Source organism: Lontra canadensis, unplaced genomic scaffold (assembly GCF_010015895.1).
Source record: "Lontra canadensis isolate GAN:19392208 unplaced genomic scaffold, GSC_riverotter_1.0 scaffold50, whole genome shotgun sequence".
Lineage (NCBI taxonomy): Eukaryota > Metazoa > Chordata > Mammalia > Carnivora > Mustelidae > Lontra > Lontra canadensis.
In genome coordinates, this window is record NW_022631044.1 from 3,111,181 (window position 1) to 3,255,359 (window position 144,179).

At 41.2% G+C, this 144,179-nt stretch overlaps 3 protein-coding genes across 4 annotated transcripts; all 3 read right to left on the minus strand.

Annotated features, from left to right (window-relative positions):
• Window positions 1-9,608: 9,608 nt before the first annotated feature.
• SNRNP27 (small nuclear ribonucleoprotein U4/U6.U5 subunit 27) lies at window positions 9,609-19,606 on the minus strand. The gene is made up of 6 exons (XM_032873720.1): window positions 19,523-19,606; window positions 18,378-18,498; window positions 17,439-17,551; window positions 15,691-15,770; window positions 11,004-11,068; window positions 9,609-10,018 (listed from the first exon to the last, which is right to left on the minus strand). The coding sequence occupies exons 1-6, from the start codon at window positions 19,554-19,556 to the stop codon at window positions 9,964-9,966; spliced, it is 468 nt and encodes a 155-aa protein (XP_032729611.1). The 5' UTR covers window positions 19,557-19,606; the 3' UTR covers window positions 9,609-9,963.
• Window positions 19,607-25,695: 6,089 nt separating this feature from the next.
• GMCL1 (germ cell-less 1, spermatogenesis associated) lies at window positions 25,696-65,076 on the minus strand. Of its 2 annotated transcripts, XM_032873721.1 has the most exons (14): window positions 64,591-65,075; window positions 59,000-59,123; window positions 56,675-56,771; window positions 55,437-55,534; window positions 52,902-53,014; window positions 52,196-52,261; window positions 49,950-50,034; window positions 46,488-46,578; window positions 44,184-44,321; window positions 41,967-42,036; window positions 38,945-39,020; window positions 34,738-34,883; window positions 32,008-32,095; window positions 25,696-26,961 (listed from the first exon to the last, which is right to left on the minus strand). In XM_032873721.1, the coding sequence occupies exons 1-14, from the start codon at window positions 64,848-64,850 to the stop codon at window positions 26,833-26,835; spliced, it is 1,581 nt and encodes a 526-aa protein (XP_032729612.1). In that variant the 5' UTR covers window positions 64,851-65,075; the 3' UTR covers window positions 25,696-26,832. The 2 variants fall into 2 exon arrangements, with proteins under 2 accessions (XP_032729612.1, XP_032729613.1); XM_032873722.1 differs by lacking the exon at window positions 44,184-44,321 and having other exon boundaries at window positions 64,591-65,076.
• Window positions 65,077-67,789: 2,713 nt separating this feature from the next.
• Window positions 67,790-107,087, minus strand: ANXA4 (annexin A4). The gene is made up of 12 exons (XM_032873738.1): window positions 107,033-107,087; window positions 95,647-95,734; window positions 92,479-92,573; window positions 89,993-90,106; window positions 89,074-89,164; window positions 87,620-87,699; window positions 85,781-85,837; window positions 80,011-80,104; window positions 76,966-77,061; window positions 76,352-76,410; window positions 75,284-75,406; window positions 67,790-68,942 (listed from the first exon to the last, which is right to left on the minus strand). The coding sequence occupies exons 1-12, from the start codon at window positions 107,033-107,035 to the stop codon at window positions 68,883-68,885; spliced, it is 960 nt and encodes a 319-aa protein (XP_032729629.1). The 5' UTR covers window positions 107,036-107,087; the 3' UTR covers window positions 67,790-68,882.
• Between the last annotated feature and the right edge of the window lie 37,092 nt (window positions 107,088-144,179).

Below are 144,179 nucleotides of genomic sequence, written 5' to 3' on the forward strand. Positions count from 1 at the left end.
TTGGCCCAGAGCTACAGAGAGCGAGCCACTTTGCCTATCTCCCATTGGTGGAGCCGGCTGAAACCTCCCAGCTACGATGACGTCACCTTCCTCCGGACCCAGCGAACCCTGAGTGGCTGGTGATCAGCGGCGCCGCTACTCCTCCCCTGATCTGCCATTGGCTGGGAGGGCTGACCTGGGCGCCGGCGCTGATTCACCGGCCGCCGCGGAGCAGGGGCCCATCCCGGCCCCGCCTCGGACCTGTTGCCCGGACCTGTCCCCGGGGAAAAGTTCCGAGAGCCTGCCGGTTATCCCTCGAGTGGAAGGCTGGCACCGCGCGTCGCCTGGGCTTTGTCCTGCTCGGATTCCTGGCTGGAGCCCTTGGTCCGGCGGCCACAGTCCCAGAGGTTCCAGGCTTCCCAGCTCCCTGGCGGCTGTGGGTCCCGCCGCGTATCCCACTGAAGGCGAGAGCAGCGCCGGCAACCTGGTGGGCCCGGGGCTTCCGCCGGCGCCACCTGGCTGTGGGGCTTGGAAAAAGCTTGCCTTGCGTTGAATGCTCGCCGCCCAGCGCTTTTTTTCCTTAGAAAGCGGCGGAATCGGGCAGCAGTTCACAGCCCTGCCCGTTCTCTGTTGGCACTCCGACCCCTACCCCAAGTGCAGGCATAATCACTCCCTCAAAAACTTACTGCATCTACAGAATCCCCGGCGTTGGATCCCGAGATTTTTTGACCCAAATCTCGTTCAGGGTCTTTCCTTCCCTTTTAATTCTAGATGAAAACATTAAAAAACAAAACAACAACAACAACAACAACAACAACAAAACTTCCTCTGTTCAAGTCTATAAATGGTGTGTGTGGGGTGGTACCAGTAGAAATATATAGAACTAAAAATTTAAGGATTATTCCCTAAACCTATCAAGATTTATAACCCAAGTTACATTGTTAATACACTGGCATCTCCATTTTAAAAAGGAGGAATAAATGTCTTCGTAAGCTTGAACATATTTCATAAAGCTTTAAAAAAAAGCTTACTGTTGGCAATACATGAAAATAATAGCTTGCTATATGTCACCTGCATTATCACTAATCCTCATTATGACCCCATTAGATAGGTTAATAATTACATTTTGAAGACGAGGAAACTGAGACCCAGAGAAGCTAAATGACTTCCGTTGTCATCCATTTAGCCAGAGATGGAGACTGAGCCTAGATTAGATCTGTTTCGCCTAGAGCCCATGCTACCAATGCCTTACACAAGAGTTAAGAAAGAGATTTCCTAAGTCACAAACACTGACACTCAAACACTGGGGAGAGAGGAAGAAAAACATGTAATCATGGGAATTTTTTTTAAACGTGTCCTTTTTCATGGTTGACAAATCCATTAAAATTAAAGTCAACAGAATTAACAAGTAGAATAAATGTAGTAAAGCATGCCTGACCTATAGGAAACATTTTCTGCTTTTAATGGTTAATTGAATCTAAAAGCTTATTTTTTATGACTGCTAATACACTGAAGATAAATGTATTAAAGAAAGCACAAAGAGAAATGAGAATGGGGATATAACATTTTTAACAAGTATTTTTTTTTTTTTTTCAAGATTTCATTTATTTGAGAGGGTGTGAGAGAGAATACTTGAGCGGTGGGAAGAGGGTGGGGAGAGGGTCAGGGAGAAGCACATCCCCGCTGAGCAAGGAGCCAGATGTGGGACTTGATCCCAGGACCCTAAGTCATGACCTAAGCCAAAGGCAGATGCTTAACCAACTGAGCCACCCAGGTGCCCCATTTAATAAGCATTTTAAAATTGCAAGTTATTTGTAATACAAATTTGAAAGTCATAATGAAATGAGTACAATCCTACTAAAGTACTAAAACTGATAATAGTAAAAACACTTCATTATCTTAAATTTGGATTTTATATACTTATATATTTTCTGTGACTTTATCATGAATATTCAGCATATTTCTTTATTCTTTGTCTCTTATCCTCAACTTTTTTTTAGCCCAGTCTTCTTTCAGTACCATGATCCTTCCCTTTGAATCAATGTGATTGAAAACCACTACATAAAAAGGGAAGAAAAGGTTGTCAGAAATAGAAAATTAATACTTTAAATATCAATGGGTTTATCTTTTTTTTTTTTTTGAAGATTTTATTCTTAAGTAATATCTGCACCCAACATGGGACTTGAATTTACAACCTTGAGATCAAGAGTTGCATGCTCTTCCAACTGAGCCAGCCAGGTGCCCACTAACAGGTTTATTTTAAACCATGGACAAAATACTAAGTCATATAACAATCACAGAATTAGATGAAAGATGGACTTTTTTTATCCCGTGGTAGTGGTGGTGGAAGAAATGATCAATTAGCCAGTACCACCGCCTAGGAATTAGTATCATGAATTTTCAAGGGTATTTGGTGCCATCTACTGGAGATCAAGTAGTACAAAACAAAGATTTTGTTTTGTTTTTCTAGAAATTATTTTACACAAACGTACACAATGTCTACTTAAGATAATCTAAAAGTACAGGTTTTGTAGAAAGAAGTAAAAATCCTAAAACAAAGTATAAGTGGTGACCCCGGCACCTCGTCCCTCAAACGCATTATAAAAGCACTGATCTGGGGCGCCTGGGTGGTTCAGTGGGTTAAAGCCTCCGCCTTCAGCTCAGGTCATGATCCCAGGGTCCTGGGATCGAGCCCCGCATCGGGCTCTCTGCTCGGCGGGGAGCCTGCTTCCACCTCTCTCTCTCTGCCTGCCTCTCTGCCTACTTGTGATCTCTGTCTGTCAAATAAATAAATAAAATCTTTAAAATAAATAAGTAAATAAAAGCACTGATCACTAGACACAAACCCAAAAATAAAAAATGGGAATTCCAGAATGTTTGAACCTAAACTTTGTGACCAGGACTTTAAATAAAAAGTTATGCACAAATATGGGCTGTTGAACACTAGCTCGAGATATCAAGTTTATCAAGATAAACTAACAGACTTGGGAAAGAGAAAGAAAATGCTGAAAATGGGGAAGCATAAACACAGAAGGTATTATACTTGTTAGATAATCTTAACTGTTTCTTTTAAAAGGCTAAGACCCAGCCTCCTTCCCTTGAGCGGCTTCTGTTCCAGGACCGCATAGAATACTATGTAAACGCTAATGCTGAATGGCAGGTTCATTAAATGTTACGGTAATTGTAATAGAGATGCCTCTTCAGTGAATCCTTCAGAGTGGCAGGAAGATTACTGTGGTATAAAATCCTTAAATATCTAAAAAGTTCCAAACTTTTGGGAGTTTGGGAGAGGGAATTAAAAAAACCCTACTTGTAACTAAGCTTGAGACCTAACCACTATGACATTAAAATAAATTTTGTTTTTTATGTTTCTGAGGAACTGATTTTATTCTTTGAAGTATAAAAATGAATGAAATTTGCTACGTCCATAATATTAATCCCCTGCTTTGTGGCTACTTTGGATGCTCTGATATCGTATTATCAGATGATCTAATATCATGATACAAGCTTTAAAAACCTTACTGCTTTCCAAAAATTAGTTACTCCATGAATATTTGTGACTTTAAAAACAGAGCAATAGCTTAACAAACTGGTAGTACATTTCACAAAACACTGTGGTAGCAGTTGGAAAAAGCAGAGGTATATATATTGGCATGGAAAGATCTCCAAGGCAGTGTTGAGTAAATAGGCTGTAAAATGTTCCTATAGCATATTATTTATGGGAAAAAAAAAAAAAAAAGAACCCAAACTATGTACTTTCCTCCTTTGCAACTTTGTTATATATACAGTCAAAGGTCTGGAAGGATACACTGCAGAGGGGCAACAGGACCAGGACTGTTCAAAAGGGGTTTAGCTTTGTCTTAAAGTTTTAAAATTTTTACAGGAAAAAAATGTGTCCACTTATTACTTGGGTAACTAAAGGTTAACATAAAGATCAAAGGAAGTGGTTAAATGAAAAAAAGGTTACTGAACTATTCTCATGGATTAAGCAGATATTTTTGGGTGCTTTACTCTGTGCCAAGCACTATGTGGTGCTGGGGCTACAGCAGCAAACAAGACAGAAGCCCTGATTCTCAGAGCTGGATGTCTGGTGTAAGAACCAGACTGTAATAAATGAATACAGCACGTCAAGCAGTGATAACTGCTACTAGAAAAAGGAAACTTTGCAGAACATATGAAGAAACTGGAAGCTTCACATATGCTGGTGGGAATGTAAAATAGTGCAGCTGCTTTTGGAAACAGTTTGACAGTGCCTCAAAAAGTCAAACATTAAAAAAAAAAAAAGTCAAACATTAATATATGAGCCAACAATTCCACTCCTAGTTATACACCCAAAAGAACTGAAAATATGTTCATACAAAAACCTGTGTACAAATGTTCATAGCATCACTACTTATAAAAGCCAGAAAGTGAAGTACAAATGCCCAATTGATGAATTGTAAAAATGTGGTAGATTCACAGAATATGAATTGACTTAAAAAAGGAATGAAGTAATGACACATGCTACAATGGGAACAAACCTTGAAAACATGTTAAGTGAAAGAAACCAGATATAAAAGGCCAAATACTGTATGATTCAATTTATATGAAATGTACAGAAGAGGCACATCTTTAAGATTTTATTTACTTGAGAGAGAGTGAGAGAGAGCATGAGAGGGGAGAGGGTCAGAGGGAGAAGGAGACTACTTGCTGAGCAGGGAGCCAGATGCGGGACTTGACCCTGGGACTCCAGGATCATGACCCAAGGCAAAGGCAGTTGCCCAACCAACTGAGCCACCCGGGTGCCCATTTTTGGGTGCCAGAGGCCCATTTTTAGAGACAAAACATACATTAGTGGTTTCAGGGGTGGTGGGAATGAGGGTGGCAGAGAGGGATGAAGAGTGACTGTTGATTGGGTATGGGATCTCTTTGGGGTGAAGAAAATATTTTGTAATTGGACAGTGGTGATACATAACTGAATATACTAGGGACGCCTGGGTGGCTCAAGTCATGGTCCCCTATGTTGGGCTCCCTGCTCAGTGGCTCAGTGGGGACCCTGCTTCTCCTCTCCCTCAGTCCCTCCTGCTTGTGCTCTTTCTCAAGTAAATAAAATCTTAAAAAAAAAAAAAAACACACACACACAAAAAAACCCCCAAACCCTGAATATACTAAAACCCACTGAAATGGTACCACTGTAAAAGGGTGAATTTTTTGGTTTGTGAATTTCTCAATTTTTTTAAATGTTAAAATAAGTAGAACAGGGTAAAGGGATAGAGAGGGAAGCAGGGTTGCTGTTTTGGATAGGATGGTCAGGAATGACCTTATTTTGGGCAGAGACATAAAGCCACCCCTGCAAATCAGGGTGGAAGTCGGGAAGCAGAAAGGAACATTCCAGGAGGAAGAGCAAATGGAAAGACTGAGTTACATTCACACATGTTCTCAAGGAACAGCAAGGTCAGGAGCTTGGTTAAAGGCAGCAGCAAGGAGGTGAGACTGTGGGAAGCCAGGGTTCAGACTGTATAGGGTTGTACACTGCAGTAAGGACTGGACCTTATTTTTTAAGAAGATTTATCTACTTATTTTAGTGAGAGACAGAGAGCAAGAGCAAGTGAGAGTGAGTGCATGGGCGTGGGGGGTGGGGTAGGCATGACGGAGAGGAGAGAATCCCAAGCAGACTCTGCAGCATGGAACCTGACACTGGGCTTGGTCTCATGACACTGAGATCATGAATTGAGTTGAAATCATGACCTGATGCACATTTTAAAAGGTTTGCCTCTGCTGCTTCAAGAGAGGCTATTGCAGTAATCCAAGCAAGAGAGATAACTTATGTTAGTCTAGGTGGTAGGTGGTCAGATTCAATGTCTATCAAATCACCATGATGTATACTTTAAATATCTTAAAGTTTTGTATGTCAATTATACCTCAGTAAATCTGGGGGGAAAAAAGCAACAGTTGGATGCAAAATATATTGAGGTTAGAGCCAAAAAGTTTGCTAATGAATGTGGGGTATGAGAAAGAGAGGAGGTCAAGGATGACCCTACAGATTTTGGTCTGAGCAAAGGAGTGAAAGGATGGGCCATTTACTGAGATGTGGAAGCCTCAGAAAAGGCTGGGCAGGGAAATGAGAACTGAGTTAACCTTAACTTTGAGGTGCCTAATAATCTAGGCACATAACTGCACAACTGCACAAGCCTACAATTCAATAAAATGGCTAGGCTGGAAGTATAAGCTGGAAGCCACACTGGAGACTCAGTAAGGAAGACAATGGAGTGTCCAGGAATTAAACCCCAACACACTCCAACATTTAGATACTTAGAAAGAGAAAATATGGTACAATTTATGTCTGAGAAGCAGCAGCTTGCTAGAGGAAGACAAAGATGCTCCGTATTTGTTCTTACAGAATCAGATGATCTGATGGATAAAACTTCCTTTAAACCAGGACTTCTGGGGTGTCTGGGTGGCTCAGTTTCTTCAGCACCCAACTCTTGATTTCTGCTCAGGTCATGATCCCAGGGTCGTGGGACTGAGCCCTACCTCGGGCTCCACGCTCAGCACAGTCTGTTTGTCCCTCTCCCTCTGCTCCTCCCTGCTGCTTATGCTCTATCTCTTAAAATAAGTTTAAAAAATCTTAAAAACAAAAAAAAAACCCAAATGAATAAACAAAAACAGGACTTCCTTTAGGATCACAGGTGTCTTATCGCTGGCTTTTCAGATGTCTTCCTCTTCCATTTCTTGGTGTTAGCTCATGGAGAGCAAACCTATTAACCTACAAGGTATTCTCGTTATTTTTTTACCAAGCATGCTGCTTTGGGGATCTTGAGTCAAATCTCTATTAACACCACACGAAGATGACAATCCAAAAATTTGTAATGTGGTCTTGGGTATATTATTTTATCCCAGAAGTTTTAGCTTCCTTATTAAAACCACAGCTGGATCTGCCTTCCTTAAGTGTGCACAAATGTGGTCAGAAATAGTCTTTATTGTGGATAATTTAGAGACAAACAGCTCAGGTGGCAAAACTCCAAGCAATAGCAAAATAAGTCAATTGGAGAAAGACAACTATCATATGAGGAAGTGGAGATGCAACATGGGGGGCTAAGGGGATAGGAGAAGAATAAATGAAACAAGATGGGATTGGGAGGGTATGTGCTATGGTGAGTGCTGTGAAGTGTGTAAACCTGGCGATTCACAGACCTGTACCCCTGGGGATAAAAATATATTTTTTATAAAAAATAAAAAATTAAAAAAACAAAAAAACTCCAAGCAAAATAATCTAACCACCTGGGAGCAGGGACATTCGTGCAATGGGTATTACAAACTGTGCAACTGATGTAGCGTAAATCCCAGTATTTCCTGCTTTTATGGTTTGAAGAGCCTCAGCTTTCTCATCTGGGAAATGGAGATAATAGTACCTGCTCTATCTCTTACGGATTAAATAAACCAAGGTGCTCTGTGCACTGTATTATGCAGTGCAGTCACACTACTATTATTTTCTTTGCAGGAAATGAATTTGCCAGGAAAATTTTTAAAGAACTACAACAGGTGGTCAAATTTTAGATGTAATAATGATTTATAATCCAGCTAAAAATGCTTGTAAAATCATTTACATACAAGGATGGTGATTATAGAATCCTTTTTTTAAAGTTTTTTTAAAGTAATCTCTATACCTAATGTGGGGCTCTAACTCGTAACCCTGAGTCACATGCTCCACTGAATGAGCCAGCCAAGTGCCCCCAAATTTTTAAAAATAGTGAAAGACTTAAAAAAAAAAAAATATGCGTGCCCATAAATAAGGACTATTGCAGTCCGTCCTATAATGAGCCGTGACTGCTGCCCTTAATAAATAGAGGCAGTGTTAAATGCACTGGTAAGAAACAATCCTGGGGCGCCTGGGTGGATCAGGTGGTTAAGTGCCAGACTCTTGATCTCAGTTCAGGTCTTGATCTCAGGGCTGTGAGTTCAAGCCTGCATTAGGCTCTATGCTAGACATGAAGCCTACTTAAATAAAAGATAAAAGAAATAATTTTAGGATGTACTAGTAAATAAAAAAAGGACAGGTGCAGAATAGTGTGTAGAGTCTGCTTATATCTGAATAACAAAGATATGTACACACATACGTTTGTGCATATATGGAATATCTCTAAAAGGATGCACAATTAGCTCTTCCCTATATACCCTTTGTTCTGTCTGAATTGTGTTCCATGTGTTTGTATTACTTACTCAAAAATAAAGTAAAATAAAATTTAACCACAGAACCTCAAATATCAGCAAGGTATGAAACAGAATGGGTAGTGGTTGTCATCTTTGGTATAAAAAGGGTTTCCCTCAACTAAGAAAAAGAAAAGCTTGCCAAAAGAAGCAGCTCCAAAGGGTGCCTGGGTGGCTCAGTGGGTTAAGCCGCTGCCTTCGGCTGAGGTCATGACCTCATGGTCCTGGGATCAAGTCCCGTACTGGGCTTTCTGCTCAGCAGGGAGCCTGCTTCCCTCTCTCTCTGGGCCTGCCTCTCTGCCTACTTGTGATCTCTGTCAAATAAATTAAAAAAAAAGTCTTTAAGAAAAAAAAAAAAAAAAAAGAAGAAGTGGCTCTAAGACTTGGAATAAGCATTTCACACAAATGTATATATATATATGACCAACACATTTTTTAAATGTTCATCCTCCTTAGCAACTGAACAAATTAAAACCAAATATTAGTTTACCAGATTGGAAATTTAAAAAAGTATTACACCTAGGGACGCCTGGGTGGCTCAGTGGGTTAAGCCTCTGCCTTTGACTCGGGTCATGATCTCGGAGTCCTGGGATCGAGTCCCACATCGGGCTCTGCTCTGCGGAGAGCCTGCTTCCTCCTCTCTCTCTCTGCCTGCCTCTCTGACTACTTGTGATCTCTCTGTCAAATAAATAAATAAATTCTTTAAAAAAAAAAAAAAAAAGTATTACACCTGACACTGGTGCCCACATATGAAAATCAGAATGCTTATACTTTACTGGTGAGAGATGGTTGTTACCTTTCTAGCCATACATATATCAAAAGCCTTAAGACATGCACACACACCCCTTTATCTCACCCAGCAATGCCACATCTAAGAATGGAACCTGAGGAAATAATGCAGTAAGTACAAAAAGATGTATGTAACAGGAATACTACTCACAGTTTTAATTAAAACAGCAAGTCATGGGAGGGAAGCCAATGTTTGTTCATAAAAGATTAGTTAATAAATTATGGTACAACCAAGTAGCTAAATTTAACTAAAAGTTAAGTTTCTAAATAACACGTAAGTATTAAAAACTGTTCACAGTACATGGGAGAAAAAAGATTAGCAAAAGAAAACAGCATATAAATTCTGATATAACGGGTAGGGACAATAAATATATACCATAGGAGGCTAGAAAGACATATACCAAAATATTGTTTCTGGGGATAGATATAGGTGATTTTTGGCTCTTCTTTTTGCTTTTTGGTTTCTCCCAAGTTTTTATATAATAAGCATATATAGTTTTTAAAATGGGAAAAACAATAAATGGAGGAAATAATTGGGGCAAAAAAAAAACCCAGTTATTGGTAAGTTACTAATGAAATCTAAATCTACATAGGGGGAAAAAACTGTGTAGGGGGAAAATTTTATACAGCAATACAAATATTTATCAAATACAAAAGGGTAGAAATATTGCTTTATTTGACAAACTTACATCCAAATTACTTTTATGTGTTTAAAAAAGTCCTAACGTGCACCCAAGAAGAAAACATATACAGATTCCACAATAATAAGAACAAAAAAATGGGGCTGATTGCCCCAAATGATATTTCCTAAAAGAAAAAAATGTAGTATTTAACTTTCTTTTTTGTGAGTCAGGGTATGTGAACTGCATACATCATAAATAAAAATTTTCTTACTTTACAAGGAGGAAGGACTGTGATCCTGTTTTTTATGCATATTACATATGAAATACAAAATCCACTCTTCTGAACAAGGTAAAGGAAAAAAACCATTCTTTATCATTTCAGTTTTCATGCAATGAAATCCAAAGGTCTGTTGAATCCGCCTTTTCGATTCATGTACTGCCTATGATGAGAAGAGAAAACTCATTGTGTATTAAAAAAAAATTCTGGACTCCTCTTATAAAAAAATAATAATATAAATCATCTTTAAATTGGCAAAGTCTAGGGCAAAAGTATTCATGGTTATTTAATGCACATTAAGGATATTATATCATTTTCAAAATAACCTAAAGCCTTTCAGATTTCTTTAAAATCCAAATAGAAGGATGGAAATATACTTCCAAAATTATTTGGAAAGGTTCTACAGACTTAAAAAAAAAAAAAAAAAGGGTTGAAAATCCCTACTTACAGGTAATAATAAGGAAATAGAGAAGAGCTCTAAAATAGGTACCCATCATGTAAATATGATTGCATATTGTACTAGTTCTCCTCATTTAGACTGTCTTTGAAAATAATTTTGCAAAGGGCCATTAATGATGATTCCAGTCCTCACCTTAACTCACAGCATTCTCAGATCACATTATACATATTCTAAGCTAATTGGAATACTAATCTTTTATCATTGGTAAAGGCTGAGAGAAAGGCATTTAAAGATGTCATTATGAATTCAGTGAAACTTCAGGTATGGATTGTTTATTTCTGTGGTATTGATAAAATATGCCTTAAAATACTTAATATACTCAACAGAAAAATATATTTGTAGCTGAAATCCTTACACAATCATTCTAGGTTAATAATTCAGGAGGGATCGAATTTAAATCTGTAAATGTAATAAAATTAAAGCCTAAAGACTTGAGAATATGCTGTTTTGAAAAAAGAACAATGTTGAGTTTAAAAAAATTTAAGCCAACAGCCTTCTCTGTAATAGTTATTAGTTCACATGTAAATTGGAAATTATTCTAACACACCAGAATATAAGCAAAGAAGATCAAAACAAGGAACTATACGAAACTGCTACATTTCCTACAAACACAGCTATCTCATGAATACTTTCCCAAGCACCTAATTTTTATCATTAGTTCAAACATAGTCATGGGAGCTAAGCATACCTGTACTTCCTCTTCTGAGACACATTTATGGCATAGGCATTTACAGAACCATCCACCTTTTTCCCCTAGAGAAAAGCAATAAACAAATATAAAAAATGGGAAGGATATATTAAATGCCTCAAAGAGCTGGGTCCTCTAAACATACTCAAATGGCAAAATTCATTTAAGAATGGTGAAGCCCAATGAGAGAATTTTCAGATACTGATGATATTCCATGAACTCCCATGTATTAAAACTCTGTTCCCATTTTTACAGTCACACATAATCTAACATATTCAAATATCCAAGCCAGCAAACATTCATGGTATATATATTTATATGCAAGGCATGCAGAGAAATAGGTTCTTAATCTTTTTTGGTCCAAGAATTCTTTGAAACCAAATACCACTTACGGATATTTTCTCTAGGAAAATTTAACTTATGACCTAAGCTCACAGCTCAAATCACAGCTGGAACAGTCACCATTCATTCAGATCTCCTTTCTTGCACAGGCCTTAAAATTTCGATTTTTCAATCAAGAATCAGAATACAGGGGTGCCTAGGTGGCTCAGTCGATTGACTATACATACAACTCTTGGTTTTGGCTCAGGTCGTGATCTCAGGGTCATGAGATAGCCACACTCAGCTGGGGGGTCTACTTGGGATTCTCTCCCTCGCCCTGTGCCCCTCTCCCTACCTCCCCTCTCTAAAATAAATGAATGAATGAATGAATGAATGAATGAATCTTTTAAAAACCCAGAATGCAGAATAACAGGTGTTAATGTTAAGTGTCACTTTTATCTTAGCCCTTCTTATGTGGCATCTACCTTCTTTTTCACTAACTCCTTTATGGGTCTTTTGATCTGGCCAAGTTAACTCACCATTTGCTGTTTCTCATGTCTAAACTGCCTTCTCAACCCTCATCCAAGAACCCCAACCATCTAGTTCTTATCCACCATTCAAGGGCCAATTCCAGTGGTTCAGCTGGCAGAAAGCACCCACTACGCTTCCCCAGACTGCTAACTGTGCTTCCCTCATAATACCTTCCATTTTCTACCTTGCATTTTCATGATGTATATACATGATGTTATTTTCTCTGAGACTGAAAGCTTCCTGATGGAGGGATATGGATATCAGTTACCTTTGCATTCTCACACCCTAGGCCACTGAACTTGCAGGCGCTCAGAAAATGACTGTTAAATATATGAACACCAGCGATCAATGCCATCTCTTTCATACACATGTGACCTCCAATTCCCTCCCTCCCTCCCCCACCATTACTCATGGGAGTATACCCTATCTGCATAGCACACTTACTAGGTATCTCTGTTAGGATAAAAAAAGGATTCTTTTCCTTCCACTGCCCTAAAGGTATGCACAGGTCAGGTATATATTTGAGGTGGAGCTAAAGTAAATGCATTTGGGGGCACCTGGCTGGCTCAGTTGATCAAGTGTCTGACTCTTGATTTCGGCTCAGGTCACGATCTGGGGGTTGTGGGGTTGAGCCCTGTGTCGAGCTTCACACTCAGTGGAGGTTCTGCTGGAGATTCTCTCTCTCCCTTTGCCTCTTTCCTGCTTGCACGCTCTCCAAAACTTAGAATAAATAAATCTTAAAAAAATAATAAATACATGTATTTGGTTTTACTTTTCTATTCCTGTTTTCACTACATTGTTGGGAGGGTGCGGAGAGTACAATACTGGGTAAATTACTTGAGGTGTATAATTTTACCCTCCCAAAAATAGAAAGCAGGCATGATTTCGAAAGACTGGCTTAGAAAAAAGTAATGATTCTAACTATTTTATTAAGTTCAATTCCTAAAGGATTACTGGTTTTTGAAAACTATTTGAAGAGTTGTATATTATTAGCCTGTTTTGATTTACATGCTAAAATAGAAAATTACCCATTAACAAACATAACCGAACTCTGAAACATTCTAGAATGTGAAAATTTAAGGGAAAATAAGTGACCACACTGGTACATGAAAAAGTAGCATAGACCTATGATGAAATATCACAAGATACACATTACTGAAAGGCAAATGAACAGAGAAGCTTTACAACTGATGGCCATGAAACTAACTGCATATAAACTAGATTAACATCCTTGTAGATGTCCTTAAGAAAACAAATGACATCATTTGTTCTCATGGTACACCTTTTTTTTACGGGATGTATGAATTCTCACCTATTTTTTTCTTTTATTAAAGATTTTTTATTTATTTATTTGACAGACAGAGATAGGCAGAGAGAGGAAGGGAAGCAGGCTCCCTGCTGAGCAGAGCACCTGATGTGGGGCTCGATCCCAGGACCCTGGGATCATGACCTGAGCCGAAGGTAGAGGCTTTAACCCACTGAGCCACCCAGGCGCCACTATTTTTTTCTTTTATGAATAAACACCTTCAGCACAGACTACAGTTGAAAGTATGGCTCCAGGATCATGATCCCAGGGTCCTGGGATTGAGGCCCATATGGGGCTCCCTGCTCAGCTGAGAGCCTGCTTCTCCCTCTGCTTCTCCCCACTGCTCATGCTCTTTCTCTCTCAAATAAATAAATAAAATCTTTTAAAAAAAAAGTATGGTTCCATTTTTACATCTGATTCTCAGAATTTCGAACTTAACATCAAACAACAGAAACCCTCTGCTCCAGCCCCAGCCCCCCAAAAATAATTCTGATAGATTCCCCTCCCTATTCTTCTAACAACAGCAAAATTACAGTTGCTTTACTTTGGAGATATTTTTGTTCACTCAGTGTACACATTAATAAAGCATTTCACTTATAAAATACTCTTTGGCAAAACAAATACGGATTTGGTGTACTCAAGGAAAAAAACCAGATACATAAACTGCATTAAATTCAAAAATGGGGAATAACCATTTGTGAGAACAAGAGCTCCTAATTTTCTTACCTCAGAACAGTCATGCCTCAGTATTCCTCTTGGGTTATATATACACTGTCATTTTAAAAACATGTGAGCTCTAGGGGCACTTGGGTGACTCATTAGGTTAAGCCTCTGCCTTTGGCTCAGGTCATGGTCCCAGGGTTCTGGGATCAAGCCCCACATCAGGCTCTCTGCTCGGCAGGGAGCCTGCTTCCCCTTCTCTCTGACTACCTCTCTGCCTACTTGCGATTTCTGTCAAATAAATAAAATCTTAAAAATTAAAATTAAAATTAAAAAAAATGTGAGCTCTATACAATCACAACCATTAGGAAGAAACTTTTACAGATTCTGAGATTATCCCAATCCATTCACAAGATTTGGATTATTTTTGACATTTTTTCTTAAGAACCTATTTCCATTTACAAAACTAAATGGACTTAAAATTCTAGAGAATGTTTTTAAACTATATTCTCAAAGAAAATATATATTCCTTCCACATATACTCTCTATTTTTACTAGCTCCTTCTCTCTCCTCTCCTCTTTCCACATCCTCTATCTCCCCTCCCCCCCATTTCTCTTTCTTTCCCATCTCCCTATCTCTTTCTACTCTTTACCCCACCCCCCCAAACCTATAATCCCTTCTCATCATCTTTTTCAAAAACTGCCTTTTCCTCCCCCAGTTCCTTATTCTCTTCAGTATTATGATCAAGGCTAGGAAACTCACTTTCCAATTCTCCCCTCTTCTGAGCTTTGAGATATATATACAGCTACCCAATGTCATCTTTCTCTGCAGCTGAATTTCATTCTTGTTTAACAGCATTTCTCTGTCCTAGAACCCTTTCTTGGTTAACCCCATTTCCTAGTGTTTCAGCCTATCACTTTGGAGTCCTCAAAGACTACTCACTCCCACCACCACCACCAACTCTGGCTCCTGAGTAGACTCAATATTCTGGCCTCAGTTCAGGCCTTCATCATCTTTCATTTGCATGACCCAGCAGTTCTCCTTGCCTCCAACCTAACCTGTCTCCTATCTGTCCTCCATGTTGTCCTGGCTCATCTATCTATCTTTCTATCTCTCTATGTTTCTTTCTTTTCTTCCTTTTTTCCTTTCTTTTCTTTCCTTTCTTCCTTTCTTTTTTTTTTAAGATTTTATTTATTTATTTGACAGAGAGAGATCACAAGTAGGCAGAGAGGCAGGCAGAGGGAGAGGGAGAAGCAGACTCCCTGCCGAGCAGAGAGCCCGATGTGGGGCTCGATCCCAGGACCCTGAGATCGTGACCTGAGCTGAAAGCAGAGGCTTAACCCACTGAGCCACCCAGGCGCCCCCTAGCTCATCTTTCTAAATGCACGTATCATTGCTTCTTCTCCTCAGCACCTAAAGAATCAACTCTAAGTTCCTTAGCATGGGTAAGAGTATCAAAAGCTTCCAAAATTTGCTCCCTATCCCACTTTCTAACCTCACTTCTAGCCCATCAGCACCTCTTACTAGTCACTGAATTTGAAATTCCCACAACACACTATGCTCCTTCATACCTACATACATTCTCATGAGCTCTTCCCTCTATTCAAATGATCTTCCTCCTCTTCATCTGATCACCCTGAAGATAAAATTAAACATCAGGCAAACACTCCCCAAATTCTAATGGCAGCTTTGGGCTTCTTTCTCTGTGCTCTCAATGCTCTTCACACAGATACTTCATGTCTTCTAAAGGAAAAAACTTGTGTGAATGGAAGAAATTATGAGCAACAGTAAAATAATATGGAAATTTGTGGCAGTATGAATGGATTAATTCAAATCAGAATGTTTAACTGGCTACATGTTTTACTTACTTTTGTGGAGTCAAAAGAGGCAAATCCCATTAATTTCATCATTTCTATTTCTTCCTCTGTTTTGCCCTCTAAGTCCTCCTCTGCAAAAAAATAACACAAAAATAAAATTTTTTTTAACTCCTATCACTTTATATATAGGCATCCCACCTTCCCAAAGTTTGTGGTATACCACTTTGCTTTTAGAAAAGACCTACATTAGGGGCACCTGGGTGGCTTAGTCAGTTTTAGTCAGTTAAGCATCCAGTTCGTGGTTCTGGCTCAGGTCATGATCTTGCAGTTGTAGGATCGAGCACCATGTCGGGCTCTGCGTTCAGTGTGAGTCTGCTTCAGATTCTTTCTCCCTTTCCCCTCCCTGCTTGTGCTTGCTCGCACACACACACTCTCTAAAATAAATACTTTAAAAGAAAAAAAAAAGACCTATGTTAGTACTTTTTTTGCTAACCAAAAGAAATGTGAAGAGGATTTTTTTTTTTAAGAAAAAAGAAATTACTGTACTAATGTAGGTCTTTTTTTTTTCTTTAAAGATTTTATTTATTGATTTGACAGAGAGAGACACAGCAAGACAGGGAACGCAAGCAGGGGGAGTGAGAAAGAGAGAAGCAGGGAGCCAGATGCAGGGCTCGATCCCAGGACCCTGGGATCATGACCTGAGCCGAAAGCAGCCGCTTAACAACTGAGCCACCCAGGCGCCCCATAATGTAGGTCTTCTGTAAAAGCAAAGTGGTGTACCACAAACTTTCAGAAAGCATGACTCTTTGCTTTATGCCATTTCGGCTTAGGAAAGGTTTCATAGGAAGGCTCAACTTTTGTACCCAGGGGCAGGGGCCAACGACATGGGACATGACCTGTATAAAGAGGGTGGTGGCAACAGATTAACAATTATTTCAAGGTGCCTGGGTGGCTCAGTTGGTTAAGCGTCTGCCTTCAGCTCAGGTCATGGTCTCAGGGTCCTGGCAGGGTTCCCTGCTAGGCGGGGAGTCCGCTTCTGCCTCTCCCCTGTCTCTCTTCTCTGCTCATATTCTTGCTTGCCCTCTCTCTCTCTCTCTCTCTCTCTCTGAAATTACATAATATCTTTAAAAAAAATAGTTATTCCATCTCAGCAACAGAGAACACACAAACAATTAGCTAAAGACTTGGAAATTGGAAAAAATTCCTCCTCAGTTTGGACAAAATGTAACTTAAGATGCACGGAGGAAATATGCTCTCCATCCTCCATCAGAAGAGAATGCTTAAAAAAGGCATGCTTGGGGTGCCTGGGTGGCTCAGTGGGTTAAGGCCTCTGCCTTCGGCTCAGGTCATGGTGCCAGGGTCCTGGGATAGAGCCCTGCACTGGGCTCTCTGCTCAGTAGGGAGCCTGCTTCCTCCTCTCTCTCCCTCTGCCTACTTGTGATCTCTGTCTGTCAAATAAATGAATAAAATCTTTCAAAAAAAAAAAAAAAAACAAAACGGACATGCTTGGAGCCTTTGGGCAGGACCACTTTTAATGTCAGATACAACACTACTTTTAAAGGTACTTCCAAAATAGAATCTTCTCATTTTTAACTGTCCTTCTTATATCAAGAGCACCACAGAAAACCAGCAACTCACTAAGGTACAATAATAACAAAATCTCAATACCATATGCAATGAACACTATAAAAAAACTAATACTTAAATGTCCCTAAATAACACTTTTATAATTTTATCATGACTAAAGTTATATGAACACAGCTGTGTTTTTCCTACAGTTATTTATCTAATAACATTACCAGTAATCTGGCGTTCTTTGCTCTTTGTTTCTTTTGTTTCTTTCTTCTCCTCATCTCTTCTTTCTTTCAGTCGAGAAGGGGAAGGAGATGTGGATCTATGTCGTCTTGGGGACCTAATATTCAATAAGTAAAGACAGCAGAAGCAGAGATATAACTGATGACTTGTGTTGACCGGCAAACATGTACATGAGCTCCAAAAAGGTTAAGGCTGAACAAAAGCCAGGTTCCAGAGAACGAGGAGTCCATTCCCCATAGCAGAACAAGGAAGAAGGTTCTGCCTAGGCCCTCACTGTTAACAAAAAGCCAAAAATGTAATTTATTGCTTTAATCATCAGTCTCAGTACAGCTAGGGCTGAAAAAATTTTCTGTAAGGCAGAAAAATAAGTTTCTAACAATTACAAATACACAAAAAAGTTGACTTAAACAGCAATTGATACTTAAGAATCAAGAGTCCATTTCTAAGGTTCTTTCAAGATGTCACATTCTTGTTTATATATTTGAGTAAACCCTCATCACCGAAAAGTTAGTAAAAACAAAACAGGGACACCTGGCTGGTTCAGTCCATGGAATATGCAACTCCTGATCTCAGGACTGCGAGTTGGAGCCCACAGTGGGTATAGAGATTACTTATAAAAATGAAACCTTAAACAAACAAACCAAAAAACCCCAAAATACAAAACCTTTACTTCCTACTCCTGCAAAGCACCACGCTAGTGTTTTTCATGTATTATTTCTCATTGCCTCCTCAAGGCAACTCTATGGCATAGTGTGTGATTAACCCCGTCTTACCAATGTAAATGTTCAGTTTAAAATAAGGTGGGCTTAAGTTCCCCTCATTTCATGAAACTGTAAATTCCCGGTAAGTGATAAAAACAAATCCAAGGGCAGCGACTAGTTTCTTTGGGGCCGGTACAACTTCTGGGTTTTTTCTGCACTCACCTGGAGCGTCTTCTGTGTGGGGATCGAGAGCGGCTCCTTCGCCGATCTCTCTCCCGGGACCGGGACCTTTCTCGGCGCCTGCGTTCTCGCTCACGGGACGTGGACCGGGACCGCCTGCGCTCTAATACAAACACACAAAATCTTTTTGCAGAGGCAAAACATTACTTCAAATTTCTAGAGCTGCACCGTCCGATGGAAACATAATGCCAGCCATTTCTAGGAGTCATATTAAAAAAATTAAAAGACACAGGTAGCATTAATTTTAATATTGTTATTTGACCCAATATATCCCAACTATTATCATTTCGCCATGTACGCGATATAAAAATTACTGAGATGACTTTTTTTTTTTTTTTGGTGTTTAATAGGAAATCTGGAGTGTATTCTACACTTAAACAGCAGTTCCTAATTCGTACTGAGCACATTTTAAGTGCTCCATAGCCGTATGTGGATCGTGGCCTCATTCAACTTTAGAGTCTTGACTAGTTGAAAGTGATGAAAACCAACCAGAGGAAGAACAGAGGGTCTAAGTGAGATCTCCTGATCGAAGTCCTGTTCTTTACTTCCCACTGCCTTATTTATGGGGGTGGGTGCCAGAAGATATCACGAGATGCGCTCCCTGGACGCAAAATTCTACATATCGCTTTTCCTATTACATAAACTGGGAAGGAAACGAACAATGAGCATTCAAGAACTAGCCATTACCACATGCTGAGTGTTATGGAATGTGACATTAATTCTCACGTCAGTTTTTAAAGATAGGTAGTACTACCCCAATGTCTAATTACGGTAATTCGGCCTCAGAAGGGCCGGATGACTTGCACAAAGCCACCCAGAAATTAAGTGAGGGAACCGTGGTCTGATTCTAAATCCTTCAGTCACAAGTATAAAAAGTTATTGTATGAGTCTGACAGAGAGTCCGCCAAACTCTTAACTCAGAGAAGGGAAAACTGCCTTCACACCGGAGGGCTGAAAAGTACAGGGCTCAAGTCTTCGTACTCCCCCACCCCCACACAACCCCACTCTTCTCCACCTCAGGAGAAAAAGGCCCCTTTCTCCGCTGCGCTCGTACTTGGGGTGAGAAAAGGGAGGGGGGCCACGCCTCCGACCAAGCCCCAGACCAGCCAAATTCCTTCTGGACTCACCCCTCCGTGGGGAGCGGCTGCGACTGCGACCCATTCGCAATCTTCCTTCGCCTCACCCTGCCCCGGAAGCGACTGCGCAACAACTTCCGGGAAGATCGGGTACTGAGCTTTCACCGCCGACTGGAAAACATAGACACGACTCTGGAGGGTTCCGGTTGTAAAGAAGGGAGGCTGCGCTGAGCCCGCCTAGAATCGTGCAGCCTACCAGGCTGCCACGACTTTTGAGCGTGGACGTTAACACCTGAGACTCTCTAACAAGCTCCATACAAGCTACATAGCCCAGTTTTTGAGTCCTGCTGGCAGATGCTGCTTGCCACCAGAAACTAAAGCCAGATACCAGAAGCCATAGACTCCAAACAAGACCCCATGACACAGTTTTCCACCGGTTTGGTTCAGTTCAGCCGCCGTGCTAACCCTCCACACATAGCCTCCGGCTCAGTGACATCTAATTGTATTAACAGAGAACACAGCTATCAGTGCCATGATAGATCTGACTGCACCCATTTAAAGGGAAGAAAAGAATTGGCGCACTCATTCTGAGACGTCTCCTCTCCACACCCCCCAACCCCCAAAGCCCCAAGGTCCACTTGCTTACCAGCCCCTTAATTACCTTAATCCCATAAAACGCTGACCATGAGACCTAATAAATAGGAAAAATGTGCCTATAGAGCATGAGCTCTCCTTCTCTGTTCTCTAGCTACTGAATAAATAACCTGCTTGCCCTCAAATACTGTTTGGTTATTTGGCAAACGGTATTGAGTAGGAAAAACAAAGAACAAAACCTTCCATTTTGGTAACAAGATTCTGGTGAGAACAGAGTTATCATCTCTGCTCCTCTAGCCCCGCTTTCCCAGGGGCTTCCCATCTTTGCATCCATGATGGGCTTTAAAAATGTGCTACTGAAGGACATTTGGGTGGCTCCGTCGGTTAACCGTCGGTCTTTGAGTCAGGTCATGATCCCAGGGTCAAGGGATCAAATCCGACATTGGGCTTGTTGCTCAGCAGGGAACCTGCTTCAGCCTCTGCCTGCTGTTCTCCTTGCTTGTGCTCATTTTCTTGTTCTCTCTCTGACAAAATCTTAAATATCTTAATATCTACTTGATATTATATAAAGGCCTGGTAAAAGCTGTATATCCTCCACCCTGATACAGTTCTCATTTTCCCATTTTTCTTCCTAATTCTTGCCCACACGCATAAAATATTTTATACCAAACCAATTCTAGACATACCATACACAAAGTTTATGTCCATACAGGGAAGCGCTAGGGTGGGTCAGGAGTCAGAAGGAGCAAGGGGAAAACATGGGTGAGAGCCTTTATTGTGGTTTTATGCACACAGGAATAGCAGAAGCAGGGTAAGCCTAAGAGGTTTTGTTTGGGGGGGGGTAGAGGAAGAGGGGGAGAGAGAATCTCAAGCATGTTCCGTGCCCAACACCCAGCTGAACCTGACGCTGGGCTGCATCTCATGACACTGAGATTATGACCTGAGCCAAAATCGAGTTGGAAGCTTAATTGACTGAGCCACCCATGTACCCCGAGGTAAGAGATTTAAGATTGGCTAGAAAAATTTCAGTGAGCTTTGGGACATAGGGGCTATCCCAAGTTGTTTGGTACCTGGTCCTGGGGTCATTAGAGCAGAGCAGTATTGCCTTGGCTTGTGAAACTTTGATAAAGAAGGTGGTTGCACACCTATGTACCAGAGGATTAATCAGTGAAAAAGACACAAGTCTGCTCTTGAGTAATTTGCAATCCAGCGAGGGATACACACACCTAAATAGTGTGCAAGTGCATCTATAGGTAAAGAATTAGATACTGTAGGACAGGTCCCTAACAGTTTCGAGGGGGAGGATTGGCAAGAAGTCTCTAAGAGGAAATAATGTCCAAACAAGACCTTAAGAAGGAGTAGAAATTAGCCAGGAGAATGGGGTGACATTTGTGGGGAGAGATGGAAGAGATTGTCCAGGTAGAGACCGAATTGTAGAGACAAGAAGCAAGGGAAAGGAAATGTAAAGGCTGGAGTAGGTTTGTAAACTGGGGTTGTGATGAAGAGTTATTGTGAGACAAAGGCACCAAGGAGTCTTTGAGGGATTTTAAGGATGGGAGGGAATCAGATTTGAGTTTATTCAGAGAACTACTGATGTGGATACTTGACTAGAGGGGAGATATAATAGGAGGCTGGTAAAATAATCTAGATTGGAAATTACTGGCATGTACTAAAATGGTATCCGTAGGTAAGGTGGAAAGTGGCTGCACTTGAGAAATAGTTGCTAAAATGGGAAAAACTTGATGATTTTGGATACAGATGATGGGAGAATTAAAGATTCAAGAATGACATCCAGGTTTCTGGCTTGTTAAAACTGAATAGCTAGATGGTAGCATCACTTGCTAAGATTAAGACATACATGAAAAATTCAGGAGAAAGATGATGTCCAGATCGGGACATGCTAATTTGAGGTGCCTCTGCGAACACTCAGGAGGAGATGCCAACTAGATGTGTATCTGAAACTCACTGGAGAGATCCAGGCTGGAACTACAGAAAAACAATCCGAGGGGCGCCTGGGTGGCTCAGTCGGTTAAGTGTCTGCCTTGAAGTCAGGTCATGATCCCAGGGTCCTGGGATTGAGCCCCATGCTGGGCTCCCTGCTCAGCGCAGAGTCTGCTTCTCCCTGTCTTGTGTTTTCTCTCAAATAAATAAAATCTTAAAAAAAAAAAAAAAAAGAAGAAGAAGGAAAGAAAATCATCAGAATACAGATGTTCATTTGAAGCCATTGGAGTACATGAAATCTCCTGGTGCAGGTTCAGGACAAAAAAGGGCCTGGAGACAGCCAGAGGAGACTCAGATGAGTCACCAAAAGGACGCTAAGGAGTGGGCAGAGAAACAGAATGAACCAGGTGTGAAGTCAGAGAAGTTTAAGAGAAGGCTGCTTTTTAAGGAGGAGAAAGTAGTAAATTTTAAGTGTACGTTAAAAAGAATGAAAAAAAAAAAACCCTCATCTAACCTATAGAATTTAGCAACAAAGTCTTTGTTACAGACTCAAGTTTTAGTGGAGTTGAGTTGTGCATGGGTTTTGAAGTGGAGACAGAATTTGGAGAACCCCTAATGAGTAGTTTAACTGACGCAGGGCAAAATATGGCAGTGGGTGGAGGTAAATGTTGGAAGGTTTTTCAAAGATGTTGAGAAACTTAACCACATTTAAATACTGGTATGAATGAGTCAGCATAGAGAAAAAAAGTAAAGATACAGAAGAGAAAGGCGGAAAACCAAAGGAGTAAGTTCCCTAAAGGAGATCAAACCTTATCTGAGGGCGCCTGGGTGGCTCAGTGGGTTAAGCCTCTACCTTCGGCTCAGGTCATGATCTCAGAGTCCTGGGATTGAGTCCCGCATTGGGCTCTCTGCTCAGTGGAGAGCCTGCTTCCCCCTCTCTGCTTCTCTGCCTACTTGTGATTTCTCTGTGTGTCAAATAGATGAACAAAATCTTTAAAAAAAAGAAACAAAAAACCAAAACCTTATCTGGGAAAAGAAATGGTGTGTTTCCAAAAGTCTCCTTCCCCTTTAAATTGTGGGTCAGAAATGGGTTCTGCTAGGGCTTCCTTACTTACTGATCAAACTGCCTTCTCTCAGGATGTAGGTTATCCAGCACTGTGTATCTTTCAGCACTGTACCTGGAAGAAAATCCTTTATATTTCTGATAAACAGTTTGAGGTACCCTCATTCCATTTTAATGGAATTCAAATGGGGTAGGATCAACACTTGTGACCACACTTGCTTTTAAGTTCCCTCCCCAACCAGACAGTAGTTTTCCAATAAAGGCAAACTGTATTTAAAGTATGCGTATACCTTACATAAGAACCAACATTAATAATCTGTGATTGTTCGCAAATGTAATATTCTCTAGCCTTGGTTAAATTTTGTTTTACTTTGCTAGTCCTATTTTTAAAAAATCACCAGCTTTTACAAAAGTATTGTACTTTATCATTACATGTGGGTGCATGCCGCTGAGTCAATAATCTTCCCCCTAAATTAGATGCAGTCAGACCTCTACTTAACAGTGATTGATGATGTTTGAGGCTTTTTGCTTTTATACCCCTGCATCTGGACCCTGGAAAAAAATGTCAAACTCTCTGGCTGAGGAGGAATTGTACCAGGTCTTTTGTTTTTTTAGGTTCACATTGCTTGAAATTATGAACCAACATTATCATTTCAAGTATTTGATCTACCACTGGCACCCCGGCTCTAATAGCTATTATTAACATGGGTTCATCTTTAAGGGAATATAACTTTTGACATAGTTTCAACATTAACAGTTCAATATTCTGGACCAACTATTCAACAGAACTTTCTGCAACAACAGAAATATTCTATATCTATCCCATCTGATACTGTAGCTACTAGGTACATGTGGTTACTAAGCACAATGTACCTAGTATGACTGAGGAAGTAAATTTTAACTTTTATTTAATCTTTATTAACTTAAATAGCCACGAGGGCTCCTGGGTGGCTCAGTCAGTCAAGCATCTGACTCTTAATCTCAGCTCAGGTCTTGATCTCAGGATCTTGAGTTCAAGCCCTTAAAAACGGGATGAGTGCTGCATGTTCTATGTAAGTGATGAATCACTACGTTCTGCTCCTGAAGCCAGTACTATACTCATAGTATACTATACTACTATGTTAGCTAACTTGAATTTAAATAAATTTTAAAAAATAACCACAGTGATCCTTGGTAACCTCACTTTTGCACTTGATACTGAAAATTATTAATATATACTGGTAATCCCGTTGAAAGACTTAAAATGTGATAAAATGTGAGCCACTGAGCAGTTACTAAAACTAGTGACTACTACTGTTCATTTAATTTTGACTGTACCTTGCTAAGTTTCAAGGGAAATCCATTAAAAAAAAGATATGTTCATATTCCTCTTTGATAATTTAGCATAAGGCTCTTGAATGTTTTCTCTTAAGGGCCGCTATTTTACTTTGAGTAAACTGATGCTAAAAACCAATTTACTGATAATAATTATCAATGGGTAAATATCGTTTTCTAGCCTTAGTAACTTAAAAAAAAAGATTTGGCAATGGCTATGAGGCAAAAGGCAGTCAAACACAAAAGCTTTCATATAATGGTTTATATGATACTTCAGCTGATACTATTAATACTTTATGGAAAATATTCCCATTGAAAAGAATGAAAAGTTCCTGCTAAGGAAATAAAAACAAAAGCAAATTTCTACTATTAGCAGCTGACAAATTATCAATTTCTCAGATGAGAACACAACCTACTTGTGATTGAAGAAGTAGCTCTTATTTGTGGACGACGTAAGCAATTTGGGTAGGAAAGAACCAAAGAACAGGAACCACATATAATTCAAATTTGGATAATTTATATAATGAAATGAAATAGTTAATTTTACTCACTAATACACTCAAACTTTCTCTTTACTTCCAGTATTTCTAAAAATTCAATTAACCACATAATTCAATTTAAGGTTCTTTGTATTTTTTAGCAAGGAACCTCTGATGCTTGAATAAGACAGAAAAAAAGCATCTCATGAAAGATATGTTGTAGCCAAATATAAAAATAAGAAAAGCAGCCTCTTGATATAGCTAAATTATTGTATTTAAAACATTTAAACTAAGGGGCACCTGGGTGGCTCAGTTGTTAAGCGTCTGTCTTCTGCTCAGGTCATGATCCCAGGGTTCAGGGATCAAGCCCTGCACTGGGCTCCCTGCTCAGCAAGAAGCCTGCTTCCCCCTCTCCCACTCCCCCTGCTTGTGTTCCCTCTCTTGCTGTGTCTCTGTCAAATAAATAAATAAAATCTTTTTAAAAAATAAAATAATAAAATAAAACATTTAAGCTATAGTTTGGGGGTGGAAGAGGGGGAGGCATTTAAAAGTTTCCTTTAAGTCAAAGAGGATTAATTTTGAAAGAAGAAAAGTAATTTATGAACCTATGGACACATTACTGAGGAAGAAAAACTATCAAATTCTAGAAGTTAAATTAATTGGGAAAAAAAATCTAACTAGAAAGAAAAAAACTCTGTTTTCAACAGAAGGTTTTTTTTTTTTTTTTTGGTCCATTTTATATAAGAGCTTATTTATTCTTTTTCCAAATGGGTATTTATTATTTGTACAGACACATAAAAATGATTCCCAATTTTTAAAACATACTACAAATGTACATTAACCACAAAAAGCATTTACTCTCACTGGAAAGAAGAGGAGCATGGCTATTTGCAAAATAGCAGTGAACACAAGAAGGAAACATATAAATCATGACAAATGTACATCCCATTTTTGACAAAAATAAGTTCTATTTTTACATTAATGCTTTACTGTAAGCTTCTATATGAGATCCTCTGACCTTATTTACATATACTCTGAAATTTCTATTAGCATGTATAACTCAAAGGCACTCAATTCAGAGGTTATAAGGTCCTGAGCTTAAGTGGGAAATAGGATTCCCAACCAAAATTTGAACATAAATAATTCTGAAGATTAGAGAATATGAAAATGTTTAAAGTGTAGTATTTGGTACATAAATAATCCATGACCTAAGAATAAAGTACAGAATGTCAAAGAAATGACCATGTAAGGCAAAGAAATATCCTCAGGTTCCAACTGATTTTCTCCCCCATTCAAGTTCATTTGAAAGTCTAAAGCTGATTTTGTTAAAAATCCTAAAAAACCTAAATTAAAAGCAAAATAAAATAGCATGAAAATGCTTACATTAAATAAAAAATTCCCCAGCTTCATCTCCAAAACCACAAAAAAGTATTTAATGATTAAAAACAAGTACAGCTTGGAGGGATATCAGAATATGAGGAGGAATCATAAAGAGCATTTGAAAAAAATTAAAGGACAGCTCTGAATGCACCAACTGAAAAAGCATTTATAATTCACCATTCAATTGTTCCTTTAGCGTTCTTTTAGCCAAATAAAAATAAATTTACAGATAGATAACTGACATTCACTAACATTAGGCAGGATCAAGGTTTAAACTAAAAATTAACCCTATATTAGGCTGCAATGTGAAATTTACCTACAGCGATTTTCTACTGATGCTTAAAAATTAAAAGCATGAGTCAACATCTTTGTAACAAATGGTTCGACAGATATTTTCTTGGTTTTAAAATGTTTTTTTCATGTATGCATAGAAATGTAATGAGCATAAGAATAGTCTTCTGTATTATCTGTACAGTTCATAAGGCCTTTGTCATTGTTAGTCACCTTAGATATGAATATCAGTAGGGCCATTAAATTAAAGCTGGCCGAAAAAGTTTTCAAAGTGCTACTGTTTCCAACTGATGAGATCCTCAGTTTTCTGCATTTTCTGGATGACGATTATTTTCGGTTCTTTTTTCTGGCGATATATACAGGAAGTTACAGCAGATGTATAAAGGGAAGATCAGAAGTCTGCTGTCCAAGTTCATCACTACTTGTTCCTATAAAACAAATGTATAGCTTTAATGACAAGACAAACAGAAAACAGAAAGCCAAACTGTTGAATTGAGTAAACAAAACTGTTGAATTGAGCTCAAACAAAGTCTCAAAGTCATTGTTCTAATCTTGAAAATCCCATCAACTAGCTGTGACACTGGGCAAGTCAGTGACTTGTCAACTGCAGCTTCCTTACTGTAAAATAAATAAAACTACCCACCTCACATGATTATAGTGAGAATTAAATGAGACAATGCACATAGAGGACTCAGCAAAGCTGGCCAACTATGAAATACTCAGTAATGGAAATTATTTTCACTATTGAAAAATTTCTATCAAGTACCTACATATTTTATGAACAGATATTGTCAAGAAATAAATGGCAATTTGGCTTCATTTCCTGATGGCCTTTAGGTAGAGCAAATAAACGGAAAGAAGGTGGGAAGCCATTATTAGCACCAACAAGCATGGTTCCCATGTTCCCACTCTTGTCTGAGATTTTCCACTGTCTCTAATGCAAACATATGATTTGTCTCTTGGAATGTAAAACACATTATCCTGTAAAAATTTCAGGCTCAGTTACATCAGTGCACAAGAGAATGCCCTGAAATCTCACAGAGACAGGATTTGATCCTATACCTGAGAGCCACAAATATAACCATCTCTCGTTCTACAGATCTCCATTTGGAACCCTATATGAACAGCATTTGGTGAAAAGAGTCTTTAGAGTAAAAGGAGCAGCACTGGAACTTCTACTTTTTGAGTCCTTAGATACATTTTCTGCAGTAATTTACATTAGTTTTGCCTTATTTTATGTATTTTGAAGAACACACTATTAAATATTAAACACTGTTTTTTATTTTTTACTACAGAAGATGCTCCTGCAATGGAGAGAGATTAACACTGGAACATGTGAATGACTGATGTAGGTTTAATTGGACATGGCTTCTGTATTGGGGGAAAAGCAAGAAAAGCTGGATAAAGAAGATAGGGAACATACACAAATGTGCGTGCTATATCTCCATATACAAGATAAACTGGATAAAGAAGGTAAGGAACACACGTGCGCATGCACGCGCGCACACACGCACACACACACACGATATCTCCATATACCCCCAAACAGGGAAAGTGGTGTTTTAAAAAAAAATGTTAGTGAATGAAAAGGGTGACATGATGGGTCAAGTGAGGCAATCACCTGGGCTGATGGTATTAACAGGGTTAGCAGAGAGGAATGATGTCAAACATAGTTGGTCTTTAGAAGCTTGAGTCATCCTGGTCTTTATTTTTTAATTTTTTTTAAAGATTTTATTTATTTGACAGACAGAGATCACAAGTAGGCAGAGAGGCAGGTAGAGAGAGAGAGAGGAGGAAGCAGGCTCCCTGCTGAGCAGAGAGCCCGATGTGGGGCTCGATCCCAGGACCCTGGGATCATGACCTGAGCTGAAGGCAGCGGCTTTAACCCATTGAGCCACCCAGGCGCCCCCATCCTGGTCTTTAGAACCTTGAGTCAGCCTGGCCTAGACAAAGTCTGTAGCTACAACCCAGGTGAAGGCACACTTACAAAATTTGTTGAGGACATTTGTTTTGTCAATTTGTGTATTTGATGATAAAAACCAAGATTCAGTGTTACAACAAAACAAAAACTCCAAGGAAGATTCTAGTATTTCAATATAGTTAGGGCTGGGGGTAGGGGTAGGTCTAAGTGCCAACTTTTGGATAAGAGGGGAGCCATGTGGACATTACTTGAGAGCTGGAAGGACAAACTGATTTCTGAGTATTAGGTTGTACTAATTCCCAATCCCTATCCCCAAAACTAGACAGATTTAATCTTGGTTTTACTAAACCTTTAATTCCACGTGAGAGCTCAATTTACATCTATGTTTGCACTGAAGCGCCTTAAGTTCCATTTTCTTTCTTCCACGACAGAGTGGAAGCTGAGAAGCCCATAGACAACAGCGTCAGACAGAATGGCAGCATCTTCCTAGGTTTCCATTTCTACTTCCAGACTAATTACTTCTCCATCTGCACAAATCCCTGCTTCTCTGAGGCTCAGCACCTATTCTGTACTAGAGCTCTATTACCGCTCCACATGCTTCATCTAGGTCTGAATTCCAGGATCTATACATCTAACTCTCTACTGTAAGTCTTCACTTAGCTATAAAGCAGCTCCAATTCAAATCATCAGCTACTGGCTACTACCTCTTCTTTACGGGTCATCTCTACTTTCACTCTTGCAATTTGACTTTGACTCCCCATCCCAACTCTTGAATGTCTCACCAGGTTACTTTTTTTGCCCATCCCTCAAGTACCAGTGTCCCCTGTGTTTCTGACCTGTTAGACGCCCTACATATTCCCTGGAAGCTATCTCATCCAGTGATTATTTCTTCCCCAGGCAATGTCTGTAAACCCCAGAAGCATTTATCCCCCACCCAACACACTTTTACCTCAATGCCCTCAAATTAAATATGGCTCAAACTGAATTCATCATCTATTCACCCGTACTTGGTCATGTTCATTTTCCTTCCTATAATTCAAATCAAAGGAAAAACTACTATAAATCAAGACAGTAGGAACATTTAAAATATATATATTTTTTATTTATTTATTTGTCAGAGAGAGAGAGCACAAACGGGGGAGCAGCAGAGGGAGAAGACACCCAGTTGAGCAGAGCCCGATGTGGGCAATCCCAGGACCTTGGGATCACGACCCAAGCCGAAGGCAAATCCTTAACCAACCAAGCACCCAGGCGTCCCTAGGAACTATCTTTAACTGCTCTCTTACCTTCACACAATTAGGCACCAAATTCTATCAACTGCACTACTTTATTTCTAGAACCCATCAACATTTCTTCAGCCCCATTGCTACCTTCCTTAAATTAAGGTTTTCATCCTTTATCTGGATTATAGCAATAGCTTCAAAATCACCTTTCACCTATTACTATGTCTCTAATCCTTCACACATATTGCTGAAATCCTTCATCTAATGCAAATCTAGTCTGCATAGTTCTGTAAGACAGACAGCCATAAAATATACAAAAATCAGGGGCGCCTGGGTGGCACAGAACCTAGCACCCAGCAGGGACTCCAATGTTTCTGAATGAACAACTCAAGAAACACTTGAAATACAACTATTATCTTGGCCTGGTGTTTCCAAGTCTCTGGCTTCTTTGAGCCATGACAGAACTTTTTATGAAGTTCCAGGTAGAAAGTAAAGACAGCCATTGCTCATGCAGCTCCAGAGGATGCCAGGGGGACCAACAGAGTTCTACTGAAGGCAGATTTGAACTTTTCTTATTATATATATCTACCTTCTCAAATATTATCTACCATGTGAGAGAGTCTGCTCTGTTGCTAGAATTGCAACAAGTGGAGGATCCTCTGTCAGAATGTGATTAAAGGAGCTCTCATACAGGTTATGTGAGGTTAGAACTATCACTTCAAGGTTCCTTGCAGTGCTAAATTCTGATATTCTGTCAGAGGTTCTTTGGTCTAAAGAAAACAGCTAATTTCTAATACTTTATGTGAACTATGGGCTCTGAATGCCTTACTAAAACAGTATGTCCCTTGGAATGGTGATTACTTTTAACAGAAGTAAACTTCCTTAATATTTTTTAAAGATTATTTATTTAGGGGCGCCTGGGTGGCTCAGTGGGGTAAAGCCTCTGCCTTCGGCTCAGGTCATGATCCCAGGGTCCTGGGATCGAGCCCCGCATCAGGCTCTCTGCTCAGTGGGGAACCTGCTTCCTCCTCTCTCTCTGCCTGCCTCTCTGCCTACTTGTGATCTCTCTCTGTCAAATAAATAAAATCTTAAAAAAAAAAAAAAAGATTATTTATTTACTTGGGGGGGGGCGGGGAAACGTGAGAGAGCACGCGCTCATGTGAGCAAGATGCAGCATGTGTTCCAGCGAGCATGAGCAGCGCGGGGAGAGGCAGAAGGAGAAGCAGACAGCCCACTGATCAGGGAGCCCACACGGGGCTTGATCCCAGGACTGAGCTGAAGGTGTTTAACCAACTAAGCCACCCAGGTGCCCTTAAACTTCATTAATATTTTAACAGCTCTCATATTACTTTTCAAAAATGGTTTACTCTCTCATCATGACATTTTGGAACTTCAGCAGGCATGTGATGTATGAAGATAACAAATTAAATAAACAGCTTTAGAGAGTGTTTTGGGAACATCACAGATGCTTGCTACTTGAGAAATCTGTTGTGCTAGAGGACAATGTTCTCTTAATATTCAGGAGCTATTGCAGACATACTGGATTATCTTCAAAGTGTTTGCTATTAATCTATAAATAAATGCACTTATGAACACAATGGATAAAGCAATTAAGATTCCTAACTTTTTAAAGAAGTTATTCAGGATAAACAATTATTTACCAATTATCAGCTTTTCCCTGCCCCTCAAATCATATTTTGTTTTTTCTTTTTTTGTTTTAGCTCTACTTCTAATAAAATGGGGGTAAATTATGCATATGTGAACATGGTATTTCCATCTCTACCTTCAAAAAACTTTTCAATCAATCTTGGGGCACCTGGGTGGCTCGGTGGGTTAAGCCTCTGCCTTCGGCTCAGGTCACGGTCTCAGGGTCCTGGGATAGAACCCCGCATCTGGCTCTCTGCTCAGCAGGGAGCCTGCTTCCCCCACTCCACCGCCATCTCTGCCTGCCTCTCTGCCTACTTGTGATCTCTCTCTCTGTCGAATAAATAAACAAATAATCTTAAAAAAACAAAAAACTTTTTTTTTTTTAAGATTTTTTAATTTATTTATTTGACAGAGAGAGATCACAAGTAGGCAGAGAGGCAGGCAGAGAGAGAGGGAGAAGCAGGCTTCCTGCAGAGCAGAGAGCCTGACGCGGGGCTCCATCCCAGGACCATGAGATCATGACCTGGGCCGAAGGCAGAGGCTTAACCCACCGAGCCACCCAGGCGCCCCAACAAAAAACTTTTCAATCTTTAAATCAAATGTTAATTCTACTTAAGAATTTTCAAAAGAGGATTCACAGGACAAATCTTATAACCATACAATAGAAAAGTAATCAAACATACCTGATCTTTTTCAAGTGTAAGTATTTGATAGCCAGTTGTTCTACTACATATTAATTTTCCACTACTATCAAAAGAAGCCAAACGTAATCTAGGATTAAAAAAAATACAAATTAAAAAACAGACATATGTTTTTTTTTTTAAGATTTGATTTTTAAGTAATTTCTACACCCAACCTGGGGCTCAAACCCACAACCCCAAGATCAAGAATCTCATGCTCCTAAACATATGATTTTTGAACCACAGATTAATTTAAACAAGACCTCCCTCACTTTAATATTTACTTTTCTCTTCCAAATTCTTTAATTCGATAAAAGATTTTAGAAGTCTTTTCCAATTCTAAACTGATCCCCTTAGAGATTTGTAAGGTGTGCTATTATACATATTTGGGATATAAATCAATTCATCTGTGTCTTTTTTATTATGGTAGAATATACATAAAATTTACCCTTTTAACCATCTCTAAGTGTATAATTCTCAGCATTAAATACATTCACACTGTTCTAAAATCATCACTGCCATCCATCTCCAGAACTATTTTTATCTTCCCATCTGAAAGTCTGTACCCAGCAAACACAAACTCCCCATTACCCCTACCTTGGTCTGGGACAACCACCATTCTACTTTCTCTATGAACTTGTCTATCTGAGGTACTACACGAGTGGAATGATGTAGCATCTATTCTTTTGTGACTGGCTTATTTCACTTAACATAATGTCATCAAGGCTCATGTTGGTGCATGTATAAGAATTTCCTTCGATTTCAAGGCTGAATAAAATTCCACTGTAGGTACAGACAGTATCTACATGGACATCCTTGATGGACAATTGGGTTGCTTTCACTTTCTGGCCATTAAATAAGGCTGCTGTGAAAATGAACGTACTAATAATATCTTTGCCAGTCCCTCCGTACAATTCTTTTATCTATCTATCTATTTATTTAAAGATTTTATTATCTATTTGAGTGAGCAAGAGAGAACACAGGGGGAGGCGCAAAGGCAGATGGAGAAGCAGACTCCCCGCTGAGTGGGGGCCTGACATGGGGCTTGATTCTGGGACTCTAGGATCATGACCTGAGCTGAAGGTAGACACTTAACTGACTAAGCCACCCAGGCACCCCCCTTCTTACAATTCTTTTGGGTAATACCCAGAGGAGGAATTGCTGGATCATATGGTAATTCTATGTTTAATTTTTTGAGGAAATGCCATTTCATTTTCCACAGAAGATACACCATTTTACATTCCCACTAGCAACAAACAAAGGTCCAATTTCTCGACATCCTCATCAACACTTTTTGTTTTTTTTAAAGATTTTATTTTTATTTATTTGTCAGAGAGAGAGAGAGAGAGAGTGCACACAGGCAGGCAGAATGGCAGGCAGAGGCAGAGGGAGAAGCAGGCACGCTGCCAGGCAAGGAGCCCGATGCGGGACTCGATCCCAGGACACCAGAATCATGACCTGAGCTGAAGGCAGCTGCTTAACTGACTGAGCCACCCAGGCGTCCCTGTTTTGTTTTTGATAATAACCATTCTAATGGGTTTGGAGTGGCACCTCATTGTGACTTTGATCTGCGTTTCTCTAATGATTAGTGATGTTGAGTATCTGTTCAAGAACCATCCTTTCATGCTTGAAAAGAGGTGTATTGGCCATCTGCAGATCTTCTTTGGAGAAATGTTTAAATCCCCTGCCTATGTTTGAATGAGGCTGTTTGCTTTTTTGTTGTGGAGTTTTAGAGGAGTTCTCTAGATATTCAGGATATTAGCTCCTTATCAGATACATGGTTAGCGAATCATTTCTCCCATTCTCTCCACTGCCTCATTTTTACTCTTGTTGATAGTGTTCTTTGATACACAAGAGTTTTAAATTTTGATGAAATCCAATTCATTTTTTTTCTTTTGTTGCCTATGCTTTGGTGTCATACTGAAGAAATCATTGCCAAATCCAACGTCAAGTTTTCCCCCAGGGTGGCTCAGTCATTAAGCATCTGCCTTCGGTTCACATCATGATCCCTGGGTTGTGGGATCGAGCCCCGCATTGGGCTCCCTGCTTGCAGGAAGCCTGCTTCTCCCTCTCCCACTTCCCCTGCTTATGTTCCCTCTCTCACGGTCTCTGTCTCTCTGTGTCAAAGCAATAAATAAAATCTTAAAATAAAAAAAGTTTTCCCCCTATGTTTTCTTCCAAGAGTTGTTTTATAGTCTCAGCTCTTATGTTTAGGTCTTCGATCTATTTTGAGTTAATTTTTGCACATGGTGTAAGGTAAGTATAAATAAATACCGGACTTTAAAAAACCTGCTCATAAAGCTATTTTCCAACTTGTCAGCATCCTCTCCAGGAAGATAGCCAGCTCAACCACCAGGCGAAGTTGGACATATGAAATCCCACAGAAAGTGAAGGACAATCCCAGACATGTTTTCCTGGAAAAATATCTTGCTGTCTTTCCATTCTAGACCTTTAATTTGCAAGAACAGCAGCAAGGCAACAGCTTCAAGCCCATTATCCATCTGATATCATTTATATTCAGCCCATTCTTTCCGACACACTAGACCCAGACTTTTTGATTTTGATCATTACTAACATTTCACAGGAGGAGAACATTACTATTTTCCTGCACTTTCATATATACCATATCTTACCAAAACTCTACTGCTGCTGGCGTAAATTATCAGGTTTTATTTTACTTCTTGTATTTTTTTCTGGAGTGAGGAGGATTGGGGCAGGGAAATTTCATTCTACCTAAATGCTATGCTCCTTCGAGGCTGTAAACTGACAGATCCACTACACGGCTGATTCAGCGTATTGCGTTTGAAAATGATGTATCGATTGGTGTAAGTTACAAGCAGGTCAAAGCCGAAGTTAAAACCTGTCCACCGCCAGCAGTACTAAGAAATACAAAAGAGAAAGATTTACTTCAGTTTATCATACTAGCGAGTCATAGATAAAAAGTTCAAAATGTCTTTTCTTTAACTCACTCCAAATATTTCTCTCTCATGCTTACCTTTCCCTTAGGGCTTACCACACAGAATATATCTGTGAATATATATAAAGGTTTACCACATGGGTACAGTATATTTCAGAGCCAGAGAAGCAACCTTTATGATTGACATTCTTTAAGGTACTTTCCTATTATCACCTCTTTGTGATCTGTTTTGTTATGTCTCCACACAATTCTATCGTAAGTAATAAGGCTTTTCACTGCAACTCTAAGGAGGTATAACTTAGGGGGCTAGGAGTCTATAAGGAGGTAGGAAGATCCCACTAAAACCCACCTTGCTTTAAAAATACTCTAAATTCCTTAAATAACTAACTGACACATACACATGGGTACTTTATTTTTTAAAGTTTATTTAGTAATCCCTATATCCAATGTGGGGCTCATGACCCTGAGTTCAAGAGTTGCATGCTCTTCTGAGTCTGCGAGGCACCTAACAACTGAATTATTTTAAATACCAATATGGGGTCCACACGTTTGTTTCATCTATCACCCAATAGTTAATGGAATATTAAGCAAGCTGGTATAGTATAGTAAAGGAAAGTTAGAGCTTCAAGTGTTTGGTCGACATTCTGAATTAGAACATATGTGCCAAGTACTGCTCTAGGCATAGAACAACAGCAAGTTTCTGCCCTGGTAGAATGTGTATTTTAATATGTGTATATGTTTGTGTGGAAGGAATAGATGGAATGGAATGGAATGGAACAAAACAGAATAAAATGTCCGGAGAGAGTGACAGGATAGGGAAGGAGGGCCTAGCTAGGAAGCCTGCTGGTTCAGACAGGTGGTCAGGGAAAGCCTCTCCATGGAGATACTAGGTGAGCCGGGCGCTGAGTCAACTAAGGGGCAGACCAGTAACTATCTGGGAAAAGGGTGACTTAGGCAAAGAGAACAATAAGAAGGGCTATGTGACTAGGGCAGTCACGTGGGTGGACAGAAGATGGGGATGAGTTCAGAGAGTCACTCAGGGGTCAGAAAATGTTAAGGCCTAGAAGTCCAAAGTAAGGAAGAGCATGCATTTCTTCTAAGTGCAGGAAGAGGATGATGGAAAGTTTTAGGGAGGGAAGTAACATGATCTAACTTGCATTTTAAAAAGATGACTTTGGCTGCTATATGGAACACATGTAGGAGAGCAAAAGTGAAAACAGGGAGAGCATTATGAGGCTATTATCATAGCCTAGGCAAGAGATAATGCTGGCTTGGACTTGGATGGTAGTAGCAGACAAGCTAAGAATAGATTTCACAAGTAGAGCCCGGAAGAATTTTTTATGAACACCAGTTGTGGTATTTAAGAAAGAAATATCCGAAGTTTGGAGCTTATTCAATGATTAACAGAGGGGCCATTTATGGGTTAGAGAATTACTTGGAAAGGAGAAAGTTTGGGGATGAAAATCAGAGTTCAGCTTGGGACTGTTTTATTCAGGATGCCACTAGGATTCTAAGAAAGATGTTGAGTGAATAGCTACATATGTGAATCTGGAGTTAGAAGTCATCAGTGTGAAGTCATGGGAACTAGATATCACTTTGGAGTGAGCTTCCACAGGGAAGAAGTCCAAGAACTGAGCTTCTAGTCATACCAACATTTGCTGAGAAAGAGAAGGATCCAGGCAAAGACTTAGAAGCCACTGAATTGGGAGGAAAACCAGCAGGATATGCTGTCCTGGAAGTCAAATGGAGAAAATCTCTAATAAAGAGTGAGTGCAGACGTATCACGTCGCCAAGAACTTTTGGAAGACTAAAAGCTAACTACCTGACCTGGCAATGTGGAAATCACTGTGACAACAGCATGGCAGTTTCACTGGAGTTTACTGTGATACATGAATTGGAGTGAATTCAAGAGAGCATCAGAAAACAGGAAGTATAGACAAATATGGGTAACTTTTGAATTGAATTTTTTTTGCTTAAAAGAGATGCACAGAAATGGGAGTGGTAGCGAGAGAAGAATGTGGAGTCGGGGTGTGGTTCCAGATGGGTGGTGGTACGGTATGGTATATGCTCAATGAGAATGACCCAGTAGAAGAGAAAAACTGATGATGCAGGACGGAGAGGTGAAAACTGTAGGAGCAAAGTTTCTGAACAGGTGAGAAGGGATGGAGTTCTTTATGAGGGGAGGGGATGGACGAGGACAGTAGCAGATGGTTCATCCACTCTAGTAAGAGGAAAAGCACGACACACAGCTATAGCTGCAGGTAGATGGCAGAACTGCTGGGGAGGAGGATACGTAGATTCTCTTCGTATTGCTTTCATCTTCTGAGTGATGAAAGAAACTAGGTCATAGATAAGAATGAGGGTGGTGGCACTGTCCCTTTTAAAGAAGGTCTGAGAGGTACTCAAAGACTGGCAGATGAATTCACTAGGGAAATACAGGAGGATCCCCATGCAGCACCTGTTTGAAGTTTACAGTTACAAACATTCAAGTAACACCTGGTGGGGAGGAACACTGTTTTTCTTTAGTCATAGACATCTGTTTGGAAGCAGGCGTGGAGTGCATATCAAGTCGGGATTTAATAAGAATTGGAGTTTAGCTAGCTGAGCTTGATGAGAGTAAAAAGAGAAGTTAAGAGTATTAGCCAGGGACCAATTTTAAGATGGAACATAAAATGTAAGTCAAATAAAGAAAGAAGTAGCAAGGTGGTGAGAGGATAATGGGAAAAAGGTAATAAGAACAATGTATTGTGCACCCCACTGGAGTTTAAAAATTGCTGGGAGTCCAGGTTCTAGAAAGAGAGTGCTAGAAGGAAAAAGAATTAGAGTCTGAAAATGATATGCTTGAAATGGCGATTCTGAAGGGGATGTATTATTTAGTAAAGCAAAAACTGAGGATCTGTGTCCAGGAAATGGGTACTGGAGGTAGGGTAGAGCATAAGATCACTGTGGGGAGGAAGGTCAGGGAACAGAGATGCTGAAATCACCAAGACTGGTGACAAGAACAGTGATAAATAGAGATAGCCCTGTAAATGATGGCTACAATAAAGGTCGTGACTGGTGTAGCAGAAGCATGTGCTTCAAAGGAGCTGTGGCTCAATGAAGGGTGAGGGAGGAACAAGTTGTGGAAGCAGAAACAAGGAAGACTAAGAAATAAAGACACTTACGTATTCCCCTTTCATATGCTGCTAACATTTATCACAATTATGAATGCAATCATAATTAACTTCTAAAAACAAAGAAGTTACAATAAGGGAAAATTTAGGAGAAAAATAATGAATGGTTGTCTAAATTAGGCTGAATTATCATTATTTTTTAAAGGGGGAGGGGCAGAAGGAGAAGAGAGAACCTTAACAGTTTCCACGCCCACTGCATGAGTCTGATGAGGGGCTTGATCTCACAATCCTGAGATCATGACCTAAGCTGAAATCAAGAGTCGGATATTTAACTGACTGAGCCACTCAGGCACCCCAGGCTGAATTATTTTTTAAGATGAAAACTACAATTAGAGTGGGATTTTAAAAAATGTAGTTCATGTCCCATTAAAATCAATTTAATGAGTCACAATAAACTTTTTTAAAAAATTAAATACAAAAATAGGACCTTTGGACACAGCAACAGTTAAGTACTATTTCACAGTACTTTTGTTTCACTTATATACATTTGTATATGATGATAATGAAAAACAGAAGTCTAAATGTGGGTAGCAAAGGGTTTGAATGTCTTTGATTTAAGGTAACTGTAAAATAGAAAGAATCACTTTTAACTATGTAATAGCTCCCATATAATTTCTTACTTATCTTAATTTCTGGATTGCTAAGGGATCTTCTTCTTTCTCTTAGTGGGACACAAAAAGTTCAACAGCCTCATGCAACACAACTGAGCACCTAACTTCCTGTCCAGGAGATCAAGCTACAGAAACTACCAGAAAAGCTCTTCTAAGGAATGATTGTTACTGAAAGTGTATTTTGCACTAATAGTATTACAATTTGCATGAGAATGTTAAGAGTCATAACCCATACTTACTTCCCCATCTTTGGCAAGCTTTCTACCACACCTCATGCTATTTCCCTCTAGTTCTTCTTTATTGATTTCTTGAGGCCTAGAAATACACATAAAATGTGAATCTCATAGAAAATAGGCAATAGTTTAAAAATAATTGTTTAGTTTAAAAGAACAGAAAAACTTGCTAATAGATTTAAAAATACCTTTTTGTGTTATAGATACAGTAAGAATACATGGATTAAATCTAGCCTATTGTCTTTGCTTAAAAATAATTAATGTTTCATTTATTGCCCTGACTTCTAGAATACTTTTTTTTTTTTTTAATTTTATTTATTTATTTGTCGGACAGAGATCACAAGTAGGCAGAGAGACAGGCAGAGATAGAGGAAGGGAAGCAGGCTCCCGGCCAAGCAGAAAGCCTGATGTGGGGCTTGATCCCAGGACCCTGGAATCATGACCTGAGCCGAAGGCAGAGGCTTTAACCCACTGAGCCACGCAGGCACCCCTAGAATACTTTTTATTAGGGCTTGGCCAAACCAGAGGAAGAGGGGAAAAATGTCTATGAGAAACTGTGATCAAGGAAATAAAACACTCAAAATTCTAACCACTAAGTAAAGTAAGTTAAAATCTATTATTTAAGGTGACAGTTTCATCTACCATTGGACATTACTGTTTCATATCCAAGCCATCTTTTACGTAGTATAACCATGCAAACTCAAGATTTAATAGAAACAGCTGTAGAACTGGTTCCCTACTTTAAAAATCTTAACCAATCTAGAAAAACACTTTTGTTTCAAGTTATGATAACAAAAAATGCATTATTATTAGCTTGGAATTCCAAATGATAAAAGTAATACAATATATTCATCATATACAACATTTATTAAGTGCCTAGATACTGGGGACATCATCATCACCAAACTAAAATACTGAAATACAATATATAAAAAATACATAAATGTATATAAAACTAATAAAACATGTCCTTGATACCAAGAGTTTAGTCTAGTAGAGAACTAGACATATAAGTAATAGTTAAAATAATATGGAGAGTGTTGTGATGTTAGGAGCACAAAGAAGGCAGATTTACTGCCTGGTTTTAGAGGGGGCTCATCACAGAGGAGGCATTACTTGTGCCTGAAAAGGAGTGTGTTGGGGTAGAGGTCAGGGGTGGGATTCTATGCAGGTGAAGGGCATTCCAGGTAGAAGGTATAGTAGATAAGAAGAATCTGTAGCATAAAAAAATACCAAATGTATGAAGAATTTAGTACGGCTAGAGCCTAAGATGAGCATGTGATGGGATGAAGTGAAAGACATTTGGGATGGACTGTGGATGGGCCCCCCATGCTATTCTAATAAGAGTTTCAACTTTTCCTGTAGATGGTAGAGAGTTTCCAGGCATTAGTTCTGTTACTTTCACATTTTTTATTATGAAAAATTTCAAACCTAAAAGTGGATAAAACAGTATAATAGGCTTAATGTTCTAACCATCTAGCTTCATTAATCTTGTTTCAGTTTTGTTCCAAGACCATTTCTCCCCATATCCCTCCTGACTGTTTTGAGGCTAATTCTCCAGACATATCCTTTAATCTGTAAATAGTTCAGTATGAATTTCTTAAGGATGAGGAATTTTTAAAAATGCTTATATCACACACAAAGAATAACAACTGTCCCTATCATCAGATCCCCAGACACAATTAAACAGGGAAGTGACACAATTCTATTTCTGCTTCAGAAAGATAACCTGTCGGCAGTGTGGAAGAGCAAGGAAGAGGAGAACCCTGGAGGTAGACTTCACTACATTATAACCTAACATCCCAGAAACACACTTTCTCACTTTAGTAGCCCTGCAGCAACGAGGAGGGGCTCAGTATCTATGAAACAGAGCACTTTGTCGCAGTGCTATAATCCTACATACACTTCTGAGGGGAGGAAACCCACTCAGTCCAGCTCAGTTTCTTAGGTCAGATTCTATGTTCAGTTCATAGATACAGATGAGGGAAATGTTGAAAAATAAGAACACCTAACATCTAAAAACTGAATACACAAAAGAATGAGGATGATTTTGAAAATACTTCATATATTACAAAAGGCTTCAAATCTGAATTTCATTAAATAATTAACTTTCTTTTTGTTGTTGTTTTATTATTTCTATTTCAACAATCCTACTATATTTATGTAGGATAAGAGTGCTGTGAATATATTTGGAAAAAGATTGAAAATAAATTATCAATAAAGCAGAAACCAAGAATCCTGGAAAATAACCTCATAATCATTACCATGAGTTTGTATAACACTTTCATACAGTCACTGTTTGGATATAAACATAACAGGTCATATATTTTAGCAGGTCTTTTGGTGTATAAAAATGGGTTAAAAGAGATTGGGGCAAAAATGTCAACCTTAAGGCCTCTTCCACATACACTCTCGGATTTTCTGTCTGCTCACACGGTCTATACCAAGGAGCCAGTATATAGATCAAATAATGAGTATGGAAGCACGTCTGTGACCTGCAAGGCACATCAAAAGAACAGATAATCTGCTTTCCCTTCAGATGAAAAAAGCACAGAAATATTTTTTCAGGGGGGCATCTATAACTGGATTATGTCAACTCATTTCAGACTCAAAGGTCTTCAAAACACTTATTAGCTAATTAGTAAGAATTAGAATTTTATAATACTACCACAAATAAAAGTAGCTTTACCTACATAGAAATATGAAAATCAGGCTTGGCGGAACCATTATTCCAAGTTATATTTCCGTATGTTGAAAGAAAATCATATACAACAAACAGTTTATGAATTACTCAATTTTTACAAATACAGCAAATGACTATTCAAACAGTCCATTAATTGACCAGAAAGATTATTAGTAATATTGATCATGTTACAGAAATATAATAAAAATTGATTAATGATCTTTTTTCTACTTTAACATCTCTCAATTTTTCAATATAATAAATGCATTTAAAAATTCACAGCAGAAAACCCTGTTTGGGGTCTGTTTGCTTTTTACCAACAGTGCTATGATTTAACATACTTACCCCACCTCACTGTCTTGTTCTGCCCGGAGCATAGCAAGCCACTGCTGTTTGTACACTGAAGACAGCCATTCTAAAATAGAAAAATAAGCATAAAAGAATAATAATAAATATTGAAGAACATAAAGCATTTAAAAATCTTAAGAACCGATAAAATTGTTACCTTTTTTTAAAAAAAAGATTTTATTTACTTATTGGACAGACAGAGATCACAAGTAGGCAGAGAGGCAGGCAGAGAGGAGGTGGCGGGGGAAGCTGGCTTCCCGCTGAGCAGAGAGCCCGATGTGGGACTCGATCCCAGGACCCTGAGATCATGACCTGAGCCCAAAGGCAGAGACTTAACCCACTGAGCCACCCAGGAGCCCCGACCATTTCTAAACTCAAGTTTAAAATAGCAATAAATAAAGCTGGTAGTTTATATTTTATAAAAATGCTTTAACAATATGGGCTTAATGATTTTAGTGTGGTAAAGGCTATTTTGCTTTCCTTTAGAATAGACCCTACTTAGATTACATGCATTTATTATTTTCTAAAAGATTTTATTTATTTATTTATTTGACCAGGGTGGGGTGGGGTAGAGAGTGAACAACCAGGGACAGCAACAGAGGGAGAAGGAGAAGCAGGCTCCTCACTGAGCAGGGAGCCCAATGTGGGGCTGGATCCCGGGACCTTAGGATCATGACTTGGTCGAAGGCAGATGCTTAACCTACTCAGCCACCCAAGGAGCCCCAGATTACATGCATTCAAATTAGGACTTAAATCTTTAGTTAAAAGTAGATTCTTGCATTTAATAGTTTCCTTTTCATAGATCATATTTTTTGTAAGAAATATACCTAAAGTAATATTTTCAGTTTTTATGTAACTTTTATAGAAAACTGAATAAATTGTTTTATTAAATTATCTAAAAATAATAACTAGTGGGAGATAAATTATCAGATATATCATGCATACTCAAAATATAATTTTGGGGGGTGCCTGCATGGCACAGTTGGTTTAAGCATCCAACTCTTGGTTCCAGCTCAGGCTGTAATCTCAGGGTTGTGAGACAGAGCTCTACCTTGGCACTCTGTGTGAAGTCTGCCTGAGATTCTCTCTCCCCCTCCCTCTGCCCCTCCTGCCTGTTAGCTCACTCTCTCTCTAAAATAAATAAATCTTTAAAAAATAATTTTGGCATATTAGATTTAGGTAACATATTAAAAAGAGATTTTAATTCAGTCTAAATGGAATAAAAGTTATAATTTTTTTCCTTTAATAAAGCAAACCATTTTTTGCACAAGTCTATGTAAAACTAAAATTTTAGTTAAAGAAATTTATTAATAATATAGGTAGACTTGGCTTAGTACCATATTTATTTTCTTCTTTTATTTATTCCCAACCAAATGTTGTATAAGTATACTTCAAATACTTCAACACTTATTTTTTTTAAGATTTTATTTATTTATTTGACAGAGAGCGATCACAAGTAGGCAGAGAGGCAGGCAGAGAGAGAGAGAGACGGAAGCAGCCTCCCTGCTGAGCAGAGAGCCCCATGCGGGGCTCCATCCCAGGACCCTGAGATCATGACCTGAGCCGAAGGCAGAGGTTTAACCTACTGAGCCACCCAGGCGCCCCTCAACACTCATTTTTAAAAGTCTGGTCTAGAGGTAAAAATCCAGAAAAAATAATAGAAGGGAAAGTCAAGTTGGGTCCAAAACAATCCTAGTGAAGCATCTCAGAAAATGAATCAGACTTATTTTGCATATTAATAAACTGCATATGGCTCATTCAAAAAATAAAGTAAAAGTCTGGTCTAAAATAGTGTACTAGTTAATCAGATTAAAGAACATCCATAATAATATATAAACTTGGTACATAGTATACTTTTGTTTTTATTTCAATGTATACATATTAATAAAGAGGACTAGAAGAATTCATCAAGATAGTCATTCTAGATGATGGGATTAGTTTCTCTTTGCTCATATTTAAAACAAAACAAAACTGTATCACAAAAACTAGAATCATTTAAATAGCCTGGGTCGTGCTTAAAGGGAAAATACTCAATATAGAATGTGAACACAGAAAATTACCCAAGTAGTATGATTTCACTTTGGTACAAAAATGTGTAATCTTTTTGGGATTAAAGGTAATTTCTATTCTCTTTTTACTCTTTTCTATGACATGTATTACTATTATAATCAGAAAGATAATACTTAAAGTCATAATTAAATCATGTTCTCTTACCTGAAGGTACTAGAGAATCTTGTTCAATAATTCTTGCAGAGGCCAAATCACTGATGATATACTGTAACCTTAAATGTCTGAATACTGACACAAATGGTTTTCCTTGTTCAGTTTCAAGGAAGGTCATACCTTCAAAATCTATAAAAAACAGTTTAAATTCAATAGGCATTGTTTTCAAATCTATTTTATTCCTAAATGTTTTTATGGGCAGGGAGATATACACACACACACACACACACACACACACACACACACACACGCATGCACATGCACATACACACAGATATACACACATGTATGTCGATTAGAACACAAATAAACTAGTTTTCAAAGATGATATAAACCAGTGGTATATGGATAAAAACTTAAGAGATTTAGGAAAAAGCCCCAGGAAATTAATTTTGGTCCCAAGTGGCCTCTGGGCTAGGAATTCAGGTGTACACCTAGTTCTGGGGTTTGTAGCTTCCAGTGCCGCAGGGTTTGGGAAAGGATGGTTTGAGAACAGTAGTTAGGGTTACAGTATCTCTCTAGAAACCCTCTTCCCAGGGACTGAACACTCCAGTGGAACTCCAAGGCTCAAATGCCAAACGTAAGGGTCTTCATAAGATACACAGGACATGGATTTGTCTCTTGGGGTTCATCTAATTTTTGTTTTAGCTACACGTGATAAACACTACTAGTTAATACATTAATTCTCTTAAAATACAAAATAAGATACAAAGACACTATAGCCATTGATTTGCAACATATGTATTGAAATAGTTCAATACTAACTAAAATCGAATGATATATTGTCTAGTGGTATGCTGGAGATGGCTTGCACTGGCTTATAGAAGCTGATGGTGTGCATTTCATCTCTCAACTAGGCATTCAGTGTCAACGATGTCATACTGGTAGCTTGGAACTGGCCACACTGTGAGAATTTGTATCATGGAAATTTTAAAACGCTGCAAATCAGGGATTATTTTTTTCAGAGACAAGTATATTAAGACATACATACGTAATGCAATAACATTTTTTTAAGGGAATAATAAACACAAAATTCAAGATAGTGGTTGGGAAAGTCAGAGAGACACAACAGGAGAGAAGCACAGGAGTAGACTGAAGTTACAAATGTTCTAGTCCTTGAAGATTAGTTGTGGGGGTTCAATATATTACTAAAAATAATCAATAAAGGTGGCCATGCATGGGCTAAAAATGACTGTGAACTAAGAAAATCATGAACTAAGGATTATGATTTACCCACTTCTTTGCACCTAAAGTTTTTTCCCTATTACCTGTTTTAGCAAAGTAAAAAATAAATACATTGTATGTTCCACCTCTATCCCAGTAAGAATTTAATGGCAGTAGATTTTTTTTTTTTTAAAGATTTTATTTATTTATTTGACAGAGATCACAAGTAGGCAGAGAAGCAGGCAGAGAGAGAGGAGGAAGCAGGCTCCCTGCTGAGCAGAGAGCCCAATGCGGGGCTCGATCCCAGGACCCTGGGATCATGACCTGAGCCGAAGGCAGGCTTTAACCCACTGAGCCACCCAGGCACCCCAATGGCAGTAGATCTTTATGAATTTATTCAGATCAGTCTTCTCTGAGAATCTGACAAAAATTATGGAAGTTCTCACCTTGCAAAACAGATGCAACACAAGCATATATATAAAGTTCTGCATACACTTTTGGGGGTTAGTGACATACCGAAGCCTGTAGATGGGACCCCCTTTGTTAAGAACTGTTGCCTGATAGACAGGGTTAATGTGTTACAGAAAATTCAGTGTGGTCAAACAAAAGACAAATGTAATCACCAGGACTTGTTGGTGATAAAATAGGAAAGGTGATACTTTGGGGAGTCAAACTATAGTGTTATTCAAGGAATAATAATTCAGTTAATACAAGCAAGGCATTTTTCTTATCCAGCTTTACTTTTCTCAATTAAAATTAGGGGCTGAATTAGATAACTGCTTAAAGTCTTCACCAGATCTAAAATTCTCTAGGTCTACAAATAAGTTAGGATCTGATTTTAATAAATTTCAATTAAAAAGACCCTCAAGGGGCGCCTGGGTGGCTCAGTGGGTTAAGCCGCTGCCTTCGGCTCAGGTCATGATCTCAGAATCCTGGGATCGAGCCCCGCATCGGGCTCTCTGCTCGGCAGGGAGCCTGCTTCCTCCTCTCTCTCTGCCTGCCTCTCTGTCTGCTTGTGATCTCTCTGTCAAATAAATAAATAAAATCTTAAAAAAAAATGTTTAAAAAAAAAAAAATAAAAAAAATAAAAAGACCCTCAAAACAAGTGCTTAATAAAAATTTCAGGCATACCTTTTCTCCTCTTAGAAAACCAGACATCTGTTTCGGTCAAAAGTTGTTTTAAAGATCCATTCCATGAAGGCACAAGTTGAAGGAACATCCACTAGGTTAAAAAAGCAAATTTAAGAAAAAATTATAAGATTTCATCATGTTACAATTTTACATTTATATTGCTTCCACCTTAAAACGTAATATCTAAAAAACGTAATTTCTAGTACATGAAACTGAAAGAAGTAGAACTGTTATATGAATGCTTACAAGCTTTAAATTCATCATAGCTCTGGGGCACCTGGGTGGCTCAGTCGGTTAAGCATCCGACTCTGGACTTCAGCTCAGGTCATGATCTTAGGGTTGAGACTGAGCCCTACATTGGGCTCCACACTGTATTGAGCCTGCTTAAGATTCTCTCTCTTCCTCGCTCCTTCTCCCTCGCTCTCCCTTTGCCCCTCTCTCCCTTTCATCATGGTCCAAAGGTCCGTAGTCCTTTAATCGTGGTCCAATGATAAAAACTACAACAGTGTGTGATAAAGAATAAATGAATTCCTGAAGTATTTAAGGCCTCAAACGCAATATAGTTACACAATTAAAATGCTAAAGGTTTGGGGCGCCTGGGTGGCTCAGTGGGTTAAGCCGCTGCCTTCGGCTCGGGTCATGATCTCGGAGTCCTGGGATCGAGCCCCGCATCGGGCTCTCTGCTCAGCAGGGAGTCTGCTTCCTCCTCTCTCTCTGCCTGCCTCTCTGCCTGCTTGTGATCTCTCTATCAAATAAATAAATAAAATCTTTAAAAAAAAAAAAATTAAAAAAAAAATGCTAAAGGTTTAATATATATTACATTAGTGATTTTACACTCATTTATCCTACTCATCTATTAACTCAATTTTGCTAAGTATCATTAAGGTTATAAAATAATCCTAATTACTAATATTAATTTAATAGATAATTTGATAATAATTTATTTAAAAAGGGGAAAAGGAGTTTCTTATTGTTTTATTACTGTTGAGATAGTATACAGACCAGTTAGGGGTATGGGTTTTTAAATCCTTCCCCTGCCAATTACAGCTGGGCAAATTACTTAATTCTTCTGGGCCTTAATTTCTTCATTTATAAAATGAACATGATACCTCATAGGACATTAAAAGAATTATTATGTGTAACTTAACTTTGATCGTGCCTGGCAGACAGTAAGCACTTATCACTACTGGCATAAGAGCAATTACAACAATAGGAAACAATGAATACTACCACTGGCTCAGAGACAGAAATGGCCTGTCTACCCCTCCTTCACTGATTACATAACTCAGTTACTAAACTTCCCTGTGGCGGCGGCGGGGACAGGCCGGGGGGATGTGAAGAACACAACCTTTTTTTCTTTTTAAAGATTTTATTTATTTGACAGACAGAGATGACAAGTAGGCAGTGAGGCAGGTGGGGTGGGGTGGGGTGGGGGTCGGGGGGAAGCAGGCTCCCTGCTGAGCAGAGAGCCCTATGTGGGGTTTGATCCCAGGACTCTGAAATCATGACCTGAGTCAAGGACAGAGGCTTAACCCACTGAGCCACCCAGGTGCCCCAAAACACAACATTAATAAAATGTCATCTCAACCACAAAATAAGCAATTGCAATGATGTAACTTAGAAGGTGTCTCATTCTCAGATTTTTTTTTAAAGATTGATTGATTGATTGATTGATTGATTGATTTGACAGAGAGCCATCACAAGTAGGCAGAGAGGCAGGCAGAGAGAGGAGGAAGCAGGCTCCCTGCGAGGGGCTCGATCCCAAGGCCCTGGGATCATGACCTGAGCTGAAGGCAGAGGTTTTAACCCACTGAGCCACTGAGGTGTCCCTCATTCTCAGATTTTGAAGCTGTGTTAAATGGAGACTCTGTTGCTGGTGACAAAAGGCTAAAAGCAAAATTATTCAGTGGGAAAAGCAATGAACTAGGACTCACAAACCTGGGTTCTACCTCAAGTCTGCCACTTAGTAACTGTAAGAGTTCTAAGTCCCATCATCTACAGAACAAGAAAGATAGCTGATTTGTCACTTCAGAGTTGTGAAAATAAAATCACTTTAAAGATGTTAAAACCTTTCAGACAATTATCATATGATCTCTCTGATATGAGGAATTTGAGATGCAGGGCAGGGCGTTGTGGGGGGTAGGGAAGGAAAAAATGAAACAAGATGGGATCGGGAGGGAGACAAACCATAAGAGACTCTTAATCTCACAAAACAAACTGAGGGTTGCTGGGGGGTTGGGGATAGGGATAGGGTGGTTGGGTTATGGACATGGGGAGGGTATGTGCTATGGTGAGTGCTGTGAAATGTGTAAGCCTGATGATTCACAGACCTGTAACCCCTGGGGCAAACAATATATTATATGTTAATAAAAATAATTTTTAAAAAATGAAAAAAAAAAGGATGATGCTAAAACCTTTCAAAAGTATGAAATGAAACATATGCCTGAAGTGCAAATAAGGTCTTTAAAGAATTTTACCATTTTCTAGAAAAAGTGAAAATTTCATCATGAAGTGATTAATTCAACTTTGAAAACATTTCTGAAAACCATATAAAATATTTAACATTTCTGATTATGTAAATAACATAACAGCATGCTTGTTGTTGAAAAACATGTGGGAAAAAAACAGAAACATGGGGATGCCTGGGTGGCTCAGTGGGTTGGGGCCTCTGCCTCCGGCTCGGGTCATGATCCCAGGGACTTGGGATCGAGCCCTGCATCGGGCTCTCTGCTCAGCAGGGAGCCTGCTTCCTCCTCTCTCTCTCTGCCTGCCTTTCTGCCTACTTGTGATCTGTCAAATAAATAAATAAAATCTTTAAAAAAAAAAAACAAAAAACCAGAAACATACTGCTAGGATAGAAAGTATGTAAAACCAAGCAAAGGAAATAGGATGTAAGCTCTCATGGCCCACAGCTTGACGTCAACTGCAGACCCAACAGTAAGAGAGGTACCTTGCATTCCCAACAGGAAGAAGCCAACTCTACTATTCTAGTAGGAGAAAGGAAGAATTTCTTCTTGGCCAGCAACAAGCTCAGTCAATAAGAAGATACAGACAACACGCCACTCTAGCTTTCCTCCAAGGGATTTTGCTTCATTCAAAGCAGCCCCTCCCAACTTCCTCTTTTTCTTGATAAAGTAATGTCCCTCTCCCTTGAGGTCTGGACTTGCTTATGGTTTGTTATAGCTTACATGTCCCAAAGTCCAACTGCTCTACTATTCCCAAATAAATCCATTTTGCTGGTAAAATAACTGGCTATTGTACCTTAAAGGTTGACAAGTATGAAGAATGAAATTAAAATCACTCATGATAGCAAACAAAGTTTTTTTTTAACATTTTGGCATATTTCCTTTAACATTTCTTACATTTACACCACTCCTTTATCGCCGGACACCAGCTGTTTCCAGTTTTTCACTATTATAAGTTATGCTGAGGTGATGCCCTTACATATTATTATGTTAATACCTTTTTAAGAGCTGTGTACACATCCATCTCCACTTGCATCACAAATAAGTTAGATGAACCAATGAGCTGTTTCATGACATTTATACTAGAAAAGAAAAATAGAGGTATAGTGAGTTTATTCTCATGCACAGGCTAAAACATCCCGGTGGAACTAAAAAATTTAAGTCTTTCTTATGAAAAGAAAATGACATCAGTCTTTTTGCCCAACACAAAGAATCTTAGACAGAAATAACCTATCTGAGCACAAGGATATTTTAATTCAGAGAGCATACTCTGAAAGGTCTTTGAACAGACAGGAAAACAAAGAACTTTGATCTGCTGATTAATCAAGTTAAAACAAGGTCTCAATGAGATAACTTTTGGTATGCCCTGATAGAGTGGCAGTGTTCCTATTTCACCTTTCCTGCCCACTCATTGCTTAAAAAAAAAAAAAAAAGACATTTGTCAAAATTCACTGAAACATCTGTATGTTCAAAGTAACCTTTAACATTGAGGGTTAAGAGAATTGCTTAGTCTTAAAGCATGTTTTCATCACTATTAAAGAGCACTACCAAGAAATATGTATTAGTTTAAATTTGGAGTAGAACATATATCACCAGCTGTTTTTCCCCCTTCCTTTAAGCCGTAAAAACCAGAAGAATCTCTAGGTTTTTAAGATGGCCACTACAATTTATCTTCTTTCTGAAAGACCTCAATGAGAAATTAAAAAAAGGAAAAAGATTAAACTGTTTCTAGTGATTTTCTTTTCTTTCTTTTCTTAAGATTTATTTGACAGAGAGAGAGATGGAGAGAACAACCTGGGAGAGCGACAGGCAGAGGGAGAGGGAGAAGCAGCCTCCCCACTGAGCAAGGAGCCAGATGTGGGGCTTGATCCCAGGACTCTGGGACCATGACCTGAGCTGAAAGCAGAAACTTAACCAACTGAACCACCCAGGCGCCCTGATGATTTTCAAACCAACATAATGCAGAGCTTTGTTTATACCTTGCCATTATTAGGTAATGATTTTTTTTTGACAGAAAAATACTTCTCAAACTTTTCTACCCGTTACCTCTTAAGGGCAGAGGAAAGGAAAGGACCCAGGAATCCAGAAGATGGGCCTTAGCCATAAAAATAACATTTCTATGATTTCTTGTATTTCATCTTTAAAGCTCAAAGAAACTTGAATTCTCTCTATTCCATATTGTATTTAAACATAAAAATGTTTATCTTTTCCCCCACCACTTCTCTACCCATCCTTGCAAGAAAAAAGGAAAAAAAAAAAAACCCCAAAAAACAAACAAAAAAACCCCACAAAAAAACCCCAACAAATCAGTGAAGTTGACATCACAGGAATCATCTCTTCGAGAGCAGAAACCATGACATAATCACCTCTGCATCCTTCACAGCACCTAACAAAGTACCTTCGTATACACTGGACATTCAAGAAGTGTTTGTTGAAGGAAGGCAGGAAGGAATTATCAGTCGATGTTATTCAAAAGGCCAACCTGATTGTGAATTTGACTTCATCAGGCCTAGCAAAAAGTTTAAAACAACTTCCTTAAACTTAATTTTGCAGGGGTGCCTGACTGGCTCAGTTGGAGCATGCAACTCTTGATCTCAGGGTTGCGAGCTCAAGCCCCACGTTGGGTCTGATTACTTAAAATAAAATCTTTAAAACTTAAATTTTGAAATGGTAAAGAAGGTTTTTAAATAAACTTTTAGATTCTCAGGGCGCCTGGGTGGCTCAGTCATTAAGCGGCTGCCTTCGTATCAGGTCATGATCCCAGCGTCCTGAGATTGAGCCCTGAGTCGGGCTCCCTGCTCTGCAGGAAGCCTGCTTGTCCCTCTCCCACTCCCCCTGCTTGTGTTCCCTCTCTGGCTGTCTCTCTCACTGTCAAATAAATAAAGTCTTTAAAAAACAAAAGAAAACACAAAAAAACACAAACTTTAAGATTCTCTCAGAGCATAGCAAAGGTAAAGTAACACTTGACATTTTTCTATAGTTTTATAGTAACAGTGAATTATTCAATTAAAATTAGTTAAAATAGTAGACATAATACACATTATTTATGACAAAGAAATTTGTGAGGCATTTCTTCAGTTCATAGGTGTCAAGATACCTTTCATTAAATTATTTCATAAGTAATATATTTTTGTATAAGCACTTTTCATAAGTAATATATTTTTGTATAAAGCAAATGCATACTTTAACAAATAACCATTATTTTAGGGTGATTAATTACAATGTTATTTAAAATTAAAATACCTGAGTTCCTTAAAAAGTTCAACATTCTGGTGAGTCATCAAATTGTTCAGAAGCCATTCAAGGCACCTGAAATTAAAACATGGCATTATTTATTACATGATACATAAAAAAAAAATCCTGTATTTATGGCTTTTGTAGTAGGACTTAAAGTTAAAATAAAAACAATTAGTCTTGCCAGAACATGCTCAAATTTTTAAATTTAACAACCGAAAATTTAGTATTATTTTTGTCAGTTATTAAGGAAATATTCCCTTTATATTAATAAGAGCATTTCTAATTAAGAAAACCTCATTACAAGTTGGTGTTACATCATTTATGAAGGGGCCTTCACACTTCTATTACCTTCTTTCTAATTTGAAAATGGGTACTATAAAACTCAAGAGTTAAAAACATTGCCAGTAGGTGTACTGATAACAATGTCTATGATGCCTATTACTTAAAAAATATTAATAGAAAATGCAAAGAGTGACCAGAGTTTTTATAAGCCACATATAAACATGTATAACACACCCATGGTCACTTACAAAGACAACACTTTCAAGGAATTTACTAATTCATCCAAATGTAAAAAAGAACTTTTTATAACAAAATTCTAGTCCCCTATTTTTTTTTTCTTTCTTTCTTACAGCTATACATTCTCTTAAGAAACCAAAGCAGCCAAATTCCCACAAGTGGGATGGGAGGAAAAATAAAAAAGGTAACTCACTTTTTCTTTACAGAATCTAATCCATAGGTCCCTGCTGATGTGTAATAGCCACATACAGTTTTCACATTAATTGTTTCCTTCATTGTCTCACCACACTGCTGTATTAAACCATCCTGTAAATATAAATAAGCACTGGAAAGGCCCATTTCACGTGGGAAAAATTAGCTCTGAATATGTGCTTTTACATATTAAAAAGTAAAAAAAAAAAGGAAGAGAAGGAAAGAAAAGAAAGAAAACTCATTAAGTGCAGCAAGCCTAAATTTTTAAGTCCAATAAAAAAACTGAAAAAAAAAAAAAAAAAAAAAAAAAAGTCCAGCAAGTATTCAACTAAATACTTGGAATTGAAAAACAGAATGGAGGGGGTAAAAGCAGTAAGGCAGTAAAGTAGAGATGAATATTGCTATTCTCTTTCTTTTTTATTCTTCCCCTCTCTGGGAACTTTGCAAATTTAAGCAGCATTATGTCTGGTTTGCCTGTACTTTTAAAATTACGACCTTTTAACACACTCAGGTGACCATGTGGTAGAGCTAGGCAAGTAAACAGTATGAATCATCAGAAAGTGTTTATTAAAGTATAAAACACTTATCAGCTTCTAAGAGATGCACCTAAAACAAATACATTACTATTAACACTGAAATATTAATCTGAAATGTTTATATGTAAGATTTCAAATGAACTAATTTTAGTCACTATATGGAAAGAATGTCACTTTTTACCTAAACTTCTGAAATATATTCATCATGGAGGCATATTATTAAGTTAGTGAGTTAAGTCATAAAGATGATGCAGAAAATGGGTTTACGACAAAACCAAAAGGACTAAAGTTAGAAAATAAAGTATACTTGTTGAAAATAAGTATTGAAAGGATGACAAATTTAAAAAATTAAATGATCCCAGCTAGGTATATTGAGCAAGCTATTTACTAATACTTCAAATAAGTATACAAATGTCACAGAAAAGGAAACTTAATGAACTTTTTCTAAAGATCAAAATAAAATACTGGCCTTCCTTTAGGATTTTAAACTTACCTGAAAGTTATTTGAGATGACCCCCCTCTCAACCTCCTCCGCTTTCCTCTTAACACCTTGTCACCAAGTCCAGTGGATCATCCTTGATTAATCTTCCTGTGATCCCGTTTTTCCTCCCCATGCTTATTGCTGCTGCCCTACTTTAGACGCTCACTTGGACTACTGCAGTAAGATTTTGTCTCTAATGTACTCATCTTTTCTTCAATACATCCTTCACATTATTTCTGAAGCATTCTTTCTAAAACTTCTGAAGTAAACTTTCTAAAACTTTTTGATTTGATCTAAAACTTTTGATTGTTCCCCTTTTCCAAAAGGGGAACATGGGTGGCTCAGTTGGTTGGGTGTCCAACTCTTGGTTTCAGTTCAGGTCATGGTTTCATGGGTCATGGGATCAAGCCCCATGTGGGGTCCTGTGCTCAGAAGGGAGTCCGCCTGAGGATTATCTCCCTCTGTCCCATCCCCCACTTGCGTGCAAGCTCTCTCAAAAGAAAAAAAATCTTCCAAAAGTACCTACATATAAAGTCTAAAGTATAGAGGGATTTTCACAGTCTGGCCTCTGCAGCCCTTTCTGCAACCCTTCTTTTATTGTGCTGGACCTTCTTATATGTGCTTCTTATCTCTGTGCTAGAGCCATGTTCCACTCAGATTCTCTGATCCTCCACTGTTTCACATCTCTGAGTATTAATTTGCTCTGTAGAAAATGCTTCCTTCCCCTTTTTGCAAGATAAATACATTTTCAGTTTTCAAAACTCAACCTCCTTCTTTGCACCACCAGGCTAAACTAACCACTCCCTCTGTTCATCTGCTAAATCCTACAGGATGTTTATTATCATATCTATAATACTGGGCAGTTCTCACTTTATCTCTGGGTCTATTTATCAACCCCCCTCCCCCATTCCACGCACACATTATATTGTGAGTTTCCTGAAGGTGGGGACTATGTCTTAATTTACCTTTAAATTCCTATGCCTAGTTTGACATCTTGCTCAATACACTTCTGTTGAAAGAACAAATCTGTCATTCTACCAATGGATTATATATATTTATGTGGTTTACCACAATTATTTCATAATTAAGAAAAAGTTGACAAAGTGGGCACTCAATGTTTTTCAAACCCATGACCTAAATGAATTTGTAATCATAAGTGATCTGCTTAATAACAGTCAAGATAAATCACTAATGAATAGAGATCTGTAAATGGACTTAGACAAGTAAACTCTTACATTATAGCAATTCTAAGGTATCTACACTGAAATAGCTTGCACTCATCTTACACAGACGGGATGACCCCCTCCGTTATAATAAATCGGTTTTCACTGAGCATTTTACTTTATTAGTAGTCTTTTTTTGGGTTAAACATTTTAAGTGACTTATCACAAATGACATATTTACACATTTCATTTTTATTTTTAAAAATCCTAAAAAGCTAAGCTTTTTGTTTTTAGAATAGATACTTTGAAACAAAGATCCAACAGTGATCCTTTCTTTGAAGAATGTGCGTACTCACCAACTGCAACATACAAGCTGCGGCCAAAATGGCAATAACTCGACTGGGCTTTATTAAGACGTCATCTCTATACAGCGACCCAAAGGCAACCTGCAGTGCTGAAAGCCAAAGTAGACCCAGGGAATGAAATAACAGTGACATCTATAAAAGTATTACAAAAATAACAATAATGACCATCTTTATACTTGGAAGACATACATCAAAATGTAGGATGCACATAAAAGGTTAAGAGAAGTATCACTATTTAAAATGCTAGTAATGGTAACTAATTAATGGTGCTAATTTAGTAACAATGGTACAAACTGCCATTTATTCTACCTAACAGAGCTGAATTCTTCTACATCTAATCTTGATATTAGTTGCTGGTCACAATCAAGATACCCTTGGAAAAAGTTTTATAAAGATACCCTGAGTAGACCAATCATTAAGCAACACAGACCCCATGATGATCTTAACCCTAATGCTTTCAGTGCTTCCTTCCTGGGGAGTGGGGAGTACCACCTGGTCCACTCCATGCCACACTCTCCCTGAGCCACCACAGCTATCTAGGCCTGTCCTTCCTTCTCTCCACTGCCACTCTTGCATGTGTTTGATAAATATCCTTAACTTTTCTCTTTGCCTATGTTGTGACTACTGGGTACTTACACTTGGGCAATCAAAGAGGGGAGCAGAGAACGAGAAGTGGAACAGGAATTAGGAGGATGATAGGTCCATTGAGGCTCACTAAACTGCTGAGGCCTAAAATAAGTCCCTAAATCCTCTGGGCCTCTCAGCTTCCTCATCTAAGAACTCAGAGCTCTTAAACACCGATTACATGATTCATACCCTTTTGTTCCCAGAGAAAGTCTTCGTACATGGGAAATAATCAATAAACACTATATACCAGCTTTTCTTTTCTTTTTTTTTTTTTTAACCAGCTTTTCTATGTGATTTTTAAAAACAATCGTACTCTTCCTTCCTTCACCCTACATCCTCCATATCCCAGGCAGATATAATTATAAACAGTAAACAGTAAACAGTAAACAGATTGATAAGGCCTACAAGTAGATTAGGGACAGATAGAACAAAATTGGTAAAAACTATGGAGCTGAGCAAACCAATACAAAGCTGACACTCTGGGGTATTAAATGAAGCTTTCTTCTAGCCTATAAGGTTGGAAGAAAATATTTATTTTCTACCAAAAGCATAAAAAGGTTATGTTATAATTTTTAAATAATAGTAATTATGGTGATGGTTACCTTCTATATCAATATTCTGGTCCGGAATCTCCAGTTCAATAATATTCATGCTGGATTCTTTCCAAGAACCACTGAACATACTAGAAAAGTAGCCAGACTTAAAAAACAAAACAAAACACCCAATTATCCAGTACTTTCTGTGTCTTCCAAATTATTTTCCCATTTCTAATTCCAAGTAATTCTTCTATCAAAATGAATCCATATTATTTTAGGAGAAAAAGAATAGCTAAATATGTCTATAGGATAATGAAATTAAGTACAATTTAGGTATGACAAAATACTTTGTTTAGTATCAATTTAATGAAAATTAAACCAAATTCTCATATTACTATCTGAACTGAATTCCTATATTATTTTTGAACTTTACATTAGTTTTTTACTTAGTTAAAACAATTTCTAAGTCTATTACAGGTATATGTTTTCCTTCTCAATGGCATTCTAAATTTAAGCTTGGAAAATACAGCATGTATTTAAGACTCCCATAAACCTATGACAACACACAAGGTAAATAAAAGATCATGCACTGAGAAGAAGTGAAGACTAAGAACCTTCCTACTGTTAAATCCTTACTGTTGGTGGCTATAAATGGGATGATCCCCAGAAATCAGGATAAATCTAAAGTTTAGTTTTATCTAATCAGAAAATTCCAATGGACCTAAATTCTTGGAAAGGTACCAGAATGGATGAAGCCTTTAGTTACCTTCTAGATAGCACCTCTCATAATTTGAATTACTTTGGAATACATCAAAGAGTAACTAATTTTACTGAATACTTAGTATGTATAAGGCACTGTGAATATAGCAGTAAACAAAACAGACATTGTTTCTGTCCTTAGGGGCTTACTATATTTCAGCATGTGGTTTATACTATAATCAATATAGTTGCTCTTGAGAGGGAAAGCCTTCACAGAGGCATTCTCATCCTTAAATCCACAAAACTGCTTTCAGTGATTAAAAGAAAGTTATGGACCCTATCCTCAAGTTGAGACCAATATTCTGATATATTCCCTGAGCTATATATTTCAAGCAAAAGTAAACTCGTTCAAAAGAATTAAATAAAAACCGCTATGATTAAATTGTTATAGAAAAAGTCCTTTTAAAGTATTTCTACTGAAAATCTTATACTATACTGTCTTACCAGTAATTACTGTCAAACGGTGAAGAAGATAGAAAATATAAACTCTATAGGATAAAAACTGAATTGTTCACTGTTCTATTCCCAGTGCCTAGAACAATGATTTGAAGAAAGGATAGATTTGATGAAAGAATAAATGAGTAAAATATTTGAGCCATTAGAGCAACATTTTCTTTCATTCTCAGAGTTCTGAATCTTTAAATTGGGGTGACAAATGATAATATTTTCAGCACACAAACCAAATAGGTATATCAGCTAAATGAATTACTCTGTATTTGCTAGGTCTTTAATTTAACTGCATTTTCCAGAAGGAAAGAAGAGTAAGTGTCAAGAACTTTCTATTCATTTTCAACCATATCTACAAAATAACATTTTGACTAAGTTCATCCAGTTTAAATAATTACATTAAAAAAAAATTCTTGGGGCGCCTGGGTGGCTCGGTGGGTTAAGCCGCTGCCTTCGGCTCAGGTCATGATCTCAGAGTCCTGGGATCGAGCCCGCATCGGGCTCTCTGCTCAGCAGGGAGCCTGCTTCCTCCTCTCTCTCTGCCTGCCTCTCTGCCTGCTTGTGATCTCTCTCTGTCAAATAAATAAATAAAATCTTTAAAAAAAAAAAAATTCTTAAAAAAAAAGGGGGGGGGTGCGCCTGGGTGGCTCAGTGGGTTAAAGCCTCTGCTTTCAGCTCAGGTCATGGTCAGGTCATGGTCCCAGGGTCCTGGGATGGAGCCCCGCATAGCATTAGGCTCTCTGCTCAGCAGGGAGCCTGCTTCCCCCTCCCTCTCTGCCTGCCTCTCTGCCTACTTGTGATCTCTGTCCCTTTGTCAAATAAATAAAGAAAATCTTAAAAAAAAAAAAAATCAGCAATCTTATCTTTAGACATTTTTCCCCTAACTTTTTCCCCTTTTGTCAACAAAAGGCACCAAAATAAGAACCTTACTGTAGTAATGACCAAAAGATATTTGCTGGTCTGGTATGACAAGGAAAATTCAAAATCTGTTTTCTAGACTACACTAACTGTGTGCTGTATTTCTGATAAAACAAGACTTTAGAATCAGATGATAGGACTTAAACAACTACTGTCCATACAAAGAGACTGCTATGAAATGTAATTAGAAAGAACATGACTTGAAAGAGTTTGAGCTATTTTTAAGTAACTACCTTGTTTACTCAAACAGAAAAGTAAAATACTTACTTGACATAAATATATTTTGTGTAAGTTCCACTCTTCTCCTAGAGCACAAATCTTAATGTCACTATTTTCACCATTCAAAAATAATGTCTGATAAATGTACTTGGACGTACTCTTTAATTTTTTCCTGTTAAAAGAAAAGCAAATTTTATATATGTGTAAAACTGAATGTTTTACTGATTTTGCATAAAACTCAAAATATTCCTTTTGTTCAATTTCTATGAAATAGAGCCAACTTATCCACTGCGTAAAAGGATAGAAGCATGTATTATTCAAATTTGCATTAGTACCTAAGAAACTAATAACAGTAGTTATCTAATAGGGTACTCTATTCCTAAGAGGGTTAATAGTGGCTAGATGGGACAACATGTACATGTGACTTTTCACTGTGCACCATTTTTGCAATTCATGATTGTTGAACTAAGTGAATTACATGTAGATCAGCACAGTGATTTTTGCTTACTTCCTCGTTTAGAGAACAGTACTATGGAGGATCTCAATACAACTGCAATGATACTTCTATGCAACTAGAAAACGGAGAACAAGAGTAAAAATTTTACATACCCAAGTAATTTTTAGAATAATTTAGATTTAATCTTATTTTGGTACCAAACCATTTTAAACTAGTTAAACAACACTTTTTCCCCATTAGACCAATGATTTTCAGCCTTACATCAAAGGTTTTCAAAACTATGCTCAATGGAGAAGTGTCTTCAGGGCCACCAGAGAGAGCTGGGGAACAAACCCTGGGCATCCTCACCTAACTTCAACTAGAACAGCATCACAACTTAGGGATTTCTGCGTTAAGATTTCATTTAAAAGACGAATTATATATTTTTTTAAGTCTGATAATCATTGTTCAAGATGGTCCAATGAATAAGAAAAGCTCTAGGCAGAGGCCGATGAATATCTTTTTATATTCCTGGCCAAATCTGACAAGTTTTCTCGGTAGTTAAAAAATTTTAATCTTTAAGAAAATGAACTGTTTCAGATGATGTTTTGAACCAATGTGTTTGACAAGTCTTCCCAACAGACAGTAAAAAGAGCACATGCTTTGGTGGTGGAGAGACTTGGGTTTGAGTCCCAGCTCCACCATAGCTCAGTTACCCCAGATATAAAGAGGATATTAGTAGTAACCACCTTACTGGGTTACTGTGAGAAATAAATGGGGCAATATAGTTTCCAGTTCCCGATGGCACCATCCCCAAATTACATAAAAGATTAAAAGTACAGAAAGGATTAAGCCCACAACAGCAGAAAGTAAGGGTGGGCTTATCACCTGATGAGAGAATTCAATGGATCTGGAGGTTGGAAAATAAAATGGCATAGAAAAGAGCAGCAGAAGCCACAGCCCGGAATGCATCATGAAGGTCTAGGATGGAGGCTGAAGCCCATCTGCCCTTCAGAAGCCTGTGTGGGTTGAGGGGAGGGGTCTCAGGAGAAGCAAAAGGGTAAAAGTGAGGCTGAAAATGGGGAAACGTGTTCCTTTAATGGCTTCTTCCACAGTGTATGAACAAAGAATACAGACAACCAGAGTACAGATAACTCAGGCATAAAGATTCCAAGGCTCTTCTAAGAAGGAGAGGACAAATCTCTCAGGAAAAGCCAAGATTTTAGTGTAGGTGTTGGCACCCGACAAAGCAATCCTCATTCTGGTGTTTGAGAAATCTGTAGCCTGGGAGCTCTTAACACATTCACCCTGAATCATGGTCCCCAAACTATGTGTCGAAGTACCTGGAGCACCAAACCAAACTCAGGGATGCGTGTAGAATATTTTATATTCGAGGGCAGCAACGCATCTTTCAGATACCATGCTATCTACTACATCTTTCAGATACCATGCTATCTACTACTATTAAGCAGTAGTTTGAACCTAACTATGAGATACTTCTTTAGGACCAGAGGAACCATGGAAAAAATTGCCGAGCCACTAAGGGTGCTATGAACAAAAAGTTTGGGAATCTCTGCTCTAAACAAACTCACTCACCCCATCACCCAATTTAGTAGTCAGTCTTCCTACTTAAAGGGAAGGCTTAGTAGAAATAGGTTTACTCAATTAAAACACACACACACACACACACACACACACACACACGTTTTTCATTCTTAAATATAAAAGACAAGCAAGGATGACACAACATGAAGAGAATTAGGAGCACTAAGGACTATTAAAAAGAGAGAAACTGGCCCCAGAGGAAATATATTAATTCAGGGAAGAGAGAACTTAAAACACTCTAAAATTAGCGTAGCTAAATATCTGAGATTACTACATTTATAAAACAAGAGGACACTATGATAAAGGAAACAAGGGAAAAAAGAACTCTTAGAGACTAAAAACATGGTTACTGAAATTACAAAGCCAAAACAGAGGCTGACTGAGAAAGTTAAGGAAATTTCCCAGAATATAAAACAAAACAAAACAAAAACTAAAAAGGAAAAAAAAAAAAAAAGAAAAGAGAAAGAGGTAGACTCCAAGAAACCCAGAATCTGGTTAAGAGGAGTCCAAGAAAGAGAAAACAAAGATAACAGGAAAAAGGAAATCATGGAAGAGATTAATGGAAGAAAATTTCTCCAAACTAGTCTCCAGATTGTAAGGATCAACCAAGTATTGAGGCATTAAAAAACCCACACTTAAGCACATTCTAGTTAAATTCCAAAATACCAAAGAAAAAAATTCCAAAATTTCCAGAGAAAATAAGGTCACCTACAAAGAAAAAAGAATTAGACCAGAATCCAATTTCTCATCCACACTGTAGGCTAGAAGACAATGAAGTAATATCATCAATGGTATGAAGTTATATATGAAGTTATTTTAGATATCTACACTCAAAGGATGAATAAGGTGAAAGTCTAAATTTACATTTAGATAAGCCCGAACTACCTCCTTTTGCATCTTTCTGAGGAAGATACATGAGGATGCAGTTCTCTAAAATGGCTGAGAAAGAAAAAGACACAAGCTACAGAAAACAGTAGATCCAATCCTAGAGATGTGGTAAAATTAAGTCCCAGGATAAGCTCAGACCTGGAGAGCAATGGATCCAGAATGGAACAGGAAGATGAAGGGACTCGAGAGCAGGGGTCTTGGGTTTGGAGGAGAACACCATGAAACTATGTTTGGAAAGATAGGAAAACCTGAATATATTATGAAGGAATATTACTCTTTTGTCAATGGTGAGAAGGGGGGAGGCAGCTAGAAACTAGGAAAATGAAAAAGCAAAGCAAAAAAGGGAATTATTGCAGTAAGATACAAATGAAAACAGGGCCTGAATTTGAGCACTTGATGGAACGTAGAAAAAAAATGGCACTTAAATGTGAGGTTAGAAAATGTCTCCAATAGAAAAACAAGGAGTTGTGACACTGCACCCAAGAAGTATCATTTATAATCCTATCACATTATTTGACTTTGAGGTGAACAGTATTTACATAATTCTAACAACAAATACTGTTTACTGGTTTCAAAATTTAAAGACAGTCTAGGCACAGCAAACACACAAGATCTGGGTACAGAACAGCTGAGTTTTAATAGTTATTTAACGTAAAAGCAAAAAATACAGTTGTCAAAAGGTGTGAATGAAGTGGAAGGTTGGCTTGGAGGACAGTTTCTCATCGTGTATTTGACTGAGATGGCAGAGTGCATGAGACAACCTCAGGGAGCGTAACTGGTGCCAACACACATATTTCTAGGTCTTAATATTTTCTTACACTCCTCATCCATGCCAGGCTGAATAGCCAGGCCTCTTCCACTGATAAAACATACTAAATTCTCCATGTATTTTCTAATAAGCGTTTGCTTTAAAGACTTTCCATTCTAGCCCACTCGTGTAGTTCAGGGGTTGGCAAAGCTTTTCTATAAAGGTCTGGACAGTAAATATTTTTGGCTCTGTGGGCCAGATAGGCTCCAGGCAAGTTTGTTGGCATCCCAACAGGCAGCTCCCTGCTTGCCCGCCTTGGCCTACCACATCACAGCAAACTTTTCTACCATCTAGTGGGCTACAGGCACACCATCTCCAATATCTGAATCTCAGGTGGGGAAAGATGGCTATATTCCAAATTTGTTTCTTTCTTGGGTATTCTGTTTCAGTCTGAGAAGTTGTGATTGCACCTTTAAATCCTCTATTCCTGTATATTTTTAGAGATCTCTTTACCGCAGTAGTTTACCTTCAGTAGTTAATTCCCCATTACTTGCATATAATGGTTATATTAAAATTTCCCTGTTCAAATTACAGTATAATTTCTCTTTTGAATGGACCCTGACATAGATTTCAATAATGACATTAAATATAAGTGGTCTAAAAAATAATTAAATGGCAGAGATTATCCTAATGGATTAAAAAAAAAGACCCAATTACATGCTCTCTCCAAGATATCTATTATAAAGATACATGTAAAAAAGGAAAATGGAAAAGATGTACCTTTTAAACTCTTATCAAAAGAAAGTAATAATGGAAATTTACTAGGGACAAAGAGAGACATTTTGTAATGATAAAGGGTGCCAAATTATCAAGGAGACGTAATATTTACTGAGTGCTTCAACACCAGGCACCGTGCATTATACACAATCTAGTATTCGTCAAACCCTAAAAGCCAAGTATTATCAACTCCATTTTACTTATGAGGAATTAAAGCTATTAAGCACAGAATCCAGACTAGAACTCAGAATCTGAGCTCCTTATATTAGACTGACTCTCCAAAAAGGTGGTGGGGACGAAGGGCGGGGGGGGGGGGGGGGGGGTGAAGGTGGTGTTCATTTTTGTAAATAAATACAAGCATTCATATATAAAACTTATGAAAGATTGTTTAGATATCAAACTATTAACAGACATAATCCATAATACTTTTATTTTACAATAGATAAGTTACACTTGTGTAGCAAAGTTTTAAAAATCTTTCTAAAATTTCATTTAATAAATTACATTTATGTGACCCCACTGATTATCTAAAAAAAAAAAAAAAAGGCAACCAGATTGCTTTATGTGAAAACATTCTACGCATAAGCTACATTCTGATTTTCTAATTCACAAGTAAACACCCTGTTTTTCAACTCTGAAAAAAGGTTAAGCAAGTTGCAGCACTGACACACATCCACGGTCAACGTTCAAGTACTAGAGACTCTGAAAGACTTTGTTCCTGGTAAAGAACACATGTACAGTATTGATAAACTTCGCCTTACAGTTAAAGAGAACTCCTCGTGTATGTGATCACTTCCCTTTACACTGGTGGACGACGGGGGGGGGGGGGGGGCTTAAGGTAACCGGATGCAAAACAACTCATTCTCCTGCCACCCACTCAAAAGACAAAGGCCAGCCAGCCGTTCCAGTCTAAGGTTTAATGAGGCTTGGCGTTTACCAGTCTCATCCTGGGGCTGTAATGCCACTCGGGCAGCGTCTGTGGTTTATAATCCAGAACGCCAGGCGTCTCCTAAGGCGCTCCCCATCCGCCGCGCATCGGGCTGGCTCCCACGCTTCCCGGTCAAGGGCGCATCTGGTCCTCACCCTCCGGCCAGCACCGCAGCCCGAAATGCAGCCGGCGCCGGGCTTGTCCGCAGGCGCGGCCCTGGAACCGCCCAACAGGTGCGGACGCGTCCCTCCACGTACCTGCGCGGGGTGTTGAGGAGCCGCTGCTGCTCGTCCCCTTCCTCCTCATCCTCGTCTGTCTCAGAGTCGGGGTGACAGTAGCAGAAGGCCCCGCTGCTCCGCTTGCGCTTGCGGCTGCCCGGGCAGTAACAGAAGCCGTGGCCGGCCGCATCGCTGCCAGCCTCCGGCCTGCGAGTCGAGCCCCCCGCCCCAGAACCCGGCTCCTGCTGGGCTCGGGCTCGCCCCGGGTGGCGCAGCACTCGGCTGCTCAGCGAGCCCATGGACCACGGCTCCCCGGGACTTCAGGGAGCGCACCTCAGGGAGCCCAACAGAGACCGTCTCCCGCCATGCCCCGGCCGTCGCTGGCCTCCACCCAGCCCGGGTGCCTATACCGCCACCTTCTCACGCGCAGCCCCAACCGTTGCAGCGGACGCTACCGCCTCCATCCTCCGCCCCGCCCGCCGCGCCCATGCGCGCGGCGCGCCGGGACCGCAGGACCTCGCCCCCTCGCTTTCGCAACAAAGCGCGGACGGGAAGGCGCGTGCGCGCGGCGAGCCTCCGGAAGGGGCGGGGAAAGGCGAGCGAGCGTGGTGGGTGGGGCTGCGCCGAAAAGTACCCGGCGCGCTGGAACCGGTAATCGCGTAGCGCTTGCTGTAGTGCTGTCAGCTTGGGTTTCACACTACGGGGAACTTTGGGGCCAACCTAGATGTTAGCCTTATTCCACACACCCCATTGTATTGGCCCAACCGGGAGCCCCTTCCCCCCTCATTGATTCACTCTGCAAAGGTTCCTTGAGTTCCGAATACCTAATCTAGAAGGCTCTGTGCTAGGCAAGGGACAAAAAGGACGGTGCTGTTTGGACTCTTCCTTAGAAGAGCTCACCACTCGCTGGGATCACGCCTTGCAGAGATTTGGCACGGCTTACTCAGGGAGGAGGCCCTGTAATGTGGAGTTTGCTAGGCTGTTGTGTTTCTTAAACATCAGCCTTCTGCTGCCCTAGACGGGTTATGGCAAGTGTTCCCTGCACTGCTTACCTTCTCTCCTAGGGGCAGTGGAACGTCTGGATAGGTCTGGTACTCGGAGCCGCAGGGCTTACAGTGCCTTCGGGAGGCCCGAGCAAAATTTACAGCTGTCTGCTTGGAGTGTACAGCAGTTGCTATGGACTCTGGACAGCCAGCTTTCACTCCCTGACTCCCTTCTGCTACTTTTTAAATAAAGTATTTGCAATGAATTACTCAGAGTAACACGGTAAACACCTTTGGACCCACAAGTATGATGGAATTTAAAATTGTTTTCATTCCTTTAAATAGAATAGAGAACGAGATCCTCCTCCATCTCAGTCTGTCTCTCCTCCGCTGTAACCACTCCCTAAGAATAGTGTGAATCATTTTTCCCATGCAATGTTCTTATACCGGTAAGTAAATACGTTCCTTAGAACATTTAGGCATGTAATTAAATGGAATCATACTGTACCTATCATTCTGCACCTTTCTCCTTTCTCAAAATTATACTTTCAAGACTTATCCAGTTGACAAATCTCCAGTTAATCTTCACTGTTCGTTGTGTCACTAACCCACAATTTGTTTACCGTGAGGGAGTTAGGTTGCTTCTACTTTAATGTTCTTATAGAGTAGCAATTAACACCATGTGCAAAGATTCACCAAGTAAATTCCTAGAAGTGGATTCCCTAGGAACATTACAACTTTATTAGCTATTGCCAAATTGTTCTCTGAAATGATTCTGCCAATTTATACTCCCATCAGCAGTATGTGTAGTTGGGGTCCCAGTGGAGGGGTGTCTGACTCATTCCTAAGAAATTTGAAAGGTAGAGGTTGGCTGACGCAAGTTGGTGGGGGGTGGGGAGGAGAGGGACAGAGAATGTCCGCAGCAAGGGGATCAGTGCTTGTGCCCAGAATTTGTCAGCATAAAGGATGTGCAAGTGTTTCCCATGGAAGAAGTGTGGGCCACCAGAAGATAGCCAGCCTGGGATCATCTTGGATTCTGTCCTAGAGAACTGGGTGGAAGGACACACTGACTTCAGCAAAGAACACTTGTGGGTGTTGCGTTCTTAGGGGCTTGAAAAGGAGAATACATTTGCCTTGCTAAAGGAGAAGAGGAGTAGTTCCCTGGTGATGAGGTTGATAAAGGAACCCAGAAGAATACCCCTAAAAATCAGCGTTAAATACTTGCCTTTGTTAAACAGTGTTGATCCTCTACAACAGTCAGGTAAGACCTTCCCGGCTCCCGTTTACAACACTGCTCCCTCCTGCTACAACACTGGCTAAGTTTGGGCTGGGTGTGGAAGGAAACTAAGGTAGAGAAAGAAGAGAAGTCCACCTTATTCTTTATTCTTATTCTTTATTCCTGCTGGCAATAGGCCAGAGCTAAACAAGGGAAGAAGCCTCGACTAAATCAAGTTTGAAATTTTGACTAGACATATTTAATTGCTAAAATGACCTTAAGGGACTGCACAATAGGACTTTTTAAAACCTAAGAGTGGCCAGAAAAGTCCCAGCTCTATCCTCTGACTCAATTTCCATCTAAAGCCAGGAGGTAGGCCCATGAATAAATGAACAATGGGAGAGAAAAAGTTGCCTCATAATTATATTCCAGAGTTATGCTTGTTTCTGACAATAAACAAACATTTCTCCAAGGTGGCCTTATCCTGCTTCCAGTCAACAAATGCAATTTGTATGAAAATTTTGGCTAAGTTATATATATAATTTAAAGATAAAACTACCAAAAATTTGTAATGCTTCCAAAGAAAAAGTTGGAGATCCCATACTTTTCTAGGTAGGTTTCAAAGCAGAAGTACTGTTTCCTATAATTAATCGGAATGACTAAGCAGTCATACAAGTAGTCTTCACCAGTAACTCAAGCATTTATAATGGGCAGTAGAAACAAATTGAAAAAAATCTTTATATTTCATCCATCAAAATACAATAGATACTATAGAATGAACAAAGAAGACAATTATTCTTACTAAATACATATGTTCTATTTAGTAGAACAAGGAGCATCACTCATTTCTGGAGAAAAAATTAATACATTATTTTATACCATTAAGTAGTGTTTGGTATATGTGAACATTAGTTTTATAGCAGTAAGTGTACATAACACTAAATATATTGTTTTTTCTTATGTTGTAGCTTCTAATAGAAACTAAGTGACACAAGTTTTTTAAAGATAGTGGAAAAGTCAGTTAGAGAAAGAATATACCTCATTTTAAAGATAACATGTTTTATTAAAATTATTTTTCCATGTTGTATACAAACTGAACTTTGGAATAAAATCAAGTACAACTTCAGAATAATTCTAGAGTTGAAAGGCACAATGCAAATGTAAATTAGTACAAATCAACAAAATTGAAAAATACTTTAAAAATCATTTTTAGCACAAAAAATCCCTTTAAGTGAAAGTAAATTCAGAACATTACACCCATCACCAAAATAATACCTAGTTGGACAATTAATTTTTTTCCATTCATCTTCCAGTTTGATTAAGATATTAACCATGATATTGTGGAATGTTCAGCATTTATATTTGCTAACCACATATATATGATCTGTATAACCACACTAAGAATTTAATTTGTTCAGACAAGTGGCTGATTTTGTTATACTTCAACCTGGAGAGAGTAAATAATCTTAATATAAGATGTGAGGAAGGAAGTCTCCCACCCAACTTTTGTAGAGATCAACTAACAGTGCAGACAAAATCTAAACAAAGGAGAGTATTAGATGTCTTCAAAGTATGACCATGTAAAATAGCAAATTGGATGGATAGTCTTATGAACTAGATGCTCACAATTTCAAATCAAGAAATTACTAGTAGAAATTACTAGCCTTAGTAACTAAAGGCTAAATTTAGCTAATTAAAGGCTAAAACTAGTCAAGAAATTACTGGCCTTTCAAATACAAAGTATTTGAAAATACTTTGATTTTAAGACAGTCTTTCAGTCTTCTGCTTTAACAGTTTTTCACCAAAACCATGACATAAATTTAATACATTCCAATTTCTGAGAAATACAGATGAGAAAGATATCTGTTAAAAAACCATGGAATACATTTTTGTTTTTAATTTTAAATCTCCTTTTAGGTTTTATAAGCTTTGAAATGCAAGTACAGCTTTAAAGCATCATAATGAGTAATTATAGATGAATAGTAATATAGTCAGTCTATATCCTAGGAAGCATCCGTAGGCGTTTTAATTGGAAATAAGCATTCTGAGATAATGTTAATAGCAGTGTGGAAAAATGAACTTAAAAGAAGAAATCCAAAGTGCTGGGAATCCTCCTATCCTTGGATTTTATTTTAATCATCTCCTCCACAGAGAATGAGCAGTACCTTCCTGTAGTCTCCAGATGTGTCTCCCTGGGGGCAAGCAAAGCAAAGGTACAGTCAGATAAACGGGTTTCAACAGGGAATACACAGCTCAGAGTCATCTGTGTTGACTTTCTCAATCTTGTCTGGCTTTTTCTCAGAGAGGTGTTTTTTTAAAAACAACATCTGGGGACGCCTGGGTGGCTCAGTTGGTTGGACGACTGCCGTCGGCTCAGGTCATGATCCTGGAGACCCAGGATCGAGTCCCGCATCGGGCTCCCGGCTCCGCGGGGAGTCTGCTTCTCTCTCTGACCTTCTCCTTGCTCATGCTCTCTCTCACTGTCTCTCTCTCAAATAAATACATAAAATCTTAAAAAAAAATAAAAAATAAATATTAAAAAAAAAACACAACATCTGTGGGGCATCTGGGTGGCTCAGTGGGTCGAACCTCTGCCTTTGGCTCAGGTCATGATCTCAGGATCCTGGGATCCAGCCCTGAATCAGGCTCTCTGCTTAGCAGGGAGCCTGCCTCCCCTTCTCTCTCTGCCTACTTGTGATCTCTGTCAAATAAATAAATAAAATCTTCAAAAAAAATTTTTTTAATTCTTTGATTGCAAAAATAATACATGTTCAATGTAAAGAATAAAGACCTAAAAGAAGGGGCGCCTGGGTGGCTCAGCTGGTTAAGCATATGTCTTCAGCTCAGGTCATGATCCCAGGGTCCTGGGATTGAGCCCTACACTGGGCTCCCTGCTCAGCGAGGAACCCACTTCTCCCTCTCCCTTTGCCTGTTGCTCTCCCTACTTGTGCTTGCTCTCTGTCAACTAAATAAATAAATTTAAAAAAAATTTTTTTTTAATTTTAAAAAGACGCAAAAGAAGAACATAAAAATTCGAATTCCACCGTCCAGAGATTACTATTCTTAACAATTTGGTGTGTGCATATCCTTCGGGACTTTTTCCATGTATATAGGTTCCTGTGTGACAGCCCTATAGTGTTCTATATTCTGCTTTTTTTTACACAATTCAGACTATTTCCCTATTTTAATTTATTAAATATTCTTCTACAACATTATTCTTTAATGGTTAAAAGGAATTCCATCATATACAGATAAAATAATTTATTTGGGGGGCGCCTGGGTGGCTCAGTGGGTTAAAGTCTCTGCCTTTAGCTCGGGTCATGATCTCAGGCTCCTGGGATCGAGCCCCGCATCGGGCTTTCTGCTCAGCGGGGAGCCTGCTTCCCTTCCTCTCTCTCTCTGCCTACTTGTGATCTCTGTCAAAAAAATAAAATCTTTAAAAAATAATAATTTATTTGGTCACCCTCCCCCATTGTTAGGTATTTGTTGTTTCCAGTTTTTCACTACTATAAATACTGCGGCAATGAGCAATCATAGTTAAATTTTTGTGCACTTCTTGATGATCTAGTCAAGATAAATTTTCATAAAATGGATATTACCACATTAATGGTCATGTATTCTCTTAAGCCTTTCAATATGTGTTGGAAAATAGCCTTCCAGAAAGGTGTCATAATTTGTTCATATAATTTTTTATGCTCTAATTGATAGATCAATTCATGTTTGTGCTTCATGGGCACTAGAAAAGAGGGAATCTCGAGGTGGCTGGTTGGGTGAGATAATTAAGGGTCTCTCAGTTTCCGCTCAGCTCATGATCTCACAGTTGTGAAACTGAGCCCAACCCTGGGCTCTGTGCGCAGCGGGAGTCAGCTTGAGATTCTCTCTTTCTCCCTCTCCCTCTTGCACTCTCTCTCTGAAATAAGTAAATATATCTGAAGAAGAAGGAGGAGGGGAGGGAGGGGGCAGGGGGACAGGGGGAGGAGGGAGGAAGAGGAGGAGAAGGAAGGAAGATGGGGTATCTGGGCGGCTCTGTCAGTTAAGCTTGTGTGCTCTCTCCCTCCCTCTCAAATAAAATCTTTAAAAATAAATAAATACATAAAAGAGGGAATCTCTGTCTATAGGATTCAAAATTTGATATATAAATCTATTGAAATAAATCTTAATATATCCTTCTTTATGCTTTGCCTCGTCAATCTGCCAAAGAATAAGGATGTGTTAAACATTATCTGGCATACTATTGCCATCAATATCTTCTTTTGGAGCTTCAAATTTCTTATTTATAGATTTGAATGCAATACTTGTTTGACACCTAAAGCTTCATGACAATTTAATTGTTGCTGTGAACAGTTGCCCATCTTAATATAAAGTGATCCATTTTTTCCCTATTTAATGCTTTTTCTCCTTAAATTCTTCTTTTTCCTCATAGTATAATCCCTGCTTTCTTTTCTATATTGTCAAATAACAGCTGCCTTTACTTTAAGCTGGTTACTTGTCACTGTGGTTTAGTTGTTCCTGATAAACAGCACAGACTAGGATTTTACATTTTTATATAATCTGAGGGCTTATTTATAACTCACATTTTTGTCTTACTTCTGTCATTTTCTCTCTTTTTTTAAGGTTGTATTTATTTATTTGTTGGAGAGAGAGAGAGAGAGAGGGCGCACAAGTGGGGGGAGTAGCAGGCAGAGGGAGAGGCGGAAGCAGGCTCCCTGATGAGCAAAGAGCCTAACTCGGGATGGGATCCCAGGCCCCTGTGATCATGATCTGAACCCAAGGCAGATACTTAACCCACTGAGCCACCCAGGCATCCCTGTCATTTTTTCTATTATTGATGTATTTTGTATATCTGTTCTAGTCCTTCTGACAGCTGTTATTAAATGGGCAATGTATTCTTTTTTTTTTTAAGATTTTATTTACTTACCTGATAGAATCACAGCAAGAGAGAGAACACAAGTGGGGGGAGTGGGAGAGGGAGAGCGGGCTTCCTGCTGAGCAGGGAGCCCAACCCAGGACCATGACATGAACTGAAGGCAGATGCTCAATGACTGAGCCCCCCAGGCACTCCCAATGTATTCTTTATTTTTATTTTTTTCCAGTGTTGTGTGTGTACACGTATATATACATATAATGTAAATATATTTATAGTGATGTTGTCCGAGCCAGTCAGTATTTTTGTACCCCATTATTTTAGTGCCTGTATAGTATTATCTTGTATAAATTTTCGATAATTGAGTCATCCCCTATTAGTTAACAAATATAATAATACATAATAAATTATGTACCATAAGTATATGCCATATAATTTATACAAATATTTGTATATTTGTATAAATTATATGGGGCATCTGGGTGGCTCAGTGGGTTGAGCCTCTGCCGTCAGCTCAGGTCATGATCTCAGGGTCCTGGGATTGAGCCCTACTTTCAGGCTCTCTGCTCAATGGGGAGCCTGTTTCCCCCCGTCTCTCTGCCTGCCTCTCTGCCTACTTGTGATATCTCTCTCTCTGTCAAATAAATAAACAAAATATTAAAAATATATATATATATAAACACAAGGTAATATAAATATAAATAAAACTATGATAAAATATAATATTTGTTGATTTTTTTTCACATTTTGTGAAATGATTTTATTCAGATTTGTTCATGTCTTTTTTATTATGTTAAAATATATGGATCACAAATTTTGCCATTTTAACCACTTAAAGTGTGTAATTCAGTAACACTAATTACATCACATTGTTGTATAACCATCATCACTGTCTATTTCCAAAATCTTTTCATTTCCCCAATTCTGTAACCACTAACCAATAACCCTCCATTTCCTATCTCCCCCACCCCTGGCAACCTCTAATCTACTTTCTGTCTCTGTGAATTTACCTATTCTAAATATTTCATGTAAGTACACAGAATCATACAGTATTTGTCCTCTTCTGTCTGGTTTATTCCACTTAGCATGTTCTGAAGGTACATCCATGTATCAGAAACTTCATTCCTTTTTATGAATGTATATACCTCATTTTGTTTATCCATCTGCTGCTGGATACTTAGGTTGTTGCTGTCTTCTGCTATTATGAATAATGTTTACATTGGTGTATAAGTATCTGTTAGAGTCCCTGTTTTCATTTCTTTTGAGTATATAGGAGGGAGCAGAATTCCTGGGTCATTTGGTAATTCTATGTTTAACTGTATTTTTTTTTAAATATTTTATTCATTTATTTGACAGACAGAGATCACAAGCAGCAGAGAGGCAGGCAGAGAGAGAGGAGGAAGCAGGCTCCCTGCCAAGCAGAGAGCCCGATGTGGGGCTCGATCCCAGGACACTGGGATCATGACCTGAGCCGAAGGCAGAGGCTTTAACCCACTGAGCCACCCAGGCGCCCCTTAACTGTATTTTTTATGTTTAACTCTTTGAGGAAGTGCCAGACTGTTTTTCACAGTGTCTGAACCATTTTACATCCACCCCAGCAATGCACAAAGGTTATAGTTTCTCCATATCCTCTCCAACACTTGTTATTTTCTGTTCTTGTTTTTTAAAATTATAGTCATCCTAGTAGGTATTTCATTGTGGTATCTCATTGTGGTTTTGATTTGCATTTCCCTAATGATTAATGATGTCAGGCATCTTTTCATGTGCTTATTGGCCATTTATCTTCCTTGGAGAAATGTCTATTCAATTCCTTTGTCATTTTTTTTTAAAGATTTTATTTACTTATTTGACAGAGATTACAAGTAGGCAGAGAGACAGGCAGAGAGAGAGAAGGAAGCGGGCTCCCCACTGAGCCGAGAGCCCAATGTGGGGCTCGATATGGGGCTCGATCTGGGGTTCAATCCCGGGACTCTGAGATCATGACCCGAGCCGAAGGCAGAGGCTTTAACCCACTGAGCCACCCAGGCACCCTCCTTTGTGGGTGCCTCCTTTTAAATTGGGTTGTTTGTTTTTTCGTTGAGTAGTAGGAACACTTTATATATTCTGGATAGTAAACCCTTACTAAATATTGCAAATATTTTCTCCTGGCCTCTGGATTCGTGTACTTTTATTCTGTTATTCTGTTTACTCTACTTTTATTCTGTTATTTTCTCTAAAGAAATTCCTAAACATGTAATAGCTAAGTAAGAGGTATAGTTTTTTTTGTTTTTGTTTTTGTTTTGTTTTGTTTTTAACATTTACTGCCAGGGCATCTTGGAGGCTCTGTCATTTAAGGGTCTGACTCTTGATTTTGGTTCAGGTCATGATCTTGGGGTCCTGAGATTAAATGCTGCATCAGGATCTGAGTTCAGCAGGGAGTCTGCTTCTCTCTCGCTCCTTTTACCACCCCCTGCCCCGACTCATGCACCCATGCTTTCTCTCTCAAATAAATAAATAAATCTTTAAAAGAAAAACAATAAACATTTATTGCCAACTTGCTTCCCAGAAAGGTTAGACCACCTTATAGTCCCTCCATAAGACACGGTGAATTTTCCTCAAGCCCTTCTCAATGCTGGCTATGATCTCTTTAAACTTTGTTAAGGTATGAAGTGAAAGATGGTGATTTGTTTTCACTTGAAATTCATTCTACATTATTGGTATTAAACATTCTATACGTTTATTGTCCATTAGTGTTTCATCTTTCGTGAAGTAAGTGCCTGTTTTCTTTTTGGATTTTTCTCCCTTTTGTGATTTGTAGCAGCTCTTCATAAGGGATATTAATTCTATATTATATAGTATAAATATTATTTTCCCTTAACTTCCCTATGGTCATCCTTGAATCTTAAAAGTATTTTACCTACAGCTAGCTATATTTCAGCTCTGCAAACTAAGGTTACCTCATAGTCAGTCCAGAAATAGAAACAAGTTCCTAAATGCCTGTATACGTAGTAACAAACTCAGCAGCTCAGAGCACCTCGTAATTATACTCTGCAGACTATGTGTGGGATTCAGAATATTTAATTCACGGATCAAATCCTGATTTGAAGTTTACTGTGCAGGCAACACCAGCTTCTAGGGAAGTGTGTCTTGGTTTCATATTCCTAAGGCCCTTCTGGCTTCCTCAGGAAGCAAAATCCCAGTAATGAGGGGTTTTGAGGGATGTGAGTCATTTCTCATCACCCCTGGGCCAGGTCCTGACTCCTGGAAGTCTGCTGCCACTAGGTAAAGAAAGGCAGCAATCCAGGGCAACATGCTTTCCCATATTTTCCACAGACCTCAGCTGGCCCGGGAGAGGGTTCTGGATGACCGATTTCATTGCGTCCCTTTCACCGTAAGCAGGTAGACAGGGAAAATGCATTGTTGGAAGTATTCATTAAAATATACTCTGTCTGGGGTCAACGTGAAATAATTACTATATTTAGAAGGCAAACATTTCCAGCTTCTAGCCTGGCCAGGATTTAAACATCTGTGTGAAAGGGGAGAAACTGGAAATACCTGAATCGCAGTACCATCTTTAAAGGGGAGGCTATCTGCTAGGGAGCGGCTAAGAAGTGTCTGAATGCCCGGGCTGGAACCCCATTCTTTCCTCAGAGCCTTCCCCTGGACCAAGGCCGGGCTCCCATGACCCACCTTGATGAAGGAGTACAGAGACTTTCCATAGAGCCTCTTGAAGTTTTCCCGGATGTCCATCATATCAATCTCCGCTCGGGAAACCATAACTCTGATCAGGGTGTCGTCATCAGTGCCCAAGCCCTAAGGAAGAAACAAGATCCATGCTGGTTTCCAGACGGTGTTCTTTGTTAGCTTAACAAGGCAAATCTCTGCGTGGCTCTCCTGGTGATGTCCTACCACAACCTTAGAAAGCATGTGGAACGCTGCTCCTCACCAGTGTTCAAGGCTTTCCAACATTCTGTGTTCTGACCAGAGGAGACCCCTCCCTGCCACTAGCGACAAAGTCCGCATTCCCAGCCAGCTGCCTCGCCTGCCGCCATCCCTCCCCCTGAATGTCCTCCTTCCCTCCCCAGCCTCACCACCCTTCCTCCCATATGGAAGCCCCTCATGTAAAACTTCCTTAAAAGTCCTGCTCACAGATACCAACTTCTTAATGTAGTCTTTTCCCCTCAACAAATATGGGAAAAAATACTCTTCTTTCTGTGTTCCTATACATTTGGGTCCTCAACTACCATCTTACCTTCTATTTTGTTCTTATCGGTGTTCTGCCCATATCTGCCTTCCCCTTCCTACCTTTTGATCTCTCCTGCACCTCCCATGGTTCCCAGCAAGGGTGTCCGCACAGAGGATAAGGCACGGTTAGGAGCCTCGACTCTGAAGCTAGACTGCCAGTGTGTGTATCCCTGCTCTGTTGCGTCCTCACTGAGGACCCTGGGCAAACTGCGCACCTCCCTATGTCTCAGTTTTCTCATCTGTAAAATGGGGGTTAATAATAGTACTTGCCTCACACAACTGTGATAGGCATAAAATTAATCCATGTGTATACAGCACTAGGAATAGTGATCACGTTATAAGTACTCAATAAATATTACCTAGTATTTCTACTAACAGGCACTCAGTGAAGTATTTGATGAACTGAGTATCTCAGGCTGATTTTGGTTAATTTGTGTAGGAAACATAAGTAAACATGAAAGTAGACACAAGACATGTTGAAGTCATTCAGATGCTAAAAATGAGGCCATTTACCTTCATAGATTTATAAAGCCTTTCAGCAAAATATGCAGATTTGTTCCTCATGCACTTTACTGTTGAGATTAAAAAAGGAAATAACAAAATTACAAATAAAATCTATGAGAAAAAAATGACAGTTGTTCCTTCTGTTTCTACAAGGTATGAAATAATATCTCCCCATTGCTTTGTCGGAAAAATTTTAGCCAAACAATGTCTGATGAACACAGGCCATGGAAAAGTAATTAATAAAGTAATTAATTGGAGAAATACTAAAGGAAATTAAAGCAAAAGGCAGCATACAGTTTAAAAATGATTACTATTTTGAAACTCTTATTAGTTCTAACCATTCATAGACTTGCAAAATGCAGTTACTATAGGGTTATCTTTCCAGTATACTGAGATATAAAGGCACAGAGGATATAAAATATAGAAAACTATGTAACAGAGTAACAATGAGATCATATGTAATACTTCTTGTTTAAAATTCCGGATCTTATTATTATGAGTGATTTAAACTTTTTTTTTTTAATCCCTGAAACCAAAAAACTGTATCTCCATGACAACAAACTGGTAAGAAGGAAAGTCTCTAAATGTTTGTTTCTCTGCTCCCCACCCCACGACCAGCTTACCTATGGCCAGAAGAGCATCTTCAAAACTACCAGATGTTTCAGACTTAATACTCTGCTCAATATCCTTCTGAGATATCCTTTTGTATTCATCAAACACTACGAACAGTAATAGAGTGGAATTACAAATAATAAAAAAAAGAATACAGGGAACTAAAATTTATGGAGAGAATAAGCATCTTTCTAGAGCTCGCTCTTTATTCTTTGGCATACATCAGGAGGAAATTAATTATCAATGTCAGTGAGAACTGGGAGGCATATGGCAAGTGGAATGGGTGCTAGGATAGGACGAAGGAATATTGTGCCTCTTGGAGGGTTTCAAACATTTCCCTTGTTTGCGACCTTGCTTTCTCACACATATAATAGTGATAATGTCTGGAGAGATTTGCTTTCTTTTCTCATTGTTCCCTTAAATAGGCAGAACATGTCTTTCTGTAATTTTGGCCTTGGCAATCACCTGTATGTTCATCTTCCTTTTGGCTCATCAAAACTAGAGCAATTCAACCCTTTCAATTGTGAGTCATATTTGGTAACAAACAGTTGCATCTTTTTTTTTTTAAACAGTTGCATCTTTTAATAGACTGTAACATAATTTTTTTTTTACTTTTTGCCAAGTATTTTTGAATGTGATAAACCGAATTTCCTCTCACTGCCTCCTTCTGGAGACTTCTTAGAGTGGGTTATTTGTTTTATCTTCTTAACATTAATTCTTTGGGGTGCTGTCCCAGGCCCCATCAGGGTGATTCTCACAGGGCTGTCAATCCAGGGACACCCTGCCTCTCAACACGGACCATAAGCTCTACCAAGTGAGTGGAAAGTTCACTGGACCAGAACCAGTCTCACCCTCCTGGGGATGGTCAAAAGCAGTGAGTCATCTTCCACCCTAGACAATGTAAGAATCACCTGGGAAACCTGAGAAACTTCCTGGATGTCACTTTCAGGGAATCAAAGTCAGCCAGTCTGAAGTAAGGGTTCAAGAATCAGCATTTTCAATGAAGACCAGACTTTGGAAACTCTGCCTTACAAATAAAATATGTGACTCCCTTCCACTGAGATCCCCAGATCTGCCTTGATTTCTGTACTTCCTGGAAATGTTCGAGTCTCCCACCAGTATTTTCCATTTTCCCTCTTGTCCCATTCTGTATTATTTCTTCTTCTTACTGAAGTTTGAGTCTGCGTCTACTGCTTAGAATCGAAAGATCTAATTGATACATTTCTAAGCCTCAGTTTTCTTCTCTGTGAAATGGTGTAGATACTGGCTGCTCCAATGGGATGTTGCGACAAACAATGCTTATAATATGCTTAGCACTGGGGGTGCCTAGATGGCTCAGTTCATTAAGTGTCTGCCTTTGGCTCAGGTCATGATCCCAGGGTCTTGGGATTGAGCCCCACATTCGGGCTCCCTGCTCAGTGAGGAGCCTGCTTCTCCCTCTGCCTGCTGCTCCCCCTTGCTTGTGCTTGTTCTCTCTCCCTGTCAAATAAAAAAGAAAAATCTTTAATATGCTTAGCACTGTACTAGAAGATAACCAATAAAACCCTAGTTATTTGAATCCTCACTATTATTGTTGGTTGCTAAGAAAATTATGAAGTTTTCTTTATCCAAACAGTACTTAGATTTTCTTCCAGCGGTTTACAAGCAGATATTTTACAATGTCCCGACAACTGACTTGTGCCTAGAAGTGAAAATGGATAGGTATTTGCATTTTTTGAGGACCTGTAGTTCTTGGAAAATACCACCAGGGGGAGATTTATGTAATTAGTCATCTGGCAAGGAAGGGAAGGCAAAGAAATAGGGAGCTGAGTCAGAAGTTGGTGCATTTGATGGTAGCTCATGACATTTATTAACAGGTGTAATCACCTATTTTTAGTCACTGTGGAATATCTGAAGTAGATGCAACTTCCAAATGTGCTGTAATTTTCAATTACTTTATGTTTTCAATTTACCAAACTCATTCTTCCCAAATTTCCCATGGGTTTGGTAAATTGTGTGTGATTATAAGGCATGGTGGGTTTATAAAATTATGATGCAACACAAAGACCTAAAGAGCTTACATACAAGATGAAATATCTTATTAAAACCTAATTGCTGTTTACAAGAAGAAAATAAAGCTGACGACAAATGTGCTACAATTTTTCCCCCATAGAAGTTAAAAGAACATTACAAAGACTAAGCATTATCAGAAGCAAATTAGGAACATTACACATAGGAAATAAAATTTGAAATTATCCACTATTTATTTTATGCAACATACTCCCTAAAGAAATCACTTCTATTAGCTTTCAACTTGGATATTAACTAGGAATAAATGTCAACCAACAATTTTATTTTATTGCTCACTGATGTACTGAAGATTTTTTTGTATGTAATTAAAATTAAATGGGGCTGCTTTAGAAAAAGGACTGACCATGAAGGTTGGTTTCCTACAAATAGAAATGCCAAACTTCTTTTTTTTTTTAATATTTTTATTTATTTGACAGATCACAAGTAGGCAGGGAGGCAGGCAGAGAGAGAAGGAGGGGAAGCAGGCTCCCTGCTGAGCAGAGAGCCCTATGCAGGACCGTGGGATCATGACCTGAGCCAAAGGCAGAGGCTTTAACCCACTGAGCCACCCAGGCGCCCCAGAAATGCCAAACTTCTAAGAATGTATTGTGTATCTGATAATTTTTCGTAATTAATCTTTTAGCAGGCATATGGGGGGTTCAGTGGGTTAAGGGTCTGCCTTCAGCTCAGGTCATGATCAAGTCCTGGGAATCCCTGCTCAGTGGGGAGTCTGCTTCTCCCTCTGCCTCTTTCCTCTGCCTTTCCCCCTGCTCCTCCCCCTCACTTGTCTTCTCTCTCCAATAAATAAATGGAATATTTAAAAAAAGAAAAAAGAAATTGGCCTTCATGTACATTGTTTCACTCATACATTTCCAAGGTAAAACATCTAAGACAATTCAGTACAATCTGTTCTTTGTACAAATAAAGGGGGGAAATTCTCAATTAATTATGGACAATACGGTTTTCATCATCTTTCAGTTTCTTTGAAGATGAGGCAAGCGCCTTACCATGCAACAGATGATTTCGGTTCCGGGAACAGAGAACAGTTAGAAATTTCACCTCATCTGTCCCCCATTTCTTCTCTCCAGCCTCATACAGGTCCTGAAGCCAAACAAAAAAAACCATCACAGAGAAGGTGCCAGGAAACATGCAAATATTTCCGGAAAATCAAAGAGCTGAGCTGGCTTTGTTTTATTTTGTTGGTGATGGGTGTGGAAGTGCTGTTTGTGGTTAGTAGCAATGACTCAAGATTTTTCCTTAGGTATAAAAGTAATGGGACCGTGGGGTGCCTGGATGGCCCAGCTGGTTAAGCATCTGATTCCGGATTTCAGCTCAGGTCATGATTTCAGGATCTTGAAACTGAGCCTGGCCTCAGCTCTGTGCTGGGCATGGAGCATGCTTAAGATTCTCTCTTTCCCTCTGACCCTTCCAGCCCCCCACCCCTGAAAAGAGACTAATGGGAGAGTCAGAGCAAGCACCAGCAGCTCCCAATACAGGGCTAAATGGTTCTATCTTTATCCTTTTTTTTTTCTTTTTCATTTATTTTTTTTTCTTTTTAAAGATTTTAAATAGTCTCTGCACCCAATGTGGGCTTGAACTCACAACCCTGAGATCAAGAGTCACATGCTCCACCGACTGGGCCAGCCAGGTGCCCCACATTGTTCTACCTTAAGAGCTAAAAGAAATGCCCTAGACTAGGCATTCTTTATAGCAGCCACCAACCAAATGTGGCTATTTATATTTTAACTAACTAAAATTAAATTAAATTAAAAATTCAACTCCTCAGTCAGACTAGCTATATTTCAAGTGCTCAGTGACCACATGTGGCTAGTCTGACCCAGGTGTTGAGTTTTACATTTTATTTATTTAATTAAAAATAGCTAGTGGTTACCCATACTAGACAATGCCACCGTAAACACTTTCAGCTTCACGGAAAGTTCTACAGGACAACACTGCTCGAGAATAATCTGTGATTTGCTCAAGGCTATGGGAGTTCTCACTGTAGAACCAGGACCCATTATTAATTGCTTATGGTCCTTTTTTTCTGTAACTGTTTATATTCCAAACGGGAAGGAGTATAAGAAATTCTGGTTGCTTTAACTCTGTTATTGACAAATCGAAATTATTATTCATATCACTTCACTACTATTTCAAAACAAAACAAAACAAAACGGCAAGTGTTGGCGAGGATGTAGAGAAACTGGAACACTGTGCAGTTGATGAGAATGGAGAATGATGAGCTACTACCGGAAACAGTAGGGCTGTTCCTGAAAAAGTTAAAAATAGAACTACCATAGGATCTAATGACACTACTTCTGAGTATACAGCCAAAAGAACGGAGACCAGACCGTACAGAGTTACCTGTGCACGTGTTCAGAGCAGCAGTATTCACAAGGGCCAAAAGGTAGAGGCACCCCAAACTGTCCACTAAGGCATGAATGGAGAAGCAAAATGTGGGTGAATACGTGCCGCAGAATTCTGTGCAGCCTGACAAAGGATGGGAATTCTGCCACATGCTGCACCATGGGCGAACCTTGAGGACAGTATGCTAAGCGAAGTCAGTCAGTTACATAACACGAATACTGTGATTAACCTGTTATGAGGCATCTAGAGAGGTCAAACTTCTAGAAACAGGAAGCCGAACTGTGGTTGTCAGTGGCTGGGGGGAGGGGAGAAACAAGGAGTTGTTTAATGGGTATAGAGTTTCAGTTCTGCAAGGTGAGAAAGTTTTGGAGACAGGCCGCACAAGAATGTGCACAGAGTTAACACTAGCGACCTGTACACTTAAAAGTGGTGAAGACAGGGCGCCTGGGTGGCTCAGTGGGTTAAGCCGCTGCCTTCGGCTCAGGTCATGATCTCAGGGTCCTGGGATCGAGTCCCGCATCGGGCTCTCTGCTCATCAGGGAGCCTGCTCCCCCCACCCTCTCTGCCTGCCTCTCTGTCTACTTGTGATCTCTGTCTGTCAAATAAATAAATAAAATTAAAAAAAAAAAAAGTGGTGAAGACAGCAAATATTATGTTACGTGCACGCTGTTAAAACGAATGTCTTTAAGGCCCTACTGTTTATCTATAATCTAGAGCTGGCTTGTTAAATTTCTCAAAATGCCCTTATTTGACACATTTTATCACTCCCTGTGGGCTCACCTCCATCTATCTTCTCATTCTTCGCTTCTTTGCCTCATTTCCTCCCTGCTTTAGAGTCTGTTCACAGAACCATGGAATTTTAAAGCTCGGAGGGCACAAAGGCTTCATGTAAGCTGTCAAGTAATAAACTGTAAAATTCAGATTTCCATCGAAGACCATTTCTCGTGAGCCCCTCTGGCCCTAGTTATCTCGTCTCATTCTTCATTTGGCTCCATGCTCATCTGTTGTTTTCTCACTTTTTATTTTTTAGCTGTTGTTTAATTGAAATCTGTTTTTCTTTCAATCTGAAATCTGTCTCTTCCTTACAATGTGGCCCTGTCTGCCTCCCTTCCTGCTTCTGTGTATTCATGGGCCACATGGTGTTTGGGCTGAGGCATTTGTGGCTTTTCATTCTTAAAAGACGAGCAGCCTATCTGGATGTGGTTTTTCCCGCCACAACAAGGTGAGTGGAGTCTTCCTGGAGTTCCTCACATTCTATTTGGATGGATTTCAAGCAGGAGCTCCAGTACCTCTTCCACAAGGGCAGCCCAGACACAGGAGTTCCTTGAGGAATGTCTTCCTGTTTGCATGAAGCCACTGTGCCTGCTTCCCCAGCTCGGGGGTTCTGGGGGTGGGGAGGGGGTCAGCCTCTTTTCTGGGGCAGAAATGTCCTTCTGGAGTCATTGGCCCAGGTTCACTGCCCATCTGGCATTTTAATAGCCCTCCTCCATAGTCTCCAATGTTGCTGCAGATTTTCCCTACTTTTTTTTTTTTTTTATATATATTTGCTGGTTTGTTTGTTTTTTCAGAAGAAGGGAATCAAAATGTGCCACCTAGCCAAAGCACTCAAGGGCATTTTTAATGTAGTTTTAATATATCACAGGTTTCTTTCTAAAGTGGGAATTCAGAGGGCTCCTGATTAGGTCCTTTGGTGCAAGTTTCATCCCAAAGACAGATACAACTGGATTTGTTGGATAACAGACTCTATTTTTTAAGATTTCTACCTTCAATACATAACCATTACCTAATTCCAACTGCCCTGGTCATTCTTCCCATCTTAAACTCCTTTACTGTCCTCCGTCAGAATCAAGCTGTAACCCCCAGTGTTTGCAAACACTCCCCTTGCTGCTGAGACAAGTCACAGAGCAAAGGCTGACAAGGTTTTCCTCCTGTTTTATCCTAGAAGAGCTGAAATCTCAGCAGCAGTTGTTCTTAAATCCCTCACCTCTTGGTAAGACTTGAAAGGATCCAGAAAAACCTTCTCTGAGCTCTGCTCCCTCTGTCCAACTTCCCCAGCCCAAACTTATTTGGAAGCCCCTTTTCATCCTGATCACTCCCAAGGGGAATTGTGCTCCTTGGAGAACCCCCAAAACATTTGTTCACGGAATTGCATGGTTTTAAAAAATCAGACAGACCTGGATTCCAAGAGCCCAATTCTACCAGCTATGTGATCTGGGACAAGTTATTATGCCTTTGCGTTGGTTTCTTTTTTTGTTTTAATTTTTAATCTTTATTAACATATAATGTATTATTAGCCCCAGGGGTACAGGTCTGTGAATCGCCAGGTTTACACACTTCACAGCACTCACCATAGCACACACCCTCCCCAACGTCCATAACCCAACCACCCTCCCCACCCCCCCAACCCTCAGTTTATTTTGTGAGATTAAGAGTCTCTTATGGTTTGTCTCCCTCCCGATCCCATCTTGTTTCATTTTTTCCTTCCCTACCCCTGAAACCCCCACGTTACCTCTGAAATTCTTCATATCAGGATCATATGATAATTGTTTTTCTCTGACTGACTTATTTCGTTCAGCATAATACCCTCTAGTTCCCTCCATGTCGTCGCAAAAGGCAAGATTTCATTTGTTTTGATGGCTGCATAGTATTCCATTGTATATATATACCACCTCTTCTTTATCCATTCATCTGTTGATGGACATCTAGGTTCTTTCCATAGTTTGGCTATTGTGGACATTGTTGCTATAAACATTCGGGTGCACGTGCCCCTTCGGATCACTACATTTGTATCTTTAGGGTAAATACCCAGTAGTGCGATTGCTGGGTCATAGGGTAGCTCTACTTTCAACTTTTTGAGGAATCTCCATGCTGTTTTCCAGAGTGGTTGCACCAACTTGCATTCCCACCAACAGTGTAGGAGGGTTCCCCTTTCTCTGCATCCTTTCCAACATCTGTCATTTCCTGACTTGTTAATTTTAGCCATTCTGACTGGTGGGAGGTGGTATCTCATTGTGGTTTTGATTTGTATTTCCCTGAATTTGCATTGGTTTCTTAATCTCTAAAGCATAAGAAGTAATAGTATCTACTTCTCAGATGTGTTATAAGGAAAAAGCATGAGGTAGTTAATGCAATGCCTGGCACCTAGGAGACCCACCAGAAAATGATGGGGGGTATTCACCTGGGCTATGAAGTCGCCCTCCAACATATCCAAAAATGCTGTTCTTGAGGTAGCTGAAATTCACATAAGCATCCGGGAGTTCCAGTACCTCCTCCTTCCTCAAAGCTTCTGGATTAAAGGCAATTTCCTATTTCGCCAGTGTGAAATGGGTCTCTCTGTGTCCTGAGAACTCTTATGACATTTTTACCCCTCTCCCTTCTGGTGACAGCAACAGGTTCTTTCCCACAGAAGCCGTAGGGTTCATACCTCACATACCGAATGGGACCAACCCTTCCCTATGGTTGTATATTGGTTAAGAGTACAGGGTCTAGATCCAAATTGCCCAGGTTCATATCCTAGTTCTGCCAAGTGAACTAAGGAAGGAACTGGACTTCTGTAAGCCTCAATTCCCTCATCCATAAAAAGGGGACAGCAGTACTTGGGTCGCAGGGTTATTGCAAGGATTCATACTTTATGTCAATAGCTCTCAACAGCGTTTGGTACCTGGCAAGGCCCTGTTTTTTATTAGCTATTGTAATTAGTGTTATCTGGCCACAGTATATCGGGGGCTGGTACCAGGACAGCCATCAGTGGGCTGACACCAGGGAAACATCTGCCTCTTGGGATTTGCCCAATAGGGTACACACTGTGCCAAGCTGTTTTATACAGGTTCTATCAAATGTTCCCTCTGGGAAAGTAAAAATGCAAGGTAAATAAAGCACAGGCAGGTCCCTTCACCTCCAACTGATTCAGAAGACACTCCATGGTTCTCTGGGGTGGCCATACCATGGTCCCAATGTCAAGAACCCAGGGATATTATATAATGATGCCCTGCATCACCCCTAGCCCCAGATATATTTCTGCAAGAAATTTCTGCTATTAAAGGTCATCTGGGGGACCTGGGTGGGTCAATCAATTAGGGGTCTGCCTTTGGCTCAGGTCATGATCCTGGTATCCTGAGATAAAGCCCTGCATCAGGCTACTTGCTCTGTGGGGAGTCTGTTTCTCCCTCCCTGTCTCCCTCTGCTGCTCTCCCTGCTCATGCTCTCTCTCACTCAAATAAATGAAATCTTAAAAAAAAAAAAAAAGGTAAAAAATAAATAAATAAATAAATAAAAAGGTCATCTGTGGGAATTTCTTCCCCCCCCCCCAAGAACATATCTCAGCTTGGCCAATATACACTGAAATATAAGAGGGGGTCCACCAAATAAGGCCTTACCGGCAAAAGAAAAGAGAGAAACTGCAGTTCTACTGACCTGAGCATCCTGTCTCATGACAGCATCATCCAGGTAATTTCCTTCGTCCCTGCCACCCTGAGAAAAACAAAGAGAATGAGACAGTATCCATGAAGATTGGGTGGGTGGGGGGGAAGGAGATTGGGTTCCAGAATGTCTGGAACCCAACGACATGGTAAGTAGACAGAATGCCAACAGGGGTCCCACTTCCAGCCTAGGGAAGGATAACAGATGTCCTCTGAATGAGCCTCCGTTGTTCCTATGGCTCTAATCTATGCACAGATAGCATTACCAACCAGAGAGCCAGTGGTTCCTGCATGCTGTGTGGGTGTCTCTGCCAGCAGAAGGGGAAGGACAACCCACCTGCTGACTGCCCCCTCTCCTGCTGTCTCTTCCCGTTTCCTTCCCTGCGCCACGTCCTACCATTCATATGTCTTCCTGGCTGACCAAAGCCTTCCTAACTGACGCATCTCCACTGATCAGTTCTGCCAAATGGGCTGGGAACAGAAGAGAATCAGAACAGAAGAGAAGCCCGCGGTGGGGCTTAAGGAGCAGGTGAAAATGCCCAATCCCTCACCGACACCGGGTTCCGGGGAGGGCAGGGTGACGGCTTGGAGGAATGCTAACCAGCCACAAAACAGGCGACTTTCCTCCGGTTTGTGAGCCTGTTTTTATTTGTCCGGCTGTCTCAACATTCTATGGTCTAGGCGTGGCTTGGCAGAATGCTAAATCTGGCAGGCAAAGAAAAAATGGGTAGGAAATAAGAAAAGCAGGCTGGCATTTTAGAATATCAGAAACAGGGGACAGGTGGGGTTAGAGATGATTCCCAGGGTCCTACTTTGTTGGAAGAAGAGCAACAGTAGGAACAGAAACAGGCAGGTCAGGAAGGTGAGCCGGTTTGGGGCGGAGGGAGGGAAAGGAGTTCAGGTTTAGGTTAGGAGGCCCGATTTAAGGAAGCACCTTAAAAAGCAGCGATAAATGAGAGCCTTACACTCAGGAAGGAGGTTGGGATAAAGACAAAATTGGGAAGTCATGTGAAATATCTCATGTACGCATCTGCTATTTGCTGGTGCCCCTGCTCCCACACTAGCCCAGTCCTGCTTTATTTCTCATCTGGAATAGTGAAATAACTTCCTACCAGACCTCCCAGCTTCTAGTTCAACTGACCTTACACATCACAATTTATGTTACTCTTCCGAAAATGCAATTCATTCCCGTGTTCCCAAACCTTCAGCGGCTCTCTACTGCTCTCCCAACGAGGGATCCCAGTTCATCCTTCCACCTGGCTCCTAGAATTACTGCCAATTGCTCAGTCATTTGTTCCCTGAACACACCACACACCCTGTGTTTCCTGCCTCCTTGCCTTTCTCTGGCTGTTTTTGCCTGTGATGCCCCCACCTATACCCTAGCAAGCCCCCAGGTCCTCTGCGATCAGGCACCTCTGTCACGAAGGTTCTTCTGTTTCTGCAACCAGACTCTGTCCTTGAACCTTCCTTTAACTCTATTCCTCTCCATGTGTACTCTTCCTGACTTTATTACAGCAACCCGTGTACCTGATATATTCCTTTATGACAATATGAACTCGTAAAGCCTAGAAGCTGTCTCAACGCACTGAGTAGTAAGGATATCTGGCACGTATTAGGTACTGGGATATATACATTCAAATAACTGGGCATGCATGACTACCCAGAGTCTCTAAAAGAAAGACGAAAACAAACGACAGGCCCGACAACACCACCTGGGGAATGTTCACATTTGGGAGGACGAAAGGATGGGAAAGTCTGGAAAAGGGGATACAGAGTGAGCTCTCCAGCAGAATTGAGCCCCTGTCAGAAGCAGCTCACAAAGGGAGCCACTCACAGCGGACAGAGACACCAGCACCCTCTGGAACATGAAGGAAGTATCAGAGCGAATGTCATCTTCAAGGCTCCGCCCGTATTCTGGAAAGAGAACAAAATGAGCTGCAAGAGAACAGAGTCCCGCCCAGCCCTGTGTCCTGCTCCAGGGCCGTCTGCCCCCCCCATCCCACCCCCTCCCTCGCAGGATTAGCCAGCTTGCTGAAGCAGCTCCTCACGACGGTTTTCACCGGGCACATACTTCTGCCAAAACTGAACTCTGATAAAAAGGTAAGTTTAGGTTGTCATTATGGAGGAAGCAAAGCTGTTCCTGTTCCTTAACATGGGAGGTCAAGGAAGGCTACGGCTGTAACCCTCCCTCCTCTAGGTTCCTACTGTCCAGGGCTCTGTCCTCACTGTGGTTCCCAGTGACACAGAGAAGGGGGACGGCTGAAAGGAAAACGGAGCAGAGTTTCTGAAACCATGTCTGGGGACTGGCAGGGGACCGTCAGGCCCAAATTTCCAGCACATGCCTTCTCTGCCTGGGCGCTCCTTCGAAAGAGAGTTTCCCCAGAGATCCTCTAACTCTTCACAACCCCTCAGGGTTAGAAAACCTACATTCAGCAGACGTGGGGATCTGAGTGCTTGAGCCAAGCTCCCAAGGTCTAGCATCTCCTGCTCGGAAATCTTACCAAGAAACTCTTACTGTTTTGTTTTCTTTCTACCAGAGTAGTGCATATTCGCTGAGGGAAACTTAGGGAAAAGCAAATAAATAAAATAAAGGAGGAAAAAAAAAATACAAAACTCCATCATAATGAATTTCATGAAATTTACTAATATCCTTCCATAGACATTTTGGGGACTACCTATCATTCCACTGGTGGGTACACCATAGTTTGCTTAGCCAATCTGCCGGTGCTGGACATTTTTAGCTATATGAACAAGATCAAATAACAACTGTAGGCTAAACCTTTGTGCATTTTTAAAATCGCCTTCTTAGGGCAAAAAGGCATATTTTAACGGCTCTTCATAAAGCACTACCCTCTGGAGATTTTTAAGAGGGCAGGAGATGTCTATCTTACTGAGATGGCTGGAGGGCATACAGTCCCGTCTGGAGGGAAGAAGTTGGGCTAGACAGCCCCTCCAGGCCATTCCCTGGAATGCTAAGATTCAGCGGTCCCACCACTTTTGCACAAACACATTTGATTCTCTGCTTGGTAATAAGAAGCAACTTTCCAACTTCCCAGGTCATAAAACGCTACACTGGGTGGCTTCCGTGGAGTGGCATCTTCACCAGAAAAGTCTGGAGAAGCCAACAGACTCTCATCTCCCTAGACAGGGATATGCCTGGAACTGTGGCTCCCTCATGGTCAGCGTCACTGTACGAGGAGAGTTTAGTCAGTAGGTAGCGACCTGCTGCTAGTTTACTTCTCAAATCACAGTGAAGCCTCAAGGGGGGCCACTAAGGACGCTACATACGAAGCTGGTAGGTCTGGTTTATGCGTCGGATCTCCTCGGGTGTCCGGGAGGCCAAGATCTCAATCAGGCAGCCCTCATCTGTGCCGGCTCCCTGCACACGAAACCCAGAGGAGAGGCAGTTAGTTAGGAGCCAGTTCACAGCGCTGGATCCCAGACATGGAGGCCTATATACCCAAGAATTGGCAGAGAATAAAGACAACCCACCAGGTTCTAGCAATAGGATTTGCTCATTTTAATTGTCCTGCCCAAATTCCAAAGTGTTTACCATAGTTGTTTCTAGTAATAACAAATATTTATCGGCTGTTTCTACTGATGGTTATTGTGCCAGATTATGGACAGTGTCTGCCCTCTGGGGGTTAATCTCTCCTTGACTTCTGTACTTTTTCCCCCTGAAGGGCAGAATCTTCTGGCAAAGATTGTTAACCTCTTTGCTTTCCTGGAACCTTCCACGAGGCTGTTTATACGGACGTGGTTAGGGAGGGTAACTGTATTGGAATTTTGTAGCTGGCCATTCAAAACTGACAGACCCCAGACTAGGGCACAGTGGGCCCAGCACCGAGGGAGGCCAAGAACCTTTTCTGACAGTTTGGAGCCTCCAGCAGACCCAGAGGCTCCACTGCATTGGCCATAAAGTGTCATACCGCAGAAGCAGCTAACACGACAAAGTTCCTAGAGCTGCATGACAGACAGAACTATCACCACTCCCTAGGGAGCCCCAGGAAAGAGCAAATGATCTACTGCGTCACTTTGTCGAAAAGAGCTCTTAAGTGACAACTGCCGTAAGGTAATGTCACATTTTCTCATTGTCCTCAACGAGGGGAAATCTCTCTCCTGTGCCTCACCCTCCCCACTCTCACAAGGCTTTTGTCACTTTCTTGGGGAAGCTGGTCAGCGGCTGCAGGACACGAGGGCCACACACCTTCATGGCCCTTCGCAGTTCCTGCACGTCGTATAGCACGGTGGGCATCATCATTCCCACGATCACCCGCTCAAAGTTGCCACTCAGTTCTGACTTCAGGTCGTCTATCAGGTCCTGCAAAGCAAGCAGGGGATTCTGTGTAACCGCCACACTAACTTAAATCAGCCACTCTCAAAGCGTGGGCCCGGGATGCCTGGGGTCTCCAGACCCCTCCGGGGGGCCTGTAAGAGCAGAGCTCGCTTCATAATAACAGGAAGCCAGTATCTGCCTTTTCGCGGTCATTCTCTCACAGTTGTACAGTGGAGTTTTGCAACGGCTACTGGACACATCTACATTTCCACAATTATGTTAAAAGGCTTTTTAAATGCCCTCTTTCCAACTCTGTATTTGTACAAGAACGGATTTTCTTCCTATACTTCAACCAGAACCGCGCAACACTGCAAACAATGCAGAAACAGAGAATCTGACGGTCCTCCATTAAGCTAGGCATTTAAGAACTTTGCAAAATGTGGAACAATGCCAATTTTCTTGCTAAATGTTTTTGTCTTGGAATATACAGCTATTTTTCATAAAAGTGTTACTTATATTAACATGTAATATGTTTATTGTTTTTTAAATAAGTTAACTTATGTATTTTTAGATGCCTCAGTTTTAATTTCTAATATGGCAAATCTCAATAGATATAATCCACAAAAACAAAAAAGTCCTCAGTACGTCAAGAGTGTAAAAGGGGGAAGCACCTGGGTGGCTCAGTGGGTTAAGCCTCTGCCTTCAGCTCAGGTCAGGATCTCAGGGTCCTGGGATGGAGCCCTACATCCGGCTCTCTGCTCAGCAGGGAGCTTGCTTCCCCTCCCTCTCTGCCTGCCTCTCTGCCTACTTGTGATCTCTCCCTCTCTGTCAAATAAATAAATAAAACATTAAAACAAAAAAGAGTGTAAAAGGGTCGAGATCAAAAAGTTTGTAGACACTGACTTAAATGTATTCACTCAGCCATGTACTTTGAATACATTTCCAAGTCAATAATCACCTATGACATTTTTAATGGCTGCTAAAATTTCTTTATGTAGATGCAATATAAATTCTTTCATCGGTCCCGTTTCTCTTTTTGTACCGTTATGTATACATGCATTTAGCTGTATCTTTGTGATCATCCATGATTATTTCTTAAAACTCAACTCCTAAAAAGAAATGTAATTCTTTGGACAAAGGACGAAATTCTAAAAATGTTTATTCACATCCTCTCCTAGAACAGATCAGAAAGTTTAAGAACCCACTTAAGTTCAACCAAAATAAAGAAGCTGAGATACGGTTCAAGTCAGATCTCTGATTCTCACACACCTGACTGCACAGCCCCTGTATTTCAATCTCTCGTGCATATTTTTATGTCAAATCCACACACATTCTAGGAAGGAACAAACAAATTAGAGCTCAATCCTTTAACGCGGGGCATCTTAACAAGCTGCCACCAGATCAGCTTCCTTCTGAGGCTGACTATTCCAGGTCACACATCACGTATGTGTTCACACCAATTTGTGCTCATTAAACGTCTTTGGGTCAGAGAAGCGTTTCAAATGCCCATAAGACTGTCTGAGCTATGAAGAATCCCATTCCCCACTGGGGTCCCAGCCCAAGCTGGCATGCAGGTGCCCAAGGGGATCGCTGAGCCAGCTCTGTCCCAGCTCGCACTTCAGTGCCAGCCTTCGAGCAGCAGAGGCAGTCGGACCAAGGTTTCCTGAGGATAGAAACCCTTACCAATTTATCAGAGTGACTGTACTCCAGGACCTAAAACACTCATCGATGATATTCTCTCAATGAAAAGATTCTTGCTAATCACACAGCTAGGTTTTCAGTGAGGAGGAAAGGTTGGGTGGGACGGCTCTGGTCAGTGGGTTTTGACAACGAGAGTTTGAAAGAGGGTCCCTGAGGGGTGCATGATTCAGACCACATGGGGTAAGCGACCACCCTCTGAATGCGTAAGCTAAGGAATTATATACATGTTCCCAAGCACACTGGCCCCACTCTAGGATTTCAGAGGGTGTCTGTCCCTCAACCAAGGATCATCAAAGGGATGAGTATTTGTGACAAATGGGTTTATGTGGAGGAGTTGGAATAGACTCTAAATCCTAGGAGAGCCTGTTTAGAACAAACTAGATATAAATACTGCCTAAAAGGCAGCCTGACCAGGATCGGGGAGGGAGCATGGGAAGCTCAGGCCAGCGGGTGCTCACAAGAGTGGAGGCCGAGTCCACAGAGCAACCAAGTCCCAGCAAGGAGCTGGGTGGGACGACACCAAGATCGCCACCAAGTGGACGGAACAGGCTGGAAAAAAAAATTTTTTTTTTTTTTTCAAAAACATCTTTCAACAAGGCAAGGATGTGCTTTTGAAAACCCAGGGCCACTTCAGGAATCTAGCTGGGGAAGAGACTGCTCCCTGTTCCCTGACAGGTTCTTCGTCAGCCCCTAGAGCCAGAGAGGCTCCGTCCTACCCTGCCAATGGTGCTCTTGTAGGCCGTCCTGATTTCCTGGCGCTGGGCTGTGTTGCGGTAGGCAAGGACACTGATGATGGCATCTTCGTCGGTGCCTGGAGGAGAGCGGGGACAGTGAGTGAGGTGATGAGAGAGGAGTGAGAAAACAGGTTCCCCCAACGACACTAGTGTTACCCAAACCCATGCAGAGACCTTTTTAAGAAAAGAGGTCCTGGGATGCCTCGGTGGCTCAGTTGGTTAAGCGTCTACCTTCCGCTCAGCTCAGGTCCCTCCTCTGCCACTCTTACTCTCTCTCTTTCTCTCAAATAGACAAATAAAATCTTTTCTAAAAGTGTGGGGGTGCCTGGGTGGCTCAGTGGGTTAAAGCTTGCACCTTCGGCTCAGGTCATGATCCCAGGGCCCTGGGATCAAGTCCCACATTGGGCTCTCTTTCCTGACCTCAAGCAGTTCCCTTTTGATAACTGCTGACAAATTCCCACTGGGCAACAGCCTACCAGAACTTTACAAGAATTTCACATTTTAAACATCCTAAATTTTGTTTGCCTGTTGTTTCTTGCGGCAACTTTTACCAGGAGGGCTTTACTCTGATTTTTTCAAAATTGGTCCCTTGTCATGGTTAACAGCTGGAGGTTTGTGTATGTTTGGGGAGTTTTCTGCTTCCTTACTGTTTAACCTGTAGGGGGAATTGTGAGGTGACTACAGAAGAGATTCTATTGGGATATTTCAGGAGAAATGAAAAAAATCTAGATTTACCATAGTTATTCTTTTTAAGATTAGAAAGCCAGAAAAGTGTGAGATGTAGGGAGGAAGCTACAGAACTTTGTTTACATATCTTAGGGACCTACTTTCTGCTCTCCTAAAGAAAAAGAGAAAAAAGAAAATAAAAAGAAAGAGGCATCTATATGCAACCTTCCTGTTCTCCTTCAGAACTCTGTGGGGGGGAGGGGGATCCAACTCTGGCTTACACTTACCAGTTTCTATAAAAGCTACCATCTTTCTTTCAGTCAGTAGGTCAGGTTTGAGCCCTCAAAATAGCTTTTTTTTTTTTTTTTTAACCTCTCATCCTCCACATTCAACTTTCCTGCCAAGGCATATAAAGTCTAATTCTAAAAATCTTTTTTGCATTGGTCCCCTCTTCGATTCCTACCACTTCTACTATAATCCAGAATTTTAGGGGCTTAGACACATGTAACATCTGTTAACTCATATTCTTATCTCCTAATTGGTCTTTCCAAAGTCTTGCCAGATTCATTTTCCTAAAAAGAAAAACTCTCAGAGGGTCCCTCCCCTGCTCAGGAATACCCAGTGCCCCCTACCCCATACCGTCTGCTGGATTCACTACAAGTAGGGCAGTCTAGCATTTGAGACTTTCTACAATATCCCATTCACTGTTGTAAATATCCACAGGAAACGGTATCAGGCAGCCAAATTCACAGACCTAGCTCTTCAATTACTGTACCTGATCCAACTGTACTGCACTCCTTTCTCCTGACCTCTTTCATTCCCAGTCTACTGGTTTATATGTCCCTCTAACCACCCCACAGAGTGCCATGATTGTGGCACTGTTTCCTGGCCAATGCCTTTGGGCCATCGCCCCATGCCTATGACTCTACAGGTGGCCTTCTCGGTGACAACCCCAGGACCTCCCTTTGGTACCAGTCAACTCCTGCTTTCCCAATATCTCCTGCTGCAAGGCACCTTTCCATGTATTTACTCTGACTCCCCTAAGCCTCAGCTAAACTGGAAAGTGAGACAATGCTCACACTCATCCCATGCCTTTGCTCACACTGTTCTAGTCACCTGAGACACATTCTCTCTTATCTCTACTGAAACAGCTTACCTTGCAAAAGCCCATCTCAAATTCTACATCCACAGAGAAGTTTTGCCTGATGCCCCAAATTAAATGGGATCTCCTCTCTGAACCTAATGGGATCTCATTTGTGCCCCTCCTATCACTGTCATATTCTGATAGCTATTACCACACTATCACAGTTATTTCTGTGTACGCCTTACCCATCTAGCATCCATGAACTCGTAGGACTAGGTTTTATAATCATTGTCTCCTCCAACTGTCTGCCTTATATTAGTCCCCACACAGCAGAAGCTGACAAGAAACGGTTTTCAAATGTCTCCTGACCTTTGAGACTTCTGAATGCCATGTGGTCCACATTCTGAATTTCAGTATTCTTGCTATATACCAAAGAAGTAGGAGAACATGACAAAGAGTGGGCCAAGCACACTTTCCATCTTATTTATGAAAAAGGGAAAAATGAGGAGGAAGACTATTGATTCAGAACAATGTTCCATTCAGAGGTGGGCAGGAAGACAGCATGGGGACTTAAACTCTAGCTCTAGAGTCACAGTGTCTGGGTTTGGCCCCCTGGAATCGCCTAGAATCCTGACTCTAACACCTACTAGCTCTGCGACGTTAGGAAAGTTAGCTAACCTCCCCGAATTTCAACTTCACAGCAGCAAAACAAGCTGCTGTTCTTGTTCTTGTCGTATTTGCTGCTAGTAACTTTGGGCCTAAGTAAAATGAGCTCTTTGGGGGGAGAAAAACAGAAATATGGCTTCATGATCCAGTGTTTTTAACCAAATTACAAGGAGATTATAAACAGCAGCTATGAACCAAGGACACTTCTCTGGCCAAATGTCCACCCAGGCAAGAATGGTCAGAGCACACCCGTGTGTGACTATGCCCACTAGAGGCCTTTGCCTGCCGAGTGTGACTCAGGGCTCAGTTCCACTTACTCTGTGACTTGACTTCACATCCACGAAATGGGCTGAAATTATCAAGAGCAACTGTTGCTTTCACTACACTGCTGGGCTATTGTGTACACAGCCATTTAAATAATATTTGTGAAAGTGCTTTGTACCACACACACACACAGCACTACCTGGAAAACAGATACATTTCTGGAGTTTTACATATAGATTGGTAATGTTCTCATGCAAAACAGATTAAAATGGGGGAAAATCCAGAATGAGTGAATTAAATGTTAATTCTATAAGAAAAATGAGTAAGGAATGCCCTCCCATTTAATCTGTCTTAAAAGCCAACTTGTTCCCACTGTCTTGTCTCAGTTGTCTACTCATTTTTTGCCGGTGGACATAGCACCCTGTGTGACTCTGTAGAAACGGCATGTTCCCCTCCAGTGGGACACTTACCAAGCCCCTTCATGGCCTTCCTCAGGGTCTGGGCATCTTCAGTGGCATTGAATGCCGAAGCAGCTTTGACGGTGCCTCCTTTGGCTGCCTGAGCACACAGAGAAAGATGTGACCGAGCGCCATCACCTCTTTCAACACCTACCATGGGCCAGACACTATTCTAACAGCTGGGGATATGGAGCATGAGAGAGGAGACTCTCGCTCCCATGGAGCTGATGCTCTAGTTCAGGAGCAGGCAGACCTAAACAGGCCAACAAATGAAGACACACTTGGGTGTCCAGTGGTGGGAAGTGCTAAGGAGCAGACAGAGAGGTCCCAGAGGGGCTGCTCTGAGCAGTGACATTTACGCTGAGATCTGAATGACATGAAGCAGCTGGCCATGAGAAGATAGGAGGTTGTGGGGTTCGGTGGTGGTGGTGGTAGTGGTGTCACAGGCAGAGGAAACAGCCAAGGCAAGGGCCTGAGGCTGGACCTAGCTTGTATTCCAGGAGCAGGACAGAGGCCAGAGTGGCCCAAGTGGGTGTGGGAAAGGAGGACAGTGATAAGCTAAGTTCTACTACCACCTGTGCCATAATCTTGTTCCCTGCCACCACCCCTCCCCCGAGAAAGGAACTAATCAAACCTGAATCCAATCAAGCCCCTAGAGCCGAATACCAATGTACAGAAAATAGAAGAGAGAGGGAAATGTCAACCTACAGCCATAGGGTTGTAATTAGCAAAATCCAGACTGTGAGAAGCACTATTGATAAATGATCTAGGTTCATTAAGAAATCAACTGCAAAGAGAATAAGAGAGAGATGGGGGGGGTAATAGCTTAGAAGAGATTTAAAAAGGCATATCAATAATCATAATTTGGATCCTAAACCAACACTAGAAAAATAAGTTATGAGACAACTGGAAATCTGAACACTGACTTGATATTTTATGACATTAAGGAACCAGCATTAACATTTTTAGGTATGATAATGGTACTGTGCTTATCTTTTATTTTTAAGAGTTTTAATCTTATATAGATTGAAATGGTTTACAGATGAGAAGATAAGGTGTCTGGAATTTGCTACAAAATAACGTAAGTTGTGGGAATTAAGTGGAGATAAAGAAGAAACAAGGCTGACCATGAGTTAATAATTATTGCTAAGCATACAGGGATTCTTTTTAATACTCAGTCTACTTTCTGACATATTTACACTTTTCCATAATAAAAGTTTCAAAAATGAAAAAGGAAAAAAGAAAATCAGAGAGGTGGGCTGGGGCCAGAACAAGGCAGCCCTCACTGGGGTAAGGAGTTTATAGTCTGTCCTAAGTGCAATCGGAAGCCACTGGCAGTTTAAGGAAGGGGATGAGGGGGTGTGATCTGATTTACATGTCAAAAAGATCTCTCGGGGGCGCCCGGGTGGTTCAGTGGGTTAAGCCTCTGCCTCTGGCTCAGGTCATGATCTCAGGGTCCTGGGAAGGAGCCCCATATCAGGCTCTTTGCTCAGCAGGTTCCTTCTTCCCTCCTCTCTGTCTCTGCCTCTTTGCCTACTTGTGATCTCTCTGTCAAATAAATAGGTAAAATCTTAAAAAAAAAAAAAAAAAAAAATCTCTCAGGCTGCTGAAGGGAGAGGCAGAGACCAGTTGAGAATCTGGGGCAAGCCCCATGGATATGATATTAGACGAGGGTGACGTGAAATGGAAAGAAACAGGCAGACACAGCATATGTTTTGGAGCAAAGGCAACGGAACTTGCTGACGGACAGACATTAGAGATAAGGAAAGAAAGAATCAAGTGTAACTCTGGATCTCTCCTCTGAGCAGCCAAGTGCAGAGTGATGTTATTTACCTAGATAGGGAAATCTAGAGAATTACCAGTTTTGGCATCAGGGCCACAGGGGCAGTGGGGAGTGGGATTTAGAAGTTCTATTTTCAAAATGTTAAGTTTGGGATGTCCATTAAACACTCAAGTGGAGTTGTCAAAAGGATAGCTGATTATAAAATATAAGTAGAAATCAAGTCAAGGCACAACACCATGTGGCTGGTATTGGATGAAATGACCTAGGGAGAAAGTGGTTTAAACAGGGGTCGTAGGACAAGCCTTGGCCTCTCTAGTAGTAGAGGTAAAGCAGAAGAGAGTCTAGAAAGGATGATCAAGAAAGATCAGTCCTTGGGGTGCCTAGGTGGCTCAGCTGGTTAAGTGTCTGCCTTCGGCTCAGGCCATGATCCCAGGATCCTGGGATCAAATCCCAAGTTAGGCTCCCTGCTCAGTGGGGAGACTGCTTTCCCTCTCTCACTTCCCCTCCCCTTGCTTGTGTTCTCTCTCTCTCAAATAAAGTCTTTAAGGAAGGAAGGAAGAAAGGAAGGAAGGAGGAAAGATTGGTCCTTAAAGTAAAAGGAAAAACAGGATAGCATGTTGTCCAGGGGCTAAGGAAGGAGGGAGGGGTCAGTGCCTGCCAAAGGTAGTAGAAGAGGAGGACACAGAAGGGATGGTCAGATTTGGCAACGAGGTTTCTGGTGACCCTGACAAGAACTTTTACAGTGGAATGGAGGAAACTGAAACCTGACTGAGTAGGCAGAGGGGAAAATGGAAGTCATGAGGAGGAGAGAGCCACCCTAGACAACAGAGACGATGACTGGCATCACTAGAAAGGATCAAATGTCTTAAAGTAAGAGGTACTCTGATGTGTACAAGGGATTAAAAGTTAGTGAATGTGAGGTGAAAGATCTGTACTCTGAGAACTATAAAACACTGATAAAAGAAACTGAAGATGACACAAACAAATGGAGAGGTATTCCATGTTCATGGATTGGGAAAACAAATATTGTTAAAATGTCCACACTACCCAAATTTTAAAAATTTACCCAGATTTAATGCAATCGCTATCAAAATACCAACATTTTTCACAGAACTAGAAAAAATAACGGTAGAATTTGTATGGAACCACAATAGATCCCGAATAGCCAAAGCAATCTTGGAAAAAACAATAAAACTGGAGGTATCACCATCAGATTTCAAGATATACTATAAGCTGTAGTAATCAAAACAATATGGTACTGGTACAAAAATAAACACATAGACCAATGGAACAGAATAGAGAGCCCAGAAATAAACGCATGATTTTACAGTTAATTGATCTTCAAGAAAGGATGCATGAATATGCGATGGGAAAAAGTCTCTTCAACAAATGGTGTTGGGAAAACTATCCAGCTACAATCAAAAGAATGAAACTGAGCCACTTTCTCACACCATACACAAAAATAAACTCAAAATGGACTAAAGACCTAAATGTGAGACCTGAAGCCATAAAATTACTAGAATGAAAACATAATCTCTTTGACATCGGAGGTAGAATCATTTTTCTAGATAGGTCTTGAAAGGGAAGGGAAACAAAAGCAAAATTAAACTCCTGGGACTATACCAAAATGAAAAGCTTTTGCACAGTGAAGGAAACCACCAACAAAACAAAGACACAACCCACTGAATGGGAGAAGATATTTCCAAATGATATATCTGATAAGGGGTTAAGGTCCAGAATACATACATAATCTACTGCAGAGAGAAAAATGGAGTCTCTCATGTCAAGCAATGACACAAGCAGTTAAGGTACTGCAGCTACAAAGTATCAGCAGGCCCAATGTCAGCTGACTCTCCAGAACTGATAAGCAGCAGAACCAGAGGAAGTCTGCAGAGCCCCAAAACTGATTAAATCCCTTTAAAAAGGGAAGGATTTTGGCAACTGTCAGATTCTTCAGACATGACCCCATTATGTCTGACCACTTAAAAAAGGCAACCGCTGCCCAAGGCTCTCCCGGCGGACCTCCAAACAGAACCGAGATCTTTCCCCGCTGGAACAGTGAAGCGCCAGGTGCTGACCTGGACCAGACCAAGGCCTTAGCTCAACCGTGCGCCCATAGACAGACTTCATGTCTGGTTGCTTAACTTCCTATACTCTTCTGTTAACTTGTCTGTTGTGTGGCTTGTCTTCTGTCCTGCTTTGTGTGCTGGGGAAGAAGCCGAGTTTAACCACACATGAATTGTCATTGAGTTTGGAATCCTCAACCTGCTCTACCATTGTGATTTAACTTTGATTTATGATTGAATAAAGCTGACACTGTGCAAAGACACAACTTGTGTGTGTGCCTTCATCGCATGCTCATGACATTTATACAACTCGACATAAAAAAAAAACAAATATTCTAATTAAAAATGGGCAGAAGACGTGAACACACATTTTTCTAAGAAGCCATCTGTATGGATGGACACAAGAAGATGTTCAACATCATTCATCATTAGGCAAAGGCAAATCGAAACCACAGTACGATATCACCTCACACCTGTCAGAATGGCTAAAATCAAGAACACAAGAAACAACAAGTGTTGACGAGGATGTGGAGAAAAAGGAACCCTCACTGCTGCTGGTAGGAAAGCAAACTGATGCAGCTGCTGTGGAGGACAGTATGGAGGTTCTTCAAAAAAGTAAAAATAGGGGGCGCCTGCGTGGCTCCGTGGGTTAAAGCCTCTGCCTTCAGCTCAGGTCATGATCCCAGGGTCCTGGGATCGAGCCCCACCTTGGGCTCTCTGCTCAGCAGGGAGCCTGCTTCCTCCTCTCTGCCTGCTTCTCTGCCTACTTGTGATCTCTGTCTGTCAAATAAATAAAATCTTAAAAAAAAAAAGTAAAAATAGAACTACCATATGATTCAGTAATTCCACAACTGAGTATTCCAAAGAAAGTAAAAACACTAACTCAAAAGGATACATGCACCCCTATATTTACTGTAGCATTATTCACAATAGCCAAAATATGGAATCAACCAAAGTGTCCATCCATGTAGATTAACAGATAAAGAGGATGTGGTAGATATAATATGGAATATTACTCAGCCATAAAAAAAGAATTAGGGGCACCTGGGTGGCTCAGTTGTTAAGTATCTGCCTTCAGCTCAGGTCATGACCCCAGGGTCCTGGGATCAAGTCCCACAGGCGGCTCCCTGCTCAGCAGGAGTCTGCTTTTTCCTATTCCTCTGCTTCTCTCCCCTGCTCATGCTCAATCTCTCTCTCTCTCTGAAATAAATAAGCTTTAAAAATAAATAAAACTTAAAATAAAAAAGAATGAAATCTGGCTATTTGCAGCAACATAGATGGATCTAGAGAGTATTATGCTATATGGAATAAGTCAGTCAGAGAAATACAAATACCATATGTCACTCATATGTGGAATTTAAGAAATAAAACAAATGAACAAAGAAAAAGAAGTCAGGGACTCCTAGGTGGCTCAGTTGGTTAAGCCGCTGCCTTCGGCTTAGGTTATGATCTCAGGGTCCTGGGATCAAGTCCCTCATTGGGCTCCCTGCTAAGTGTCAAGTCTGCTTCTCCCTCTCCCTCTGTGATCTCTCCTGCTTTTGCTCTCTCTCAAACAAATAAAATCTTAATAAGTAAATAAATAAATAATAGGGGTGTCTGGGTGGCTCAGTCAGTTAGGCAGCCTGCTCAGGTCATGATCTCAGGGTCCTGGGATTGAACCCCATGTCGGGCTCCAGGTCTACTTAAGAATTCTCTATCCCTCTCCCTTTGCCCCTATCCTGCCACTCTCTCCCAAATAAATAAAAAAATAAACCTTTAAAAATAAATAAACAGGGGTGCCTGGGTGGCTCAGTGGGTTAAAGCCTCTGCCTTTGGCTCAGGCATGATCTCAGGGTCCTGGGATCAAGCCCCACATAGGGCTCTCTGCTCAGTGGGAAAACCTGCTTCTTCCTCTCTCTCTGCCTGCCTCTCTGCCTATCTGTGATCTCTGTCTGTCAAATAAATAAATAAAATCTTAAAAAATAAATAAGTAAACAAACATAAATAAGTAGATGGGGAAATTCAGTGACAGGGTATAAAACACAGAATACTAAGGTAAAGCTGGGGGGTGGGAAGGAAACCAAAATGTAGACCTTAAGGGCCTGTAGAGTTTTTAGCGGGAAGCCACAGGTTTCTCTGCCTAGAAGCCGAATCAAGAGGGAATTGTAAACAGTACTGAGATTCACTGTAAGAGGAAAAGAGAACAGTTTCCCAAGAAATGCCCTGCTTTTCTTTGTACTGAGTTTACAGAGAGAGAATCTGCATTACTAGAGCTCTTCTGGGCTCCCTGATTTAGCCGTAGAGGATAGAATCAAAATAGATTTGGGTTTGTTTTTTTTTTAAGATTTTATTTATTCATTTGAGAGACACAGAGTGAGTGACAGAGAGAGAACAAGCTGGAGGAGATGCACAGGGAGAGGGAGAAGCAGGCTCCCTGCCGAGCAGAGAGCCCGACTCGGGACTCCATCCCAGGACCCTGGGATCATGACCCAAGCCAAAGACAGATGCCCAACCAACTGAGCCACCCAGGCGCCTCACTAGGTTTCATTTTAAATATACCTTCCCCTCTGTATCTGACACTAAGCATTATTCTAGCCCTCCGCCACCCATGTTTTGATATTCTGAATTCTATTTTCTTGTCTTTTCTTAAAAAAGATTTTATTTATTTATCAGAGAGAGAGAGAGAGTACAAGCAGGCAGAGGCAGAGAGAGAAGCAGGCTCCCTGCCAAGCAAGGAGCCAATGCAGGACTCGATCCCAGGACCCTGGAATCATGACCCAAGCCGAAGGCATCAGCTTAACCAACTGAGCTACCCAGGCGTCCCTGTTTTCTTGTCTTTAAAAATGACCTAATTAGTCACTAGAACTGTTCTACCTCGTCTCCTTTCCCTCAGTTAATTTGTCAGGTGCCTGCCATTGTGGTGTGCATTTGATTGGCTGAGGTTGCACATGGGGAAGGATTTAAGTGACTTCTTGGCATCAGGAGGTCAATGGGGTTCAGATTAAGCTGGATACCCTCCTCTGTTCATAGCTAGTGCTATGTGCTTTCACAATGCCAGGGCTCATGAGCTGAGGATAAGATAAATTTAGGCCTCAGGTCACACAGTAGGTCTGTTCCTTCTGACTTTTCTGATAATGTCCTTTTTGGCAATGGCACTAAGATGTTACAGTGATGGAGGAAACAGAACAGGGAGATGATATGAATTGTTGCAATGTGAGAAGGGTTTTACATCTTATGTAAGCCTTGGCTGAAATGTACCCATAGACTTGTGCCCACGATCCAGTAAAATCTAATATTCATGGACAGAGTTCCATCTCCTCTACATGACTCTATAAAGGGAATAAAGGGAATTCTAATATTGAGGGAAATTTCATCTGTGTGTCTTTGTGAAGGAGACACAGCAGGCTACAGTGCAAGGTAGTAAAGCTTAGTAGGGGGAATATGGATATTGGGAATGGGATAGACCCAGTTTGAATCTTGGCTTCAACACTTTCTAGCTGGGTTGTCAATAGCGGGCGTTTCATTTTTCTCACCTGTACATAAGAATAATGATATCAACTCACAGACTTGGAATAACAAAGCAGATTAATATAACAAAGCATTTAGCACAGAATCCAGCAAATAGTAAACTCCAACACAAAAATTCAAACTCAGTAGCTATCATCATCATCATAATTATTAACTAGAACTTCAACAAGATCTCCACAATAAATATAAGAGTGAAGATTCTTGTACTACTTCTGATAATATCTCCTAATGTAAGCCTATGGGGTAATGCCAAAGCAAAATCCAGAACAGAGCATTTGTATAGGTGGCAAAAGCAAAGTAGAATAGATCGAAGGCTCTCTGAGGATTTAATTTCATGCAAGAATATAATATGGACCAACTAGACGATCAGAGGATTTTTATGCCCTTAGGGAAGCTCTCTAGGAAGAGACTTCCCTCACTGTGGCCCACATCAAGACCATCCAAAGGCCTCAGGCACAGAGAGTATGGGCCTTGTCAGATGCAAGCCCAGGCCTTCACCTCCTAGATACGGCCAGCATCTAGCACTTAGTCATGACCTTCTATGCACTTGACAGAGAAAAGTATAAATCCATGACATTACCTTCCTTGGGTACTGTCACAGGTTGAACTGTAACCCCCCAAGAGATATGCTGAAGTCCTAGCCCCCAGGACTTCAGAATGTATCCTTTTTTTGGAAATAGAGTCATTGAAGATGTAATTAATCACATTAAGATGAGGTCATCCTAATAAGACAACACGTGCAGACACAGACACACAGGGAGAACGCAACATGATGCTGAAGGTAGAGACTGCAGTTAAGCCTAAGACTGCCAGCAAACCCCCAGAAGCCAGGAAGAGGCAAGGAAGGAACCACCTACAGGTTGCGGAGGGATCCTGACCCTGCCAACACCTTGATTTTGGGTTTCTGGCCCCAAGAAGAGTGAGACAACAAATTTCTATTATTTTAAGCCACCCAGTTTGTGGGACTTTGTTACGGCAGCCCTAGGACATTAATACAGCTTCTTTCATTCTTTTCTTCTACTACGCATCAGTCGTAATAAGCAAACTGGTGACCTACTGTCAAAATTCCCACATGGCCTAACTCACACTATGAGACAGCTTTCTGAGGGAAATGTTTCACAGGGTTTTTTTGGAGCTTTACTGCAAAATTTTGGTCAATGCCCAGACACTGCATTCAACTTTAACACTAACTGCATTGCTGAGGGATGCTATTATGGGATTAAAATTAATATCTAACAAGACGAATCGATGGAGAGATATACAAAGATGTTTCAGCTTATCAGTTACATTCTCAGTGATTCTTTCTTCCAGGAAAAAGATAAGCTCAAGAACCTTGTTCCTGGTAGCGCTGTGGTAACCGTATTGATCAAATTCCAGGGTGTAATGTACTATTATCTGTTCTGGGAAGGCGGGGGATTGTGTCCCAGGAAGGTTTCTTGTGGCATCAGGCAAAGGGAACAGGGAGGATGTAGGAAATAACAAAAATGAATGGCTAGACAAAGGCGTTAGATCACTTGTGATGAAATACTATTCCGTTATTAGAATAATCAGGGAGATAATAAATGTCAAAAGTTGGAATATGATACAATGGAATGCTGTAGGTTCACAACACCCTTGGGAGCTTTCCTGGCATCATGTGAAGCCGATCCCAGTAGGCGGAGGGCACGGGGAGATTGAAGACAGACAGGCTGCCCCATGTCAGTAGGTGGCAATTATAACAGTGGCAAAGGGAACTCACATACAAGGCTTGTCTTGAGCAGCAGCGAGACAAACTGATCACTGGACTCAACCTCAAAATCTTAAAAGTATATAAAGACGCCCTAAATGGGCTCAGGCATGTACACCATGCTGCTCTTCAACCCCACATCACCATCTCAAGGTGAGGGACCAGACTCTGGAGCAGGAAAGGTAAGCGGAACTCATGTTCCAAAGACAGGGGTGGGGGTGAGAAGCCTCCGACTGCCCAGGTCCAGGTAACTGGTCAATCAGTGGTCACATCTTTTTTGATGACATTCCCCAACAAATACTAATCAGCAATAAAAAAAGCATGAAGAAACAAACTGCTGAAACTCACAGCAACATGGACAGATTGCCAAAAATATGTGGCAATGCTCAGTGAAAAAAGCCAGACACACAAGAGTACATACTCTATGGTCCCATTGATAGGATGTTCTAGAACAAGCAAACTAATCTATGGTAATGACGATCAGAACAGTGGTTGTATTTCTGGGGTGGAGTGGGGAGCAGGGAGAGGACTGACCTGGAAGAGGCATAAAGGAACTTCCTGGAGTGAGGAAATGCTCTATCTTGAAAGAGGGACATGTGAAAGGTCACATGGCCCATAGGTTTGTCAAAACTCATCTACCAGTAACCTTAAGAGTGGTGCATTTCACTATATATATATTAAACATCTACTTTTAAAAATACTGTAAGTACTTGAATACAATAGCTTTTAAAACTTTTTTTTGGAGATTTTATTTATTTGAGAGAGAGAGGATGGGAGAGGGTAGGGTCAGAGGGAGAAGCAGACTACCCGCCGAGCAGGGAGCCCGACGCGGAACTCAATCCAGGGACTCCAGGATCATGACCTGAGCCAAGGCAGCTGCTTAACCAGCTAAGCCACCCAGGAACCCAAAACATGTTTTCATTTTAGAAATGTATCATATGGTCATTGTAGAGATCTGGAAAATTTGAAAAAAAAAGAAGAAAATTAAAACACCCAGAACTCCATCATCTAGAATAAATGATTTTAATATGGCACAAAATATAATATAAACATGTTAGCAAAGCCAAGATTAGAGTGAATATATAACTGTTTTTTACGCTTTTATTACTGCTATTTAAAAATCATTATACATGTGAGTAGGGTCTAAAATAAAATGATGGAAAGCAATTGCGAATTACAATATTGTGACTATATGTTTATGTTTTTCTTCCCCTTTAAAAATGTCCTTTATCTGTCCAATAAGTAACAGTGTTGATGGAAAAACAGGTACTAGGAGGAAAGATGAGAGCCACTGAGGTAATTTTCCTTGAATGGAGAGCATAGCAAAGGGTCACCAGGTTATAGGTTTCACTTGTGAGAGGCCTCTGAGCTTATTGCAGACAGGAAGACCGTCCCAATGATTTTGAGTCCCCAGAGCCAAGCACTACATCTGACACAAAGCTGGGACATTGTAAACATTTCTGAATAAATGTTCTCCGTGTCTAGGGAGAATCAAGAAGAAATGAATATTAAAGTAAAGCATGGAGATTTAGAGCAGATATGAGTAAGGTTTTGACTGTCAAGGATGATAAAGAAAATTCTAGAGGTCTAATGTAAGACAATGTTAAGAGTATATTACTATTTGTTCAAGAGAGTTTATACCTCCATCTTCCTAGAGGAGGCCATTTACAGCTGGAAGGATCTCCAGTTCCTTTCCAGGTATAAGATTGTATTTCTATTATTCCTTCCAAGAAGACCAGGGATCAGAATCACCTGACAGTTCAGATATGTTATTTGGGTGGGAGAAGGGGAGCAGATGGCCAGCCTCAGGTACAGCCTGTTTGTAGCTAAGAGGCTCAGCTTCCACCTCAACACTGAACTTCATGGAACTTCTAAAGGTATCCAATTCCTTGCCTGTCCCAAAGATGAGATAATTAAGCTCTCAGGAGTCCAGTCACAGCCAAAAACAGGAGGCAGATGACAAGCCCATATGGCCAGCAAACACCCTTCTTGATGAGCCTCCAATGATGTTATACCAAAATGTGGATGGCACTTATTTCCCAATGGTAGGACCTGCGGGACTTCTGAATATTAGAAGGACTCCAAGGAGTCTCTTGTTGCATTAATTTTCAGGGTCAGGTTACTCACCATCCCTGAAAGAAATGAAAATGGCTTGGGGAAAAAAAACACACAAAAAAACAATACAATTGCCTTTTCATTTTCTCCTCTCTCCCCTCTATTAAGCAAACAACCCTCTGTAAGGTCAACAGTCCTGAATACACATCCTGTACCTGTGCGTGGCTGACACCAGGTAGGGCGAGGCACTCTCCAACTTACCATGGCCGGGACTCTCTATCAAGATTAGAGTTCAGTCACGGGATCAGAAGTTCCTCTGTAATAAAAGCAGAGGGGAAATTACTGTGATGAGAGATGCGTCATTAAAATCATTAATCAGGATAACTTGTAGTCTGGAGAAGTTAAATAATTAGGAAATGACACCCACTGTCCTGGAAAGGCCAGCTATTGATTGGCTAAAGATACAAAGGCTGGGTTAATAATTAAAGAGAAACTGGTCAAGCAAGCCAAGTTTATTACTCCAACAGAATACTTTCCCACTTGCTCTTCTGTTTGGAGATACACATCGTGGAAATAGTTCCTATTGTTTGCTAGGATGCAGTACATTGCTTGTAGTCAAGGCAAACCTGGATTCTGAACAGTAAGCTCTAGTGGAACAGAAGTGCCTTCTTGGAGAGAAAAGATAATGCAACCCTGTTATGGAAAAGGAAGGCTACCCAGCCCGTGCTCTGCGTGTGTGTGCACGTGCATGTTTGTGTGTGCCCGTGCGTGTGTGTGCGTGCCTGTGTGTGCGGGTGGCCAGTAGCCAGCCAGCATGAGACTTGTCACTTGCAGACGACCCATTCTCACTGCCACCATCTCGGGATGCACAAGTGCTTCTTCCCTCAAAGTGCAGCCTTACACACTCAGCTTTGTCCTCCGTTCTCTTCAGCAAGGATGCTCAATCATCGCACATGTACTCAGTCATTCAGAATGCAAGGAAGCCTTGACTCTGGGCCAGGACTCTTGGCCTCATGACTGACAGGCAGGCCTCCGAGGGACAGGCCATCTGACTTCCTGTTTCCATATTGGAGTCCTACGGAAAAGGCTGTTTTCCTAAGCATTTCGTTAGCTCCTTGATACTCAAAAGAGTCATCCTGGAACCAGAAGCATGGGCATCCCCTGGGAGCAGTCTCAGGCCCCCCACCCCAGACCTACTGCCAGAGTTTGCATTTTAACAAGAATCCCCCCAAATTTGTCTGTACAGTCGTTTGAAAATCACTGGCCGAGGCCACCCTACCAAGCAGCACTTTTTAATTATACCTAAGAATTACGAAATCCTCTCCACTTTTTACCAATTGAGTCAGTCTGCTCACATTCATTCCATCTCCCAGCTGTCCTGAGGCTCAGCTCCGTTCTTCCTCGTCTCCCATCACCCACTGCAGACTTGCCTTATAACCACATAGGGGGTCAATCCCTTCCTGAGGGAAATGCCAACTTGTTCTGGGGCACAGCCTGAGCAAGGGTGGGGAATGAGCAGAGGCCTCGGGGACAATGAGGAGACGAGGCTGCCAGGGCAGAGGGCTCATTTCAGGGAAGGCTCAGAGATAAGGTTGGAAAAGCAGGTAGGGAACTTATAGGCAAGGCCTTGTATGCCCAGCTAAGGAGTGTGACTTGATACTGTAGATAAAGAGAAAATACTAGGGGGGCGCCTGGGTGGCTCAGTGGGTTAAAGCCTCTGCCTTCGGCTCAGGTCATGATCCCAGGGTCCTGGGATCGAGCCCCGCATCAGGCTCTCTACTCAGCCGGGAGCCTGCTTCCTCCTCTCTCTCTGCCTGCTTCTCTGCCTACTCGTGATCTCTGTCTGTCAAATAAATAAATAAAATCTTTAATAAATAAATAAATAAAACCTTTAAAAAAAAAGGAAAAAGAAAATACTAGGAAGGTTTTGTTTTTTGCAGAGAAATGATAGAACAAAAGACACGCTCCCTTCCACAGGGCACTATTGCACAGAACAGACAGGAGTGAGAAACAGGGGGTCAGGAAGGCTTGAGAAAGCATTAAGGGACAGGCAGAGACAGAGACCTAGGTGGGGCGTGGCCCATGGAATAGGATATACATAGGAAATATCTGGAAGGAATTCTTTGCTAGATTTAGTGGCTCATGGACTGTAGAGATTTATTCACTCAATCACCCAATATTCCTAAGGTACCTCTATATTCCAGGCACTGTTCGAGTCGACAGAGATAATAGAGTGAATAAGACAGAGAACAGGACTCCAAGGAACTTACAGTTCACTAGGAAAGGCAGACAAAAATAAATCAATAAATAAGATGATTTCAGGATGAGTAAGGTGAAAATATGAAAGGACAATGCTATGGAACAGGAATCAGCAAACTACAACTCATGGCCAAATCCTTTTTTTTTTTTGTATGGCCTACAAGTTAAGAATGCTTTTTACATTTTCAGTGATTGGCAAAAAGTCGAAAGAACATTATTTCATGAACACAAACATTACATAAAATTCAAATTTCAGTGTTCATAAATAAACACTCCTTGGATCTTGATTATACCCACTTGTTTACATATTATCTATCGCTGTTTTTGTGCTACAACAGCAGAACTGAGTGGTTGGGACAGACTACATGACACAGAGCTGAAAATACTTAATATCTGGCCCTTCACAGAAGAAATTTGTTGAATCCTGGGTGGAAGATGAGGGGATCGGGTCACTGGGACGGAGCTAGCCTGGACAGGGTAGCAAGGAGAAGACATCTGAGCTAAGACCTGAATGAGAAGAGGATAGCTATTCAGTGCTGGAGGAGAACTACTGAAGGCAGAAGGAACAGTTAAAGCAAAGGCCCTGAGGCAGTGATGAATTTATTGTGTTTGAGGAATGAACAACCACATCATGAACAAGGGCCAAAGTGGTATGAGATGGGGTTGGAGTAGGGTCAAGACTATCCGTGGAAGCAGGAAGGGGTATGTTTCATTTGCTCAGAATGTGCTAGGGGAAGCCAAGAGCAGGGCTCTTTGAGACTTAGCCACGACTTTGTTTTGAAGCCCTGTTTCACATCATATAAATGATCAAAATGTGCCAATATCTCTCATTAAGAATAATTTATATGTGAGTTAGACTGAGTTTCTGCCAATTGGTGGACCACCTAGCAGACCCACCTTTAAGGAGCAAGGGCCCTCCCTTTGTTTCTATACAGTTTTGGAATACGGAAATCCTTCCTTATCTGTGGTTTTCATCAATTGCAATCCAGAAGCAGGCGATTCTCCTTCTGAAATCAGGTCAGTGGTAGCCTAACACAACCTCACAACACCTCCATCATTCACCTAACTTCATCTCATCACACAGACATTTCATCATGCCACATCATCACAAGAAGAAGGGTAACTACAGGGGTGCCCCGGTGGCTCAGTCGGTTAAGCATCTGCCTTCAGCTCAGGTTATGATCCCAGGGTCCTGGGACTGAGTCCCACATCAGGCTCCTTGCTCAGTGGGGACCCTGCTTCTTCCTCTCCCTCTGCCTCTACCCCTGTTTGTGCTCTCTCTCACTTGCTCTCTCTTGAGTAAATAAATAAAATCTTTTAAAAAAAGGGGGGTGGGGGTAACTACAGTACAGTAAGGTATTTTGAGAGAGAGGGATGCCTGGGTGGCTCAGCTGTTAAGTGTCTGCCTTTAGCTCAGGTCATGATCTCAGGGTCCTGGGATCGAGCCCCGCATCGGGCTCCCTGCTCAGCGGGAAGCCTGCTTCTCCCTCTCCCACTCCCCATGCTTGTGTTCCCTCTCTCTGTCAAAAAATAAATAAAATCTTGGGTAAAAAAAGATATTTTGAGAGAGAGATCACATTCATGTAACTTTTATTATATCATTAGAATTATTATATTATTAGTTCTTGTTGTTAATCTCTTACTGTGCCTAATTTATAAATTAAACTTTATCATAGGGTATGTATGTGTAGGAAAAAACAGTATAAATAGGGTTCCATTCTACCTGCAGTTTCAGGCATCTGTTGGGGGCTCCTGGAACCTATACCCCACAGATAAGGGGGAAGTGCTATAGATGACAACAACAAGTAAGGAGGCAGGGAAGGGTAACATCTCCCCCAAAAGCCAGCCTTTAATATAAATTCTTCCAATCCTCCTGACCACATCAAGAAGTGGAAAAAAACGCTTGAGCAAAATCTTCTGGAAATACTGAGAGTCATTATTCAAAGAGCTAGAAATAATTTACTAAAGGGAAAAAAATGTATCATACTTGAACACAGGGTACTTTTAGCCAGACAATCTATTTTGAAACTTGGACAGCACTCAGCTGAAGTCCGTTTATATAGAGACAGCTGTTGTATATTTGTTATTTACTAGCACGAAACAAGTTTCTCAGTAGATTATAGAAATGAAGGCAGGAAACAGTACCCCTCGATTCTTTCATCAGATACCAGCTAATACATGTAAAATTAACCCAAGCTCATGCTTACTGGCCCAGTGTCTGGTGCCTAGTAAGGAGCAAGGATGGGTGGAGAGTGGAAAGGAGGGGAAGGAATCACGTGGACCGCCCCCTGGAACAGAACTGTCACAGGAAGGCACTGGTGGTTCAGTGGTAGAATTCTCACCCCCCAGAATTGCCACAGAATTGCCTCCTCCCAGAATTGCCTCTTCCTAACTGCCCCAAATGAGCGGCTCCCAAAGAATGCCACGCCCTTCTTCTGGAAGCTCAAACTCGAAAGTCCTCCCACGTTCTCCTCCAGCCTGAAGAACCAAGGACTCTTTATAGGAACCCTTTTCTGTCTCAGCTTCCTGGATCCATTCATTCTTCTTCTCTGAAGGCCAGCCTACAAGCCCATAAACTGAACAATATCACCAGGTTCATAATGACTCAGACTTTGTGTTAGGGTTTCCAAAGCTTCTTGGCTGCTCACAGGTGGGGCAAACTAATTAGCAACTGTGCCCCAGTTTTAGGAAAAAGGGAAACCCACTCAGGTTTGGGCATGGCTCAGATGACCTTAAAAGCATCGGGGGCTCTTCAAGACGGGAAGATGAAGACTGAAGGGCCCATATGGTTCTGCAGTCTGTGGGGGGTGATGGGGGACGGCAGCTTCTTTATATATCTGAGCTCTACAAGCAGGGCTCATACTAGGGTTCCTGAAAATGTTAAGCCATTGTTTTAGAGCGACTGGAAGAAAGCTGGGAACGCAACATAAGGGATGGACTCCAAGAGCAGTTCTTCAGGGCATGCTAAGTTATTAAATAAGTTCAACTTATTTCACTTAACATTACAAAAATCTGCAGAAGTAATTTATGATGGAGTCAGAAAGAAAAAAATTAGATACATCGAGAACAGATCCGTATCGTTTTCTGCTTGAGTGTACAAGAGGGTCATTTTTACACCATTCCACAAACTGCCCTATTGTAACACTGCTAGAAATGCCCTCATGCAGGAAGTTCCTTATGTCCTTATGGCAGACACAAGGAACAAGGAAATCCTATTTCGTGTGATATTTCAGGAGGCCAGATATGGAGTGCGGTGGATTTCTCCCCACTAGGCCAGAATTTGGAAAGCAGGCAAATTAGATCATTTCCTGCGCTTTAGACTAGTAAAATCAGCCAATAACCATCAAAACAAAGATAGGCAAATTCAATTTCAATGAGAAAGAATGGCTCCTGACCTAAGGCCACTTTGCTGAAACTATTAGCATATTGAAAGAAAGATGGTGTCCGAGCTCCACACAAAATTCTCAGAGATGCTTACTTTGAAATATTCATCAAAGCCCAGTCCTACCGAAAGGGTGGCTTGGCCCTAGAGACAATGGTCCAGGATCAGATACTTCCCACAGCTGTGTTATCTATCTAATACCCTTTTGTTCTGATTCTGTGATTGCCAAGCAACACTTGGACCGGAGTTTGGCTTCCCACATGGACCTATCTTCAAAGTCTGGAGCACAAGGATTTTTGTCTCAGTAACAATTACATTTCTTTCTTTTCTTTAAGATTTTATTTGTTTATTTGAGACAGAGAGCACAAGTGGAGATGGGGAGAGGCAGAAAGAGAGAGAGAAGCAAGTTCCCTGCCAAGCAGGGAGCCCCATGTGGGACTTGATCCCAGGACCCTGGGATCACGACCACAACCGAAGGCAGATGCTTGACTGACTGAGACACCCAGGCATCCCATATATTTCTCAATGTAATAAAGATATTATCAGCATGTGAGTGTTTGCATTTGAGGACATGTGTGCGGTGAGCCTGTAGATGTGAACCCATCCTTGAGAGCTGAACCCCTTCTTAGTGTGATGAATGCAATTTCTCTGGTCCTGCTGGATGTGGCACCATGTTGAATTCACCCCAAGTACTGGATGCCCCCCTTGAGACTCCACCATAACTTGGCCACCTCCATCCAGAATCATGACACTGACCCAGGTCCAGGAGGGGCAACCAGAATGTTCATTAGGAAGGGATCTGCAGTCCTTGTGGCACATTCTTACTGAATCCCTCTCTTCCCTGGAAGATCACATGTGAGTGAGTCACTCACCATTTTACTTTGGTACATGGTTTCATTTTACATCCCACGGGATGACAAATTTAAACTAGCCTGTGGATTTGAGGAGGGTGTGCCGGACCCCGCTTGAGCACTGATGGCTTTCAAAACTGTCTATGAAATAGGAAAATAAATGCAACCCTTTTTTCCTTGGAGCTTCAAAAAGTAAAGGAAGTTTTGTTGCCATGATGGGGTTTGCGTCTGGAGAAGTAAGCATTTTCAAACATTTAATCAAAGGCAAAGTATGTCAGCCAAAGGAAGGCAGACAAATTTGGAAACCTGATTGCTAAGAATCTTAGGGAAGAATGTATTCCAGCACGGCACCTGACAAACAACTGATTAACAGTGTTTTGTCCAGATTTTAGCCACTTATTCACAGCATGGTGGGGGACAATCATAATAATTTCAATCCACAAATAATTTTAAAACACCCATTTTACATACAAATTAAACCATCCCCACTCCTCTGTCATTGCCACATCATGCCAAAGTTTTTTTTCTCTATTCAAAGGATTCCTTTGTCCAAAAGGCAGGGGGAAGGAGGGAAGGTACATTTATTAAGTACTCCTCTACATTATCTTAATTAATCTACCCAATAACGTTTGGAGTCACAACTACTACTTCCACTTTGCAAACCAGTGGGATGATATAATAATGGAAGCTGACTATGGTGAATTCTCTGAGATAAGATTAGAAAAATTAGAAGACAGCTGAGGTGGTCTAAATGCTTGCTGAGCGAGGGACTGGGTCCTGTACTCTCAGTTCAACGCCTGCTTTGTTAGACATCTCTGTACTTCACATGATACCTCGGTTTCCTAGGCACAAGCTTCAAGTAGGGCACACTCAAAGCATATTGTGATAAGCTTTTTTTTTTTTTTTAAGATTTTTTATTTATTTATTTGACAGACAGAGATCACAAGTAGGCAGAGAGGCAGGCAGAGAGAGAGGAAGGGAAGCAGGCTCCCTGCTGAGCAGAGAGCCCGATGCGGGACTCTATCCCAGGACCCTGAGATCACGACCTGAGCCCAAGGCAGCGGCTTAACCCACTGAGCCACCCAGGCGCCCTGTGATAAGCTTTTAAATGTGTAGCTACCCTCCCTGGTTTCTCTGGGCACTGTACGCAGGTGCACAGAAGAGTGCTTTGGGTTTCCTAAGTGATGCCCTTCCTTGTTATCTGAGCAACTCCCAGTACCACACGTGGACTGGAGGTGGCATTCTCACTGGCTGGCCTTTTGTTGGTAGCAGCGTTTTGTTTTGTTTAACTCTTCTGCCTGTTAACCGCAAACAAACCGTCGGGATTCCCCTCCTCTCAGGACAGTGACCATGGAAACAAGAAGCTAATGTAATGGGCATGCTGGTTATTGTTCACAATCATGGGACTGACAGGACAGTTTCACTGACATTTCATGCACATTTGTTCATTTACTCATTCAACATGATCGGAATGCCCGCCCCATGCCAGGTACCATTTTATTTATTTATACCTTAATTTCCACTTATCTACCCTTGATCCAGAGAATATCCGCTATGCTCTATCTGTTCAAGAGTAGTCTATCATTGGGGCGCCTGAGTGGCTCAGTTGTTAAGTATCTGCCTTTGGCTCAGGTCATGATCACAGGGTCCTGGGTTTGAGCCCCACATCGGGCTCCCTGCTCAGCAGGAAGCCTGCTTCTCCCTCTCCCACTCCCCCTGCTTCTGTTCCCTCTCTCACTCTCTCTCTCTGTCAAATAAATAAATAAATAAATAAATAAAAATATCTTAAAAAAGAAAGAGTAGTGTATCATTTAAAAAAGAACTCTTGGGGATGCCTGAGTGGCTCTCTTGGTTAAGTGTCTACCTTCAGCTGAGGTCATAATCTCATGGTCCTGGAATCGAGTCCTGCATCAGGCTCCCTGCTCAGTGGGGAGCCTGCTCCTCCCTCTGCCTGCCACTCCCCCTGCTTGTGTTCTCTCTCTCTCTGACAAATAAACAAAATCTTTTTAAAAAAGGAAAGAAAAGAAAAAGAAAAAGAAATCTTGGAGGCTGCTAGAGATAAGTCTGTTGAACTTGCTTCTCATTGCAAGGACCCTCTACCAAACCTTCCCGAATGGTCACCTCCAGCCTTTAGTCATCCTCCTCTGGTCGTGGGGCTCATCCTCCATGGGGTAGGTTCTGCCACTGCTGGGTAGCTCAGCATCAGGAAAGCTAGCCTTGCATTCCTTGCTCTGTACACTGAAGCTAGAGAGACTTAATTTGTGGGTAAAGATTTGTTAACCACTTATTGTACTGAGCACCTGGGTGCTTTCATCCATATGGTATCATTTGCCCTTCCACTGCCCAGTGAATAAGGTCTGATAACGTAAGTTTAGAAAAGTTAAGCATAGTACCCAAGGTGACCCCAGTAGGAGGTGGCAGGAGCAGTTTTTTTACATGTATGTCTGACTCTAGAGACCTTTATATTATACCAGGGCAAATGCATGCATGTGTCCATGTGTATACAGGCAGGTGGCAACACTAGGAGCTCTTAGAGTAAAAATGGAATAAATACTGTAAACTGTCATATTTTTGCTGAGCTAGATCATTCTTGTTCTTTGAATCTTTAATGAGCTGGGTGCAAAACAAAATCAAACAAAACAAAACCACGACAAAAATGTTCCTCTCCCAGACTTATCGGGCAGAAACTGGCTATACTTCGGCAGACAGCTCCCAACCCAAAGTGTTGAATACAATACTACTGGCTGTCTGATTTCCTTTTTCTTTTTTAAAAGATTCATTTATGAGAGAGAGAGAGAGAGAGAGAGAGGGCACAAGCCGGTGAGGGGGGGTAGTGGGTAGAAGGAGAGAATTTTTCAAGTAGACTCCCCGTCATCAGGGAGCACCCTCCAGGTGGGGGCCCATCGGGACCAATCCCACCACCCATGAGATCACAACCTGAGCCGAAACCAAGAGCTGGGTGCCCAACCAACTAAGCCACCCAGGCACCCCATGGAGAGAAAGCCCATTTCCAACCCACTTGCCCCTGCTCTAGTTCGGCCATCCTGCCTTTCCGGTGCAAGAATAATGCAACCCAGCTCTGTGATAACGTTTTCTGAAGCAGACACATGGTCAGAGTAGTGCCGTCCCCAGGGAGAGACACAAGGATCCCATCCAGGCACATTCTGTGCCCATCTTCCCCACCCACTCCCGTATCAAGATCCAGCATCCTGTGCTGAGTATGATGGGGGTAGGACATGGGGGTCATGGCTGATCCAACCATAATACAAAAGTGCCCAAAAGTGCAGCCTGCTTCAGACACTGACTGATGCTCCTGGGGCAGTCTGAATCTAATATCAAAGGAGGTTAGAAATAATTCCCCCCTTTTGGTTATATGTATCTTAATGCCAGCAATATTAAGACTATCCAGTGTAGGGGCACCTGGGTGGCTCAGTGGGTTAAGCCTCTGCCTTCAGCTCAGGTCATGATCTTGGGGTCCTGGGATAGAGCCCCACATCAGGATCTCTGCTCAGCAGGGAGCCTGCCTCCCCCGCTCTCTCAGCCTGCCTCTCTGCCTACTTGTGATCTCTCTCTGTCAAATAAATTTTTAAAAATCTTAAACGAAACAAAACTATCCAGTGTATACCGATAGGGGGAGAAAGAAGGAATGCCAAAAATAGCTCGTCTGCTTATGCTATGAATCAAGAACATTACGGGCTTTCATTCAAAGGGCTTGGCACAGCTGTGACATGTTTTCTCAAGCCCTAGATAGCCGTTGCTTATGTTCTGTGCTATGGCAGTGACCGTCTAGACTTAAAAGTATTCTTTTGATCTTCCAGAGTTGTTTTTCCCCAATTTCAGATCAAAACATCCAGCAAAGCACAGGTGAGACAGCAATTCCAAGGTTCAGGTGTAAGTGCCCCCAGGAAAGCAGGAGTGGAAATGTGGGGGGTGGGGACACTTGTCTCCAGAAGGAGCTCATTTCTGCCAGTGTAGGACTGTCAGGGTAGAGAGGATTTCAGGGAATGCCCAGCCCACCCCTTCATGTTGCAGATGGAATGCCCGTGTATAAGGAAGTGGTGGGTCTGCCCTCTGGGTCACGTGCATGGTAATAATGTGTTGGGTTCCCTTGTCTGACCTGATGCAGATGCCGGCATCGTGGGCAGCACAGGCTCCCACTGGGATTCTCGTGGGAGAATCCACACCATTTTTCTGATGAGAATCATGAACAGGAAGGTCCAAGCCTGACTGTGGTGCAGCCAACCTCATGGTCTAGTGGCCATTTCACACGATGGCGGGAATTCCTCCCTTAAAGACCATGTCATCCTTCCTCCATAACCACATGGCCAGAAACTGGAGCCCATCCACTTGGGTTTAAAACTCTCTGACACACACTTTTAGCCGTATGACTGGGGACAAGTTATTCTTTCTCTGTACTTCAGTCTCCTCATTGGTAACATGGAATTAATAACAACAGCTACTTTTGGGATCGTTGCAAAGATTAAACCAGTTATTGCATCATATGAAGTACTTAGAAGAGGGCACACATTATGTACTCAACAAATGCTCACTATTCTTTTTATTACTATTCTCTCCAGGCAACCTTTGTCTGCCACATCTACATATTCTAGCATTACCTGTTCAATGAGCTGTTCAAGGCGTGGGTTACCAACTCTACTTGTACTAAAAACATCTGTGGGGTACAGAGTTCAGGCTTTCACATCTACCAACATGTCAAACTGGATTTCCCATATAGTTCTTTTGGCCACCAAGCCTGTGTGGGTCTGTACTCTGACAAGATCATTGTCCTCACACTACTAGGTATTTACCCCAAAGATACAGATGCAGTGATCCAAAGGGGAACTTGCATCCCAATGTTTATAGCCACAATGTCCACAACAGCCAAACTATGGAGAGAGCCCAGATGTCCATCAACAGATGGATGGATAAAGAAGATGTGATATGTATCTCCAATGGAACATGACTCAGCCATCAAAAAGAATGAAATCTGATCATGTGCAACAATGTGGAGGGAACTAGAGGGTATGACACTAAGCAAAATAAGTCAATCAGTGAAAGACAATTATCACATGATCTCGCTCATATGTGGAATTTAAGAAACAAAACAGAGGATCGTAGGGAAGAGAGGAAAAAATAAAAGACAAAATCAGAGAGGGTGACAAAGAAGAGACTCTTAATCATAGGAAACAAACTGAGGGTTGCTGGAGGGGCAGTGGTTGGAGCAATGGGGTAACTGGCTGATGGCCATTAAGGAGGGCACGTGATAAAATGAGCACTGGGTGTTACATAAGAATGATGAGTCACTGAACTCTACCTCTGAAACTAATAATACACTATATGTTAGTTAATTGAATTTTTTTAAAGATTTGTTTATTTATTTGACAGAGAGAGAGAGACAGCAAGAGGAGGAACACAAGCTGGGGAGTGGGAGAGGGAGAAGCAGGCTTCCTGCTGAGCAGGGAGCCTGATGCGGGGCTAGATCCCAGGACCCTGGGATCATGACCTGAGCCGAAGGCAGACGGTTAAGGACTGAGCCACCCAGGTGCCCCATAGTTAACTGAATTTAAATTAGTTAATTAAAAAAAGATCATTGTCCTCACAGCTGCCTGAATGCTAAGACAGCACCTTCCCAGGTGCTCACAGGATTTCCAACCTGGGCCCCCACTTTCCAGGGTTTGGAGGTGGTGATGAGGCAGAGAGGATACTAACTATAGAGGAGCGTGAGAGAAGAACTTTGGGTGGTGACAGAAATGTTCCGCATCTTGATTCTCGATTGGGGTAGTAGTACTGGCTTACGTGCATTCGTCAAAAACTTATTCTACTCGCCTCACACCCATTAGGATGGCTCCTATACACACACACACAGAAAATAAAAGGTGTCAGGAAAGATGTGGAGAAAGTGGAACACTTGAGTACTGCTGGTAGGAATGTAAAACGGTACAGCCACTATGAAAATCAGTACAGCAGTTCCTCAAAAAAAATTAAAAATTGAATAATTACTATACGATCCAGCAATTCCACTTCTGGGTATATATATATTCTAGGATACATATATATTCTTTCAAAAGAACTGAAAGCCAGGACTTGGGGAGATACTTGTACACCCACACTCACAACAGTATTAGTCCCAAGAGCCAAAAGGTGGAACCATGTACAACCCATGTGTCGATAGACAGATGGATAGATAAACAGGATCTGGTACATACACACACGAAATGGAATATCATTCAGCCTTAGAGAGTAGGGAATGTTGACATGTGCTACAATGTGGATGAACCTTAAGGACACTGTGCTAAGTGAAAAAAGTCACAAATACTGTACAATTCCACTCAGAGAAGTCAAATTCAGGACACAGGAAGTGGAATGGCAGTGCCAGGGCATGGGAGAGGGGAGGAATAAGAAATTCTAGTTTAGTAGGTACAGAGCTTCAGTTTTACAGAATGGAGAGAGTTCTGGGATTAGATGGTGGTGATGGTTGCACAACACTGTCAATGTGCTTGAGGCCACTCAAATATCACTAAAAAATGGTTAAGATGGTAAATTTTATCCTAGGTGTATTTCAGCACGAAGTTTTAAAATAGTTTTTTTTTTTAAACATGAACTCCTTAAAAAAAAACAACAACTCACCAAACTAACCACGTAAGATCTGTGCATTTTATTGTATGTAAATTATACCTCAATAAAATAATACACATCTATATAGCTTAATAGGTCAAGGACTCAGCTTTGTAGGTTGATAGTGGCGTCTTAGGGGAAGCACATTATTATCCTCACTGAGCAATATCTACTTTCTTTTTTTTGCCTTTATTTACTTATTTATTTTAATTTTTTATTTTTTATTTTTAAATTCTTTTTAAAGATTTTTTTTAAGGATTTTATTTATTTATTTGACAGACAGATCACAAGTAAGCAGAGAGGCAGGCACAGAGAGAGGAAGGAAGCAGGCTCCCTGCTGAACAGAGAGCCCGATGCAGGGCTCGATCCCAGGACCCTGGGATCATGACCTGAGTCAAAGGCAGAGGCTTTAACCCACTGAGCCACCCAGGCACCCCCAATTTTTTATTTTTTATTAACATATAATGTATTATTAGCCCCAGGAGTACAGGTCTGTGGATTGCCAGGTTTACACACTTCACAGCACTCACCATAGCACATACCCTCCCCAATGTCCATAACTCAACCACCCTCTCCCTACCCCCCTTCCCTCAGCAACCCTCAGTTTGTTTTGTGAGAGTAAGAGTCTCGAGCAGTATCTACTTTTAAGGCAAAACCAAACTCAGTGAATCCAAAATTCCATATAGCTTTTGCACAGCATCATGGGTAAAATCACTTCTCCTCAGGTCTAACAATGATTTAAAGAGAAAATCTGTCTCTTGTGGTTAGGCTTTGCCACAGGTTACATCATGTTTACTGACCCATTTTTGGAGTTATTTTAGAATCAGAGCCCCTCAAGGAAATGTGAAAGGTCATTTTATTCCACGTTCCTTCTTCAGAAGTAAGTAAACTATTCCAGACACATGAGAATCTAATGCAGAAACTCCAACTAACTGATAACAAGGTACTGCACTGATCTCCAATTCTAGTTTGTTCCAGCACCATGTTTTCACATGCCCGCCTACACTTAGGTCCCCTCAGCCTCTCCTTATGAATCACAAACTACAGGCTGCCATGTCCCAAGACCCAGATTCCGAGGTCTTGACATCTTCTCTTGTGTCTGCAAGCCCGAGTCTCAGGGATAAGGCAAGAGGAGTACCTCACTGGAAAAAAGAACCCTGACTCTAGCATCTAGTTTTTCTCTTCTACACCCTCCCAGAGAAAGTAAAATGTACTCCATCTTTCTTTACAAAATCCTTGTGATGCAGGAAGGGAACAGACAACCTGGATCTGAGTGAGAAACTCCAAGCGAGTTGGTGAGAAACCAAACATGCGGCCGGGCCCCCTGGTGTCCAGCTAGTTTTATTTACTTACTTGTAGGTAGAAAAACAGGTATTATGCAGCCACGCCTTTCCTTATCAACATCACCACTTCTTCTTTTTCTTTTATTTTGTAAGGTTTATTTATTTACTTGAGAGACAGAAAAAGAGAGAGCGAGCCTATGTGCAAATATGCACATGCGGGGATGGGGTGGGGAAGGGGCAGAGACTGAGAGAATGTCAAGCAGACTCCCAGCTGAGCATGGAGCCCAACACAGCCCCATCCCAGGCCCCTGAGATCAGGACCTGACCGGAAATCAAGAGCCAGCTGCTTAACTGACTAAGCCACTCAGGCGCCCCTCAACACCACCACTTCTGTTTGCCCAGGAAAGAAGAAAACAAACTTTCTTTCCAGATGAACAGGCAAAGCAGCTGAGTTTTCCTTCCTAGATTTACATGGGCTCAACCTTGGAGATCTGGAAGTGAGAAGAAAATAAACACTGCTCTCTGAAATGTCACATTTTCTCCTGCCACCTCCCATGCCCGGCAAATATGCAAGTTCTAGCTGTGTGGGCATCTCCTACTCCCCCTGGAGCAGCCACTCTCTCAGAGGGCCAAGGGCGGGATCTAGTTCCAAATCTTGCCAGCACTCAAGTTGACTCTGGCAGAACACAAAAACAGAACCGTTAAAATTCTACCACAGTGGATTTCTAGTTCACACAGGGAACTTGCTGTTTCTGATGCAGCCTCTCTCAATTTTTCATGAAAAACCTGATGTAGGCATGGGGAGGCACAAGAAGGAGCTCATGACAAAACCGAAGACTAGTACTGACATGAGATTTTATCAGCAGCTGAGAGGAACTGAAACTACTTTAAGACAGATGGAGAGTGAAAGTGTGTGTGCGCACGCGGGCAGGACAGTGCGGAGATGGGTGATACCTCCCTATCAGCTCTGTCTGTTAAGGGGATCCACCCAGAAAACCTCATCCCAGTCCACCCATATGAGTTGAGGAGCTGTGAGGTGGATCCATTACTGGCCCTACTCACCCCCAAACCAGCAGAAAGGTGTTGGGAGGGACACTGTGGTGGCAGAAAGGATGCAGGAAAAGGTGACCAATGAGAAGAACCTTGGCAGAAATGCATGCTGGGAAGTATATTTTAGGTCTTTACATTTTATATATTATATATAAACTATAACTATATATTATTATTATATTAATCAATGTTGATATATTTATTAATATTAATATTACTTAAAATTAATATTATAATTGACATTATATATTAATACTATATATTACTATAATTAATATTATATAATTCTATAAAATTATAATGTGTTTATAATTTAGAATTATAATAAATACATATTACATCTATATAGTTCAGAGAACCAGCACTGGGAGCAGGAAAAGATGCCACCTCAGAGAAGCAGAGAGGAACAAAGAGAAAATGAGCCAGAACTGGGAATTGGACCAGGCACCATACCAACAACTTTGGAACCTGATGCCAACACAAAAAGGTGCCCTGGGTGGGGGCCTCCTGTCTTTTGAAAGTCACAGCTTCTGTACCTGCCCTATACAATGCCGTAGCCACGAGGCCACGTGTGGTTACCGAGCAACTGAAATTTAGCCAGTGCTGCTGAGAAACTGAATTTTAAATTTTGTTTGATTTTAATCAAATTTAAATTTTAAAATTGATGCAGTATAAACCATCTTTCCATAGCACACAACTTTTTTTTTTTAAAGATTTTATTTATTTATTTGACAGACAGAGATCACAAGTAGGCAGAGAGGCAGACAGAGAGAGAGGAGGAAGCAGGCTCCCTGCTGAGCAGAGAGCTCGATGCGGGTGCGGGGCTCGATCCCAGGACCCTGGGATCATGACCTGAGCCGAAGGCAGAGGCTTTAACCCACTGAGCCACCCAGGCGCCCCCATAGCACACAACTTTTATGTTTTGGTCAGGCTGTCTTTCACTTTAACCCCCCGCACAGAGTACACACATCAGGCATGATACATCTTTTCTAGGGTTACACACCTAATCTCGCCACCCATCTAGTTGGTGTTAACAGATATGCTCACTCTATTTTTCTTTGCACTGATGTAATTTTTTTCATGTGCTTATTTCAATGTTTTATAGACAGCACCAGTTACAGTACTATTTATGTAAATTATAATTTATAATTAAATTTAAATTCTTCTAGGAGCACCTGGGTGGCTCAGTCAGTTGGGCATCTGCCTTCGGCTCAGGTCATGATCCCAGGGTCCTGGACTGAACCCTGTAGCAGGCTCCCTGCTCCATGGGGAGTCTGAATCTCCCTCTCCCTCTGCCTGCCGCTCTCCTTGCTTGTGCTCTCTCTCTGTGAAATAAATAAATAAAATCTTATAAAAAGATTTAAATTATTCTTAAGTATGGGAGTGTGTGCTCTTTGGCACCTCTCCGGCCAGCAGCCTACCCGACACCCTCTCCTGTGTCCCCAGGTCTGCCCCTTCTCTTCCTTTTCCTCAACCTCAGGTGGAACAGCTGCCAAGGTACAGAGTTTTGTGAAAGCCCTTATGGAGAAGACCATCATTCTCAAAGCTGAAACCTCAACTACGATAGAAAATGTAAAGGCCAAGGTCCAGGATAAGGAAGGGATTCCTCCTGATCACCAGAGACTGATCTTCGAGGGCAAGTAACTGGAATGTACTCTGTCTGCTACAACATCCTTTTTTTTTTTTTTAAGATTTTATTTATTTATTTGACAGAGAGACAGAGAGAGCTGAAGGACAAGTAGGGGTTAGAGGGCGAGGGAGAAGCAGGCTCCCCACTGAGCAGGGAGCCCCATGTGGGGCTCGAGAAGAATAAGCATAAGAGGAAGAAGGTTAAGCTGGCTGTCTTGTAAGGTGGAGAAGAATGGCAAAATCATTGTGCTCCTCAGGAGCGCCCTTTGGATGAATATAGCACTGAAGTGTTTATGGCTAGCTACTTTAACAGACGTTATTGTGGCAAATGTCTGACCTATTGCTTCAACAAACCTGAAGACAAGTAACTGTATGTGGGTTAATAAAAGACATGAACTAATGACGACAAAAACAAAGTACCGACACATTTTAAAATTTAAAACCAAGGCATGTGAGGGAGGTGGAATTGAGTGGAGAGGCAGGAGCATGATGAGCTGTGCAGTAAAGAAAAAAGGAGACTGAACTGGCAGAAAGAGAGACAGAGAAAGAGAGCATAAGCAGGGAGTGCAGCAGGCAGCAGGAGAGGGAGAAGTGGGCTCCCTGCACGGGGAGGGAGGTGGGGGTTGATCCCAGAACCCTGGGATCATGACGTGAGCTGAACGCAAACACTTAACCCACTGGGCCACCTAGGCTCCCCAACAAAAGCAGTTTTAAAAGTGTTACGCTTCTCAGGAAATAATGTCCAATGGAATAAAGACAGTCTCTTCAACAAATGGTGTTGGGAAAATCGGACAGCCACATGCAGAAAAATGAAACTGGACCATTTCCTTATACCACAAATGAAAATAGACTCAAAATAGATGAAGGACCTCAATGTGAGACAGGAATCCATCACAATCCTTGAGGAGAACACAGGCAGCAACCTCTTCAACCTCAGCTGCAGCAACTTCTTCCTAGGAACATCGCCAAAGGCAAGGGAAGCAAGGGCAAAAATGAACTATTGGGACTTCATCAAGATCAAAAGCTTTTGCACAGCAAAGGAAACAGTTAACAAAACCAAAAGACAACTGACAGAATGGGAGAAGGTATTTGCAAACGACACATCAGATAAAGGGCTAGTGTCCAAAATCTATAAAGAATTTATCAAACTCAACACCCAAAGAACAAATAATCCAATCAAGAAATGGGCAGAGGACATGAACAGACATTTCTGCAAAGAAGACATCCAGATGGCCAACAGACACATGAAAAAGTGCTCCACATCACTCGGCATCAGGGAAATACAAATAAAAACCATAATGAGATACCACCTCACACCAGCCAGAATGGCTAAAATTAACAAGTCAGGAAATGACAGATGCTGGCAAGGATGGAGAGAAAGGGGAACCCTCCTACACTGTTGGTGGGAATGCAAGCTGGGCCACTCTGGAAAACAGCGTGGAGGTTCCTCAAAAAGTTGAAAATAGAGCTACCCTACAACCCAGCAATCACACTACTGGGTATTTACCCTAAAGATACAAATGTAGTAATCCGAAGGGACACGGGCACCCAAATATTTATAGCAGCAATGTCCACAATAGTCAAACTATGGAAAGAACCTAGATGTCCATCAACAGATGAATGGATAAAGAAGATGTGATTGGGGTGCCTGCATGGCTCAGTGGGTTAAGCCTCTGCCTTCGGCTCAGGTCATAATGTCAGGGTACTGGGATCGAGCCCCGCATCGGGCTCTCTGCTCGGTGGGGAGCCTGCTTCCTCCCCTCTCTCTCTGCCTGTCTCTCTGCCTACTTGTGATCCCTGTCTGTCAAATAAATAAGTAAAATCTTTAAAAAAAAAAAAAAAGATGTGATACACACACACACACACACTCTCACACATACAATGGAATACTATGCAGCCATCAAAAGAAATGAAATCTTGCCATTTGCAACAATGTGGATGGAACTACAGGGTATTATGCTTAGTGAAATAAGTCAATCAGAGAAGACAATTATCTCCCTGATATGAGGAAGTGGAGATGCAACGTGGGGGGTTTGGGGGGTAGGAAAAGAATAAGTGAAACAAGATGGGATCGGGAGGGAGACAAACCATAAGAGACTCTTAATCTCACAAAACAAACTGAGGGCTGCCGGGGGGAGAGGGGTAGGAAGAGGGTGGTTGGATTATGGACATTGGGGAGGGTATGTGCTATGGGGAGTGCTGTGAAGTGTGTAAACCTGGCGATGCACAGACCTGTACCCCTGGGGCTAATAACACATTATATGTTAATAAAAAAAAAAGTGTTACTCTTTTAGTTTCAAAGTCAAATCATGGATTCTAAAAGAGATGAGCCATTTTTTCCAATGTGGATGCAAATATTAAAAGGAAAATTATTTTTTGGCATTCCATTCAGATACTGGAAAACTTCTAAATATGTTTAAAATGATTTGGGTATATGAATCTACATGAAAATTAAATTATATGAAATCTAAATACAGACCAAATATTTCTGATGGAAATTTAGCATTCAGATTCAGATGTTCTGTCAGTATATAATATTCACACCAGACTGTTAGGACTTAGTATGAAAAGAAGACTGTAAAACATCCCAATATTTTTTTCTATTGACTAGACGTTGAAATGATAATACTTTAGATCTACTGGGCAAAATGTAAAATAATCTATATTATTAAATCTCATTTCACCTGTCTCTTTTAACTTTTTAAAATGTGACTACTAGGGGTGCCTGGGTGGCTCAGTGGGTTGAGCCCCTACCTTTAGCTCAGGTCATGATTCTCAGGGTCCTGGGATCGAGTCCCACATCGGGCTCTCTGCTTGGCAGGGAGTCTGCTTCCCTCTCTCTCTCTCTCTGCCTACTTGTGATCTCTGTCAAATAAATAAATAAAATCTTTAAAAAAATAAAAAATAAAAAAATAAAAATAAAATGTGACTACTAGATAATTCAGACTTACGTTTGTGCCTTGCTCTGTCCTTCTACTGAATACCACTGCTCTAGACACACTTGGCCTTGTTTAATAATAATGATTACAGCTACTGCTGAATGTTTATTGTACTATGTGTCAGATACTGTTCTAAACACTTCACGTGAATGACCAGATGATTACTTTTAAATACCACAAAAAAAAAAAAAAAACAAAACTTGCTCATCTTCTTAGTGCTTTCATTTCCCCATGTGTTAAAAAAATAGAAAGAAAAACACAAAATGTGGCCTAGGACAAAATGCTATAGAGAAGAAGAGAAAAGGAATTAGGCCTCAGAATATTTAAAGGGATGGCCTATTCCTGGAAATAATCCACGTAATTGTTCAAAAGAAAGTTCAGGGAACTAAGGGGCACCCTCACTATTTGGCAAAATAACATTATCTAAATTGGCAGGAGGGGCCCCTGGGTGGCTCACTCAGTTAAGGGTCTGCCTTAGGCTCAGGTCATGATCTCAGGATCCTGGGATGGAGCCCTGGGTCAAGCTCCCTACTCAGTGGGGAGTCTGCTTGTCCTTCTCCCTCTGCCCCTCCCCACACTGGTGCTCCCTCTTTCCTAAATAGATAAATAAATAAAATCTTTAAGTAATTAATTAATAGGAAGGGGGAAATGGCTAGTGTAATAACATCAAGAAATCCTTTGAGACTAAAGAGTTTGGCTTAAATATTTTGTACTCAGCGTATCAGGCCCAGGTTAATTTTCTATGATCAATCCTTTCCCTCCCTCTATTTAATCAAGAGGCAAGACATTTTAGATTTGTAAAACATACATATGTATTTAAGAGGACTCACCAACTCATATCTAAATATCTTTCTTTTCACTGTTGTTTGGTTTCAACTAAATTGTTTTTGTGGGGTTTTTTGTTTTCATAAAAAATAGAATCCTCCAGCCAGGAATCCTTTTAAAAGAAATGGAGACTATCTGCAGAGATCATAAAAAATTTAGTATTACCACCTTAGGAAATATCACAGGAAGGATAAAACAGAAATCACTGGCTAGCTTTTTAAAAATAACCTTTCTTATTTTTGAATAGTAAAGATAATAAACGTACATGACAGAAAATTTATCTGGTTTATTTATTATAATTTTATTTCTGTTTTAGCAACAGAATATAGCAACAGAAAGTTTAAATCTGGTAAATTTAAATTAAATGAGAATTTAATATAACATATAGTAAAATTTATCATTTGGTTTATTGATTATACTTTTGTTTCTGTTTTAGCAACCTCAGGATTTTATAGTGGGTAACAATATAAGGCAGTTAGTGGTACTTTTACCTGTCACTGTTAACCTCTCCTGCCCTCCAGCTGTTATTAAATTGCCTGGGTGAGCTGAGAAACTTGTTTCATAAACCCACCAGAATACAGATAGAAGTAAAATTTTCCATTGCAATGCTGAAAATTATGGACCTTTCCACTGACAATAAATGGAAAAGACTAACTTTCAGAGAACTGTAGAGATTGTGAGGCCTTAAGCAATCCCCTATTTCCCTTTCCTTTTATTTTGTAAATTATTTAATCAACTTTAAGCACTGAGAAGGACATTTTAAAACAATGTAAACTTACAATCTACTATTATTTCTATTTGTGCCAATATTTTAATTGTAATCACAGTATGTATAGGATATCGTGTTCTACTCTTTCCTCTTAATTTTCATACTTTACACAATCACCATATGGGTCACTGTACTAAAATTATACTCTTCCATTATATTGATATCTTGTAATTTATTCAATGTCCCTACTATTGGTTGTTCAGGTTTTAAAACCATAGCTACAATCTTTATATTTAGCTTTCCAAGACATTTTATTCTTCTTTTTGACGTATTTCTTGTGATATCTGATACTTACGAATATTTCCAGTTGTCCTCCAAATTTACAAGGACATCCAAACCCCAGCTAGCCATAAGCTTGCTTGATTTCTTTATAACGTAATATCTGAGTACAATACTAAATCTTATTATTGATTTAACTTGCTTTTTTAAATCAGTAGTAGGAACACTGACTCCCTTTTTTCAACTCCCATTCTTCTCTGTGTATTATCTGTTTCTATTTTAGATAATTTTTCACCTATTTTTAGCATCTTGGTGCTTTACTAAAATTTACAGAAATTATTCCTATGTTATAAAATTTAATATTTTATGTCTAAAATGTATTATTAAGTATTTTGCGAATTTGATACTATCCTTTTAACTTAATAAAGCCAAAATTTGGAAGAAAAAGTTTCAATCATATCTGGCCATCTTTTCCTTTGTATTCCTCCCTCTTACTACTTAAATAGTTGGAAAGTCTCTTTTTTGGTGAAATATTGGTAACTGTTGAGCTGGGTGATGAATAAACACAGAAGTCCATTTTACTATTCTCCCACTTGGGTGTATGTTGGGAAAGGTCTGTAATAAAAACTTTTTTTTTTTTAATTTATTTATTTATTTATTTATTTGACAGAGGAAGAGAGATCACAAGCAGGCAGAGAGGTAGGCAGAGAGAGAGAGGGGAGGAAGCAGGCTCCCCCCTAAGCAGAGAGCCCAACGTGGAGCTTGATCTTAGGGCCCTGGGATCATGACCTGAGCCAAAGGCAGATAACCCGCTGAGCCACCCAGGTCCCCTAACAATCACTTCTAATAGGCTGATAGAAGGACGCTCCAGCACACTACTGGGAGACAGAACAGTAAAGAAAGCAAGATTTTTTTCAAATTGTGATAAAATAAACATAACAAAGTTTACCATTTTAACCAGTTTTAAGTGTATAATTCAGTGGTATTTTTTTTTAAAGATTTATTTATTTATTGAAGAGAGAGAGCATGAGCAGGAGGGGTGGAGACAGAGGGAGAAAAGCACACTCCCTGTTAAGCAGGGAGCCCAACGTGGGGCTTGATCCCATGACCCCAAGACCCCGAGACCATGACCAGATCCGAAACGAAGAGTTGGACATTCAACTCACTAAGCTACCCAGGTGCCCCAATTCAGTGGTATTAATTACATTCACCATGTCATGCAACCATCCCCACTATCCATTTCCAGAACTCTTCTATCATCCCAAACAGAAACTCTATACCCATTCAATAATAACTCCCCATTTCTCCCTTACTTCAGCCCCTGCTAACCATCACTCTACTTCTTGTCTCTGAATTTGGCTAGTAGGTATGTCATATGTGGAACCGTATCAGATTTCAACTTGTGTGTCTCGGTAATTTTACAAACATGCCTGGCCCGGAGGGAGGGTGTGTGGGTGTCACTCCACCCTCTCAGTTCCAAGGAATAAGCCGTCCATAGATTCACCAAAGCACAGAAAACACAGGGAATCCAGTCTCCTCCTCTAGGAGGCCCCAGGACAGCTATAATAGGGAGCTCAAGAGCCTGGAAAGAGTAGAATATGCCAAGTCCACAATTACGTTTATCTTTTCAATAAATAACAGACCAGTATTTCAACCTAAAAGAAGTTCATCACAGTTCAGCGTTTATAAAAGTGTGGTTTCCAGACCAATGTCATCAGAAACTGGGAACTTGTTAAAAGTGCACATTCTTGGGCCCAACACCACACCTACAAAACTCTGAGGGTAGGGTCCAGCAATTTGGTTTGTAAGAAGCCCACCAGGTGATTTTTGTTGTGTGTTTTTTTTTTTAAGATTTTATTTATTTATTTGACAGACAGAGATCACAAGTAGGCAGAGAGGCAGGCAGAGAGGCAGGGGGAAGTGGGCACCCTGCTGAGCAGAGAGCCCAATGTGGGGCTCAATCCCAGGACCCTGAGACCATGACCTGAGGAGGTCAGAGGCTTAACCCACCAAGCCACCTAGGCAGGTGATTCTGATGCATTCTCAAATTTGAGAACTACTGCTCTACAGTAATGATTCTAGATTCTAACTACTGATGCTCAAAAAGGTCCTCAAAACGCTCCATGGTCATTCCTAAGTGTAAATTCCCATTCCTGATCATACATCAAGTAAGTATAAGGGAATGGGGGTAAAAAACAGGAAAAATTATATTAATGGGAAGAGTCACAATTAACACTTTTTAAAAATATTTGTATAAATATGAGTCAGGAAGAGTGTTTGTCAAAGATTATTTAAATAGAGTTCTTGAAACCATTCACTGCAAAAGTGCATTTCTCCTGGCAAACCTGAACTGTTATTTTATGATATCTGTGAGATTCTGAATTCAATTCTCTTCCCACATGCTAGCAGAGGCTGTAATGGAGATCATTCCATGCTGGACAGAGGAGGCTGGGAATCCAGAACATAAGCCAAATTCCAGTCTCTGCTCTGCCCTCCAGATTTAACTCCACCTAGCAGAGCTACTCTATGCTGACATATAAGTGACATAATAGTGACTATTGTGCAGGATTTCTGAGAAGATCACTAATAATGTCAACCCCCATCATACCTTCCTTCCTCATTAAGAGAACTTTCACTGAGTTTTCGTGGTTTGGAAAACCAGGAACATAGTACTCATCCCAGGAAGAAATAATGATTGGTCCAAGGCAACCCTATTCCAACAAATGGTTTTCAAGTGGCCAATTGACCCATTTCAGGCCAAGGAGAAATAAGAACAAGCCTACCAAGAGGCTCCAGAGAAAGACTTCTTCCAGATTAAAAAGACAGAGATTAGCCTTCCTTCTTTCTTCTGGACTTGGATGATATCAGGACACCGTGTCTGGAGCTATGCTTCAAAAGGATCCTAATTGTAATATAGACTGTAAGACACCTAACATGATACCTAGGAAAAGTTCTCAAATTTTAGTGTGCAGCAAAAGCACCTGAGGAGTGTTTAGACATACAGATTTTAGGGATGCTGTACTCAAGAACATGAATCAGTAAATCTTGGATAGGGCCCAAAGACCTTACTGAACCCATTTTTTTTTTATAAATTTTTTTAAAGATTTTATTTATTTATTTGACGGAGAGATCACAAGTAGGCAGAGAGGCTGGCAGAGAGAGAGGGGAGGAAGCAGGCTCCCTGTGGAGCAGAGAGCCCGATGCGGGGCTCGATCCCAGGACCCTGGGATCATGACCCGAGCTGAAGGCAGAGGCTTTAACCTACTGAGCCACCCAGGTGCCCCTGAACCCATTTTCAATAAGCACCCCAGGTGATCCCCCTCACATCCTGTTCCGGGCCCTAGTTCTCACACAGGTGGTCCCTGGATGAGACCCCAGTTCCAAAACTGCAGCTCACCAGGTGTACAGACCTACTCATAGTCCTTCCTTAAATATTGATTTTGCCTCATCAGGTACCAGGCATTGTGACAGAAACAAAGATGGAGGAAACAGTATCTTGCTATCAAGGAGCTTTGTAAGCTAGTAAGACAAACAGCCGATCCAAAGACAAAGCAGCAGGTACTAACTATTGTCAAGAGTTGCAAGGTAGGAGATGGGAGACTGAACCCGTCCCCACCCTGCCCCACCCCTAGTCAAATGTTCTCATTTGACTTAGGCTTCCAATGACAGATTTCAAGAGTGAAAGGTTTTGCTGGCAGAGAGAGAACAGTAAAAATGAAGCTTCAGCTATGATTTGGAAAACACTTCATTTGGAGTGGGGCTGGAGACTTAAACCCGGAAGAGACTGGTAAGAAACAAAATTCTGGAAAGGTGATTTTCACAAATGGGTCATTTTGTGACAGGTTGAGCTTGGACACTGGACTCAATTTTCTAGGCCATGGGAAATCATACATTCATTCAGCACACACAGTGACACACACCCTCTGTGCTAGGCCAGGGGATGGGTGCTGTGTAGTTCCTGCCCTCAGAGGAGCTCAGAGATGACGGGGTGGCCCAGGCTGGATATCAGACACAGTAAGGCGTGAACATTCCTGTGACGGGAGAATCACAGGGAAAGAGGAGTATCCATACTGGAGAGGCCCCTCACTCAGATTAAGTCAAATGGGGAAGAAGACTGTGTCCATGCCGAACCTTGAACAGTTGGCCATGTGTAGGACAGGGAAATAGGGAGTCTTGTTTCTCTAAGGCTCAGTCTCTGCCTTGATTTCCTTCCTGGTACCCAGCACTTCCATTTTATTAAAACAGAACATGCATTAGAGAAATGTGCTAAGCAGCAGAACAGATGCAAAGGAAAATGAGGATCTACCATAGGGGACAGTAGTTCTGACTGTGGACCCTCCAGGACCTGTCCCCCAAGACTGATTGGTCCTGTCCCCCACAGGCCTACAGAATGACCTTAATTTCTGAGGGCCCTCCCACTCTCCCATCTGGAACCAGCCCTGCTCTCATCAACAGGCCATACTTCCAGTGAGTAACAGCCTGCCTTTGTCATCCCTGTGCCTGTACATAAATCTCCCCTCTCCCACCCCCAGGAAGCCTTCTCTGACCACCCATGATGGAGTTAGGCGCACCTCCTCTATTGTTCTGTGGTCTGTGCAAAGTGTACCAAATCATTTATCATACAGTCCTATGAGTTTTGAATTATTGGTCTGCTTGTTTACCTCCCTAAGGAGAGGGTCTGTGTTTTACCTTCGAATCTCTAGGGCCTGTCACATTATATGATAGATGGGTGGCCCTGTATTCGTTGGGCAGGAGCTGCTGACATCCTGCCTCGCACCTGAAGCCCCTTCCCCAAAGGGCTGGGCTGTCTCCCCTGCCTTTAAATGCTGCCCCAAGTCTTGCTACCACCTGGCTGGGCGGCCGGGATCAAGAGCAGCACATTGTCTTGGTTTGTATCTGCTACATTCCTCACTCACTTACCGCATGGGACCCCCTGGATATTTAGAATGACCCAGGAGGCATCAAGTTCATCTCAGACAAGTGGTACGGACACAGGTTTCTACCTCTCCCCCCCGAAAGAGTCCAGCCCCACAGCCAGCTTAAACTCCCAGCCCTGCCTTTTCAGGCTGATTCCCCATTCTTTTTTTTCTTTTTTAAGATTTTACTTATTTCTTTATTTGACGAGAGAAACATCAAGAGAGGGAACACAAGAAGGGGGAGTGGAAGACGGAGAAGCAGACTTCCCGCTGAGCAGGGAGCCCGACACAGGGCTCAATCCCAGGACCCTGGGATCATGACCTAAGCCAAGGCAGATGCTTAACTGACTGAGCCACCCAGGGGCCCCCCGATTCCCCGTTCTTACTGCACTATGTAGGACAACAGGGTGGTAGAGCACAGGAAGTTGAACCAGACTGCCAAATTCAAATCCTGACTCTACCATTTGCATGCAGCATGTGACCTCCAGCAAATTACTGAACCCATTTGTGCCTCAGTTTCCTCACTTACTCAATGGGGATGATAATGGGAGCACCCACGTATTATGGATGAAAATTTAGTAAATAACATGCCAGTTGTTTGGCACGGGGCCAGGCTCCTAGGAAACACCAGCAAACATCAGCTATTCATATCTGTGACATGGACCCTCCAACAGGAAGAAGCAGGGGCCTCACAGACTAAGACATAGTCTAGCTCTGAAGCCAAGGCCAGGCCCCTCAGTACCCAAGATCTGATAGCACCGCTGGGACTTTGACCAAGGGCCCTGCCCTAGCAAGTCTATCTAGTCTACAGGCTGGGACTTATCCCATCTACTCCTGTCTCTGTTTCTGCAGCTAAAAAACATATGGAACTGATCAGAGCAAGTAAATTCAGGGCTTTCTCCACCAGGCAGTTCAAAGCACCTTACATTCTTTTTGGAACTAGCTGGAGTGTAGCCAAATGAAAAATCAGCCCAACTGAAATGTATGAGAAACAAGCGATTGCTATTATAGCTCACTGGAGACCGAAGCATCATTGCAAAGCATCATTGCGTATTGGCTCTTTGCATGCAAATAAGAAAATATAGGGGCACCTGGATGGCTCAGTGGGTTAAAGCCTCTGCCTTCAGCTCGGGTCATGATCCCGGGGTCCTGGGATCGAGCCCCATATCGGGCTCTCTGCTCGGCAGGCTCCCCCCTCTTTTTCTGCCTGCCTCTCTGCCTACTTGTGATTTGTCAAATAAAATCTTTTAAAAAAAATTAAAAAAAAAGAAAATATATGATCATGTATTAATTTTGAGGTTGGAAAATTTGATAATATATATTTATTTTCCATTTCTACTTCATTCTCCCTCTTCAAATGGGTAGGTGATATCTGTAACTCTATGTTTTAAAAATTGATAACATGTGAATATGATGTAAAAAATTCAAATAATACAAAATGGTATAAAGTGATAAATCTGGATGAACTTTGCCCCCCCCACCTTGTTTTGGCAACCACTGTGATAATTTTCCTATGCACACTATCCGAAATATTTAATGCATTAACAAGCATATTGACGATAGTCTCCATCATTCTTACAAAAAAAGTAGCATACTACGCAATCCTATATTTTACTTTTTTAAAAAAAGATTTTATTTATTTGACAGACAGAAATCACAAGTAGGCAGAGAAGCAGGTAGAGAGAGGGGGGAAACAGGCTCCCTGCTGGGCAGAGAGCCCGATGCGGGGCTCGGTCCCAGGACCCTGAGATCATGACCTGAGCCTAAGACAGAGGCTTAATCCACTGAGCCACCCAAGAGCCCCTATATTTTACTTTTTTTTGAAAAAGTGTTTTTTAGAAAGATTCTCTGATATCATCCAAATCTGTTCCTGTCAACCTGCATCATTTTTTAACAGCTGCACAATACTGCACTGAATGGATGTTCCATAATTTAACCATCCCTTGGTGATAGATATTTAGTTCATTTCCAATCTGTTGCTATAAACAATGCTGCAATGTATATCTATCCTTGTACACAGGCCTCTACACACATATCCAAGTATATCTTTATGATAAATTCAGAATTCAAATTGCTAGAACAAAGGCAAATCCATTCTAAAATTTTGACAAGCTGCCAAACTTCAGGGCAATTCCATCTACGTACCTGCTAGGTACCATGATTGGGTTTGGACAGGTGTCCATCCCCTTGAAATTATACGAACAAAGTCAAATATGTGTTTCTTTTTCTCAAGAGACAATCCATAGCTTTACTGAGATTCTCAAAGGGGTATGTAACTAACAAGGATGAGAAGTACTGAGTCAAACGGATTCTTGTATAGCATCCAAAATAATCGACAGCAGAAGTTGAAGCAAGGTAGGACCCAGAAAAGACCTTCCTAAATGCTCCCTGGAGAGATGCGAGAGGGAGGATGCCAGGAACTGACTATACCAGGGGGGCTGTATCTAGTAAGGACTTCCTACAGGGAAGAGGACTCAAGTACACATAAATCAGCAGAATTTGTTCCCACTCACAAACCAGCCCTTCCATGTTAGTTTCTGGTAATAATCTAATGTCACCTCTGATAGGGGGGCAGTACAGGACAGATAAGAGCCTTAACCCAGAGAAATTAATCCACAAGTCAGGAAGGTCTTTCTACTGGACCCGACAAAAGGCCACTCTTGGGACCTGTAGCTCTGTTATAAGTAGGGCCATTCATACTGTAGGCCTTAAAGGATTAATGATGGGGGGAGGTTTGATGAAGGTGTTTTCTAGAGCAAATTATAGTCTGGCCTATAGCTGCAATTTATCCCTCCAGCTGATTGCGGTTCATTCTACTAAGAACATTCCCTCGGGTTCTTTGTCTAGCAATCTGGACCAAGAAGCAATATAGCAATTTACTGACCTCAAACACCTTGAACCTTTAAAAACAATTCTTCAAAGGTGATGGTTTAGGTTCCTGTAGCAAAAGCTCTTAGTCCAGTGCAGACACAACTGAACACTAACAAGCTACTCCCAATAAAACAAGCAACAGGCCTTACAAATCCTAAATTCCTAGGTACATTATTCTTAATATAGTAATCCATCTCAGGTTCAATTAAGTTTTAAAAAATAAACAAAGCCTCTTTGGTTTAAACCCTCTATTTGGTCTAGGGGTATCAAACATTGTAAAACTATGGGGGGAATTTCATGTGATAGGGCATAATAAAAAGCTGTCCTTGAGAATGGGAACAATGTCAGCTTTTACCACATTATCTACAGCATAACGACAGGCCCAAGTTCCTTGAAGTCCCATGTTTTCATTAATACTTTACTCAATTTATCAAGGATGCATATATTCATGTAAGTCTTTCTTTTAAAGCTTAGTTTCTCAAAGCAAGGTCCAAGAAACATCTGAATCACAATCATCCAGGGAATCTATTAAATATGCATTTTCCTGGGCCCAATTCTGTCACATTGGATGAGAATCAGGGGTGAGTGGCATTAAGAATATCCATGTTGTCGAGCTTCCTGAGGAATTCTGATGTACCCTGAAGTGACGAAGCTATGACTTTAGAGGTCATCTTAGTTTAACCTTCCACCCTTAACAGCCCCATCCAAAAGGGGCTACAAGGTCCCCGCCTAAACACCTCTTGCTGAGAAAGCTCTCCATCTCCAAGTCCACCCAGCCTAGGGGTTTCAAAAGCCACACTCTTACGTCCAGCAGAATGCACCATCCAACCCAGCTCTGTCCAACACCACAAGGAGTAAGGTTATTCTCTGGTCCACATGCTAAGTCCCTCAAGAATTGAGGGCCATAAACTTGTGTCCCCTCACCCACCTCATCTGTAAAACAAGGTTAGGAACCCTACCGCAAGTTGAAATAACAATTAAATGAGGAACTAAGGATGACTGTTATTCAAAGTTCCTCCAGGTAGGACATGGTGGCACCCACTGCCTCCATAGTAGCCCAAATTTTAATGAAAGCAAACCCTCAAGGGCTAGGTTTGGGCCAAATCACAGCCCCCAAATATTTTAAGTTTCTTGTTTTATAATAAAACGTATAAATTCTGAATTCTACTCCAAAATATATCTGGTTGTTTTTAATCTCAAAGATCGGGGTAAGAGTGACCCCACCCCCACCCCAGACCCTTGGTTTATTCTGAAGCTTCAGTTATTCCCTGGTAGTGCCTGGCACTCATTATTGAAGAAGACTGGGCAGAAGATCAGGGTGGGGAAAACAAATAAGTGGATAGACATAAAGAAATGGGCCAGGGCGCCTGGGTGGCTCAGTGGGTTAAGCCGCTGCCTTCGGCTCAGGTCATGATCTCAGGATCCCGGGATTGAGTCCCGCATCGGGCTCTCTGCTCAGCAGGGAGCCTGCTTCCCTCTCTCTCTCTCTCTCTCTCACTCTGCCTGCCTCTCTGTCTACTTGTGATCTCTCTCTGTCAAATAAATAAATAAAATCTTAAAAAAAAAAAAAAAAGAAAGAAAGAAATGGGCCAAAGGCCGTAAGTCTGAGGGTAACCAGGGAGCTCATTCTTCAGATGCAGAGAACTGGTGTGATTTGACTTGACTGTACATGTTACTCTCTAACTTGCTTTCAGAGAAAAATGATCCCTAGCCAAATATTAAAATATTTAGGAGGGAAATTCACATTTGCCCTTGATCTAACAGTCATGTACGTGTGTGTGTGTGTTTCCCCCAAAACAACAGAAATCTGGCCTGAGCTGAATCTAAGGGATCTGGCCTTGACCAGATAGGGCTGGGCTCTGGGAAGGAAGCCCGTTTTGGGTGGCTGTGATTACCCATCTCATTCGGGCTTCCCTCTCTCATGCTTCCCCTTCCACCTGTGTCTTCTGAGAATTCCCTGGTAAGGAAAGGGCTAAGGTTTGGCAGTCAGAAGTGTTACCTGCAATGTAAGGAGGAGGTGGGATTGGTAATTTGGAGGGGGTGACCCTACCCATTCTTTCCACTGTCAGCTGGAGAAAGCAGAGGCCCATGTGTCATGGGAGGTGTGGGTTACTCAGTCCTGCTCACAAACGCGCATCACCCCAGAGAGCACTTACAGGGGGCCAGATTGTTGAAAAGCAAAAGCCTCTTTGGCCCCATAGTCTCCTGCTAGTCAAAGCCAAGACAAAACAGTGAGACGGCCCCTGGCAGACTCAAGTCATAGATGTCATAAGAATAACATATTCCCGGGGCGCCTGGGTGGCTCAGGTCATGATCTTCGGGTCTTGGGATCAAGCCCTGCATCGCTCTCTGCTCGGCAGGGAGCCTGCTTCCCCCTCTATCTCTGACTGCCTCTCTGCCTACTTGTGATCTCTCTGTGTCAAATAAATAAATAAAATCCTTAAAAAAAAAAAAAAAAGAGTAACAGATTTCCATACGCCAGCCAGACATTCTACTGAGGGCATTAGATACATGAGGAGAGAAAGGGTAAGAAACTAGGAAAACTGAGTAAGTGTCTTAAAAGGAGAAAAGAAAGAAGTAAAAAGAAAACTTAGGTATTAGACTGAGCCAGCTGCAAGGAGTACTAACTCTGTCCTTTCTTGTTAATGCCTGAAGCCACCACAGTTCCTGGCACATGAACTCAATAAATAACCGCTGTGGTCTCCGACCCGTCTCCATTCTGAACTGTATAAACTGCTCCTTCTGGACGGTGCCGGGGGATACCCGCCGGGGCTGCCGGCGCCCGCTCCACCCTTTGGCCGCCCAAGCCCCGCCCGCAGGCCGGCGGCGGGCACCCCTCCTGGGCGCGGCACAGGGCTGTCCCCCCGAGAGTGCTGCGACCCCTTCCCGGAGCCCAGGACCCCCGGCCCGGGTCCCCCTTACCGCTCGAGCCGAGATGGGGCCCCGCTCGTCCCCCGCGGCGGGTCAGATCACACCCTAGAAGGGCCGGGCAGCGGGTCTTATCCCGGGCGGACCCGCCCCACTTCGGGGTGGAGACTGAGTCCGAGTTCCTGGTTGTCCCTCTGCACACGGGACCGGAAAATCCTCCGGGTCGGGTGGGGTGGGGGCGAAGCGCACCTGGAGCTTGGGCCCGGGACCGCCGCGCCTGGCACCCAGCTGGAGACCAGCCTTGCCCCTGAGCCTGGGGCTGCGTCCCCGGCACGCCGTCCAGGCTCTGCGGTCTCGTCGCCCTCCCGGATAGCACCGCCTGCCCCGCCCCGTCCAGCCCCGCGCCTCCCTCCGCGGACTCCGAGCACTTGGACTTTCCGGGTCTGGGGCTCCCAGGCGCCCTAGCACTCTCGGAGGTGCGAGTATCCGCCATGCGGCCGCGGGGGCCGGAGTCCCGCCGCGAATCACAGCTTCCTCCCGGGGAAACTGCATTTTCTCTCGCTCCGTCTGGGCCAGAGCAGTGGGGAGTGAAATCACCAAGGCACATTGTTTCTCTCTTGCACATTAAAACAAATACCCACCAAAAGGCCCCAGCAGCTCCCCATCTCCCTTGAGGAAATGGAGTTCCCTTTCCTTTGGAAGGAGACCTTCGGGAATAGGAGTGCAGAGCAGCTTTTTCTCTCCTCCCCAGTAAATGACCAGGGTTTGGAACTGGTGGGTAGCCCCTAGGTTCGGCCCGGGAGCGGCGCTCAGGCGGTGTAGACCAGTTGTATGCGTTCGTTTCTGCCTCCCCGAGTGACGCTGGCCTCTTGAAGGCACCTACTAAGTCTAGGTCGTCCTGGCACACGTGCCTAGTATCGGTTTCAGCACATAGTAGGTGTTTGGTGCTTGCAGAATGAATCCTTTGAGCCTACCCGCAAATTCGGATATTATTTAACAGAGGGTGGGTAGCTTGGGGGAGTGTGTTTGCTATCCAATAGAGCAAAATCCAAGTGGCTACTGCACCCTTAAAGCCAGAGAGGTAACTTTAAATCGGGAGGATTTAGTAAAAGGAGGAGGTTTGACCTGGTCTTTTAAGAACATGGATTTTAAAATCAGAGTGGTTTAGATTCTAGACCTCGTTCTGCCCCTTTTCTCTGCTTTGATAACTTAAAGTTTCTAGCTTCAGTTTATGAACTAATCTAGAGGAAACAAAATAGGGATGAAAAAGAATGAAACAGGATCATTCATTTCCTCAGAGTAATTAGAGACACTATGGCATTCCTTAAAAAGTAACAATTAGGGGTGCCTGGGTGGCTCAGTTGGTTGGGCGTCTGCCTTTGGCTCAGGTCATGATCTCAGGATCCTGGGATCAGCCCCGCATGGGGCTCTCTGCTCAGCAGGAAGCCTGCTTCCCCCTCTCTCTCTGCCTGCCTCTCTGCCTACTTGTGATCTCTCTCTGTGTCAAATAAATAAATAAAATCCTTAAAAAAATAAATAGTAACAATTAGGCTACTCTAAAAATAAATAAAAGGTTTGAGAATGGAGCTGACGCTCTCTGCCAAGATCACCTTTGCCAGGCAGGTACACCTAGCTCACAACCGCCCTTTTCTCCTATAAATGCCCTCACACAGGGTTGAGGAGCCACAGTCCAAAGCTAACTTTCTGGGTACAAAAGGTCAGAAGTAAATTTGTGATACCCTTCCTATTCTAGAGCTCCTGTAGGCTTGGACTGGAGCTAAATTTCTATAGAAACCACATCCATGCTCTGCTGCTCCTTTGCACTCTCCTGCTGGTGTCAAGTACAGGGTTTCCCGAGAATGAGCCCATAAAGTTAAGCACTTACACAAGAATCTCTATCTCGGTCTCTGCTTCTAGGGAGACTGATCTAAGACAGAGTATTAAAAAAATTAATATCATTGTTGAAATTAAAAACTCAAAGGAGACTTTTTTTTTAATTGTATTTATGTTTTTAAATTTCTTTTCAGTGTTCCAGAATTCATTGTTTATGCACCACACCCAGTGTCCTCCATAATACCCACCACCAGGCTCACCCAACCTCCCACTCCCCTCCCCTCCAAAACCCTCAGATTATTTTTCAGAGTCCCATCTCTCATGGTTCGTCTTCCCCTCAAATTTTCCCCAACTCACATCTCAAAGGAGACTTTAAAGATAGCACAATGAACACATGCTTTTGCCTCCCCTCTCTCTTGAAATTCAAACAAAACAAGAGCAGATTTTTTTTTTTTTAATCTCACAAGAACAATGTAACAAGAGAAGAAAAAGAATGAGATTTTGGAAGGTGGAAAGCAGATAGACCTAGATCATGGACCTAGCAGACCTGAGAAAAGGGGACTCCTGAGCCCAGAATAGATCAAGCCAGGTCAAGCAGGTCAAGAAGTGACATAGTATGGCAGAACTTCTCAGACTATGTAGGTCTTGCTACATCAGGGCGCTTCTGAAAGTGGTTATAGACTTAAGAATAGAAACAGCGGATTTTGTCTAAGTCTCTAGAATCCCCAAGACCACACTGCGGCCACCACCCCTCTCCCACTTTGGTAAAAGATTGAAACCATAATCTCTGGAGGGCATAAGGCAGAGGGTCTCCTGAATGGGGCATACCGGGTGTAGTCAAGTTGTTCTGGTTATTTAAGTCTCCCTCCCAAAGTACCCCAAAACTTGGGGACTCTAAACAACCACCATTTTATGGTATCTCATGATCTCGTGTGTTGGGCAATTCTCTGTTCCACATGACATCAACAAAGGTCACCTAGCAGTATTCAGCTGACAGGGAGGTCAGTCTGGAGGCTTCACTCACATGTTTGGTATCATGGCAAGGGGAGCTGGGAGGCTAGCCTTGGCTGGCACTGGCCACCAGAGCATCTGACTAAGCATGCTCTCTCCACATGGCAGTTCCGGGGTCATATTTCCTACATGGAGACTCAGGCTCCCAGAAAGGATGCTCCAAGAGACCCAGGAAGTAGTAGGCTTCTTACCACCTAGGTTCAGAAGCCCCTGAATGTTATTTCCATTACATCCTATAGGTCATGCAAATCAATAAGGCTAGCCCAGACTCAAGGGAAGGGGAATTGGACTCCATCCCTGAATGGGGGGACTAACAAAAATTTTGCAGTGTTAAATAACAAAAACTCAGCCAAGTACATTTTAAAGATCTCCTTGGCTTTATTAATTGCTTCATGAATCAGGCAGCACCATATCTAGCAATGAGACGGGAACTCCAAAGGGCTACAGAAAGGGAAAGATTGTTAAAGTTAGGGAGAGAGTGGCAAAAAGGAAATTATTAGCAAAGAATCCATTGTTTTAGAGAAGGTTGCCCTCCTAAGGGGAACAGATGAGGTCTATCAGTAAATTTCCTAGTGTTAATCAGGAAATTTCATGACTGGTTAAAGGTTACGTTCCTGGGGGTGGGGGTCCGGTAGAACTGCAGTCAGGTTAGGTATTAAGTCTTGGTTTAATGACTTGGGGGCTCATCCTAAGTGATGTGATTTTGGGCCTGTGGTTTTCTATTTAAACAGCGGCCACCCTTAGCAAGGGGAATTGCACTGAAATTGAATATCTATATGAAACTTAATATGAGAAATATTGAGCTGGTCAGTGTTCTTCCTTATGTGGTTTATCCACTACTGGCAGCCGGAATGTGGAGTTTGGAATATTCTTCCTTGGGGAGAGTAAAGACCTACAAAGACCATCAGGTACTCCATGAAACTAGAGCAACCCTTTAGTGAACTTATCCTAGTGAAGTCCTACCCACCTGCACATAGTGTCCAGGTCACATTTAAGATCTCACTTTTAGGGGTGCTAGATAAAATCGAGGACACCTAGTTAAATGGAATTCCAGGTAAATAATAATTCTTTAGTAAAGTATAGAATACTTACATGCCATAGGTATGTCCTAAATATTGCATAGGATACACTGATCCAAAACATTGTTTATCTAAAATTCAAATTTAACTATATATCCTGTTTCATTTTGTTTTGCTAAATCTGACACTCTTCAATAAGAATAGATAGCTGAAAGTCATCGGAATTTAAGAGAAGGATCTGACATAAATCAGAACAGGAAAAAAGAAACTTCAAAGAAACAGAGTATGTAGAGAGAGGAAAACTTCTAAAAATCTATTATCAATTTCCCTTGAGAAATAAAAAGAACTAGAATAAAAACAGAATAGAGGGGGCGCCTGGGTGGCTCAGTGGGTTAAAGCCTCTGCCTTCGGCTCAGGTCATGATCCCAGTGTCCTGGGATTGAGCCCCACATCGGGCTCTCTGCTCCACGGGGAGCCTGCTTCCTCCTCTCTCTCTCTGCCTGCCTCTCTCTGCCTACTTGTGATCTCTGTCAAATGAATAAATAAAATCTTAAAAAAAAAAAAAACACAGAATAGAGTCTCTAAAAAAATGAACACTCACAGCACCAAACTGAGTTCTTGTAAATTAAAAACATGATAGCAAGGGGGCACCTGGGTGGCTCCGTTGGCTAAGTGTCTGCCTTCGGCTCAGGTCATGATCCCCAGGGTTCTGGGATGGAGCCCTGCATCAGACTCCCTGCTCAGTTGAAAGCCTGCTTCTCCCTCTCCCACTCCCCCTGCTTGTGTTCTCTCTCTCTTACTCTCTCTGATAAGTAGTAAAATCTTAAAAAAATATATATAGCAAAAATGAAAAACTCAGTACAGTGGTAAGAGGACAATATTAAGGAACTATCCTAGGATTTATAGACAAAAGGCAAAAAGGAGAGAAAGATAAGAATATTTGAAAACCAGTCCAAGACATCTGGGAAATAGAGAAGAAATCAATTAAATAATCCAATTATATATTTTTAGAACTACAGGATATTGCTACCTGAAACCGGCTTTGCCTCTTGGTGAGTGTCGAGACAAA

Bases quoted from the DNA above. Each gene is read 5' to 3' on its own strand.
- SNRNP27 (XM_032873720.1), bottom strand. From the start codon at position 19,556: ATGGGTCGCAGTCGCAGCCGCTCCCCACGGAGGG. The intron at 17,552-18,377 runs GTGAGTGCAGAA...ATTGAATATTAG, and splicing joins CCACACAGAAGACGCTCCAG to GTCCCCAAGACGACATAGAT. The intron at 11,069-15,690 runs GTAAGTAAAACA...GCTTTTCTCTAG, and splicing joins CCTCTTTTGACTCCACAAAA to GGGAAAAAGGTGGATGGTTC.
- GMCL1 (XM_032873721.1), bottom strand. From the start codon at position 64,850: ATGGGCTCGCTGAGCAGCCGAGTGCTGCGCCACCCGGGGCGAGCCCGA. The intron at 55,535-56,674 runs GTAACCATCACC...TTTGGCTTTCAG, and splicing joins CCAGAATATTGATATAGAAG to CACTGCAGGTTGCCTTTGGG. The intron at 52,262-52,901 runs GTGAGTTACCTT...TTTTAATTTCAG, and splicing joins TTAGATTCTGTAAAGAAAAA to GTGCCTTGAATGGCTTCTGA.
- ANXA4 (XM_032873738.1), bottom strand. The intron at 90,107-92,478 runs GTAGGACGGAGC...CTTGCTTTGCAG, and splicing joins ACAAGAGCACCATTGGCAGG to GACCTGATAGACGACCTGAA. The intron at 89,165-89,992 runs GTGTGTGGCCCT...TTTCGTGTGCAG, and splicing joins AACTGCGAAGGGCCATGAAG to GGAGCCGGCACAGATGAGGG.